This window comes from Lithobates pipiens, unplaced genomic scaffold (genome assembly GCF_037356315.1).
Source record: "Lithobates pipiens isolate NorthernLeopardFrog02 unplaced genomic scaffold, aLitPip1_a1.2 Scaffold_3, whole genome shotgun sequence".
Taxonomy (NCBI): domain Eukaryota; kingdom Metazoa; phylum Chordata; class Amphibia; order Anura; family Ranidae; genus Lithobates; species Lithobates pipiens.
Genome location: NW_027507790.1, coordinates 268,417,921 through 268,556,630, shown reverse-complemented (window position 1 = coordinate 268,556,630; position 138,710 = coordinate 268,417,921). Strand labels below are relative to the sequence as shown.

Sequence of the window (138,710 nt, the reverse complement as noted above, 5' to 3'; positions counted from 1 at the left end):
GTGGTACTGCATACAGTAGCAGTGACACTAGAACAATTTTTTTTCTGAGTTTCCATTGATTTCTATGGGGAAACTCACTTTGATATACGAGTGCTTTTGAATTTCAAGCATTCTTCTGGCACAAATTATGCTCGTAATCCAAGGTACTACTGTATTCACACGTGATCCTGTGCACAGGTGCCGCTCTGTAGCAGTAAACCGCTATGGGGCTGACCTGAAGTGGTTAAATACTCAAACAAACTATTTTGATCCTTTTTGTGTCTGAGCGAGAAAAAAAATCTACAGGTGTAAGGCTGGCTTTAGACATCATCTGTAGTTCTCCAGGCTACAGTGGTGACCGATTTCACCCCACTACTAGTGGTGGATGTTCTATGTTTTCACACCCAGCAATGCCCACCAACACTGATCGACAGCCATATTACATTACTTCTTGCTGTAGCCCTGTTTTCTTTTGGGGGTGTCAAGGCAGCACTTGTTACGCCCCAAAAGAGGAAGGAATATGGCAACTAGAGTTGAGTTATGTGATGATGTCCTCAAGTTGCTCCCTGTCATACAGAAGAAAGAAAGCAAATGGGGCATTCACATAGCTGAACTTGATGAAATGAAAGTGTTTTAATAACTATTTTAACGTTCGTATTTAATGAACAGTGAGGGCGGGCTTTAATTTCTGTTTGCTTTAAATTTGTGCTGATTATCATGTGTTACCTGCAGGGGGCAGTGTCCCAGGGGGTAAAATGGCAGAAAGCGTAAAAGCCAATCACATCGGTTACACAGATTGTAGTTTTTTTTTTTTTCTACTTTAAAAACAAAGGGAAGTTATTTTTAAATATTAGTTGGGATGATGAGTAATAAAAGCGTCCATTGATGCACAATGTTGCATTATGAGCAGTTCTGTGCCTAAACCAATAGAATCTTTGCCTTACAGAAACGGGGACAGGGGTCTTGAGGTCAGGTGCACGCAAATTAATTTTATCCGTTCCGCCTACACTTCATTTTGGATTTTTGTTCCTGCAGTACAAATGCCTGCTGCTAAGTTGTATTGGCTTCTCCCCATGTGTGCATTTGGTGTGGGCATTAGAGTGTAAGCTTCTTTGGGTCATGGTTTGATATGAATGGTTCAGTGTTGTACATAAAGTGCTGTAAAATACAGCAGCACTATAATAAAGGTGTGTGTAAATATATACATTTACCGTGTGATAACTGTCTTTTTCAATGCGTATTGTTCACAAATATAAGTTGTGCACAGAGCTCGTGCTTGACCATTTCACACCCTAGGCACTAGTCTTGCGCAGGGTGCAGGTGACTACAGCAGAGAACAGAGCAGACTCAGCAGGCAGGATCGTTTTCGCCATCGTCCGGAGACCTGATGGTTCCTACCTCATCCAGCTCCTCAGCTGTGCCCATCTTGTCCGGATCCCCACTGGCCTCCTCAGCTGTGCCCGCCTTGTGCAGCTCCCCACTGGTCTCAGCTGTGCCCACCTCACCTAGGTTCCAACAGCTCTCCTCAGCTGTTCCTGCTTCATCCATATCCCCACTGGTCTCAGCTGTGCCCACCTCATCCAGATCCCCACTGGTCTCCTCAGCTGTGCCCGCCTCGTCCAGATTCCCACTGGCATCCTCAGCTGTGCCCACCTCACCTAGATCCCCCACTGGTCTCCTCAGCTGTGCCCGCCTCACCTAGATCCCCACTGGTATCCTCAGCTGTGCCCGCCTCACCTAGATCCCCACTGGTATCCTCAGCTGTGCCTGCCTTGTCCAGATCCCCACTGGTATCCTCAGCTGTGCCCGCCTCACCTAGATCCCCACTGGTCTCCTCAGCTGTGCCTGCCTTGTCCAGATCCCCACTGGCATCCTCAGCTGTGCCCACTGGACATTCTTCAGCCTCCCATGTTCCCCAGCCAGGCTCAAGAGGAAGTCGGCAGCCTAGATTACCTAGCGGGAGCACCAGCTCTGGGTGTGCCATAACAAAGGCTATCAATGTTACATCCAGGGTATTGCAGCCGCAATTCACCCCAATGACATCTTTTAGGATTGTGAAAAGTCTTGCAGGTGCTGGGATATCAGTTCCGATTGACGCAGGCAAGCCCACCAAAACTACACCCCCCCCCCCCCCCCCCCCCCCCCCTCCGATCCTATTCCCTACACCAAGGTTTCTCAACTCTAGTCCTCAAGTACCCCCACAGGTCATGTTTTCAGGATTTCCATCAGATGAAATGGCTGTGGTAATTACTAAGGCAGTGAAACTAATCAAATCACCTGTGCAAATAATTGAATGCCTGAAAACCTGACCTGTTGGAGATACTTGAGGACTGGAGTTTACTAAAACTGGGGAAGCTGTGCATAGTAACCAATCGGCTTCTAACTTCAGTTAAGCTTTGACAATAAAACCTGGAAGCCGACTGGTTACTATGCACAGCTGCACCAGATTTTGTGTGCACCACTTTTAGTAAATCTCCCCACTGCCTCTGCAGCACAGATATCCCAAGCAGTATTGTAGGCCCTGCCCAGCTCTCTTCCGTGCTGGACTACAGCACTCCTATTCTATGCCCCTTCTAATAAGCATGCATTCATTTCTTTCCTAGCAAAACAATGCTGCTGTCTTGACTCCCATGAGTAGGGATGGGCTCCGGCATGTTTGCACAGCCCACGTGCAGAGGCCGCCAGGAAGATGGCGCTGCGCTAATTAAAGTCAGTGAGACATTTCCCGATGCGTGGCTGCAGAGATCAGGAAATGTCTCACTGCCTGTGATTAGCGCAGTGCCGACTTCCTGGCAGGCTGTGCGAACATGCCGGAGCCCATCCCTACTCATGATAGTCAAGACAGCAGCATTGTTTTGCTAGAAATAAATGAATGCATGCTTATTAGAAGGGGCATAGAATAGGAGTGCTGTAGTCCAGCAGGGAAGAGAGCTGGTCTGGGCCTACAAGACTGCTTAGGATATCTGTGCTGCAGAGGCAGTGGGGGAGATTTACTAAGACTGGTGCAGCTGTGCATAGTAACCAACTGGCTTCCAGGTTTTATTGTCAAAGCTTAACTGAAGTTAGCAGCTGATTGGTTACTATGCACAGCTTCCCCAGTTTTAGCAAATTTCCGATGTGTAATCTGCTCAAATGGAGGAAGTTGAAGCGCACTGGATTTCTAGCTGATGAAGGGGTAACTTTTGCAGTAATAAAGAAAAAGAATAAGCTATTGCACTGACGGGCCCAGACCTTATTTAAAGGAGCACAGAAGAGGGCTAGGAGGGTGTTATGGAACACCAGGTAAAGGTGGATGTGCATTAGGTCTTGAGAGCCTAATGCACATTTAAGAAGAAACACAAGAGGGCGCCTCCATCTAGGAGTAGTGATTTATTAAAAAAAAGTAATAAAGACAATAAAAGGTTTGCCTATGGTTTGATAAAGGGGTGCTCATGACTGCCCTGAAACATACAGCCACATCCCCTCCACCTCCTGTCTTCACCCAGCCAAGAGAAGTGCTGTTTGGAACTGCAGCCATCTTGCAATTTTTGGAAGCTGCAGATTCTTATGTTCCAGCCTGAAGTCTGACAGCTGCACTTTCTTCAAGAACTCTGCTTCAACTAGCCACGGGCCTGCGAAGCTCTGCAGCCTCACGGTGATCCTATGGAGGTCTATATGGGGGTCAAGAAGTGCCTTTATCCACTTTTATCTTGTGAGTGCATTTTTATTGTCTTTTATACTTTTTTAAATGAATCACTACACCTAGATAGACAGACATATAAAAAGGTGCTATAAAATAAGAGTGTAGGTGGTTATTGCAGTGGGTCCATGAGAAAAAACCTGTAAGGAACGCAACATTTTTAATTATTTTTTTTACATTCTATTCATTATTTTATTTTTTTATTTTTTTTTTTACAAATAACTGTTTCTTTAGTTGTGCTTTAAGATGAAAAGATAACGTTAAACTCCCACAGGGGAGTCTGTTGCGCTTTAACAATCACCCCCCCCCCCCCCCGCCCCGCATGCAGAAATACATGAATTTTTTGTTGTTGTTCGCCCTCTCCTCAAAAACACAAATTCTGCCTAGGCTGAGGACATGTATCTGGTCCTGCAGCCTCCTGGGGTACTTAAATCACATCTCCCTCAGGAGGCTGCAGGATTGGCACACATTGAGCAGTCAGGGGGCGGGTCCGGTGCATCATTGGAGCTGGCTGGCTGCCTACACCTATAAGAAGCAGCCAGCTGAAGAGGACCAAGATGGTGGTGCGGGTACTGCTGTGTGGCACCCAAATAGTAGATCACAACGGGACAAGACTAGATTCACTGTGCAGGCGTAGTACAGTGCATTCATAATGTATTTAGATCCCCTTTACTAATTTCAGTGTTATGTTGCAGCCTGATGTTACATAGTGTAAACAGAATTTTAGAAACATCAGTTCATTTTTTTTTTTTTTTATATATAAATTCACAATCCCATGTACTTAAAGTGATTGTAAAGGATCTTTTCTTTTATATATATATATATTTTTTAAAATAACAAACATGTCATACTTAACTCCACTGTGCAGTTTTTTTTGCAGAGTGGCCCTGATCATCCTCTTCTGGGGTCCCTTGGTGACTCCTCCCCGCATCAGATAACCCCCCTAGGACAAGGACATGCAATTAGCGGACCTCCAGCTTTTGCAAAACTACAAATCCCATCATGCTTCTGCCTCTGGGTGTCATGCTTGTGGCTGTCAGAGTCTTGCTATGCATCATGGGACTTGTAGTTCTGCAACAGCTAGAGGTCCGCTAATTGCTTATCCCTGCTCTAGGAGAGCGCTCTCCTTAGGGGATACCTTGCAGGTACGCTCCCGAGTCCAGCATTTGCATCCATAGACACGAATTCGGGACTGATACCTGTAGATCAGACATGTAAGCAGATGGGTGTGCTTAGCTGAGAAGGCTCCTCATAAGGGGGGAAATGCCCATGAAGACTCCTGGGGGTGTATAACATCATTTTAACCTATGCCAGGAAGCAACCAAAGAAATATTTAAAAAGAGAAGGTTAAAACAAGAAATTGTATTATACCTTCCTATCTATTTACTAAGCTAGCAGCATAGGGATTAAAAATAGTTAATGGTGATTGAGAGAGTTTATCTCCACTATAACTAGAGTAGCAGTCGAGGGTGACAACTCTACTCCTCTACAGAAACAGCACTGTACATGAACGTTGTCACAATAGGACAGGAAGTGTGTTGCTGGCAGGATCATCAGAAGAAACTAAAGGGAGGGGAAGGGGAAGAAAACTGATGCAGCCACCCCATCTAAGATCCGGTAACCTTACATTCCATGTACAGTTTTGGGTTTACGTTTAGTGTATAGAGTTTGTTCTATCCAACGATTTAAAGTAGGTTAAAAAAATAAAAATAAAAAAAAATAAAAATAAAAAAAAATAAAAAATAAAAAAAATAAAAATAAAAAAAATAAAAATAAAAAAAATAAAAATAAAAAAAAATAAAAATAAAAAAAAATAAAAATAAAAAAAAATAAAAATAAAAAAAAGTACACACTGCTCCTTGTTGGTTAAGGGAGAGTGTTGCCCCTTCCTGCTTGGTTTTGCAGAAGGAGAAGGAAAAGAAAATGGCACACAGAGAGCACACATCCATGTAACCTTACATTCCATGTACAGTTTTGGGTTTACGTTTAATTAGTCTTTACAAAGACACATACACCAGGAAGATTCACCTAAGGTGAACTTCACATTTACGAATGAGTATGGGAGTGAATGTGCTGCTTTTCAATAAAGATTAAAACAATGCAGAATTCATACAATTCACATCACAAAGGTAACAACCAGGTATAGGATTGTGTGTGTGTTTGTTTTGTTTTACTATTATATACAGTAAAGTCCAATGAGATTTGAAAATCAGTCACATGGCTGCACATAAAGCAAATTTCCATATTTCCCCCAAAAAAACCCTGCTTACCCGGTGGTGTGTTTAGCCCATTTCAGTTACCCACCCAGCAGATACAGTGCTGTCCAGGTAAGAACCTCTTAGCTTCTGGCAGCGTTTTGGTCCCGTGCCACCATGTTTGACCGTGATGTCATCGATAAGCTGCCAGCTGTTCCAGGTTCAACCGACAAGCCTCACGCTGATAGAACCGTCCCCTCCTCCTTTCAATGAAAGGCAGAGGGCCTCCTGGGATGTGAAGTGCATATCCCAGGAGGCAAAGATGCACATCATTGACCTAAGTGAATGACATACGGGGGGGGGGGGGGCTAGGGGCTGAACATTTTCTTTTTTAAAAAAGAGAAAGAGGAAATAGGGGGGGGGGGGGGGGAGGGAGTACATAAAAGAGGGGAATAAAAAAATCGTTTCCCTTTTATTTACTTCTCTTATGTACCCCCCCCCCCCTTTTTTTTTACGTTAAAAAAAACCTGCCCCTTTTAAGTAAATAAAAAGTGGGGAAAAAGTAAAAAGGGGGGGGGGGGGAAGTACATAAAAGAGAAATAAAAGGGGGAGGTTTTTTTTTAATTTTATTTACTTCCCTCTCTTATGTATTCCCCACCCCCCCCCCCCCCCATTTACTTTTTCCCCACTTTTTATTTACTTAAAAGGGGGCAGTTTTTTTTCGTAAATAAAGGGGGGGGCTGAGTACATAAGCCCCCCTTCGGAAATAGAAAGTGGGGAAAAAGTAAATAAAGGGGGAGGGGAGTAGTACATAAAAGGGAGGGAAGTAAATAATAGAAAAACAAGCAAACAAACCTCACTATACATGTAGAGATCTGTAGATCCACTTAAAGCATCAGGTTCACCTTTTGGAACATGTTGCACCCATATTTAGGGTAGAACAAGCAGCAGCAGCCTGTCCCCCATCTCACCAGCGACAGCAGGTGGGCATCTTCATCAGGCACCCGCTGTCACTGTTTGAACATAACGAGGCCATGTGGGGGCTCCACCCGCCTGGCCACGTCATTCACTCACAGTCCTCTGTGAATGGGAAACTACAACCCCCCCGGTAGCCTTTGCGGTTGGCGGCTTGTAGTTTCAATGAGCTGCCATGGTACCGTTGAGGACTCTGGCAGTTCACCAATTCTTCCTGTCTGTGTGTATTTGCCTGGCCATACAAGGTACGAGCAGATACATACACTGGCAAGTCTGCAGGAATCCTGCATGGCACCCGCGATCTGTTGAACCGCGGGTGCAATGCTTTCCAGGCTCAGAGTTTAAAAAAATAAAAATAATGAAAAAAATCTTTACCTGCAAAAAAAACAAAAAAAAAAAGTAATTATTATATATATTTTTTTTAAGTGAACCTATCCTTTAATCCTTCTTTCATCCTTGTTTAAAGCTTTGTGACTTGAGCCTATGTTCTGCATCTGTCTGCTCAGTTAGGAAGATAGAGAGGCAGGTCCCAGGAACTAGTCTTCCATCATGCCAAGAAATGGGACTGCAAGACCCCTTTCACACTGGGGCGTTTTTCATGCGCTTTAGCGTTAAAAAAAAAGCACCCGAAAGAAGCTGCAACTGCAATTCCAATGTAAAAGCCCGAGTGCTTTCACACCGAGATCCCTTTCACACTGGGGCATTTTTCAGGCGCTTTAGTGTTAAAAAAATAAAAAAATAAAAAAAAAAGCACCTGAAAGAAGCTGCAACTGCAATCCCAATGTAAAAGCCTGCGTGCTTTCACGGGGCGCTGCGCTGGCAGGGCGTCAAAAAAAAAAAAAAAAGTCCTGCAAGCAGCTTCTTTGCAGCGGTGAACACAACGCTCCTAAAGCGCCCCTTCCCATTGAAATCAATGGGAAGCGCCTGTAAAACGCTATTGGCAGCAGCGTTTTGTGGGCGCTTTTAACCCTTTATTTGACCACTAGCAGGGGTTAAAAGTGCCCCAATAATGCTCGAAAAATGCTGGTAAAGTGCTGCTAGTTTAAGCGGCGCTTTACGAGCGTTTTTCGGGCGCTGACATTGTGAAAGGGCTCTTTAAGCACTTGGGCTTTTACATTGGGACTGCAGATGAGGCTTCTTTCAAGCGCTTTACAGGCGCTTTTTTTTTTTTAACGCTAAAGCACCTGAATAACGCCCCAGTGTGAAGGGGGTCTAAAGGTTTTGTGTCCCGTGACACTAGTAGGGAACGCCATATAGCATGGATTACTCACAGCCAGAGTCAGTATTTTACAGTTTTATTAGTACCTCTAAAGGGAGAAAGAAAATATTTAGCAAATTACTTGTTTCAAGACTCAGATTTACATTTTTTTTTAAATTTTTATTAAATATACAACATAATACACTTTTTTTTTACTATCAAAACTGACTGGAAATGTTAGATGTCGTTCTGGAAAGGAAGCCAAGAAGTGTGGACAAAGTGCTTTAAGAAAGGCGATTTTGGAGGGCTGATTGGCAATTGCTGATGCGATAAGCATCATTTCCCGCTAAACTCAACATTTCCAATTAAAAGTACAACTCCGCTTTTTTTTTTTAATATCATCCCAGCTCCCTCACTACATTCAGATGTTCTAACTCTTTCTCCCACTTACCAGGGGTGGGGGGGTACATACCTGCTACAATGGCTGTGGCCTCCGTCAGGAAACATCTAGCAGCGGGCTGCTGATGCTCTAATATCCTATAGCCAGGAAACTGACATTGCGCCTGTAATAGAGGTACATCCTTGTATTGGTCCACATTGGTTGCAGCCTGGCTGGTAAAAAAGAAAATTTAAATGTAGATCTGGGCTGCCCTCCCTGTGCACGAACATCCCACAGATTTGAATACAGCTACATCAATATGGGATGTTTGTGCACAGGGAGGGATCTAGATTTTTTATCTTTGGTTGCAGCCTGGCTGGTAAAAAAAAAAAAATATATACATCTAGATCTGGGCTGCCCTCCCTGTGCATGAACATCCCATATTGATGTAGCTGTATTCAAGTCTGTGGGATGTTCGTGCACAGGGAGGGCGGCCCAGATCTAGATTTTTTTCCTTTTACCGGCCAGGCTGCAACCAAAGATAAAAAAAATCTAGATCTGGGCTTCCCTCCCTGTGCACAAACATCCCACAGACTTGAATACAGCTACATCAATATGGGATGTTCTTGCACAGGGAGGGTAGATTTTTTTCTTTTTTTACCAGCCAGGCTGCTACCAAAGATAAAAAAAAAAAAATCTAGATCTGGGCTGCCCTCTGTGCACGAACATCCCATATTGATGTAGCTGTATTCAAGTCTGTGGGATGTTTGTGCACAGGGAGGGCAGCCCAGATCTATAATTTTTTATTTTTTTTAACCAGCCAGGTTGCAACCAATGTGGACCAATACAGCTGTAGGAGAAGGAAAGTGTCCAGGGAGGGAGTTGTGCAGATTAATGCAGGCCATACACGGTCGAATTTCGAAAAACGAATTTTCTGATTTTGAAAAGAAAATTTGTTTTTGTGATCCAGTGATGCCACCATTGATTTTCGAAATTCGGCAGACCAAGCCTTCAATTTCACCTCATGTTGCTACAGAAAAGAATTTTTTTAGCTGGGAATCTTCTTTTATTTCCGTACATTTTCTTTCATCTCCGTACATTTTCTTTTCTTATTACGTTTCTCGCACGATTCTCCCATCATTGATTAGAAAATCGTTCGTTTTTCTAAAAATTTCCAACATGTCCGATTCCTCAAATTTTATTTCTGCACGAAAATTGGCTGTTGCTGCAGTCCACTAATGGTGCGAAATTCATACGAAAATTCTTAGATACGATTTTCGAAAGAAAATTCTTTCGAAATTCGAAGCGTGTATGCCCGGCATAACACCTACATGTGTTGAGGGAGCTATGGAGAGGAGGGGAAAAAAAACGTACTATTAAAAAAAAAAAAAATAATAAAATAAAAAAAAAGGGGCAAATTAACCTGAGCCCCCAGCTATTTAAGTGCATGGCCCCAAGTTACCCCATATCTGAGTGCAAGGGTTTGCCTACTAAAAATATTTGTTTCAGTTATAAGTGGACGCTGGAGGTTTTAATCACCTATTGGCTTTTTTTTTATTTTCATTTTTTATTAAGACTCCAGCAGTGAGACCTCTCCAGACTGCAATTATACAATAAAGTCACAAGATGGCACCAGAGTAATATCACATAACCCATTTTTTAAGCTTACTGATGATTACTTGCTGGTTGCTATTCTACTATAAAGTCAAAAGTTGGCACCAGAGTAAAAGGTAAAGAACAGTACTAAGCCCCTTTCACACTTGTGCAACCTGAAAGTCACGTGACCTGAGGCAATGTCTGTAATCTTAAGGTCTATGGACCTCAAGTCGCCTCAAAGTAGTGCAGGGGCAACTTTGAAGTCACACAGATATGAATGGTACCCACTGGAAATGATGGCAAGTGACTTTGCAGTCCCAAGTTGCAGAAGTATGAAAGGGACTGCCAGGCCAATATTCCCTGTTAAAATACTGATCCTCCTCCCGGGCCAATCAGGTAGTGGGTCTGAGACCTGTTTCATGATTGGCCGAAAGGAGACGTGCTCTGATTGGCTGCCCAGGAGGGAGGAGGAAGCCACCCATGATGCCCGCCCACCATAGATGGGGTAAGTGCTCCGTGGGGGTGTGGGTGTGTGTGGGTGTGTGTGTGTGTGTGTGTGTGTGTGTGTGTGTGTGTGTGTGTGTTATTTTCTCTTTTTGCATAAAGGTTTTACATGAATACATATAAGCTGATCATTGCAAGCACCTATCAGTGGGTAAATGGCTTGTCCCAATGCTCAAACTGCTACATCTGCTGGAGAGCTTGTTCTGTTGAAAAACAATAGACTTACTAGCCAGATCACCAAGTGAAAATAAAGGAAGGAAAGCCCAAAAAAGAAAAATGAATGCAGCCATCACATCGAAGAAAGGGTAAGCTGCAATATTATAAAGGTTTGCTTTTGGGTTCGGTACCGCTTTACAGGGATTATAAACCTTCCTTCCTTTGTTTTGAAACTGCATAAACTGAGCATTGATCGTGTAATCTCATTGGGGTCGATTTACTAAAACTGGAGAGTGCAAAATCTGGTGCAGCTGTGCATGGTAGCCAATCGGCTTCTAACTTGAGCTTGTTCAAAAAAATAAAAACCCACCACAATACAACAAACAAAAAAACCTGGAAGCGGATTCTGCAGTTTTAGTAGAAAAACCCCCATGGTGTCACTACTTGTCCTGTACGCACAGCCTATATAGTAGAGTCAATTTTCACATTCTGGTGTCAGCAATTTCTACTTGTGAAGAGACATGGCACTGCACAGGTTAAAGCATGACCTCTGTCTGTAGTCTGAGCACTGACACTTCCTCTGAAGAAACTATATATCTCACAATCCCTGGGTCTCCGAGTCTAGCAGCGGTGCAGTAATTAGAGCAAACACAAGCAGGTGCGTTTTCATCACATTAGTACTCCTGCAGAAATGATGAGGCATTGATTGGACACCGCATGACCCGGAGCCAGAAGTTGCCTTGTAGGGGACAAGCTAGGTGAATGAATATATGGATATAGTGGAATCGATCATCCATGACCTTACAACGTGCAGCCTCGACATGTGAGCTCATCATTTTAAGGCAAACAAATGACAAAGGGAATAAAGTGCACTAATACTGAGTAAAAAATGAATACATTTGAAGGTGGTACAATACCTTTAAAAACAAGGCTGGATAGGTAATCGGCCACAACGGACAGCCGATCCCACCGCACAGCCCTGATCTAAAAAACACCAGTGTAAAGGGAACCCGGGCTCAACTGCACGGCATAGCCAATGAGATTTTATCGTTTAGATAAATTAGAAAACCTAATTGCTTAAAAAACAATCAAAAAATACATTTCAATTTCCTGCTTCCTCCATAAATCAGCCCCCCAAAAAAGTTGGTGAAATAAAAACTGCATGAATGTACTTAAGTACCAACATAGCATAAGGAAATCTACTAGCTCAGTGGGGGAACAAAAAAAAAAAAAACACTTTAAAAAAATAAGTTTATGCAAAATGTTTTTGGTTACGGAAAGCAGGATTAGCGCTCCTGCTACAGGTATTGTATTGCTGCCTGTGCCTTCCTGCCCTGGTGACAACCACACCTCCATTTCATGTATGGGTTGTCATCGGGCACCAACACTGAGCGAAATTTTACAGCCACTTTGTTTTCAAAAATACAATATTTTAAAAAGGAGTTGCCCCTGCAGAAATTACTTTGCCAAGGCCAGCTCTACTTTAGAGACCATGTTTTATGGTACAAATACCTAGAGTAAAACATGCTGTGCCCCCCCACCCCTGAATTTTGGGGATTTTCTCCCTGCAGCAGCCTGCATTTTTCTTTAAATCCATTCACAGGTCCATTCACATAAATCTGTGAATGGAAGACTATTGGGGGGGGATTTACTAAAACCGATGCACACAATCTGGTGTAGTTCTGTATAGTAACCAATCAGCCTCTAGCTTTGGCTTGTTCAATTAAAGGGTAACTCCACTTTAGTGGGGGGGGGGGATAGCAAAAAAAGAAAAAAAATAGAGTGCATATAATTGCAACACTAATCATATTGTGATGGCATGTTATTAAAAAAGTACCTTTCCTTTTCAATCTGCAGCCACTGTAATTTTCTGAGAATGCAATATGGCTAAATGGAATTCTGTACACAGAGTGTTTACTGGCCACGCCCCAGAAACAGCATTTCCTGTTTATGTGATTGGCTCACCAATTGTCCCAGAAGTCTGCACTAAGATAAAAAAAAGTCACATTTCAGGTATCCCCTGCAACAAAAATGTCATTTTTGGAGAGATACTTTCAATAGGAACTCCGACTCCTGGGAAGATTAATTCATAGCTCGGGAGGAGTCAGTGCGCCGCCCCAGGAGACATTGCACCGCCGGATCCGACGGCGATACCCGCGGGTGGCTAGGACCGGAAACGCCACATAAATAATCCTCTGTGGGATGATGAAAAAAATGACTGAAGGTCCGCTTTAAGGGGATAAAACCTTCCGAGGCTGAAGTGGTTACGCTCTGACAATAAAACCTGGAAGCCGGTCGGTTTCTATGCAGAGCTGCACCAGGATTTTGCACTCTCCAGTTTTAGTAAATCTCCCCCAATGCCTTTAATAATATCCTCTCCCACCACTAATCTTTTATCGGAAAGATGCCACAGCCGGAAGACTGTTCAGAATCAACACATATGGACATAATGGACACCAGGTCCTCCACTGCGCTGTGCTCCCCTCCCCCGCCAGTCCCCATGTGAGTACTGTAGTGATCTAGGAGCCAGCAGATTGAGTGACAGAGCAAAGCGGGGGGGGACCAGCTGGACAATACCCCCATGTGTAAGGCCCCTTTCACACGGGACGGATCAGTAATGATCCGCCCCGCGATGATCCGCTCGCTCAGCGGGGATCGCTCTGTTGTCCCCGCTGAGCCGGCAGATAACAGGGCGGTCTCCGCACACTGTGCAGGGACCGCCCTGTCAGCTCTCCGCTCTCCTCTATGGGGATCGGGTGAACACGGACCGTCTGTCCCTGTTCATCCAATCCGCTCTGCAGACGGATAGAAAAATAGGATTTTCCTCTGTCTGTAGAATCGGACAATAGCGGGTGTCTGCGGATGTTCATCCGCAGACACCCGCTATCCCATAGGCATGCATGTATGTCCGTATTTCATCCGCAAACGGATGGATGAAATACGGACATAATGTCCGCATGTGTGTAAGGGGCCTAAGATTCTGAAGACTCTTCAGCCAAAGGTAGCTTTTAAAACAAGCAGAAAGATTGTCAGTGATCGGGAAAAAAAAAATAGTCTTCTTGACATGGTGTACTTTTTATCTATTCTAGCAAATCAAGCTCAGGGGCTCTCTCTACATGCACATATTTCTAATGTACCTGGACAGAAAGAAGCTACAGAATGCACTACAAACACCAGCGCACCTTTAGGAATGCACCACACAGCAATTGCCCCAGTCCTGCACCAGTTCCTTCCTTTACCTGTCATGGGAGGGTAGTTTACTATACAAACCAGTGCCTGCCACCCTTACACACTGAGGGGGGGGGGGGGGGGGCAAAGGCATAACGTAGGAATGGGTCTGACGTTATCCCTTTCGCCCCCCCCCCCCCCCCCCCTGCATGTAAAGGTGGCAGGCACTGGACTGTACAATAACTACCCTCCCATGACAGGTAAATTAAGGAAACTTATTAAATGACTGAAGTTAGTGTTCCAGCCAGTGTTAATTTTGACTAAAACATTTTAGTCGACTAAATGAATAATTTTAGTCAACTAAAATACAACTAAAATGGCATTTTAGTCAAAAGACTAAAGAGCTCCAGTACATTCTAAAACTACATTGAAATTTTACTTCAAAATGAACACTGGTCTGTAGTGCATGTACATGCCTCAATGTAATAATAAATAATAGAGGTCGACCGATATTTGCCGTTTTTTAAATAATCGGCATCGGCCGATTGTGCTGATAAAAAGCCGATTTAGAACTACAGCGGGACTTTGAAATGACTTCTGTATAGAAGTCAGTGCAAGTTGACTGAGTCGTCATAGCAACGTCTTTCCTCCTCTCTGGGCAGTCTGCCAAGAAAAGAACTAAATGATACAATGTAGCAGAGATCCTAGGGAATAAAATAGCGGTTGTTGCAATATTTTGTCACACGGCATTTGCACAGAGGTCTTTCAAATGCATTTTTTTGGAAAAAAAATACACCATTTAAAAAAAATAAAAATAAATAAAAACAGTAAAGTTAGCCCATTTTTTTTTTTTGTCCAAAAGTTTTGACTACCTGTTTTTATTTAATATATTAGGTTTTTTTTTTATCTAAATCATACATACAAGTAAACTGATTGGAGGTTTGTTTTGTTTAATAAATGTTTAAATGTAAGAAATTTTCTGTATCACTTATGAAGTTGCTTTCACACTGGAGCGGGCAGGCGTTGATGGTAAAACGCAAGTTTTAGCGGCTCTTTACCATCATTTTAGCGGTGCTATTTGGCTGCTAGTGGGGCACATATAACCCAGCTAGCGGCCAAGGAAGAGGTTAAATGCGCCCATGAAGCACCGCTGCCAAGTCGCATTGCATGCGCTTCGGCAGTGGTGCCCATTCATATCAATGGGCAGGAGTGGTGGAGGAGCGGTATACACCACTCCAAACGTGCTGCTTGCAGGACTTTTTTTTAAGATCCTGCCAGCGCATCGCCTCCGTGTGAAAGCGCTCTGTCTTTCACACAGACTGCAGGGGAGCCATTTTGCAGGCACTTTACAGGCGCTATTTTTAGCCCAAAAGCGCCTTAAAAAACGCCCCAGTGGGAAAGGTGTGTTAGATCAAGGGGGATTAAAAATAAATAAATAAAATAAAATCGGCCTAACATATCGGCCCAAAAAAAATCGGCATCATATATCGGCTATCGGCCGCCATGATTTCTAAATATCGGCATCGGCCAGAGAAAAACCCATATCGGTCGACCTCTAATAAATAACATTCGATTTTTCACTCCAACAGTATATAAGGAGTTTGCAAATTGTAGAGAATTGTTAACTAATGCATTACAATTGAATTACACCTATTAGACTAAAAAAAAAAAAAAAAAAAGGTAGGACATTTTAGTCGACTAGAATGTACTGGAGATTTAGTAGACTAAAAATACAACTAAAACAATAGCAGAAGACTAAAATGGGACTAAAACTAAAATGCTATTTTAGTCCTAAAACGGAGACTAAAACTAAATCGAAACTCGCTGCCACAAATTAACACTGGTTCCAGCTGCTCATCATAGAGCAATATTCACATTTAATGAGCAGATTTCTTTATTCTGTTTCTTCTACACTCTGCTGTAGATGTCCGGGAGTTGTGTGTCCATGCTTATTTTTCTTTTGGTAGTTTAGTGTACAAACATAAACCCAATTAAAAATCAGCCCTTACACCTTTACTTCCCTTCCAAAAACATTTTGGTAGCTTCTTTTAAAAAGGGGATGCCTGAGAGTCAATTTCTTCTCTCTTGTTCACAGGAGGAGACAATGCAGTGACTTAGCAGCTCTTCTGGAGCGCTAAGGGCTGTGTAAATCCCTGATCCCTCATCTGAAATCATCTAAAAGAGGTATTAATTCCAGGAATGACTTACCATAGAGTACTATACTTCAGCGTTTTCTCCAATCTCTGTTTTAGTGCAAGCTGATATAAGATGATGACCCAGGCCTCGCACAGCCTGCGTCTCTAAAGTGCAAATTTAAGTGAAAACGGAAAAGCAATTTCTGCAATAAAGTGTTACTAAGCCCACAACAGTAAAATCAGTCTGTATATGCAGTAAAGCATGCTTGTTATACTCACTGTAGAACCTAAGGGGTTAATCATCTGCATTATGTAAAAAAGGTTGTTTGATCCTGCCTTCTCTGATCCACCCCTTCTACTGTCCCCAATACATCTCCGGATAGTACAGCGGCTTGGGGGCACTGTGCACATGCCCAGTTTGGTGTGTATTGCTAGCCCTTGGGAGGGTGCATGTGATCAGCACAGGGCCAATCAACACTGTCCAGACAGAGGGTTGGGGGTCCTGCAACCTCATATGAGGCTGAAAAAAAATTCTCCTACCAGCTTTAACCAGACACTGGCAGAAGTCACAAAACGTATATGCTGCTGCTGAGAAAAGGTATTTAGCAGTTTTTATTTACTAAAATAATTGCATTTCTGTGTACTGTGGGAGACCAGATATAGTGAATGCAGGCCCATGGGGTTTAGTACCACTTTAAGACACTGGGTTCACATATACGAGTCGGATGCAATTTGGACTACATCCGAATTGGCTTTCTGTGGAGCCTGTTCACATATGTCTGGGCTGGTCAATGTCCGTGTTTAAAGAGAGTCCTGTACATTTTTCATTGCAGTTCCAGTGCAATTTCAAGTAAAATTTTCCCTTGAATCGCACCTGAACCAGTGAACAAAACCACAGACTACTTAAAAAACAAAAACAAAATAAATAAAAAAATAAAAATATTAAAATAAAAAAATGGAACTGAAACCACGGCCGGACATATGTAAACAGAGCCTTAAGCAAGCCATATATGGGTGGAACTCAAAGAATTTTCTTACAAAATTTTGCACCATTGGTGGGCTGCAACAGTCGCTTTTTTTCATGTGGCCATCAAATTTGAGTGATGGGGCGTGTTGGAAATTTTTTGAAAAACAAAAACAATTTTCTAATCAATGATGGGAAAATCGTGCGAGAAATATAATCGAAAAAGAAAGGTGCGTGAGCTGTGACCTGGAAAGAAAAAAAAAAAAAAAAAAAAAAAAGAAGATTCCCGGCCATGAAAAATTATTTTCTGAAGCAACAGGAGGTGCAACTGAAGGCTTGGCTGGTTGAATTTCAAAATCAATTCTGGCATCATCAGATCACAAAACGCACAAAATTTCAGTAGAAAAAAGAAAAAAAAGGATGTGTTCGGAATTTGACCCATGTATGGCTTTACTCTTTATATTATCAATGTTAAAGCAGACCTTCGCCCACTTTCCATTAAATTATTAGATTCATTTTTTTTAAATGTAAATACCGTATTTAATTGGCGTATAACATGCGCCCGCGTAGAACACGCACCCTAATTTTAAGACGGAAGTTTCAGAGAAAAAAAAACATTTTTAAAATAAAACAACTTTGAGGCAAAGTAAGGGTCAGTGGCCATCAATGTCCATCTGCAGCCTGATTAATGTCCTCAATGCAGCCGAAACAAATCAATAAAGCCTGATTATGGTCCTCAATGAAGCATAAAAAAAAAAAAAAGTCCTCAATGCAGCATGATAAATACCTTTATTTAAACTACCGTCATTTGCAGCCTCACCAGCAGCCTGAATCAAGAAATCACCGAGCCGCCATCTCCTCGGCACTCGGCTCTCATGTCACACACACAGTCCCGCCTCCGCCATCAGCATTGGACCAGCTCCTGTGATAGGCAGAACACCGGTCTAATGCAGGTGGTGGAGACGGGAGGGAGTGTGTGTGTGTGTGTCGCGAGAGCCGCTGTCTGCGTATAACACGCACCCCTGATTTGCACCCTCCTTGGATACTTAGATAACACATCCCAGAAGGCATATGCACCATGTCATCAGGACAGTGCCAACTGTCTCACTCTGGTTCTAGAAGCTGGCCCCCTTTATGATGTGTCATCAGAGGGCTGGCAGCAAGAACCAGAAAGGGAGTGTTTTTTTTTTGTGAATAACCCAGCAAAAAACAAAGAGGAGAGGAAAGGGGAGAGAGGAGAGAGGAAAGGGGAGAGAGGAGAGAGGAAAGGGGAGAGAGGAGAGAGGAAAGGGGAGAGAGGAGAGAGGAAAGGGGAGAGAGGAGAGAGGAAAGGGGAGAGAGGAGAGAGGAAAGGGGAGAGAGGAAAGGGGAGAGAGGAGAGAGGAAAGGGGAGAGAGGAGAGAGGAAAGGGGAGAGAGGAAAGGGGAGAGAGGAGAGAGGAGAGAGGAAAGAGGAAAGAGGAGAAAGAGGAAAGGGGAGAGGAGAGAGGAAAGGGGAGAGGAGAGAGGAAAGAGGAAAGAGGAAAGAGGAAAGAGGAAAGAGGAAAGAGGAGAGGAAAGAGGAAAGAGGAAAGAGGAGAGGAAAGAGGAAAGAGGAGAGGAAAGAGGAGAGAGGAGAGAGGAAAGAGGAGAGAGGAAAGAGGAGAGAGGAAAGAGGAGAGAGGAGAGAGGAAAGAGGAGAGAGGAAAGAGGAGAGAGGAAAGAGGAGAGAGGAAAGAGGAGAGAGGAAAGAGGAGAGGAAAGAGGAGAGGAAAGAGGAGAGGAAAGATAAAAGCAAAAAAAATTATAAAGCCGCGTACACACGGGCGGACTGTCTGGCCAACTAAGTCCGTCAGACAATCCGACGGACAGTCCGTCCTACTTTCGAATGAACGGACTTGACCACACACGATGAACAAACAGTCCGTCGAAAGCTTGCGCGATGACGTGTACAGCACGTACGACGGGACTAGAAATTTGACGTCCAATACACTGCAATGCAACCTTTCGCCGTGTAAATCCTTTCTGAGCATGCGCCATACTTAGTCCGTCGAACTTGCCTACTCACGAGCGGACTGTCCGCTGAAACCAAAGTTGGATGGACAGTATTACGGAAATTCTGAAATACTTAGTCCGCCAGACTGTCCGCTGAAAAAGTCAGCTGAAGCCCACACACGAGCGGACTGTCCTCTGAAGTGTGTTTCGACGGACTAAGTTGGACAGACAGTCCGCCCGTGTGTACGCGGCTTTAGGCTTCATGCACACTGGACATTTTTGGGTGTTTGCAGCTGTTTTTGGCAGTAGACACTTTTTTCGACAGTCAATGCTCCATCATGTTATCCTATGTGTCCATGTACACACAGGTGGTTGTCAGTAGTTTTGCTCAGTAATGTTTTTCAGCATTAAAAAAAAGAAAATAAAAAACTAGTGGGCTCTGAGAATCGTTTACAGCTGTAAAAACGCTGCAACGCTGATAAAAGCTCACAAACGCCACTCACCATTGTTTAACGTTTTTGATCCATTGTAAAAAAATAAATAAAAAAACACTAACGTGGAAAAACGCTAATAAAACGCTATTGCAAAAACGTTATAAAAAGTTGAAAAACTCACTGCAAAGCTACTGACGTTTCTATAATGTTATTTTAATGTCCAGTGTGTATGAGACCTTAGAGGGGATAAACAAAAAAAATTATAAAATGGGATTAAAAAAAAATAAAAATAAATAAAAATAGCAGGGGAATAGAAAAGAAAAAAAAGAAAAGAAAATTAAGTATTCTTCAAAGACATGAGGATCTTCTTTAATAACAGAGTGTAAAGGTTTCTAAATTTCCCTGGTATTTTGCAAACTAAAAAGGATGCCAAGGCATTTGTCGATTACCCTCTTCCGAATGGACTTGTGGAACAGGTGGTTAGACTGTATCTGACTAAACCATGGCCCTCCAATTGTTCAGGAACTACAATTCCCATCATGCCTAGTCATGTCTGTGAATGTCAGAGTTTTACAATGCCTCGTGGGACGTGTAGTTTCGCAACAGCTGGAGGGCCGTAGTTTGAGGATCCCTGGCCTAAACAATGATAATTTTTCAGAGACCATGTGAGCAATGCAACCAATCACTGGGCACCGCAGAGAAGCCGAGCCAGCATTTAAAATAAAAATAAAATAAAAACCCAAGGTTGACTTTTTACCCTTTATCATTTTATATAACGAATGGCAAAAAAAAAAAAATGAACATGAATTGCATTTGATTTTTCACTTTTGTCCTGCAAATCACAAACCAGCCCTCCAACGCACTTTTTTTTGCGTAAAGAAACTCCGTTCCAAAGAACATCTCAATCATTTCTTGGGCACGTTTCATTTCCAAATGCACATAAAAGGTTATAATTCAAATAATTTAGGATATACTTGAACAATCCAACTAGCCATCACAGCTTACGTCAGTGATAGAACGCCAGCCAAAACCATCCCTTGTACAGAGTGCAATAGGAAGCCTAGCTATAAAAACCTGACAAGAGGTTTGAACCCCTTTCACACCCTGACTGACAATCTTTGGCTGGAGTTGTACTTTAAACTACCCCCCCCCCAAAAAAACAAAAAAACAAACAAACATGTAGGCGCTAAATATGATCCAGGGGGCGCCGGTTCCATTGCATCTGACTCTACGCTTGTGAGAGTAGTTTAATAACCAGTGTAGTACTAACTATCCGGAGTAAAGGAAAACAAAAATAAATCATTGCACTAAAGAGGTTTGCCTTATCAGTCTGTATTCCAGTACAAGCAATGAGCAGCTTCACTCGCACTGTTCTTCCTCGCTTCCGCCTCCCATTTCCACTGCAAAGGAAACAAGCAATTCAAACTTCCCCGCCGTCCTGCGTACTGTTCAGGGCAAACTCAATTCCTCAGAAGAGGGGAAAGTTTTAAAGTTAAAAGGGCACTTCTTACAATATATACTTCAGCTGACTTTTCAGGGAAAAGAGCGCAGAACGTGAAACATGGTGGGGAGGGAGAGGTCTGCTCTGTGCATTGGGACAGAAAGCTTGAAACAGGCTCCCCCCCCCTCCCCCTCTTCCAAACATGTTATAGCCTATGGTGAAGCCAATCCCTGGAGGTTCAGCTGGCCCCAGCCCGGGTCATGAGCTCTTCCAGAGCTTTGTCCTGGTCATTGTTATGTAGTAACAAAACCTCTTTGATCTCCTTCTGTTCGAATCCCATCTCTTTGAATTTGCTCATGAGCTGAAGGAACAACATTGTCTGGGAAAAAAAAAAAAAAGAAAGAACGGTGTCAAGCAGGACCAGAAGATCCAAAAAACCATAAGTTAGAACAGTGTTTCTCAACTCCAGTCCTCAAGGCGCCCCAACAGGTCATGTTTTCAGGATTTCCCTCAGATGGAACGGCTGTGGTAATTACTAAGGCAGTGAAACTGATCTAATCACCCTGTGCAAAATAATGGAAAACCTGAAAACATGACCTGTTGGGGCGCCTTGAGGACAGGAGTTGAGAAACACTGAGTTAGTGAGTGAGTCATCAATAATAACAGGGAGAGCAGATCAACTGAGTTTGTATACGAGAAAATGTTTCCTGCATATAGCTGTAGTAAGTTGGAGAACTAGTTCACCAAACCCACATCATAAAAAATCTAATCAATAAATGGTGTATTACATGCAGTTCATAGTCATACTTGCTCACTAGGAGATTCATTTTCTGCAAAAAAAACAGGTTGATCTTGCCCCTTCTGTCTTGCATTGTTGGCAACTCTTGCTGCAGTTTTTTTTATTATCAAGATGCACCTTCAATGACTTCTTGTCTTAGTGCATTTGTTTTGAATAAACACCTTTAACCACTTCAGCCCCGGAAGGATTTACCCCCTTCCTGACCAGAGCATTTTTTGCGGTTCGGCACTGCGTTGCTTTAACTGAAAATTGCATGGTTGTGCGATGTTGTACCCAAACAAAATTGATGCAGTTTTCCCCCACAAATAGAGCTGGCCGATACATATTCAACATATTTTTGGTTAAAAAAAAAAAAAAAAAAAAGCGTTTTGTTTGCGCAAAAGTTATAGCATCTACAAAATAGGGGATAGTTTTATGGCATTTTTATTAATCATTTTTATTTTTTTACTAGTAATGGCAGCGATCAGCGATTTTTATCATGGCTGCGACATTATGGCAGACACATCGGACAATTGACACATTTTTGGGACACTTGCCATTAATACAGCAATCATTGCTATAAAATTGCATGGATTATTGTAAAAATGTCACTGGCCATGAAAGGGTTAACCACTAGGGGGCGGGGAGGGGTTAAGTGTGTCCTGGGGGCGTATTTCTAACTGTCTGGGGGATGGGCTAGCAGTGACACGACACTGATCGCTGTTCCCGATCACAGGGAGCAGACGATCAGTGTTCTGTCACTATGCAGAACAGGGAGATGCTGTGTTTACATCGGCACCTCCCCGTTCTTCAGCTCCGTGACACGATCTCGGGTATCCCCGTGGACATAGAGTCGATGGCGGGAAATTCAAAGTAACGTACGGGCCAGCCGTACCATTCTGCCGACGTATATATACAGGCGGCGGTTGGCAAGCGGCTAAAAAGGTTTTACACTAAATCGGAAGCCCCATTTTCATTGCCTTTTTGGTATTTCTTGGCTGACATGAGGTTTTGATTTTGCTGCGGGAGGAACGGCTGGAGAGACGTGTACTGCCTGCACTACTTCCTCATTGATGCCTTTAGCTGGTATATCCCAAAGCGCATTTGACCTTCCATAATAGAGGGTCCATCTCATGGAGTAAGAGTACATCCTAACTATATGTTGGTGACGTCACTTGGTGGAGAAGATCGTTGGATGCCATTTGCACAAGCACTTTACACAGCACTTGTTTTCCATTGATCTGTTGGGACTTGGAGATCATTTTTGTTGAACTTTGTTTATAATAGTGTCCACTTAGTGCAACTTTTTTTTCTTTTGCAGAGCAGTGTTGGCAACTTTGCACATGCTCAGTTTTCCGCGAGTTTCTATGCTGAACATTTCCTTCCCATCACATCTGAAAAGCCCATGTAGCTATAGTTCAGTGATGGCGAACCCTGGCACCCCAGATGTTTTGCAACTACATTTCCCATGATGCTCATGCACTCTGCAGTGTAGTTGATCATCATGGGAAATATAGTTACAAAACATCTGGGGTGCCAAGGTTCGCCATCACTGCTATAGAGTCACACGTGGGCGTATACAGTGGTGAATGACAGTCCACTCCTCCTCCATGCCCACCAACCAACTAAACACAATGGGGGCAGATTACATAGAATAAGAGGGAGGTGAAGCCTCCATCAATTTATAAGCTACACAGGCTGGAGGGGCATGACACAGCCTGTGGTTGACTGAAGTCCGCCCACACCATGTTATTGCCAAAAAAAATAAATATTTGATTTCAAATATAAATTTGTATGGTAATTTAAAACAGTTTAGCAAGATTATTTATTTTTACTCTGTATTCCAAAGGCTGTTTTTTTTTGAACATGTGAGCAGCAGAAAACGACTAGAAGCTCCTACTGCTTATGTTTCCCTGCACAAAGGCTGAGAGAGAGCTAGGTCATGTGACAGCCTGTGTGTGACAGCCAATCCCCTCCCCTCCTGCTGATCTTCTCTGTGGCTTGAAAATACCATAACTGCCATCCCCTCTGTTTTAACAAGATATTAAGTATTGTGTTTTTTTTTTTTTTTGTTTATTCTAATCCTAAATACCTTCTCTCAAAGACCTGATGTGCACTCACGTGACCTTCCTTCGCTGGCTGATGTCAGAGGGGTATCTGAGCCCCTCCCTTCACTCTTAGATTAGGGAAGGAGAGCGGAAGGAGGACACATGATAGAACCAAGGTGCTGTAAGAGAAGGTATTTGGGATTAGAATTTTAGAAGGACACGCAGTACATTATATCTTGATAATACACAGGGGATGGCGGTTATTATAGTCCAATAGGCCAGTGGTCTCCAAACTGTGGCCCTATGCTTGGTCCTTGGGACACCATTTTCATCCACAGATACCAACAATGGGGTATAATACCTCCCAAAGACACCAACAATGGGGCCCAATGACAATCATGATGGGGCACAATCTCTCCCAATGACGCCAACAATGGGGCCCAATGACAATCACGATGGGGCACAATCTCTAACAATGACGCCAATTCCTCTCAATAACCACAACAATGGGGCGCCTTTCCTTTCACTAAAACTAAAGATGAGGTACAATTCCTCCCACTGATAACAAAGATAGCTTATTCTCACTGATGTCACAACCTTTTCTGTTCTCAATGGCCACAGTACAGCTCCCCTTAAAATCTGAAGGACAGTAAACTGGCCCCTGTGTTTATAAAGATTGGAGACCCCTGATCTAGGCCTTCTGAGTATACAGCCTCCTCTCTGAAGGGGACAACTGGATGAAGTAGGAATAAATAAAAAAAAAAAAAAAAAAAAAAAAACACACACACCACACTAACACTATATACACCCATTATACCTTTTCTTCTGAACACTGGTACATCTCCAGAGCCTCGTCCACCAGCACAGGGTCGAAGCCTTTCTCGCACAGCTGGGATTGGATGAACAGGTACTCCAGCACCTGAAAATGGCAAGAAAAAAAAAAAAAAAACAAACACCAATATTGAGGAACAGCCATTATGCAAAACACTCAAAAATCACCCAGAAAACAAACAATTACTTTTTTTTTTTTTACATTTTGTTCATAGGTCAACCTAAGAAAAATAAAAAAAGACCTGAACATAAAATAAAAAAAACCCCACAATATACAGTAAGTTTTCCAAACAAAAGCATTTTATATCATGTACGTCTTTGAGTTGCAATGGGTATACCAGGAAGATGCCTGCAGCTACACACAACATCCCGGGATTTTTTCTTTTCAGCCGGTGATTCTTTTTTCGTAAAAGCAATCCTAGTGGCCAATTAGCCACTGGATCTCTTTTACAGGCGGCGGGGAGGGGGGGAGACAGATCTCTTCATAGAGAAAAAAAAAAAAAGGGTACCTGTCACTGCCTATTGCTGTCATGAGGGATGTTTACATTCCTTGCGACAGCAATAAAAGTGATTAAAAAAAAAATGTAAAGGAACAGTTTAAAAAAAATAAAAAAAATATTTTTAAAGTGCTCTCATCCCCCCGCAAAGGCGTAAGCATATTAACGCCACACGTGAGGTATCGCCGTGAATAGTGAAAGCAATAATTCTAGCACCAGCCCTCATGAGTAATTCGTTTTGCACCATTCCACGGGCGTGACATGTTTGGTATCTATTTACTTATATCGATATATATTGAAATATCATCTTTTAACAAACAGTTGGGGTATCATATTGTGTTTTTGTGCATCAAAACTGATTAAATCGTATCTCCCCCCCCCCCCCCCCAAAAAAAAAACTTCAAATTTGAAAAACCACCACCAAGCAAATATCATGCGACAAAAAAATATCCTACCCCCCCCCCCCCATTTTATTCTCTAGTGTCTCCGCAAAAACGTATATGTATAGTAATATTATATTATATATGTTTGGGTGTTCCAAGTAGTTGTCTAGTCTAATTTTTTTAAATGTAGGAGAGAAGTGTCAGAGTTGGCACAGTAGGCAAGTAGTTAAAAAAAATATAAAGTGTGTGCATGCACATGCGTTTTTTTTTTCATCCCAAAAACGGCAGATGAAAACAGATGATCAGAGCGCCAGTGTGAAAGAACCCGTTTGAAACCCGGACACATGATTCCAAACCCGAACTGTCCGGGTGAATCCTGGACAGGTGGCAACCCTACACTGGTGGCGTGGTAGAAACCATACGTAGCTGCGAGCTACACTGTGTTCCGGGTGCGAGCCAAGACTTATTTTCATACCCAGAGCACAGAAGAGTCTACCGCATCGGTGCTCAGAGCAAGCAATGTATTCTCTTAATGAATGCAAGGCTTCCTCTGATTGGCAGAGGTTATCACATCATCAGCCCCTCACTCTGACTCAGCCAGTCAGAGGAAGCGTTTTATTCATCAATAGAATACACTGCTTGCTCTGTGCGCCGGTGTGTTACGGATATGAGACAGGAAGGTCTCGGCTCGCACCCAGAACACAGGGCGGTATACTGTATGTGACCACAGCTACATGTGGTTTATAGTGCACATCCAGCGGCCTCACAGATTAGTGAGGGAAATAGTTAATTTGGACCAGCTTGGCCCAAACTAACTATGTAAAGTGTGTGGGAAGATAAAGTACTTCTTTAAATATGAATGTCATATGTGCAGAGCCATGTCTACATGTGACATTCTGCAAATACGGAAATATTCTGCCCTTGCCCCAAATAAGATTACGATCTTATGTCTCCACCAGTGTCGCACTCTATTCACCACAAAAGGAACTTAACCACTTAAGCCCCGGACCAATTTGCAGCCCAAAGGACCAAGCCCCTTTTTGCGATTCGGCACTGCGTCGCTTTAACTGACAATTGCGCGGTCGTGCGACGTGGCTCCCAAACAAAGTTGGCGTCCTTTTTTTCCCCACAAATAGAGCTTTCTTTTGGTGGTATTTGATCACCTCTGCGGTTGTTATTTTTTGCGCTATAAACAAAAACAGGGCGACAATTTTGAAAAAAAAAAAATGCAATATTTTTTACTTTTTGCTATAATAAAAATCCCCAAAAAAATATATTAAAAAAACTTTTCCTCAGTTTAGGCCAATACGTATTCTTCTACATATTTTTGAAAAAAAAAAAAAAAAAAAAACGCAATTAGTGATTGATTGGTTTGCGCAAAAGTTATAGCATTTACAAAATAGGGGATAGTTTTATGGCATTTTTATTAATATTTTTTTTTACTAGGAATGGCGGCGATCAGCGGTTTTTATTGTGACTGCGACATTATAGCGGACACATAGGACATTTTTGGGACCATTGTCATTTATACAGCAATCAGTGCTATTTAAATGCACCGATTCCTGTGTAAATGACACTGGCAGTGAAGGAGTTAACCACTAGGGAGCAGTGTAGGGGTTATGTATGATATGTGTTTTTTTTATTGTAGGGGGGCGTGGCCTGGCATGTGACGTCACTGATCGTCTCTCTATAAAAGGGAACAGATGATCGGTGACAGCCACAGTAGGAAGCACGGGGAGAGGTTTGTTTACACAGACCTCTCCTCGTTCTTCAGCTCTGTGACCCGATCATGGGACACCAGCAGCGATCAGGTCCACTGGTCCCGTGGCTACGGTTACGGAGCTCAGGACCGAGAGCGCGCCGCCGGCGGCACGCTCCCGACCCACGGCTGGGCACTTAAAGAGCAACGTACAGGTAAGTGCTGGTGCCCAACCATGCCATTCTGCCAACGTATATGTGCAGGAGGCGGTCCTTAAGTGGTTAACATTAAATATTGTCTGGACGGTCAAGACTGATACGAAAACATAATAAATGTCTGTGGTGGGGACATAAAAGAGTGTAAGCTCCTGTGAGCATAATGTGAATGGTTTGGGGTACTCTGTAGGGAAGTGAAGAATGTCAGCGCTCTATAAATTTATCACAATAGCTTGGGACTGTGGTGGTGAGAATATGTCAGAGCTATATACCTGGAGTTAGACTTGCTGCTAACTATTTCCAGTAGTCTTCCAGGACAGCCCTTGAGAGATGGAGCTCTTATCGCCACAGGAAACACGTTGCCATTCAGTTCAAAAAGGCAGTCCCTCAGGCCCACGGTCAGTCATCACCAAGAACCGAAGGATGGAACTGAAAAACAATCAGAACAGGTAATATCAATTCGCCAACTTAATTCAAGGGTGAGATTGTGCTGTCCTGGAAGACTACTGGAAATAAGAGTTACCGGTAAGTCTAACTGATTTTCCCCAGTCGCCATCCAGGACAGCCCGTGAGAGGATCCCCAAGTACTCACCAGTAGGTTTAGACAGCAATGCCTTGTAAAAAAAATAAAAATAAAAAAAGTGTTAAAGCTTGACCACGTGGCTGCTTTGCAGATCTGCTCGAGGGTGGCACCAGCCTTTAACGCCCAGGATGCCGGGGAGGTTTTTTATTTAGTATTCTATACCCCTCCGTAATAGCCAACTTGATCCATCTAGAGTGACTTTGGATGCTTTTTGACCCTTACATTTCCTGGAGAAAAGGACAAAGTCAATCCGCTCTCCTAAATGTCTTGGTTGCTTCTAAATACCCTAGAATACATCTTCTCACAACCAGCAAGTGAAATTGCTTTTCTTTGTCATTTGAGGCATCTTCACAGAACGTAGGTAGGACAATGTCCTGGGACTTTAGATGCCACTTTTGTCAGGAACCAAGTATCCATCCTTAGGATGACTCTGTCATCCAAGATCTGGAGAAAACGCTCTCCGATGGAAAGAGTTTTCACTTCACTCACCCTACGGGCTGAAGTGATTGCAACTAGGAGTATTGTCTTAAGCACGAGCAGTCTTAAAGAGGCCTCCAAGATTGGGTCAAACGGCACCCCCAGAAAGGCAGAGGACAACCAATAGGTCCCAGGTTGGGGTCTTGCGAATCTGGACTGGTCTGCATCTTGCAACTGCTTTACAGAACCTTGCGATTAGTAGATCTTCCTGTAAGCGTTTTTCTAGGTACACGCTCAAAGCAGCGACCTGTACTTTAATTGTACTTAGCAACAACCCCAATCTATCCCTTATTGAAGGAACTCTAGGATGCTCATTGTGTTCTTGCTTTCCAAACCTCTATCTAACCAGACATTAAACCTTTTCCAGATTCTGCCATAGAGCGTTTAGGCGACTGGTTTTCGACTCAGAAGTAAAGTTCGTATAACCCTCTCAAATAGTCTCTTGTTCCTCAGGATTTCTTCTTCTGTAGCCTGCAACACAGAAAATACGGGTGGGGGTGTTGGCTACCCCCTTACACCCGTGGTGCATATGACCATTGCTGCAGATTCCTGGGATAGTGAGGAGTCCACCACCATGGACTTCCCTGATCCAGCCCTACAACCACCACCTCACATGGTAAATAGCACAGTATGGGGCTTGCCCAGCATCCTACCTGTGCTTGGCTGGTGCCTGCCGGGGTGTTCAGTGGATTCCCCTCAATGGCCCCCCCTCTGCTCTGGATCCCGCCACTAGTGTGGTTTAGCTGGACACTGGTCGGGCGTTTTCTAGGCCCAGTCTGGCCTTCCCCTCCTCCTTGCGCCCTGGAGACCCGGAACCGGTAGTCTTGGTGCACAGTCATGATGGGGTTCCGCTGGAAATGGCACAAACGGCGTCTCTGGCCCCACCACGACCCAACAGCCAGAAGATGAAATGGACGTTGCACGCCACCTCACCCACTCAAACTGCGCTGCACAGTCTCACCCTGGGGGAACCTGCATCACCCTGCCACTGTCCCTCACCAGGCACTGGAAGGAAGGGGGCGAAAGGTCTGCTCAAGTCTGCTGGACAGTAACTGGGCCAAAAGATCAAATGGCAAGGACCTTAATGGAGCGCAGACGGATAGGACCCAGTCCCCCTGTACGGTCTCTTCTCCCTTCAGGCAGCCCCTGAGGGATGTAGTCCTTCCTTAACTGGCAACCTGTTCCTCTGGAGGAAACACAAAATGACTGACCATGGGCCTGAAGGACCACCTTTTTAACGAAATGGCAACGTGTTTCCTGCGGCAATGGGTGGAGCTCCATCTCTCAAGGGCTGTCCTAGAAGACGACTGGGGAAAAATGTATAATAATAGTGTATGACTGTGGTGGGACATCACAGTGTAAACTTCTGTGGTGCATAGACAGATGTGACTGGCTCAGTGTTCTCTATACAGCACTGAGTTATATGTCAGATCTATATAAATGCATAATGATATTGGGCGACTGTGGTAAAGGACATTGGAGGGCAAGCTTCTGTGTGTCAGATGAATGTGAATCTCTGTTTTCTGTACAGCACTGCGGTATATGTCAGAGCTATATAAATGTATAATATTGGGTGACTGTGTTGAAGGAGATTAAAGCGTAAACTCCTGTGGGTCAGGGACTGATGTGAATGGCTAGGTGTTGTCTCTACATTACTGTGCAATATGTCAGAACTATACAAGATGCAATAACGTGTGAATAATGCTTCGGCCAAAACGAATTCGCTTGTTAGTTCTGTATCCTGTCATGCAGCCAATAAAGAATTGATGCAATAGATGTTATGGAGTAGCTAGCATCATTAGAAGATTATTGCTTCAGTCCAAAAAGGCATTTGGGCCAGAGCACCAGTTCCCAGTCTCCCAGGTTATCTGTGCAAGAGCATGTTCTCTTTTTATTGTGCTATAATAATGTGTGACTGTTAAAGTGTAAGCTCCTGTGGGTAAGAGACAGATGTGATCAGCTTAGTGTGTTATATATTACAGAGGAATATGTCAGAGCTATATAAAATGTAGAATAATAGCAGTGTGTAACTGTAGCGGTGGCATTAGAGTGTAAGCTCCTCTGCTGCAAAGACTGCTGTGAATGGTTCAATGTAGTCTATACAGCACAACAGAGTACATCAGAGTTATAAAAGGGGCAAACTAATGATCGTCTAAAGTTACTGGTTAACCAACACTTCAAAAATGATGGCATAATTGGCCCTAATGTGTATATAAGAATGTGAGTTAGGGGCCTTAGATAGTAAGCGCCTTGAAGGCAGGGACTGAAGTGAATGTACAAAATATATGTAAAGTGGTGTGTAAATTGACAGCATTATATAAATACCTGTAACAATAAAATCACTCAGCAAAGAAGAAGAGGAAATAATTGCCATATGGTGTAGTGTACAAGCAGGCCAATGGAAAGTCTCCCTCTTATGCCATTGCCAGCATGACCTGTGCCCAGGGTAAGAAAGGAAGGACTGGTCTTACCTGCTCCACGTTCTGTCCTTGTTTCTGCATGGCTCTTATGACATGTTCATAGGAATAGCCCATACTGACAATGGTCTCCGCACACTGCCTCTCGCTGCCGGACAGTGCCTGCAGGAGCTCCTCATAACCCGGAACATTGAGCCGCGTCACATTGGTGATGTTATTGGGCACTTTGGACATTGCTACCTGATAAACGGCGGTCTGTGGAGCAAAGAGGGGGAAAAAAAAAAAAAAAAGGGAGGAAATCTTTAGCAAAGGAAACATTTTTAGCCCCCTATTGCTAAAGACATTGTATTCTGGTAACAGTATGGAGCCAATACCTGCAATGATAGTAATTATATGAGTCAGGGTGAATAAAAAAGGATTCTTTAAAAAAAGAAAAGTATTTATTTTTATTTTTAACCACTTCAGCCCCAGAAGATTTGGCTGCTCAATGACCAGGCCATTTTTTGCGATACGGCACTGCGTCACTTTAACTGACAATTGCGTGGTTGTGCGATGCTGTACCCAAACAAAATTGATGTCCTTTTTTTCCCCACAAATAGGGGGGGGGGGGCGATGGGGAGAGCGACAGGGAGAGCGAGATGTTCATTCAGGAAAGAAAGAGGGCTGGTTGAAAAAATAAAAAATATGGCCAGCCTAAGATTTCACTGCAAAATTAAAAACATCTGTGTTAATGTACTGACAGACTGCATCATATACAGTGCCTTGCAAAAGTATTCCCCCCCCCCCCCGGCTTTTTACCTGTTTTGTTACATTACAGCCTTTAGTTCAATGTTTAATCTGAATTATATGTGATGGATCAGAACACAATAGTCTAAAGCTGGCCATACACCTATAGATTATCTGAAGATTTTTCTATGGTTAGATGGAAAAAGTGCAACAGATTTCTCCATGTTCGCTAAACTGTGGATGGAGGAATCTCCCACTTTTTTTCATCTAACCATAGAAAATAAGCAGATAATCTATAGGTTTATGGCCATCTTAAAGTGGTTGTAAACCCTTACAAACCACTTTGACCTACAGGTAAGCCTAGATTAAGGTTTACCTGTAGGTCCAAGAAATATCTCCTAAACCTATACGGTTTAGGAGATATTTACCTGAAGACAGCCACCGCTGTCTACGGCGCACTGGGCAAGCCGCAGATCGCGTTGATATGCCACGAGTGTCGGCTCCCGTGCGCATGCACGGGAGTGACGTCATCGCTGCTCCGGCGAATCACAGCGCCGGAGCAGCGAGATCCACGGAGACCCACCAAGAAGATGGACGCTCGGAACTACAGGGGACATCAGTGACTTCGCTGGCTCCTGTGTGTAAGTGACACATAATGGACTACTATGCGATGCATAGTAGTCCATTATGCTTTACCTTTGCAGGGAATCTAAGTTAGTGAAGTAAAATTTGAAAATATACATAAAACGATTTTTCCGAAAATAAATAAAAACGGATAATTAGAACATGCGTATGTATTCACCCCTTTGTTATGAAGCCCATAAAAAGCTCTGGTGCAACCAATTACCTTCAGAAGTCACACAATTAGTGAAATGATGTCCACCGGTGTGCAATCTAAGTGTCACATGATCTGTCATTACATATACACAGCTTTTTGAAAGGCCCCAGAGGCTGCAACACCTAATCAAGAGGCACCACTAACCAAAGACTGCCATGAAGACCAAGGAACTCTCCAAACAAGTAAGGGACAATGTTGTTGTACAAGTCAGGGTTAGGTTATAAAAATATATCCAAATCTTTGATGATCCCTAGGATCACCATCAAATCTATCATAACCAAATGGAAAGAACATGGCACAACCGCAAACCTGCCAAGAGACGGCCGCACACCAAAACTCACGCACCGGGCAAGGAGGGCATTAATCAGAGAGGCAGCACAGAGACATAAGGTAATCCTGGAGGAGCTGCAGAGTTCCACAGCAGAGACTGGAGTATCTGTACATAGGACGGCAATAAGCCGTACGCTCCATTAGGGGTGCGCATCTTCACTGATTTCTCGATTCAATTAGATTTTACGATTATCTGGTCAACGATGCATCACGATTACCGACAAACTCCCACTTCCGCTTGGGCCCAGCAGAGAAACAGTGAACAGTTACGCACATTGACTTTTTCTGTTATTTTGTCCTATTTGTTGTTTGCTTTACAATAAAAAAAAAAAAAAAAAAAAAAAAAAAAAACACACCTTTAAAGTTGTGGCCATGTTCTGTAAATTAAATTATGCAAATCCTCAAAGTTGTGAGCCAAAACACAAAAAATGCCAAAGGGGCGGTGAATACTTTTGCAAGGCACTGTATGTCATGTTTCAGACCACAAAACTGCTTTAAAAAGTAATTTCACTACTATCACCTATTACACACTCAGACAACAACAAAGGTCTGCTTGTTGTTGGCTCATCTTCACCTAATCTTTGCCTTTGGCAGGGTGCCCTTGTGTTATTTTAGGCCAGTTAATCTGCAGCCTTCTAAAATGTTATTTTAAAAAGGAAACCTGTACTGACTGAATAGACAGGCTGCTGTGCCGACCTTCCCTTCTGGAAATGCTGGGTACCCGTCAGCCACTCAGATCCAGTGCTTTTCATCACTTCAGAAGGTGGTCAACAAAAGCTTCTCAGTACAGTTTTGTACAAACATGCATATGTGATAAAGTGGACCTGTCATTACAGCTTGACATTTTTCCTGTACCTACAGGCCAAGTGTTAACACTTAAAGTATAACTAAAGAATTTTTTTTTTTTGGATGAAACAGAGAGAGGTATTAGAATAGTTGTCAGGTTTTTATTGCTGTCTGTGCCCGTTAGGGAGATTTCCTCTCTCTATTGGTCTTGTTTATCATTATAATTGAAAGTGCAGATAAAACAAAAATACCAAATTTTGGGGTTGTCCCCAGAAAAGTAATAGAGGGGACACGAGTTCTGGTGACCTGGGGGTCCTCAAGGAATTCCCTTAATTTTCCATGATTTCCTCTCACTTCCTGTTTGGCTACGGGACAGGGTGTGAAGGGAAATCTCCCCAATGGAACACAGATGGTGAAAAAAAAAAAATCTGATAAGTTATACCACTCACTTGCGCTATCCAAAATGAAAATACATTTTTTTGCCCATAGTTCTACTTTAACACATTATGATCTTCAGCAAAAAAGTGCCTCTTCCTCGCTATTAATAAAACCGTTGTTCCCTAATGAGACCTAATGGTTTCAGGAGAGTACACCTCTCACATTTTTGTAAATATTTTATTCTATCTTTTCATGTGACAACACAGAAGAAATTACACTTTGCTACAATGTAAAGTAGTGAGTGTACAGTTTGTACAAGGCCCCTTTCACATGTGCGGACTGTTCAGATCCGTCTGTCAGTTTTTCCAGGCGGATCTTAACGGGCTATCCATAAAGCTCTATGGAGCGTCGGATGTCAGCGGTGACATGTCCGCTGACATCCGGTCCGCCGCGATCCGCAAAATCCAGATGGACGGATGTCCTATTTTCCACCCGTCCAGCGGATTTGATGAAAACAGACAGGCGGTCTGTAATCATCCGATCCCCCATAGGGGAGAGCGAACTCTGACAGGTCCGTCCCTGCACAGTCGGACTTGTCATCCGCCGGCTCAGCCGGGATCAATGGAGTGATCCCCCCTCCCCCCGCTGAGCAAGCAGACGCCAAATACGGACACAGCCCCATGTGAAAGGGGCCTAAAAAAGTGTAAATTTGCCGTCCTCTCAAAATCACTCAACACACAGCCATTAATGTCTAAACCACTGGCAACAAAAGCGAGTACACCCCTGAGTGAAAATTTCCAAATTGGGCCCAAAGTGTCAAAATTTTCTGTGGCCACCATTATTTCCCAGCACTGCCTTAACCCTCTTGGCCATGGAGGTCACCAGAGATTCACAGGTTGCCACTGTAGTCCTCTTCCACTCCTCCATGACGACATCACAGAGCTGGTGGATGTTAGGCGCCTTGCGCTCCCCCACCTTCCATTTGAGGATGCCCCACAGATGCTCAATAGGGTTTAGGTCTGGAGACATGCTTGGCCAGTCCATCACCTTTACCCTCAGCTTCTTTAGCAAGGCAGTGGTCATCTTGGAGGCGTGTTTGGGGGGTCGTTATGTTGGAATACTGCCCTACCGATCAGTCTCCGAAGGAAGGGGATCATGCTCTGCTTCAGTATGTCACAGTACATGAAAGTTGTGCAATTTCTGATGCGACTTTACGCAATGCCTGTGTAATTTTGAGGTCTATGGACCTAAAAAATTGCATCAAAGTCGGACCAAAAGTAGTGCAGGGACTACTTTGAGACTTGAAGTCGCAAAGATATGAATAGGAATAAGTTGGAAAACATGGGGAAGGCCTTGCCATGTGACTTTGCAGTCCCAAGTCGCAGGACAAGTCCCAAAAGGGTGAAAGGGGCCTAACTTTAGTCTAAACAAAAAAAAATTAAAAAAAAAAAAAAAAGTGTGAAGACCAGGGCTTTTCTAACACTGTTTACATGTAAAAAAAAAAAAAAAAAAAAAAAAAGTTTTTTTTTTTGCTAGAAAAGCACTTGGAACTCCCAAACATATTTGTTTTTAGCAGAGGCCCTGAAATGGTGCGTTTTGCAAATTAAGTCATACGGTATTTGTACAGATTTTTTTTATGCAAATTTATTGGAAAAAATATAATGAATTTTAATGCACACAAACACAATAGAAATGCCCTTTTTTTGGTAAGATACAAAAAATGGTGCTACGCTAAGTAAATAGATACCCAACATAAACATAACATTTGGTGGGACAGAGATCCTCCAGAGGCACCGGCTGGGGCGGGAGGGCCTAGAAAAGCAATCCAGCGGCTTAAGTAGCTGCTTGGATGGCTTTTAATAAAAACCAATTGGCTCCTGTAAAAAACAATACAAGGATAATGCCTGTATACCACTTGAGAGCCGCAATGTCAATATATGCGTTGCAGTCCTCAAGTGGTTAATAAGCAGATATTAAGTGCAAACCCTACTGGCCAATCACCGTCCATGTTCTGGGGATCAATCAAATGGTAGAAAATGCAAAAAATCTTGTGATAAGTTGAGGAAAGTCAGTTTTGTGGTTTGTTCTATAGAAGAAAAACGGTTAGTGGTGTAAGTAACGTGTGATTGTAGATTGTGTGCATATTGTTAAGATTTCTTTAACCACTACAATACAGGGCACTTTCGCCCCCTTCCTTCCCAGCCCAATTTTCAGCTTTCAGCGCTCTAGCGCTTTCAGTGACAATTGCGCGGTCATGCTACACTGTACCCAAATGAAATTGTTATCATTTTGTTCGCACAAATAGAGCTTTATTTTGGTGTTATTTATTCACGACTCCGTTTTTTTGTTTTTGCGATATAAGCGCAAAAATAGCGGAAATTTGGAAAAAAAAAACAATATTTTCTTTTTTCTATTTGAAAAGAAATCCAATAAAATCAAATTTTGTCATAAATTTAAGCCAAAATGTATTCTGCTACATGTTTTTGGTAAAAAAAATTCTGTTAAGTGTATAATAATTGGTTTGTGTGATCACGGACATATGTACGCAAATGATCATGTACATATGTGTGCAGGTGATCACGTACATATGTGTGCAGATAATCATTGGGACATGTGATTTTAGTGGGACATATGTGGGGGACATGTTTTTATTATTAGGGACATGTGTTTTTATTATTTGGGGACATGTATGTTTTGGGGACATGTGTGTTTTGGGGACATGTGTGGGGACTGTGTTTGTACTGTGTGGTGTGTTGTGTGTTTACACTACACTGATGATCAGTGAGTAAAAAGCTGTAAAAAGCAGTCCATACTCACTGATCATCAGCCGGCTGCAGCGTTCTGCTCTCCTCTCCTCAGCGGTGACTTCCGTGTGAGGAGAGGAGAGCCGATTGCCTAGCAACCGGCTGTTTGTTTACATCACATGACGGCCGTGATTGGACACGGCCGTCATGTGATCAGGAGGGCCAATCACAGAGCCCTCCTGCCGATCTGAGATGTGCCGTGTCCGGGTGACACGAGCACATCGGGATCGCGCCGCTGCGCGGGCGCGCGCGATCCCGCTACTCCTGAACGACGTTCCTGAACGTCCTATCAGGAGTAGACGGCTCCCACCCGGCCGTATATATGCATTGGCCGGGTGGGAAGTGGTTAAATTTAACATGTAGATGTGTATGTTGCCCTTTTCAAGTGGTATACTGGGATGATTGCAGCTACAGTCACCATCCCAGTAGAGTTTTTTTGCAGGAGGGGGTCTGCTTTTTATGTGAAAGCCATCCAAGTGGCTAATTAACTGCTGAATTACTTTTATAGGCTGCGAGAGGGATCGTCCCCCCACCGGTGCCACTCTGGGATTTTAATCCCACCGGGACGTTACGTTATCTGGAGGTATTTACTCAGCGTAACACCATCTTTATATTTTACCAAAAAATTTATAATATCACGTTTGTGTGCTTTAAAATTCATTAAAGTGTATTTTTCCCCCAAAAATTTGCATTTGAAAAACCGCTGCGCAAATACCATGCGACACAAATTGCAAAGACCACCATTTTATTCTTTAGGGACTCTGCTAAAAACAGCCCCTGGAGCTGCTGTGCTGCGGTTGTTGATTATTGAGGTATGTCCCACAAAAAATGTATGCATAAATACAACAAATATACAGTGGTGTGAAAAAGTGTTTGCCCCCTTCCTCATTTCCTGTTCCTTTGCATGTTTGTCACACTTAAGTGTTTCGGAACATCAAACCAATTTAAACAATAGTCAAGGACAACACAAGTAAACACAAAATGCAATTTGTAAATGAAGGTGTTTATTATTAAAGGTGAAAAAAAATCAAAACCATCATGGCCCTGTGTGAAAAAGTGATTGCCCCCTAAACCTAATAACTGGTTGGGCCACCCTTAGCAGCAACAACTGCAACCAAGCGTTTGCGATAATGTGCAATGAGGCTTTTACAGCGTCCTGGAGGAATTTTGGCCCACTCATCATTGCAGAATTGTCCTAATTCAGTTACATTAGAGGGTTTTCGAGCATGAACGGCCTTTTTAAGGTCATACCACAACATCTCAATAGGATTCAGGTCAGGACTTTGGCTAGGCCACTCCAAAGTCTTCATTTTGTTTTTCTTCAGCCATTCGGTGGTGGACTTGCTGGTGTGTTTAGGATCATTGTCCTGCTGCAGAACCCAAGTTCGTTTCAGCTTGAGTACACGAACAGATGGTCGGACATTCTCCTTCAGGATCTCTTGGTAGACAGCAGAATTCATAGTTCCTTTTATCACGGCAAGTCTTCCAGGTCCTGAAGCAGCAAAACAGCCCCAGACCATCACACTACCACCACCATATTTTACTGTTGGTATAATGTTCTTTTTCTGAAATGCAGTGTTCCTTCTACGCCAGATATACTTGGACACACACCTTCCAAAGAGTTCCACTTTTGTCTCATCGGTCCACAGAATGTTGTCCCAAAAGTCTTGGGGATCATCAAGATGTGTTGTGGAGAAATTGAGACGAGCTTTGATGTTCTTTTTGCTCAGCAGTGGTTTTCTCCTTGGAACTCTGCCATGCAGGCCATTTTTGCCCAGTCTTTTCCTGATGGTGGAGGCATGAACGCTGACCTTAACTGAGGCAAGTGAGGCCTGCAGTTCCTTGGACGTTGTTGTGGGGTCTTTTGTGACCTCTTGGATGAGTCGTCGCTGCGCTCTTGGGGTAATTTTGGGCGGCCGGCCACTCCTGGGAAGGTTCACCACTGTTCCATGTCTTCGCCATTTGTGGATAATGGCTCTCACTGTGGTTCGCTGGATTCCCAAAGCTTTGGAAATGGCTTTATAACCCTTTCCAGACTGATAGATCTCAATTACTTTCTTTCTCAATTGTTCCTGAATTTCTTTGGGTCTCGGCATGATGTGTAGCTTTTAAGGATCTTCTGGTGGACCTTACTGTGTCAAGCAGCCCCTATTTAAGTGATGCCTTGATTGTGAACAGGTGTGGCAATAATCAGGCCTGGGTGTGGCTAGAGAAATTGAACTCAGGTGTGGACAACCACAGTTATAATATGTTTTAACAAGGGGGGCAATCACTTTTTCACACAGGGCCATGATGGTTTGGATTTTTTTTCACCTTTAATAATAAACACCTTCATTTACAAATTGCATTTTGTGTTTACTTGTGTTGTCCTTGACTATTGTTTAAATTGGTTTGATGTTCCGAAACACTTAAGTGTGACAAACATGCAAAGGAACAGGAAATGAGGAAGGGGGCAAACACTTTTTCACACCACTGTATGGTGTTGATATTGTTTATTATTGTTCTCTCTTAGATAAGTACTATAGTAGTCTCATGAGCCCCGACGAAGCAATATCTGGCGAAACGTGTCAGTCACAAAGACCATCTTGTACCAGCACAAACAGACGCAAAGTATATTAATATCCTGGTGTAAATACAAAGTACAGTACAGACTAACTACTGTTAAAAGCCAATTCAAACACAAATTTATACCCATTTAACAGATTTGTTACTTTATAAAATTCTATGATTTTAGATATAAACCTCTTGTCCAGGCTATACAGTTTGAATTCCTTTTTATTTTGTTTTCCTAAAAAACTTTCATTTGTATTGCATATATTTGAATTCTCTTTTTTGTAATGAATTCAGCATAAAATGGTCTTTAACCTCTTGTCGAAAAATAGAGGATATTTTAAGGCATTTTTATTATATTATTTTTTACTAGTAATGGCAGCGATCAGCGATTTTTATCATGACTGCCACATTATGGCGGACACATTGGACATTTTTGGGACCATTGTCATTTATACAGCAATCAGTTCTATACAAATGCTCGGATTCCTGTGTAAATTACATTGGCAGGGAAGGGGTTAACCACTAGAGGGCAGGGTAAGGGTTATGTGTGTCCTGGGGGCGTGTTTCTAATTGTGGGGGGGGGGCGTGGCTACATGTGACATGTCACTGATCTCTGCTTCCGATCACAGGGAGCAGAGATCAGTGACACTGTCACTAGGCAGAACAGGGTGATGCTTCTTTACAGTAGCATCTCCCCATTCTTCCTCCCCGTGAGACGATCACGGGTATCCCCGCGGCGATCAAGTTTGCGGGACCTGTGACCCGACTCGCAGAGGTCCCGGCTGGCGCAAATGCGATGGCACGGCAGCAAATTTAAAGGGACGTACGCGGGTCGGGAACTGGTTAATAAGCAAACTTACCTGTCCAGGGTGCCAGCAATGTCGGTCGCCCGAGGGCGATCTGTGCATTCGATCAGGTCCTGGCGCCGCCATTTGAACTAAGGGAAACAGGCAGTGGAGCCTTGCAGCTTCACTGCCCGTTTCCTACTGCACATGTGCGAGTGACGCTGTGCTTTGTGAATGGCCGGCTGTGTTCTGGGACACACACGGTTCCCAGAACACGGCGCGGCCCGTTACCCAGAAGAAAAACAAGATATCCCAGTATATGGATAGTGTAGGACCCACTAATCATGGGGTACTTTGTCGCAGTAAGTGGGCTTAAGTGCCATATAACAATATGGTGTGACCAAATCCCCATAAAATTTTGATAATGTTTTTTTGGAAATGTCTAGGTATTTTAAATAAGCCTTGAAGGAGGTAAATGTCTTTTTTGCATGTGCACACTGTAATATTTTGTTCCATTCCCCAGAAGACAACGCGAGGAGGAGAAGAATGAAGTTCACCACGGAGTAGGAAGTGGCAGATTAGGGCGATCTGCCTAGCAACAGCCATTTCTTGCAAATAAAAAAAAATTTCAGGTTTTTAGGAGCATTTTTATGTTTTTTTTTTTTTTTTAGGGTGGACCTCCGCTTTTAGAAACGTTGGGGTTTATTAAGAGAGAATTATCCGAACATTAGTGAATTCCAAGCTCCCCCCTTATCCTCATATAGAAAAAAGTCGAACATCAAAGGATTGATTGGTCAGATCTGACCATTAGATCCCTCCTAACCCATTAGTAACTTTTTTTGCGATCCCGTAACACAGGGTCATACCCATGTCTATCGTGTATACAGTGTGACTCCATGATAAAAGGCAAGAATATATCCTATCCATATAAGGGGTATGATATTAAAATCAAAAAGGTTATTAGTAGAGCTGCACAATTAATCGTCAAGAATAGTTATCGTGATCTTGACTAAAGTGTTTCACAATTCTTTCTATGCAAAGAATTCTCTCTGCTCTTCTGAAGCCACAGCCCTCAAAAAGAAAGGAAGAGAAAAACTGGGCAGTCTGCCAAGAATCACAACATTCTTTATCAGTTGAACTTAAGTATAAACATTGTAACAATTTGTCAATGGAATAGACTAAGGGACGGTTCACACTGCAGGCAATGCGAGGCGACACCGACTTGCCTCGCCACGACCTGCCGCGACCTCAGCAGCAACTTGCAGATGACTTCTGTATAGAAGTCAATGCAAGTCGCCCCGAGGTCGCCCGAAAGTAGTACAGGAACCTTTTTTCTGAGTCGGAGCGACTCGAGTCGCTCCTCTCAGAACGGTTCCATTGTACAGAACGGGGGCGACTTGTCAGATAGAGGCGAGTCGTGTCGCCTCGCATCGCCCGCAGTGTGAACCGGCCCTAAGTGGAAAAAAGTTTAACCACTAAACCTTTTTCTACAATAGCAAGGCATAAATATTAAAGACATCAGAGACAAACTGGTACAGTTGCCTTTAGGCCCCTTTCACACTGGGGCGTTTTAAAAATAATGCCTGTATAGCGGCTGAAAAGAATCTGGCCCCTTCCACTCCAGTGTGAAAGCCGGAGGGCTTTCAGATTGGACCGGTGCGCTAGCAGGACGGTGAAATAAGTCCTGCTAGCCGCATCTTTGGAGCGGTGAAGGAGCAGTGTAATCACAGCTCCTACCCATTGAAATCAATGGGGCAGCGCGGCTATAGCGCCAGCAATGGGGCAGCGCGGCTATAGCGCCAGCAATGGGGCAGCGCGGCTATAGCGCCAGCAATGGGGCAGCGCGGCTATAGCGCCAGCAATGGGGCAGCGCGGCTATAGCGCCAGCAATGGGGCAGCGCGGCTATAGCGCCAGCAAAGCGCCACTGCAGCTGCGCTTTGCAGACGGTTTTAACCCTTTTTCAGCCGCTAGCGGGGGTTAAATCCGCCCTGCTATGTTTGGGGGTTCCAAGTAATTTTCTAGCAAAAAAAAAAAAAGACGATTTTGACTTTGTAAGAAACAAGTGTCTGAAAAAGGTTTACACTTGAAGTTGTTAAACTTCCCTCATGTCAGACAGAAGTTCATTCCTTTGATCCAAGAATGAAAAGTTACAATGTTTATAGTTCTCTACCAGTGTGGTCAACTTTGTGAAAAACCTGGCAGACTGCCCTTTTTTTTCTCCTTTGACAGCGGAGTGAGCAGAGAACTCTCTACAATTGTTACATGAATGAATCGGGAAATTCTGCAGAGATTGTGAGGTAGGTTGAATCGAAATCATTATTTTTTTTAACGATTAATCATGCAGTTCTAGCATGAGGTGTAGATTACTGGCCAAAAATGCAGATTTTTCTATTTTTTTTTTTACTGAAGTATACCCCCTTCTTGTTGAGGCTCCTGTCTGCACAGGCAGATTACAAGTAATGGGCTGTATTTTAGCTCCGTAAAGCAAAAAGCTGTACTGAGCTTTTTCCAGCTGCAGTGTGCAAGAGGCCAAAGACCCACCCCTTTTTTATAAGCAAGAGCCAACTATGAATATGTGAGTGGCTACACCTGTTTAGTATCATGTGTTGTACAGCCGGAAGCTATTTAGGACCCGACAACACTTCATCTCCGCTGCATAGTGTAGTTGGAGATAGATGAAAAAAGAGGAAAGGAAAGGGAAAGGGAAAAGGGAGAGAGGGAGGAAAGGGAAAAGGCATTAGGAGGAAATGGAATGGAATGAGGAGGAAAAGGAGTGGAATGAGGAGGAAAAGGAGTGGAATGAGGAGGAAAAGGAATGGAATGAGGAGGAAAAGGAATGGAATGAGGAGGAAAAGGAATGGAATGAGGAGGAAAAGGAATGGAATGAGGAGCAAAAGAAAATCAAGGAACTAGGAGGAAAGGAAAATCAAGGAACTAGGAGGAAAGGAAAAGGGAGGAGAAAAGGGGAGGAGAAAAGGGGAGGAGAAAAGGGGAGGAGAAAAGGGGAGGAAAAGGAAAGGGGAGGAGGAAAGGAAAAAGGAAAAAGGGAGGAGGAAAGGAAAAAGGGAGGAGGAAAGGAAAGGAGAAGTGAAAGGGAGGAGGAAAGGAAAGGAAAAGGGAGGAGGAAAGGAGAGGAGGAAAGGAAAAGGGAGGAGGAAAGGAGAGGAGGAAAGGAAAGGAAGAATACAAAGAAGAAAAGGAGAGGAAAGGGTTTATATATAGAGATCTTCTAAAACTTTAAACTGACAGCTAAACAAAGAATATAAACTCTTTAGCGGAGTCATCTGTGATAATGAGTAATGAGCTGTAGCGGCGCTGTAAAGTACACAGGTTGCCGTAAAAGGCGGCGGAAGTGCACGCCCCGTTGTTATGGTAACCTAGCCCTCTGCGCTGCCCACTGACTCCTGGGAAGTTATAACACACATCTCCCAGGAGAAGTAGTGAGCACGGCGCAGAGGGAAGTGACGTAAGGAGCCTAGGTGATGAAGGAGGAAGATTTCAAAGGACCACATAGCAACAGGCATAAAAAAGAAAAAATAAATAAATTCTCCAAATGTTATTCTTTGTATTATTTCATGAACATTAATGACACTTTTTTGGTTGGAACTCCACTTTAAGCCCGGGTTCACACTGAGCGCGGGAATGAAAAATCGCTGAACTCGCAGGATTTCATTCCCGCATGTCAGTCCCAATTTCAGAGACATGTGTGTGGGTTTCTTCACAGATGCCAATTGAAATTGTACCCTGAAAATCACCAAATGTAGTACAGAAACTACTTTTGGAAATCGGTGAGACATTGCAAATGCAGTGTTGCCAGCAATTGCCGCCGATCTGGAATGCGATTTGACATGTCGAATCGCATGCCAAATAGCACCAAGGTGAACTCTGAGCAAACAGTTAAAGACCCAGGTGAAGTACATACAAAGGAGCCATCAACAGAGGTGATCAAATACCACCAAAAGAAAGCTTTATTTGTGGGGGGGGGGGATGCAAATTTAGTTTGGGTACAGCGAAGGACAGCACAATTGTCAGTTAAAGCAACGCAGTGCCACATTGTAAAAAGTGCTCTGGTCAGGAAGGGGGTGAAATCTTCCGGGGCTTAAGTGGTTAAATAGATTTTGGTCACTGTGGGGGGCAGACTGCACCAGGAATGAAGTGCATGCAGCTAGGGGTGTACATACCTGCAGCAGCCCCCCGAAAAGCTCCAATACCTCCATCATCGTGTCAAACCTTCACTCTATGCCCAGCCCACACGCACTCCAATTGGCCCATTGATATGATGGGCAGCCTCTCTGGCCAAGTGGACAAGCTTTGTACTGACCAGACATCCCAAAGCTTTGCCTGTCAGAATGGCCTGAGATCCAAACACAACAGGAAGGTTTGTGAGGCAGATCTGGGCATGTTTAAGTTTAGGTGCCTTCACTTTATATCTGCACCAGTTTGCACCCCTCCCCCCTCATTGACAGAGTCCCTTCAAGTCACCCCCAGTCAAGGTCTTTTTTGGTTTCCATTGACCCACATTCACTGTAATTAAGCAATTTACCACTTCTTGACCGTCTCATGTTTGACAGCCCTGTGCGGTACGTCAGCTCCTTTAAGAGCCTTAGAAGGCGTGCGTGGACCCGATGCTTGTAGCCGGCAGGCATCACGACCGCTGGCCACCCTCGATCGAGGGCACGTGAGCCAGAGCGGGGATCTGTGCATGTAAACAAATCCCAGTTCTGTCAGGGGAGGAGAGACAGATTGTCTGCTCCTAAAAATTAGGAACAGCGATCCTTCTCCTCCTCCAGTGAGTCTCCTCCTCCCTCCCTCCAAGCAAGAAACCCCTAGCAAGGAACACATTTTAGCTCCTTGATCGCCCCCTAGTGTTAAACCCTTCCCTGCCAGTGCCATTTATACAGTAATCAGTGCATTTTTCTAGCACTGATCGCTGTATAATTGTCAACGGTCCCAAAAAAAAAAAAAACATCCGATGTGTCTGCTGCAATGTCGGAGTCCCGATAAAAATAAAAAAAAGAAAGTAAAAGTCGATGATCACTGCCATAACTAGTAAAAAATATTAAAAATGCCATAAATCTATCCCCTATTTTGTAGACGCTATAACGTTTGCACAAAGCAATCAATATACACTTACTGCCAAAAATATGTAGAAGATAGACAGACAGACAGATATAATATATATATATATATATATATATATATATATATATATATATATATATATATATATATATATATATATATATATATATATATATATATATATATAATTTGTTTTTTTTAAGCCTAAACTGATGAAGAAATTTTTTTTTTAAATTTATAGCAAAAAGTAAAAAAATATTTTTTCCCAAAGTTGTTGCTTTGTTTATAGCGCAAAAACTGGGTACAAAAATCGCACAACTGCGCAATTGTCAGTTAAAGCGACGCAGTGCTGTATGGCAAAAAAATGGCCTCGTCATTAAGGGGGCAAATCCTTCTGGGGCTGAAGTGGTTAAAAGTCAACACCAGAATTGTAGCCAAATCCCAAACACAAATCAGGAAAAATAAAATTTTCAGCTGCCTCTTACCTTTGGATCACTGTTTAAACAGGTCCGTGCTATTCCGTCTCTACCAGATACCACGGTGGCTAGAGAAGAAGGTAAGGCGGGCTGTACAACCCCGCTTTCTAAATGCAAGGGCTGACCCCGAGTAAGGTGTCCATTCAGTTCACCGCCATTGTTTGGAGGAGATGATTGTAAAGAGTCCTGGAAAGTGCCGTTGGGCAGGCAGGTAGTGCTTGTGAATGCCGTCTTCTGGTCGCTGTCATAAGAGTCTAGTTTAGGGAAAGACAGGGATTTGATATTGCTGACTGAGTTGATGGGAGCAAGAGACACTTTGGAAGACGGGGGTAGGTCACAGTCCTCCAGCTGCGGTAAAGTGATCAAACCATTGGGTTTTCGTAGGTGCTTGAAGTCCATTGCTTCTTTTTTCATGGTGGCGAGGGTGTCCTCATCCTTCACCAGAGCCTGAGAGACCTGGGTGGGGTCATTTTGACTCAAGTCTTGGTCTGCAACTGGCCTGACATGAATGTCAAGGATGTTCTTTAATTCCTCCTTTTCATTAATCGTTTTTAGCTCCAATTTGTCAAAAGGGTCCTCCTCGCACTCAAAGTCGGCAGGGTTGAAGTCCGCCTTGTTGTGTAGGGGGCTCAGCACTTTTTGCGGTATGGCACTGCTGTTGGCAGGGGTAGGAGTAAGCATGCTGTCGAAATGGAGGCTAAGGATGGGGTGTAGGTTAGGTGGGCGACCAACGGCCTCATTTTCTTTGCGCTCACCCTTAGTGTCGGGGTCTGCTCGGGAACGGGCTGCTTCTGCCTTCTCTTCAGCTTCTCGCTGGGCAGATTTAATCTGTTTTATCTCCTCAGCCCATTCGATGGTCTTCTTCTCCAAAGAGAAGTCATACTGGGAACAAAAGAAGAAAAAGGTTTTACACCAGCCTGAAAATCTCAGTAAATTCTTTGCCTTATAACTTTAAAGCGCGGTTCCACTTTGTTTTGAATAGCGTATAGAAGGGGTAGTACCTTTTTCAGGATTTTGTTATCCATCTTGCCCCCCCACAGATACAGATAGCAAAAAGAGGGGAGCTCCCAAAGCTTCTTGCGCTAGTGATGGGGGGGGGGGGGGGGGTCACAAGAACAGGAAGTGATAGAAAATACAGGGAACGGGGAAAATTGTTTATTCTTTTAGTGGAAGGAAGAATTACAACTCAGATAAGAACAAGACATCTTTGTGGTTCTATATTCACTCAAGAACATAAATCTGAGTTGCACCTTACGGCCTGGTTCACAAAAGATGCGATTTCAGATGCGACTTGGGTGGCACTAAATCATATGGACAATGGAAAAGACATTAGAAGCCTGTTGAGCACTGAGCAGCAGGGACGAGTCATCAGTTGTTAACCACTTCCCACCCGGCTGATGCATATATACGGCCGGGTGGGAGCCGTCTACTCCTGATAGGACGTTCAGGAACGTCCTTCAGGAGTAGCGGGATCGCGCGCGCGCGCCCGCGCAGCGGCGCGATTCTGATGTGCTCGTGTCACCCGGACACGGCACATCTCAGATCGGCAGGAGGGCTCTGTGATTGGCCCTCCTGATCACATGACGGCCGTGTCCAATCACGGCCGTCATGTGATGTAAACAAACAGCCGGTTGCTAGGCAATCGGCTCTCCTCTCCTCACACGGAAGTCACCGCTGAGGAGAGGAGAGCAGAACGCTGCAGCCGGCTGATGATCAGTGAGTATGAGCTGCTTTTTACAGCTTTTTACTCACTGATCATCAGTGTAGTGTAAACACACAACACACCACACAGTACAAACACAGTCCCCACATATGTCCCCAAAACACACATGTCACCAAATAATAAAAACACATGTCCCTAATAATAAAAACATGTCCCCCACATATGTCCCACTAAAATCACATGTCCCAATGATTATCTGCACACATATGTACGTGATCACCTGCACACATATGTACATGATCATTTGCGTACATATGTCCGTGATCACACAAACCAATTATTATACACTTAACGGAATTTTTTTTACCAAAAACATGTAGCAGAATACATTTTGGCTTAAATTTATGACAAAATTTGATTTTATTGGATTTCTTTTCAAATAGAAAAAAGAAAATATTGTTTTTTTTCCAAATTTCCGCTATTTTTGCGCTTATATCGCAAAAAAAAAAAAAAACGGAGTCGTGAATAAATAACACCAAAATAAAGCTCTATTTGTGCGAACAAAATGATAACAATTTCATTTGGGTACAGTGTAGCATGACCGCGCAATTGTCACTGAAAGCGCTAGAGCGCTGAAAGCTGAAAATTGGGCTGGGAAGGAAGGGGGTGAAAGTGCCCTGTATTGTAGTGGTTAATGAGCCGCCACACGCCAGCTTCCTAACGATGAGTAATTTCTGCTGCTCAAAAAGGTCCACCCTGGCAAAGTTCCCCCCCACCACCTTCATGATGAGGCCATGTGGCCTGGTACGGTTCAGGAGGCTCGCTGGTTCCCTCCTCCCCTTTCCTGGCAAGCCGTGCTGCATGATCACATAAGGGTCCGGTATGTATTTTTTTTTTTTTTTTTTTCTGGGTGGGGGAGCATTTTTTTTTCTTTCGTTTTGGGGCCCCCCTTAAAATCCATAGCAGGCCCCCATCCTGTTTTTTTTCTTTTTCTTTCAATTGCTGGCTCCTTTTGTTTACATTCTGCTGGGAATCCCATGCTGGCAGCAGGGGTGACTAATGATAGTTAGGATGCTTGCGTTTGCCAATAACTTAAAGCGGAGATCCCCTTAAAAATAATTTAATTAAAAAAAAAAAGTCAGCAGCTACAAATAATGCAGCTGCTGACTTTTAATAATTGGACACTTACCTGTCCCAGGGGTCAGTGATGCGGGGGAACGAAGCCCCGCTCCTCTCCCCCTTCTCTCTACGGCGCCGGCATCATCACTGTGGGCACTCGGCTGTGGCTTCACAGCCAGGCATGTACCATGCATGCACGAGCCGCGCGGCATGCTGTGACTGGCCACGCAATCATATGGGACCTGTGACATCTCCCAGATGATTGCTGAGAGGAGGGGGGGAGAGGTGAACTGACTTCTGGCGTTGCAGAGCCCTGGGAGAAAGTGGAAGCTGGAACCCTCTAAAAAGAGGTATAAAAAGAAAAGGGGGACAAGTGGGACTTTAAATGAAGCATGTCAATTGAAAATAACAATGTATGAATACATGTGAATAAAATAATTTAGATTTAATTTGTAATCAATGACCCCTAGGGGTTTTTTTTTCTGTCCTTCCACCTGATGCTGCAGCTAAGATGGATGGGCACCCACTGAGGTATGGATTATCCTCAGCTGTGAGTGTTCCCTCATCTTTTCACAGCTGCAAAAGACATCATGCATGACGCTGGCAGGGATCCGCCCAGGGCCTGGGGTATATGAGCTGGGACAGACAGACAGTTCACTCCTCCACTGTGCTCCACTAGGAAGAGATCACTCCTTAACTCTACATATGGGTAATAGAGTTTTATTCATGGTTTTTTTTGTTTCGTTTTTTTTCTCTCCTCTTTGCACATACATTGTTTCATTCAGAGTAGAGGTCGACCGATATGGGTTTTTCTCTGGCCGATGCCGATATTTAGAAATCATGGCGGCCGATAGCCGATATATGATGCCGATTTTTTTGGGCCGATATGTTAGGCCGATTTTATTTTATTTATTTATTTTTAATCCCCCTTGATCTAACACACCTTTCCCATTGGGGTGTTTTTTAAGGCGCTTTTGGGCTAAAAATAGCGCCTGTAAAGTGCCTGCAAAATGGCTCCCCTGCAGTCTGTGTGAAAGACAGAGTGCTTTCACACTGAGGCGATGCGCTGGCAGGATCTTAAAAAAAAAAAAGTCCTGCAAGCAGCACGTTTGGGGTGGTGTATACCGCTCCTCCACCACTCCTGCCCATTGATATGAATGGGCACCACTGCCGAAGCGCATGCAATGCGATTTGGCAGCGGTGCTTCATGGGCGCATTTAACCTCTTCCTTGGCCGCTAGCTGGGTTATATGTGCCCCACTAGCAGCCAAATAGCACCGCTAAAATGATGGTAAAGAGCCGCTAAAACTTGCGTTTTACCATCAACGTCTGCCCACTCCAGTGTGAAAGCAGTCTTCATAAGTGATACAGAAAATTTCTTACACTTAAAGCGGAGGTCCACCCTAAAATGGACCTTCCGCTCATCGGAACCCTCCCCCCCTCCGGCGCCACAATTGGCACCTTTCAGGGGGGAGGGGGGTGCAGTTACCTGGATAATCCAGGTAACTGCACCCACTTCCGGGATAGCTCTCTGCGGAAAGGGGCGTACATTACGCCCCTTTCCGCAAGTGCCCGCCCCCTTCCGCAAGTGCCCCGCTGCCTGCTGGGAAACACACAGATCCCAGAGGCAGCGGGGACCGTCCTCATTGCGCAGCGCGGCTCACGCATGCGCAGTAGGGAACCGGGAAATTAAGCCGAAAGGCTCCATTTCCTGATTGCCATACCCAAGATGGCGGCGGCGGCGGCAGCACTCGAGTGTCGATCTAGAGATCGGCTTCGGGTGCCGACATCGCGGGCGCGCTGGACAGGTAAGTGTCATTATTTTAAAAGTCAGCAGCTGCAGTATTTGTAGCTGCTGGCTTTTAAAAAAAAAAAAAAACGCGGAGTCCCGGCGGACTTCCGCTTTAAACATTTATTAAACAAAACAAACCTCCAATCAGTTTACTTGTATGTATGATCTAGATTAAAAAAAACAAAAAACCTATATATTAAATAAAAACAGGTAGTCAAAACTTTTGGACAAAAAAAAAAAAAAAAAATGGGCTAACTTTACTGTTTTTATTTTATTTTTATTTTTAAAATGGTGTATTTTTTTCCCAAAAAAATGCATTTGAAAGACCTCTGTGCAAATGCCGTGTGACATAAAATATTGCAACAACCGCTATTTTATTCCCTAGGATCTCTGCTAAAAAAATATATATATTTTTTGGGGGGTCTAAGTGATTTTCTGGCAGAAAATACAGGATTTTTACTTGTAAGCAACAAGTGTCAGAAAAGATTTAGTCTTTAAATGGTTAAACTGAGAACTTCTACACAGAGATGACTTCATTCATTGAAGTGTAAACATTGTATCATTTAGTTCTTTTCTTGGCAGTCTGCCCAGAGAGGAAAGGGTTGCTATGAGGACTCAGGCAACTCACACTGACTTCTATACAGAAGTCATTTCAAAGTCCCGCTGTAGAATCGGCTTTTTATTAACACAATCGGCCGATGCCGATTATTTAAAAAACGGCAAATATCGGCCGATATATCGGTCGACCTCTAATTCAGAGCACTGCACATATTTTTTACACATTTGAATTGGTTGATTTTTTATTTCCCCATCATCCATTCCCACTTATTCAACACACATTTAGTCTTCTCCTATTTCCCAATCATTTGTGTATATCTCATTCACACACACTTTTCAGTAATTAGCTATATTCATTCAACACGTTCAATCCAACACTCAGTGTCCTGCTTTTGGGGGTTTTTTTTTTTTTTTTTTTTTTTTTTTTTGGTGACCCATCACACTTTTCTTTCTTTTTTCTTTTTCGCAGATTTGGGTAACACACATATACATTTAGTACCTAGTGGACCTGTGTTGAGGATGTCTGTTTCGGTTCCCCCTGGCCTGCCCCCTGACATTGTTGGGGGATGGTCTGAACCCTGCCTCAACCCCGGATGAGACGGTTATATCTCAGCTCTAACAGTTCCCATTGCTGGAAGTTCTGCCCAATTCTTGGGCTATTTTGTAAGTCACTTTATCAATTAAGTGGACCAATTTGATACTCTCTCTATTTAACTGAGGTTCCACCTATATTAATATTTGTCATATTTATTTGCTTTTCTAGTAAAAACATGCATCCCACCCCTGATGACTGGCAAGAAGCCAAGAAACGCGTCGGTTTCTCAAACTAAGGATGCCTACTTAAGCTTATTTTAATCCTTGACAATATCAACTTTTGTCCTATAGAGTTTGTACTCATTCATGTGATTTTATGATTTTTGATTAGTAATTTATGTATTTCTGTTATGAACTGCATCTATGCATGTCCATTGATTTGTCTATACTCCAGATTCTCTGATTACTATTATGAAAATATATTGAGTGTATATCTATATTTATATTACTGTACTACCATTGTATGCATTCAGATCATGGACAACCCCTAGGGGTCATTGATTACAAATTAAATCTAAATTATTTTATTCACATGTATTCATACATTGTTATTTTCAATTGACATGCTTCATTTAAAGTCCCACTTGTCCCCCTTTTCTTTTTATACAATTTAGCTTTTGGTACTGCAGCAGGTCACTTCTCTTAAACCTCTAAAAAGAGGGTTTCTGCCCCCCTCCCCAAAAAAAAAAAATTACATGCCAAATGAGGCATGTCAGGGGGTCACCTTCCCTTAAAGCGGAAGTTCCATTTTTGGGTGGAACTCTGCTTTAACAACTGACTCACCCTTGCTGCTCACAGCAGGGATGAGTGACTGGTTGTTAAGGAGCAAGCACTAGCCGGTACCCTAGCAACCAATGACTTGTCCCTGCTGGTTGACAGCACGGATGAGATGCAGTAGTAAAACACACAGTAAAAAGGTAATCAGAAAACGCACTGCAGCTACACTACAAAAAAAGCACTGAAAATCGGATTAAAAAACTTGCACTGCACTAGTATGAGCCTAGCCTAAAACTGAACTCTGCAATAAGAAAATATTTTCTTCTAAAGCAGTGGTTCTCAACCCTATTCTTGTCAGGAATCAAATGTGAACATGCCGCTTTGCCCTGCCTGGGTAAAGCAAAGGTTCATTTAAAAGCCGTTCCATAGCATAACCATTAGACCATATGCTCTGAATGAAGACAAGTCCTGCAGAACTTTGAGGCGATATTAAGCACATATATGGCAAAGTCTAGTAAAGATCTAGCAGCGTTGTAGAGACACTTACCTGGGCTTCACTTATAAGCTGACTAATGTCCGGCATACAGAAGCCAATAGGAAGGCCAACTTTATCCGGCACTCTGAACTTATCACCAATCTTGAACGGGACATCTTCTAGGTAACTAAATGGCCCTATGGAACAAACATTAATATGGTAAAGGGCTGTGCCATATCAACAAACATAGTTTTCCTCATAAGACCATACTGATGGTCACAGACCTACAAAAGACCGCCGTCTTGCACGTGACCTACAAGAGACCGCCGTCTTGCACGTGACCTACAAGAGACCGCCGTCTTGCACGTGACCTACAAGAGACCGCCGTCTTGCACGTGACCTACACTTACAATCCATGCATAAAAAAAACTAAAAAGTTATCCCTTTTACTGCCATCGCAAAACAAGCGGGAGTGCATGTGTACCCTCCAACAAGCTGTCAGCTTTCTGATGAAAGCAAATCGGTGGCTGTACAGCCAATAGCTTTTTGTGCCCCACCCCACCCATGGCAAGTATAGGATTCTGGAACTCATTGTCCTCTTGTGGGCCCATACAAATTTAAGCTTGATATGTTGGGTATACATTTACCCCATCTTTTAGATTTTATCCAAAAAATTTTGAATATATATATTATGTTTGTGTGCCCTAAAATGAACTTTACCTTATTTTTTACTAAAAAAAAAATAAATAAAAAATTGGTGCTTGGTAAGGCTCGGTTCACATATATGCAAACTGGATGCGCTTTGAACCACATCCAATTCATGACATGTGAACCGGCAGCCTTCTCTATGGAGCCAGTTCACATATCTGCTAGCCGGCTGCGGGCCGTTTTTAAAAAAGAGATTAAGAGATGTATGGGGTGTTTTTTTTTTTTTTTTTTAGATGCATAATTACTTAGGCGGATGAAGCATTAGTTTGATGTTGCATCTGTCCCCCAGCATCTCAAACGCTGAAAAAGCGTCAGAACAGAAATCCGCCTTGTTTACATAGGCAAATCCCCATTCTGCTTCTCTTCACCGTGAGTCTGCCTGATCCACAGGCGAGCTCCCGCCCGCTATAACTGATGCACGGACTGACAAACAAGTACATTGGTTTGCAAAGCTGGGCCGCCCGGCAGCAGTATGCGGTCCGGAAGTGGTTACGTCTTAAGTAAAAATTGGCACCTAAATCTTACCTGAACCGGTGAACAAATCTGCACCGGACTCCTTTTAAATAATGCAGGGAAAGCATGGCCAGATATACTGTATGTGAACGGAGCTTAAGCTGTCACACAAATATAGTGGGACATAAAAAATTGGAACTACCACTATTTTATTCATTGGGATATCTACTTTCGGAAAATATATCATATTTGTGTGTTTTAATGAATCTTTAGGGTTAAAATAATAAAAAACAAAAACAGCACCAGCAGCTAAAGGGTTAAAGCTGATGTTGTGGTATTAAAAAAAAAAAATATGAAGTCCACCCGTCCCTATGACAGAAGACAGGTGTCATGTGAGCCAATGTGGCAGAACCAACCCTATCCCTTGTGTATGTCCCCCCTGCATTTCTGTAGAACAAGTCTGCATAGGCTTAGTGATTGAAAAGACACAACAGCACAAGGCATCTCTGACTCTTACCGTGTAAATCAGAAACCGATTTCCTCGAATCCATTTAGAGTCTGCAAGAAGACAAAATTTTGCTGTTAGTGCTCAGAAGGCTTTGAGAAATGAACAGGACATGAAAAAACAGCAACTGGCTACCAAAAAGGGGGGGGGGGGGGTGTTTACATAGAGACGCGACAGACAGGATTCTGGCTAAAATAAGAATCCCCATTTTTATTTTTTTGCTTAGAATAAAGATCACGATTCCCTCAGTGTAACAGCTTTCACATTATACGAAAACAAAATTGGGGTAACTTTACGGTTTAGTTTGTTTAATTCATTATAGTGTATTTTTTCCTAAAATATTGCATTTGAAAGACTGTTGCCCAAATACAGTGCGACATAAAATATTGCAACAACCTCCATTTCATTCTCTGCTAAATAAAATACATACATATATATATATATATATATATATATATATATATATATATATATATATATATATATATATATATATATATATATATATATATATATACATACATATATATATATATATATATATATATATATATATATATATATATATATATATATACACACACACACACACATACATACATATATATATATATATATATATATATATATAAATAAATGTTTGGGGGTTTCAAGTAATATTCTCGCAAAAATCAAAACAAAAAAAAAAAAAAATGATTTTAACTAGTAATTAACAAGTGTCTGCACAAGGTTTAGCCTTTAAGTGGTTAGACAGCCCTCATTTACAGACCCATTTCACACTGGAGGTGCTATTGAGGTGTTTTAGCACTAAAAATAGCCTCTTACGCTTCCTTAGTGTGAAAGCCCGAGTGCTTTCACACTGGGGTGGTGCACTTTCATGATGGGGAAAAAAAATAAAAAAAATAAAGTCCTGCAAGCAGCATCTTTGGGACGGTGTGGGAGCGCTGTATACAGCACTCTTACACTGCCCCTGCCCATTGAAATGAATGGGCAGCACTTTCTAATTGCCTGAAAAGCGGTATGGAAGTGGCGTAACACGGGCGTTTTTAACCTTTTCTTCAGCCGCTAGCGGGGGGGGGGGGGTGTACAGCCAAAGGACCCCTGTCCCAGTGCGAAAGTACCTTTTGATCTAAAAGAAGTAAATGTTACAATGTTTCTCTTATCTCATCCGAACAACGTTGTGATAAACTTGGCAGACTGCCCCTTTTTGAACAGTTTTTGGACAGCTGTTGGCTTGAGCAGAGTACTCTGTACTGAATCAAGAAAAATGCTGTGTTAAGAGTATCTGGCCGCATGTAATGAAAATATCTCCTAAAAAGGTGCACGTTTAGGAGATATTTACACTATCTATAGGTCAGCCTTATAGGCAAAAGTCAGCAGAGGAAATGTATTTCCTCTTTAACCACTTAACAACCGGCCCATAGCCGAATGATGGCTACAGGGCGGTTGTTTAACTCTGGGAGGCCGTCATATGACGCCCTCCCAGAATTCCGCTCTCGCGCGCCCACAGGACCCGGCGCATCATGGTAAACGGCCGCTCATCGCGCGATCGCTCCATCAAATGACGGAGTGATCACTTGTAAACAAACCGGCGTCATGTTATGACGCCGGTTCCTCCCTCCCCCTCTCTGTACCGATCGGTACAGCGGGGGAGGATCGGTGTCAGCACCGCTGTGGGCTGCATCTGCAGTGCCCACATGACTGCTCACCGACAATTAACCCCGCAATACCCCGGAGATAACCAGCCATACCCGGAGATACCCAGCCATAGACATCCCCCCCCCCCCCGCCACCCTCCGGTGCTTCTACCGACTCGCCAATACGATCAAAGCCAGAAGCGTGTGCAATTTTGAAGAGTGACATGTTAGGTATCTATTATTTACTCAGCGTAACTTCATCTTTCATATTATGCAAAAATTTGGCTAACTTTATTGTGTTTTTTTTTTTTTTTTTTAGCACAAAACAGTTTTTATTCCAAAAAAAAAAAGGCATTCGAAAAATTGCTGCGCAAATACCGTGCCAGATAAAAAGTTGCAACGACCACCATTGTATTCTCCAGGGTGTTTGCTAAAAAAAACATCACATATAATGTTTTGGGGTTCTATGTAATTTTCTAGCAAATAAATGATGATTTTTACATGTAGGAGAGAAATGTCAGAATTGTCCTGGGTGCTCCAGAACGCCTGATGGTGCTCCCTGCATGTTGGGCCTCTGTATGTGGCCACACTGTAAAAGTCTCACACATGTGGTATCGCCATACTCGGGAGTAATAGCAGAATGTGTTTTGGGGTGTAATTTGTAGTATGCATATGCTGTGTGTGAGAAAAACTGATAATATGACAATTTTATAAAAAAAAAAAAGTTAAAAAAAAATCTTGATTTTGCAAAGAATTGTGGGAAAAAACTACAACTTTAAAAAGCTCTTACTAAATACATTGGAATGTCTTCTTTCCAAAAGGGGGTCATTTGGGGGGTATTTGTACTTTTCTGGCATGTTAGGGTCTCAAGAATTGAAATAGGCCGTCAGTCCTTCAGGTGTGATCAATTTTCAGATATTGGCACCATAGCTTGTAGACTCTCTAACTTTCACAAAGACCAAATAATATCCACCAATTTGTACTTATTTTTACCAAAGATATGTAGTAGTATAAATTTTGGCCAAAATTTATGAAGAAAAAGTTACTAATCTGCTAAATTTTATAACAGAAATGAAGAAAAATTCATTTTTTTTTTTTTTTTACAGAATTTTTCAGTCTTTTTTCTTTTATAGCACAAAAAATAAAAAAAAACGAGCGGTGATTAAATACCACCAAAAGAAAGCTCCATTTGTGTGAAAAAAAAAAAAAAGGACAAAAATTTCATATAGGTCCAGTGTTGCATGACTGAGTAATTGTCATTCAAAATGTGAGAGCAACGAAAGCTGGTTATTAACCACTTAATAACCGCCCTATAGCCGAATGACGGCTTTAGGGTGGTTTCTTAACTGTGGGAGGCCGTCATATGACGTCCTCCCAGAATTCCGCTCTCGCGCGCCCCCTGGGGCGCGCACTCGAGAGCATCCATGACCGCCGGGCCCACAGGACCCGGCGCATCACGGATCGCGGTAAACGGACGCTCGTCGCGGCCGTTTACCACGTGATCGCTCCGTCAAATGACGGAGTGATCACTTGTAAACAAACCGGCGTCATGTTATGACGCCGGTTCCTCCCTCCCCCTCTCTGTACCGATCGGAACAGCGGAGGGGGAGGAGATCGGTGTCAGCAGCGATGTGGGCTGCATCTGCAGTGCCCACATCGCTGCTCACCAAAAATTAACCCCTCAATACCCTGCATATACCCTGCCAATACCCTGCATATACCCTGCCAATAGCCTGCATATACCCTGCCAATAGCCTGCATATACCCTGCCAATAGCCTGCATATACCCTGCCAATAGCCTGCATATACCCTGCCAATAGCCTGCATATACCCTGCCAATAGCCTGCATATACCCTGCCAATAGCCTGCATATACCCTGCCAATAGCCTGCATATACCCTGCCAATAGCCTGCATATACCCTGCATATACCCTGCCAATACCCTGCATATACCCTGCATTACCCTGCCAATACCCTGCCAATACCCTGCCAATACCCTGCCAATACCCTGCCAATACCCTGCCAATACCCTGCCAATACCCTGCCAATACCCTGCCAATACCCTGCATATACCCTGCATTACCCTGCCAATACCCTGCCAATACCCTGCCAATACCCTGCCAATACCCTGCCAATACCCTGCATTACCCTGCCAATACCCTGCATTACCCTGCCAATACCCTGCATTACCCTGCATTACCCTGCCAATACCCTGCATTACCCTGCCAATACCCTGCATTACCCTGCCAATACCCTGCATTACCCTGCCAATACCCTGCATTACCCTGCCAATACCCTGCATTACCCTGCCAATACCCTGCATTACCCTGCCAATACCCTGCATTACCCTGCCAATACCCTGCATTACCCTGCCAATACCCTGCATTACCCTGCCAATACCCTGCATTACCCTGCCAATACCCTGCATTACCCTGCCAATACCCTGCATTACCCTGCCAATACCCTGCATTACCCTGCCAATACCCTGCATTACCCTGCCAATACCCTGCATTACCCTGCCAATACCCTGCATTACCCTGCCAATACCCTGCATTACCCTGCCAATACCCTGCATTACCCTGCCAATACCCTGCATTACCCTGCCAATACCCTGCATTACCCTGCCAATACCCTGCATTACCCTGCCAATACCCTGCATTACCCTGACAATACCCTGCATTACCCTGACAATACCCTGCATTACCCTGACAATACCCTGCATTACCCTGCCAATACCCTGCATTACCCTGCCAATACCCTGCATTACCCTGCCAATACCCTGCATTACCCTGCCAATACCCTGCATTACCCTGCCAATACCCTGCATTACCCTGCCAATACCCTGCATTACCCTGCCAATACCCTGCATTACCCTGCCAATACCCTGCATTACCCTGCCAATACCCTGCATTACCCTGCCAATACCCTGCCAATACCCTGCATTACCCTGCCAATACCCTGCATTACCCTGCCAATACCCTGCATTACCCTGCCAATACCCTGCATTACCCTGCCAATACCCTGCATTACCCTGCCAATACCCTGCATTACCCTGCCAATACCCTGCATTACCCTGCCAATACCCTGCATTACCCTGCCAATACCCTGCATTACCCTGCCAATACCCTGCATTACCCTGCCAATACCCTGCATTACCCTGCCAATACCCTGCATTACCCTGCCAATACTCTGCATTACCCTGCCAATACTCTGCATTACCCTGCCAATACTCTGCATTACCCTGCCAATACTCTGCATTACCCTGCCAATACTCTGCATTACCCTGCCAATACTCTGCATTACCCTGCCAATACTCTGCATTACCCTGCCAATACTCTGCATTACCCTGCCAATACTCTGCATTACCCTGCCAATACTCTGCATTACCCTGCCAATACTCTGCATTACCCTGCCAATACTCTGCATTACCCTGCCAATACTCTGCATTACCCTGCCAATACTCTGCATTACCCTGCCAATACTCTGCATTACCCTGCCAATACTCTGCAACGCTCTGCAACACTCTGCAACGCCCTGCAACACCCGCCAATACCCTGCAACACCCGCTGTTAGAAAAGTTTTAAATGTTTATTGTGTGACTATTAGAAAAACAATAATCCTGAGACTGATTTGTTAAAAAACTTACTTCTGAGCACATTATTGTACTAACTCATTGTATTGTTTTGTCCTAATTAACTCCATAGTAAGTTGTAGAATCATTAGATTTAACTAAATATGATAGCCTAAGAATGTACGGGAATATGGATAGCTAATAAAGGTACTAGTTCGTACCATGACAAACGTTATTTATGTTCCCTCAGCCAATAGAAGCACAGAGATGTTATTCTTATGGGGTATGTGAGAGCGTAACAGTCTTTTGGGAGACATTTTTCTTCAGCTTTCGTCCTGTAAGCATGTCTCTCTGTTGTGGGCCACATCAGAAATAAATTTTCCTGCTTCTCAGACTACCCGGAGTTTTTACTGATCACAAGGGAAATTCCTAACACCCGCCAATACCCTGCAACACCCGTCAATACCCTGCAACACCCGCCAATACCCTGCAACACCCGCCAATACCCTGCAACACCCGCCAATACCCTGCAACACCCGCCAATACCGTGCAACACCCGCCAATACCGTGCAACACCCGCCAATACCGTGCAACACTCTGCAATATCCTGCAATGCTCTGCAACGCAATACTCTGCAACGCCATACTCTGAGATACCCAGCCATAGTCGGTGATACCCTGCAATACCCAGCCATAGACACCCCCCCCACTCCCGCCGCCCTCCGGTGCTTCTACCGACTCGCCAATACTATCAAATCCAGAATCTTTTTTTTATTTTTTTTCAGGCTTCCCAGCTTCGAGGTGAGATACGGGGTCTTATTGACCCCACATCTCACTGTAAAGAGGACCTGTCATGCCATATTCCTATTACAAGGGATGTTTACATTCCTTGTAATAGGAATAAAAGTGATCAAAAAATTTATTTTTGGGGAAAAAAAATGTCAAACTAAAATAAATAAAGTAAAATGAACAATAACATTTTTTTTTTTTTTTTTAAAGCGCCCCTGTCCCCATGTGCTCGCATGCAGAAGCGAACGCATACATAAGTCCCGCCCACATATGAAAACGGTGTTTAACCACTTCAGATCCGCGCTATTGCCAAATGACGGCATTAGCGCGGACCTACATTTTCAGGACTACGTCTATTGACGTCGTCCTGGTTACGAGCGGCCTGCGCGCCCCCTGAGGGGCGCGCGCGGCGCGCTCTGTGATCGGCGAGTCCGTGAGACTCGCCTGATCACCGATCCGTGTAAGGGGTCGATCCCGACCCCTTATCACGTGATCAGCTGTCAGCCAATGACAGCTGATCATGTGATAGAACGGAGCCGGTAATCGGCTATTATTCCTCCTCGCGCTGACAGCGCGAGGAGAGAAAAAAAAAGCCGATCACCGGCGGCCGTGATCGGGACATCAGTCCCGATCACGGCCATCAATACAAGGGACCACCTGCCACCTGCCTGTGCCCACCTGCCTCCCGCAGTGCCATCCTGAAAAAAAATAAAAGAAAAAGTAAGTGCCCCCCGTCAGTGCCCCCTGTCAGTGCCCATAGTGCCCACAGTGCCACCCACAGTGCCACCCACAGTGCCACCCCACAGTGCCACCCCACAGTGCCACCCCACAGTGCCACCCCACAGTGCCACCCAATCTGCCTCAAAGGTGCTGCACCCCAGTGCCGCCCATCAGTGCCCAGCAGTGCCGCCCATCAGTGCCCAGCAGTGCCGCCCATCAGTGCCCAGCAGTGCCACCTATCAGAGCCACCTATCAGTGCCACCTATCAGTGCCCATCAGTCCCATCTATCTGTGGTACCTATCAGTGCCCATCCGTGCCACCCATCCGTGCCACTTATCCGTGCCACCCATCCGTGCCATCTTATCTGTGCCCATCTTTGCCCATCAGTGCCGCCTTATCTGTGCCCATCGGTGCCGCCTTATCTGTGCCTATTAGTGCCGCCTTAACTATGCCTATCAGTGCCCACCAGTGCAGCCCATCAGTGCCCACCAATGCAGCCCATCAGTGCCCACCAATGCAGCCCATCAGTGCCCACCAATGCAGCCCATCAGTGCCCACCAATGCAGCCCATCAGTGCCCACCAATGCAGCCTATCAGTGCCGCCTAATCAGCGCACTTCAATGAAGGAGAAAAATGACCCGTTTGCAAAATTTTATAACAAACTATTAAAACATGATTTTTTTTTTTTTTTTTTTTGCATCTTTTTTTGTTTGTTTAGCAAAAAATAAAACTCCGAGCTGTAACTAAATACCACCAAAAGAAAGCTCTATTTGTGGGAAAAAAATGATAAAAATTTCATTTGGGTACAGTGTTGTATGCCCGCGCAATTGTCACTCAAAGTGCATCAGCGCTGAAAGCTGAAAATTGGTCTGGGACTGAGGGGGGTTTAAGTGCCCAGTAAGCAAGTGGTTAAACCACACATGTGAGGTATCGCTGCGTACGTTGGAGCGAGAGCAATAATTCTAGCCCTAGACCTCCTCTGTAACTCAAAACATACCGTAACCAGTAAAAAAAAAAAATTAAATCGTCGCCTATGGGGATTTTTAAGTAGCGACGTTTGGCGCCATTCCACGAGCCTGTGCAATTTTGAAGAGTGACATGTTAGGTATCGATTTACTCGGTGTAACTTCATCTTTCACATTATGCAAAAATTGGGCTAACTTTACTGTTTTTTTTTTTTTTAAGCACAAAAGTTTTTTTTCCAAAAAAAAGCATTCGAAAAATTGCTGCGCAAATACCGTGCGAGATAAAAAGTTACAACGACCACCATTGTATTCTCCAGGGTGTTTGCTAAAAAAACATATATAATGTTTTGGGATTCTATGTAATTTTCTAGCAAATAAATGATGATTTTTACATGTAGGAGAGAAATGTCAGAATTGTCCTGGGTGCTCCAGAACGCCTGATGGCGCTCCCTGCATGTTGGGCCTCTGTATGTGGCCACGCTGTGTAAAAGTCTCACACATGTGGTATCGCCGTACACGGGAGTAATAGCAGAATGTGTTTTGGGGTGTAATTTGTGGTATGCATATGCTGTGTGAGAAATAAACTAATATGACAATTTTGTGAAAAAAAAAAAAAGTAAAAAAAATCTTGATTTTGCAAAGAATTGTGGGAAAAAATGACAACTTCAAAAAACTCACCATGCCTCTTACTAAATACCTTGGAATGTCTTCTTTCCAAAAAGGGGTCATTTGGGGGGTATTTGTACTTTTCTGGCATGTTAGGGTCTCAAGAATTGAAATAGGCCGTCAGTACTTCAGGTGTGATCAATTTTCAGATATTGGCACCATAGCTTGTGGACTCTAACTTTCACAAAGACCAAATAATATCCACCAATTTGTACTTATTTTTAACAAAGATATGTAGTGGTATAAATTTTGGCCAAAATTTATGAAGAAAAAATTACTAATCTGCTAAATTTTATAACAGAACTGAAGAAAAATTCATTTTTTTTTTTACAGAATTTTCTGTATTTTTTCTTTTATAGCACAAAAAATAAAAAACCCAGCGGTGATTAAATACTACCAAAAGAAAGCTCCATTTGTGTGAAAAAAAGGACAAAAATTTCATATAGGTCCAGTGTTGCATGACTGAGTAATTGTCATTCAAAATGTGAGAGCACCGAAAGCTGAAAATTGGTCTGGTTATTAAGGGTGTTTAAGTGCCCAGTGGTTAAGTGGTTAAGGGTGTTTAAGCGCCCAGTGGTCAAGTGGTTAAAGTCTGGATAGCAATGGACATTATAACTTTAGGCAGGCCACACATTATGCAGTTTTCTTTCCTACAAGAAGGGGTAGAAGAACAGAAAATTGCTTGATACCCTAAACACAGCATTGATGGGGGAATCCCTTCCGCTGCACTCTTGTATTCTGACGGCAGTAGAGTTCCCAGCTGCCAGAACACGATTGCTACTGGCAGTGAGCGAATGAAAAAAAAAAAAAAAAAAAGGAAAAAAAAAACCGAACAGACGCAAACAGGCTGTTTGTACTGCAGTTGATCGACAGTACAACCAGCCTCTGCCCATACATGGATAAAAATTGGTCCAGTTCCTGCTGAAGTGGTCGAATTTCCATCCATCTACGGTTGGCTTTAGGCGCCAATAATGGATGCAGAATAGCTTTAGAAAAATAGAATGCTTATCGCAGACATCAAATAATAGCAGATCACAAAGTTGATGAGCTGCTTTGCTCATTAAAAAAGCACAGACGTGTCTTTGGGGGGGGGGGGTTTAGTAGAGAACAGGACTGCGTGTCAAGCCCCCAATTGACATTATAAACGGGACCCTTAAAACTGACACTACAATGTTGAGATCATCAAGTTTTATATAAAGCGGTAACTTCCATTACTTTAGTTTTTATTGGATAAAAGAATTAGGCGTAGTGAGTGGCTGAGCAAGGCACAATAAAAATGAATTAAAAAAAAAAAAAAGTTGGGCATACACTGGCTAGGATCATTACCCCTGAATAGCACAACAGTTTTAGTCAGGGATAATAATCCTAACCAGTGTATGCCCAACTTTTAAAGAGTACAAGCACAAGAAAACAAAAAGGAATTTTGCATCAACTAAAAGCAGAACAGAGGAAAATCGGAAGCATCTATAAAAATTTCCAAAAATGACCATATTACGGTAAATTTTGTGTTGTAAAAAACACAAGAAGCTCAATATCTTGCCTGAGGATTTGTAACTTAAAGAGATTGTAAACCTCCTGCACAGGTGTCAAACTGGTGGCCCTCCAGCTGTTGCTGAACTACAAATCCCATGAGGCTTTGCAAGGCTGACAGGTACAAATATAACTCCCACTGACAGGAATGATGGGACCTGTAGTTTCCCAACAGCTGCCAGTTTGTCACACCTGAGGAGTCTAATGTTTGTACCTATAGGTAGTGTGTGTGTTACACACACACACACACAGCCTCTATATATCATAAACCTGTACCATTTTACAAAATATCTACTGTATACTGCGCCGATTATGTCATCGGCGCATGCGCACTGAAGGAACAACCGCCCGTGCCGTTTCTTCAGGAGCGTGTGCCGTGACCGGCAGCTCCAGCACGCATTTGCTGGGAGTGACGTCATGCCGCTCCGGCCAGTCTGTGGCCCCAGAAGGAAGACAGGCAAAGATAGATGCGGCCTGCAGCGGGGACGATGCTGGCTTAGTGTGCAATTAAGTGTCACATAATGTACTAGTATGCGATGCATACTAGCACATTATGACTTTACAGGGAAGAGGGAAACATTTTTTTTTTTTTTTTTTTTAATCAGAGTTTACTTCCTCTTTAAGACAAAATGAGCACTGGCATACATTACTAACGGATTTCCAGCCAGAAAACAATGACTTTGCGGTTTTGTTACATCACAGGCACAGCTCATGTTATAGATGGCCGAGCAGAAAAGAGATAATTGTGAAGATATATAAAGATTTTGCCAACCTTTAGCACTGCAGCGGTTGAGGACAGATTAAAGGAGCTGTAAAGGCAGAACATTTTTTTTTATCTTAATGCATTAAGATAAAAAAAACTCTGTGTGCAGCAGTCCCCCAACCCCCCCCCCCCCTCCCCAATACTCACCGGAGATCCCCCTCTGTCCAGCAATGTCCAAGAGCTTCTCATGCCTTCCTGAGATCATCCCTCCCGATTAGCTGACACAGCAGCGATGCCATTGGCTGCTGCTGTCAATACAAGTCAGCTAGCCAATCAGGGGAGAGGGGAAGGGGCTCTGTGTCTGAATGGACACAAGAAGCTGGGACTCATCTTGGGTGACCCCATAGCAAGCCACTTCCTGTGGGGGGCACTGAACAGGAGGGAGGGGCCAAGAGCACCGAAGAGGGACCCGAGAAGAGGAGGATCCGGGCTGCTCTGTGCAAATATACGACAACAGAGCAGGCAAGTATAACACGTTCGTTATTCTTATAGGAAAAAAAATAAAAATAAAAAATGTACAATGTAGGCACGTGGGCCATATGAAGTACGTAAGTGGCCACATGCACGCAACATTTGGACGACCACCACCATACGCTGAATGGTGAGGAGGAAGACATTAGGGAGCTCTGTCTAGAGCTCTTCTGTCTTTCTCCTCGCCGTTCAATACAGAGCTCTGTCCTGTCAGCGTGATGTGCTTGTTTTTGTTTCCCTGCAAAGCAGGGAATAAAAAAAACAGTCACATTCCTTAGAGAAAGCACCAAACAGTTAACACAAAACAATGGTTAAGCACAGTTAACCTGCTGATAGCCCCTGATGTTTAACCTCTTCCCAGCCAGTCTCATCAGTACAGTGACAGTGCATATTTTTTAGCACAGATCACTGTATTGGGGTCACTGGTTCCCCCAAAGTGTCAGATTGCTCCCCATACAATTGCAGTCTCGCTACAAGTCACTGATCGCTTCCATTACTAGTATAAAAAAAAAAAAAAAATGTATTATATGTGAATTTTTTTTTTTTTATACTAGTAATGGCAGCAATCAGCGACTTATAGCGAGACTGCAATAGTATGGAGAGCAATCTGATAGATATAATATATTCATTCTCTCTCTCTCTCTATATAAAAACTTTTTTCCTCAGTTTATGCCGATACGTATTCTTCTACATATTTTTGTTAAAAAAATTGCAATAAGTGAAAAAGTTATAGCGTTTACAAAATAGAAGATAGTTTTATGGCATTTTTATTAATATTTCCTTTTTTTAAATGGCAGCGATCATCAATTTTTATCATGACTGCGACATTATGGCGGACACATCGGACATTTTTGACACATTTTTGGGACCATTGTCATTTATACAGCAATCAGTGCTATACAAATGCACCGCTTCCTGTGTAAATGACACTGGCAGTGAAGGGGTTAACCACTAGGTGGTAGTGTAGGGGTTAAGTGTGTCCTAGGGGCGTGTGGCTAACTGTTGGGGGGGGGGGGGCGGGGGCATGTCACTGTTGATAGGCAGAACAGGGAGATGCTCGTTTACTTTTGCATCTCCCTGTTCTTCCTCTCCGTGAGGCGTTCGTGGGTATCCCCGCGGCGAGTTATGCCTTTAGAACCACCATTGCTGGGCACAAGCACATACAGGCACATTGCCCTTTAAGAGCCCAGCTGGCGGCGCACTCGCGACCCGGTCCTGAGCTCCGTGACCATGGCCGCGGGACCCGCTGACCAGATCAGGTCACAGAGCTGAAGAACGGGGAGAGGCAAGTGTAAACAAACCTCACCGTGCTTCCTACTGTGGCTGTCACTGATCGTCTGTTCCCTGTCATAGGGAACAACGATCAGTGATGTCACATGCCAAGCCACCCCCCCTACAGTAAAAAAAAAAAAAAAAAAAAAAAAACACACACATATTTGGTCACACTTAACCCCTACACTGACCCCTAGTGTTAACCCCTTCACTGCCAGTGACACTTACAGTAATCAATGCATTTTTAATCTCACTGATCGCTGTATTAATGCCAATGGTCCCAAAAATGTGTCAAAATTGTCCGACAATGTCGTAGTCACAATAAAGATCGCCGCCATTACTAGTGAAAAAATAAAATTAATAAAAATGCCATAAAACTATTCCCTATTTTGTAGACGCTATAACTTTTGCGCAAACCAAACGCTTATTGCGATTTTTTTTTTTACCAAAAATATGTAGAATACGTATCGGCCTAAACTGAGGGAAAAAAAAAATATATATATATATTTTTTTTATATATTTTTTGGGGATATTTATTATAGCAAAAAGTAAAAAATGTTAAATTTTTTGGAAAATTTACACTCTAATTTTGTTTATAGCGCAAAAAATTAAAACCGCAGAGGTGATCAAATACCACCTCAAATACCACCAAAAGAAAGATCTATTTGTGTGAAAAAAAAGGGCGCTAATTTTGTTTGGGAGCCACGCCGCGCGCAATCGACAGATAAAGCGACGCAGTGCCGAATCGCAAAAAAGCTGCAAAATGGTCCGGGGCTTAAGTGGTTAAAGTAAAACTTCACTCTTCCAATCAACATTGATTATTTTTAATCCCTATGTGGCTAGCATTAGTTAGTAAATAGGAAAGGACATCATATTTGCTTGTTTAAACTTTTTTTTTTTTCCTTTTCTTCAGTTACTTCCTGTTTTTTTGCCTAAGTAAATTTTGGGTTACATCCCATGAGGGAGGAGTTTTTTTTTTTTCCAGCTAAGCACACTATCCTGCATGTATGTCTGAGCTAAGAGCAGATGGATTCCAGGAAATAAATGCTACATGAATGGTTTGTCCTTACTCAAGAAGGCCATGGCCAGAAAGGCTAGGGAGTGTTTTTCAAAAAAAAAAAAAAAAAAAAAAAAAAAAAAAAACACAACAACAACACAAAACAAAAACAAAAAAAAATCTGAGACATGGATGGGTCTGCTTTGAATATTTAAAAATTAAGTTTTCGGTTTATGTTGCTCAGATGCTGTGAATATCCGCTTTTCTCCAGTCTCTTTTACGCATGTTTTTCTGTCAGCTACAGGAGGTACTTTCAACCGCAATGGAGAAAAAAAAAAAAAAAAAATTCCCATATACTGCATATTGACCTTCAGCAAGGTTTAGTAGTTGGGAAATCCAGTTTTGCCACATCATAAAATTACTGAATTCTAAAAAGCAGAACTGCTGGTCTCTGCTGAACGGGGTGAATTTTGACGAGTGTAAGGCCATCCCAGTTTGACAGAAGACGATCGTTTGAATGACTTCCGTCAAAAAGGACAGTTAGAAAATAAAGATATAAATAATAAATTAGATCTGATCAGTGGCTGTGTTAGTTTTCTTTCACCTGGTGATCCTGCTAGTACCAATTCCTTTCCTAGCGTGACAACGCTCATCCAGTGTTCTGTATTTATTGGAGGAGCAATCGCCTCCGAAGAAATTCAAAGTATATCTGGACTAGAGAACACCTTCCCCCTCCAAAACATTTGTTTTTTTTTTCCTTTTGGGAATATGTTGGTAGTTTAATGTTATTTATGTTGTAATGGATGGTTGTTTGGTATGTTTTAGAAAGACAAAATAAAATAAAGAGATATTTAAAACAAAAAACATAGGAGGGAGGGTTCTGTAGTAAAAAAGATACAACTGATAACCAGTGAGTAGAGGCAGAAAGCACAGGAGGGAGCTCACTAGATTTCTGGTGGGTATTTTGTTGCACCTATTATCCCCCTTCCCACTGAGCGTACCCAGATATGTGGCCTCTGCGTTCAGGGGTTATACAGGGATGATGCCCGCAGCTGCAGGCATCATCCCGCTACCGTTGTTTAGAGCAGGCGATCGGCTATCCAGGGATAACAACCGATGCGGCTAAAACCCACTCGGCTGTTATTTTCCGGAGGAGCGGGAGAGGACGTCCCGTACAGCCGCCCCCCCACCGCGCGCTTTGAACAGGCCTCCCATCCCACCGGGAGACCCGATCAATGATACGCCGCTTCCGGCAGCTAGGGACAGACTGGCACAAAGCCGGAAATGGCTTTGTGCCAGTCTCCTGATTAAAAACACAGAAGCAACATCACTTCCTGTTTACTCGGCTGCCAATGTAGCCGGTGTCTTGTCTAATAACGTCCTCCATCGGATAGTGTCTGCTGTGTACTGCACATGCGCAGTACACAGCAACACAGATTCCGAAAATTGCCGAGGATGAACGGCGCCTGCGCCGTGAGTCCAGGTTCTATTCCCACTATCCAAGTGGACATAGAGTAGGAATAAAAAAGAGCCGAGCCCGAACCGTGGCGAGCGAAGCTCGCCCGCGAGGGGCCCTTTAATACTCACAACCCTATGTCCGCTTGGATGGTGGGGCTACCACCTCCACTCACGGCGCAGGCGCCGTTCAGCTTTGGAAATTTTCCGAAGCTTCGTCTGCTCCGTACTGCGCATGCGCAGTACGGGGTGGACACTATACGGCAGAACACCGGATTTAAAAAATATACAGTATTCAGAATCGCCAAAAATGGTGATCTGAATACTTTGAAGTGCAAAGGAGGGAATATCTGTCATCACCTATTACTGTCACAAGGGAGGTTTTACATTCCTTGTGACAGCAATAAAAAAGTGATATGAGAGAGAGAGATATAGAGATAGAGATAGAGATAGATAGATAGATAGATAGATAGAGAGAGATAGAGAGAGAGAGAGATAGAGAGAGAGAGATAGAGATATATAAAATCACAACTTAATATAAAAATAAATAAAATAAGAAAAAAAATAAAAAAATTTTTTTTAAAGCGCCCGATCCCCCGAGGTCACGCAGCAAAGAAAATGCATACGGAAGTTGCGCCCGTATAATATAAATGATGCTCAAATCACACGTGAGGTATTGCCACGATCCTCAGAGCGAGAGCAATAATTCTAGTGTTTGGGGGTTCTAATTAATTTTCTAGCAAAAAAAAAATACAGATTGAGTGTAGTGAGGAGAAGGAGAGAATTCATGTTCAGAATGGAATGCGTTCCCATAGAAGATAATGGGTTGTAATTCTAAACGCAATGCCCAGAAAACGCACTTTTTTGTGCAACGCACAATGCGAATGCAACACACATTTGTGAACCAGATGCATTCAAATTAAGTTATTTTAAAATGTCCTGCAGATTGGATGCGGTGTAAACCGCATGTAATTCGCATAGGTGTGAACGGGGGCTCATTCTTCAGATGGAGTGGAATCCGTCCAAGCAGATCCACCTGCTAAGCAGGCATCGCTCCCCTGATCCTCACTCAGCAGGTGGATGACCGGTCTGCGTCTCTGTCTTTGCATAGCGCAGCAGACACAGACAGTTGTTATCAATGGTGCAGATGGATGAAAACTGACTGCCTGTTCATTTCCATCCGATCCGCCAGGTGGATGGGGGAACAGATGCTCATCAGTCTATCTTTAGTGGACTGGGTTGGATAATGGCGGGTGACAGCAGACCCATGAGTGCGGACATCTGCCATCCCATAGAGAACAATGGCTGAAAAAAAAACAGACAGGCAGACCCAAATCCCTGCTCAGCAGGCGGATGACCGGCCTGTACAAAAAAGCGCCACTGCCCCCATCTGCGAGCTGGTCGGTAAGTAAGCAAGCCAATTTATCCTTGGCCTCGTTTTTACCGGATGACCGGTCTGTGTCTGCTCCGCACAGCAGACACAGCCCACTGTTATCTATGGGGCAGATGGACGAAAATAGACTGACTGTTCATTTCCATCCGATCCGCTGGACAGATGGGGACCCCCCATCCGTCTATTTTTAGGCTGCATTCACAACTGAGCATTTAACTTTCAGGCCGAAAGTCACATGTTTTTGCACAGGTCAAAAAGGTCACCAATGCAAAAAGCAGAAAAACTTCTAATCTGCCCAAAAAGAAGCTCCTGTGTTTCAGGCTACAGATATGAACAGGGGCCCATATTAATTCCATGCAAAGGTAAAGCATAATGGACTACTATGCATCGCATAGTAGTCAATTATGTGTCTATTATCTGACACAGGAGCCAGAGAAGTCACCGCTGTCCCCTGTAGTCCGGCGCTTCCATCTTCTCGGTGGGTCTCGCTGCTCCGCCGCTGTCATTCGGCTCCGCCGCGATGACGTCACTCTCGCGCATACGCGCGGCATATCTCCGTTGACGGCGGCGCGCTCGGTGCCGTAGACAGCAGTGCCTGTCTTTCGGCAAATATCTCCTAAACAGTGTAGGTTTAGGAGATATTTCTTGGACCTACAGGTAAGCCTTAATCTAGGCTTACCTGTAGGTCAAAGTGTGTTGTAAGGGTTTACAACCACTTTAATGAATGTGATTTTTGCTTGTTGGGCATTTTCAGGCATTTTACGAGCTGAAAACACTCAGGTGTTAAAGCAGCCTTAGTGGACTGGCATGGATGATTGTCGACATCCCCCACCCCATAGAACAATGGCTTAAAAAACCAGAGGCAGACGCAAAAATCGGTCCACTGGTGTAAAATGGGTCTTAGAGACATTGGGGGGAACAGATGCAGCAGTGATCCTAGGCAAATGTACATTTATTTAATTTCTCTTTTAAAAGAAGTATGGTTTTTTTTTCAGAATAATACTTGCCAAGGTAGATGCAACATCGGTCTGTCCCCCGCTGACTCCAACACTGAGAACCGAGCAATCAAACACCACCGATCGCTTGGTTCTCACAGCTCCATGAGCAGAGGGGTGCCAACTGTCAGTCAGCAGCTCTCTGCTGTGCCCTCACTCTCACTGGAGCGCTGGGCTGTGGAGGTAGACACTGAGATCGCCGAGAGGCTGAGCCGGGTGCCGGTCCAGGTATGTGGGCAGATCACAATTCCATCGCCACGAGTCGTGCACTGGGCTGTAGAGTGGTGGAAGCGGCTGGCTCAGGCTCTCAGCGGCACAGAGAGAGTCGTGATTTTGCCTGAACCGGCTCCATGACAAAAGCAGCCAGTGGACTTCAGTCCGCTGTCTGCTGAAAAAAACGGGTCTGCAGAACGAACTGCACCCCTGTGATCCACAGAAGTACAGCCAAATAATAGGCTTTGGCTGTACTTCTCCTTTAAGTGCGAACAGCGCCAATCTACTTCACACACACGCCTCAGACAAGACTCGCTGCTATGTGACTATGTAAAGATAAACTGGCAATCATGTGATTTATATATAAACATCTCAAAGATTCTTCACCAAGTCATATGAGCGTGCTCAGCGTGGACTTTGTATCTGATGTGGTTGCTCCTTTTACGGTTAAACAATAATAACTTTTAAGAAAAGGCAAAAACTAGGTCAGGGTACATGATGCAAAGCGGTGCTGTCCAGATCATTCCAAACATGTCTCCACATATCATACCACGGATGATACACAACTCTACAAATATGTGCTAAACTGGAGGATGACAACTCTGTAGATCAACTGATAAAATGTGCAATGCTTGGAATCCCTGTCCGTTTTTTTTTTTTGTGTTCCTTTGGGATAAACAGGATGTGAGCGGAAACATCCTCTTATACGGTTGTCACCTGCTGTGCCAAAGACAGATGTATATAAAATGTGCATTTCCAGTCACTTTCGGCAACAGTGACAACAGTCACTTGGAGGAATCCCTAGTGAGGATGAGGACAGCGGTAAAAAACACAATGGGGGTTTCAACCTTCCCACCTGTATTTAACCACATACCTACTGGGCACGCACTTCCTGCCCAGGCCATTTTTTCAGCGCCGTCGCACTTTGAATGACAACTATGCGGTCATACACTGTACCCACACTACATTTTTTTTTTTTATCATTTTCTTCCCACAGAGTTTCTTTTGGTGGTATTAAATCACTGCTGGGTTTTTTTTTTTTTATAAAAATAAAAGACCACACATTTTTTTTTCTTTTTTTCCAAAAAACACGTTTTCTTCCTTTTTTTCGGTCAGTAAATTTTGAAAACAATGTATTTTTCCCCCCTTCACTGATGTGCACTGATGAGGCGGCACTGGAGTGAGAGGAGACGCTTTTTTCAGTTGCTATTTTTAGACCCCTTTCACACCAGGGCGTTTTGCAGGCGCTATAGCGTTAGAAATAGCGCCTGCAATCCGTCCTAAAAAAGCTGCACCATTGTCTGTAGTGTGAAAGCCCCGAGGGCTTTCCCACTACAGCGGTGCGCTGGCAGGACGTCAAGGAAAAGTTCTGCCAGCAGCTTCTTTGGAGCGGTGAAGGAGCGGTGTGTTTACCGCTCCTCCACCGCTGCTCCCCATTGAAATCAATGGGGCAGCGCTGTAATACCGTCTGCAAAATGCCGCTATTGCCGGCGGTTTTAACCCTTTCTCGGCCGCTAGCGGGGGTAAAAGCGCCCCACTAGCGGCCGAAATGCGCAGCAAATCTGGCGCTAAAAATAGCGGCGTTTTACCGCCCACGCTATGGGCGGTGTGGTGTGAAAGGGGTCTTAGTGTTGTAGCGCCTGAAAAACGCTGCCAGTGTGAAAGGGGTCTTAATAGTTTTTCCTTTAATTGGGCTCACCTGGCAATCACAGGTGTCCGAGATTGTTTTCAGTGATCAAAAAAGACCCCCAAGGCACAGTGCCATCCATGAGTTAAACTGAAAAACAAAATATTACAATTTTTGTAACACCGAAATAGAATTTGCATAATAATTTGAAACAGGGTGTATTGTACCAAAGGATTTGTCATTTTTGCTCTGCTAGTCTTGTTATTTACTTATCCCTTCCATACTACATAGCCAGAAAGACCATTTAGGACTTCCTTTTAATTGGACGATGATAGCAATTCACTGTTCAGTTAGAAGAAGAAGAAGAATCCACGGCCTGGGTGGAGAATCCAGTCTCCTGCCAGCATGCTGCAGAGTGGAACCCTTGCAGTGGTCTCTCTACTAAGCCAGAGTCAGAGCTCTCCAATCAACACGAACAAACAGGTTTTAATAATGGCAGAATTACAGGCCTGACTCAGAAGGGAGTATGTAAAACCTAGAGCCCATTCTGCAGCATGCTGGCAGGGGACAGGCATTATCCACTTGGGCTGGGGCTTCCTTCTAAAAGAAAAAAAAAAAACATGCATTGCACGTAGTTGCGGCGTGGTCCTATTCACTTGAATGGGTTGAGTTCAGTGGCAGTACTGTCCACCAAATGCAACATAACATTTAATTTTCGTGTCTGTCCATAGCATGAGTACACCCCTGAGCAACTGCATGTTTTTTTTTTTTTTTAGGTGGGCAATCAGGGTAAAACTGCCACATGCCCACCTGCTTTTACCACCTCCCTGTGAATGAGCCCAAAGGCTGTGCATGCCTTGTGCTCCTGAGAATAAATTTGTCATGTTTACCATGATCACCCCACAGTGATAGAAAAAAATCTCAAAAGTTTGGGTTGTCATCAGGAACATTAAGAGGAAAATCTTCCAGTGGGGACACTAATTCTGGTGACAACTGGAGATTCCCTCACTTTGAAAGGGATTTTCTTTCACTTTCTGTTTTGGCTGTGGGACACGAAGTGAATGGAAATCTCAATGGGGACACAGGCGGCAGGGAGTGAAGGAAAAAGATGCCAGGGAGTGAAGGACAAAGATGGCAGGGATTTTTACCCTCCCTTAACCACTTAAGGACCAAGCCTATTTTTTTTTTTTTTTACACTTGGTATTTACAAGTTCAAATAATTTTTTTATTTTTTTTGCTAGAAAAGTTGCTTAGAACCCCCAAACATTTTTTTATTTTTATTTTTTACCCAGAAACCCTAGAGAATAAAATGGCAGTCGTTGCATTACGTCACACCAGTTTTTGCGCAGCATTCTTTCAAAAACGCAATTTTGGAAAAGAGACACTTTTTTGAATAATAATAAAAAAAAAAAATCAGTAAAAGTTAGGCACATTTTTTTCTATATTGTGCAAGATAATGTTACGCTGAGTAAATCGATAACCAACACTCAGAATGGCGACAAACATTGACCTTTAAAAAAAAATCTCCATAGGCAACATTTAAACATTTCTACAGGTTACCAGTTTTGTGTTACAGAGGAGGTCTTTTGCTAGAATTATTGCTCTTGCGCTAATTAATGCGGCGATACCTCACGTGCGATTTATGCACTATGCGGGCGACTTCATTTATTTTAAACTTTTATTATTCATGTTCACACTGCCCTTTAACATAAAAAAAAATATATAAAAAAAGCATGACAGCACCTCTTTAATGTGAGATATGGGGGTCAAAGAGACCTCATATCTCACATTTACACTTAAAACAAATAAATAAAAAAAAAAAAAAAAAAAACACATTGTCTCTTTAAGGCCATCGGGCAGAAGTGACATTTAACGTCACTTCCGTCATCCAATGGCAGAGGCGGGTGGGAGACATCATTCCCTCACTCGATTTAGTGGAAGACATCATTCCCTCACTCGACTTGCTGCCCCCCATCAAGGAAAAACCATGGATCGTCTCCGCTGCTACCGACGGCTCCGGTAAGCGGCGGAGACGCGGCAGGAGGGGGGCACCTCTCCCGTCGCCGATAAAAGTGATCTCATGGCGAATCCGCCACTGAGACCACTTTTATCCTGAAGAGGGCTGCCTATCAATGGAAAAAAAAAAAAAAAAAAAAAAAAAAGGGTTATGGCAGCTATCTGCTGCGATAACCCCAGTATATAACGTCAAAGTAGCGACGTATATCGACGCAATTGAATAGCGTTTTGCCATTCGTTATACTTTGAAGAGGTTACATATGCACATCTGCCGTTAGAAACGATAAAACCCGATCGATTCAGACCTCCGTTCCCTCAACAGTGGACACCACAGAAGTTATTCCTTTTGGCAAATCTCTCTTTAAAGAAGACGTTTCAGCAGCACAGAGTGAGCCATTCATTAACTCTCCAGCTCTGCCTCCCTGCTGCATCTGAAATAAACAGTTCAGACTCTGAATGAGTCATTTTAGACATACAATGACATCATTATCAGGTGACAGAATCAAACGGGTGACTGTGCAAATTTTAGAAAACTCCCTGGAATACAGTCCAAGCACTACTTACACCAAAACAGGGAGACAAGCTGCCCTATGAGATCGTTCGCCCAAAACACTTATTTACAATTTGTATTTTCTTCTAGAAAATTACTTAGAACCCCAAAACATTTATTTATTTTTAAAGCAGAGGCCCTAGAGAATAAACTGGTGGGTTTTGCAATTGTTTATGTCACACAGTATTTGCGCAGCAATTTGTTTAGGAATTTTTTTTTTTTTTTTTTTTAAGTTTGAATACTAAATGCAAAAAATAAAAATTTTTTAAAAATAAATAAAAAAAGCACACAAAATATAACCTAATTTTTTATGTAAAATATAAAGTTACACCGGAAACCCAACGTGTCACGCTTCAAAATTTGCGCAGGTCCATGCGTGACTCAAAAAAAAAAAAAAGAACACACATCAAAAACGTAACTGATCAGAAATGCAATAGGACCAGTGTGAAGACATAAATTGAATTTAAAGGGATGCATTTTTCTTAAAGCGGAGCTCCACCCTAAAGTGGAACTTCGCTCATCGGATTCCCCCCCCCCCTCTGGTGTCACAATTGACAACTTTCGGGGAGGGGGGAGTGGGACAGGATACCCGTCTTCGACAGGTATCCTTTCCCACTTCCGGGAGTCCAGCCGCGATCCGTGACGTCACCGCGGGGCTCCCTCCTCCTCCTCCTTTTCCCCCGGCCGCCGGGCTAATAGGAGAGAGGAGCGGAGCCTCGCGCATGCGCAGTAGGGTTCCCAGCATGAAGCAGAAAGGCTACACTGCCGGGTTCCCTTATCCACAATGGTGGCAGCAGCACCCAACAGCTGATGGAAACATCAGCGGCGGTGCCGACATCAAGGGACTGCAGGACAGGTAAAGTGTCCATTTATTAAAAGCCAGCAGCTGCAGTACGTGTAGCTGCTGGCTTTTAATTTTTTTTTTCCCCACGGAACGCCACTTTAAGCTTTTCTTGTGCTAAAAAAGGTGTTGATAATGGCCAACAATAAATTCTAATTAATTTAAAATTGTGACATTAGCCACTTCAATACCAGGCACTTATACACCTTCCCGCCCAGACTAAATTTCAGCTGTTGCATTTTGAATGACAATTGCGGTCCTGCCACGCTGTAACCAAACTAATTTTTTTATAATATTGTTTGCCCAAATAGAGCTTTCTTTTGGTGGTATTTGACCACCTCTGGGATTTTTTTTTTTTCTGCAAAAAAAACAAAAAAAAACAAAAAAAAATCAGACAGAATTTTTTTTTATTAGTTTCGGTTACAAAACGTTGTAATTAAGTACGTTTTCTCCTTCATGGACGGGCTCTGATAAGGCGGCACTGATGGGGCTGTACTGATATGCAGCACGGATGGGCACAGATGTACTATAAAGTATGGTACTGGATGCCAGTGCCAAACAATAATGCCTGCCAATCAGTGATGCCCATTGACTTTACCTAGAGTTGCGGTGTGTCAGACCGACACACAGCGGCTTAATATCCTGAAGACATCATATGACGTCCGGTGGTCAGGATATTTAAACCACTTTGCCGCCGTCATTTTGCTATATGGCAGGCGGAAAGTGGTTAAACTAAAAAGCCAAATATAATACAAATAACATATTTATCGGCGTATAACATGCACTTTTTTCCCCTCACAATTATGGAAAAATCTTGGGTGCGTGTTATACGCCGATCCCCACTGACTGTGAGCAGAGTGATCACCGCCAAGATACAGAGTGTACTTGGCTCTTCTCGGCTCCGCTCAGTCACACCCAGTCCCGCCATTGGACCTGTGTTATGAGCGGAGCCGAGAAGAGCCGAGTACACTCACTTATGTGTACCTCGGCTCCGCCCAGTCCCTGCTGCTATCTCAGTGGCGTTCGCTTTTAAATCGTCCCAGTGATGGACACTGGGGGCAAGGCTGCAATGGACACTGATAAGGCTGCATTTGATGGGCATTTAAATCAACGTTTTTTTCCTTAAAATTCCCTCCTAAACTTGGGGTGCATGTTATAAGCTGAGCCTCGAGAGAGAGTGTCTGTGTACGTCCTATGGCCACGCCCTACGCATTTCGTCATCCCTTGTGACAGCAATAGGCGGTGACAGGTACGCTCTATGGAGAGATCGGGGGGGGGGGGGGGGGGGGGGGGGTGTCTAAGATCCCAAATCCCTCCTCTGCACTGAAAAGCATTCAAAAACACCAAGATCTGAGTTTTTGAATGCTCTAGAATTTCTGCAAAACCATTACACTGAGAAGGCAAGTTTTAACAGGTTTTTTTTTTTTTTTTTAAAACATCCCTTTAAACAATTCAGATTTCAATCAGGTAAATGTTGATCATCCCGCCGTTCACCAGTTACATTCTAATTTGTTTGGAAACTTGGATTACTATATATTTTAAACCGTCAGAAATACTTCTTGCTTACACTAATTCACGGTTTCTTATGATGTCCCGTGTGTGTGTTACTTTAAATAGATTTGATTAAGGAGTTCTTTATATTTAGCTGTTAAATTACAGGTTTACCATTCAGAAAATAAAAACAGGAGGAAGGAGGCTCTCATTCACTTCTCACACTTAACGCCGGAAATAAAAAAAAAGTCATCCAATTATAAAGCTATGAATAAGTCAGTCCAGCATGGGCAGCACAACTTGTCAAACTCTCCCATGTAAGTGAAGGGGGCTGCATCAATTAAAAGCACAGGCATCAGGAGGTGGCAGTATCGCCTCCTGAATGCCTGCCAACCTTATGTCACTTCTCCCTGAAAAGCAATTCAACGCAGATTACTTTTCAGTTGGTAAATTAGGCCCCTTTCATACAGATTCCACTTGCTCGGTGGAAGGAAGAAAAAATAAATAAAAATAAATAAATAAATAAATCGCTCCACCGATTATCGCTGACAGGTCGGTCTCCACTCACTGCAGAGCGGAGATGGACAGTACCGCCTGTACCCCACTCCAGAAGGGATCCGATAGCAAGGGACACAGGAGCACCTCCCCCAGGTGCCTACCTGCTAACCAACCAGAAGCAATCCAATAGCAGGGAGCACCTCCCCCCAGGGGTCTGCCTTTTACCTTACCAGATGGGATCCGACAGCAGGGGACACGGGAGCACCTCCCCCGGAGCCTACCAGCTAACCAACCAGAAGCAATCCAACAGCAGGGAGCACCTCCTCCAGGAGTCTACCTGCTATCCCACCAGAAGCAATCCAATAGCAGGGAGCATCTCCACCAGGAACCTACCTACTATCCTGCCAGAAGCAACCCAACAGCAGGGAGAACCTCCCCCAGGGGGTCTGCCTTTTACCCTTCTAGAAGGGATCTGACAGCAGGGGACACGGGGGAGCACCTCCCCCAGGTGCCTACCTGCTAACCAACCAGAAGCAATCCAATAGCAGGGAGCGCCTCCCCCAGGCGGTCTGTCTGCCTTTTACTCTTCCAGAAGGGATCCGACAACAGGGAACACAGGGGAGCACCTCCCCCAGGAGCCTACCTGCACTCCAAAAAAATAATACATTTAAAAAAAAAACGCCAATTTTAAACCTGCTCCCACTTCTACATTTTTCGACTGTTTGGCATCAATTTCAATAGCAGACCGAACCACAGAGTTTGCGACTAATGCAAATATATAGTTCTCAATTCCCAAAACAGTCACTACAAAGAAACAGCCACATCACAATTATAAACAGCGCAATGCAGGTGCCATTTGGTTTTGCAACCGAACAGCACACAAATATAAGAAAAGCACATAAATACAAGATGCAACAAGTATAAAATAAAGATACATGTGGTAATAAATCCCCCCCCCTCCCCCCTGTCTAACTGAAAACACTGTCCTTGAAATTATTATACAGGATTTATATAGCTCCAACAGTTTGCACAGCGCTTTACAACATGAGGGCAGACATTATAGTTACATTACAATTTGGCACAAGAGGAGTCAGAGGGAGTGTACAATCTATAAAACAAAAAGGGAGGCCTCAGCAAAAATGATCGCGCCAAGTCGAACAATTGCATTTTATGGGCCCCGCAACGCAAGGAGCTGGGCATGGGCATGAGAAGAGATTACTATTTTTTTTATTATTTATTATTATTATAGATTACAAGTCGCATCTTACAAATCAAATGACTTCACAGAGGTGACATCCGACGTTGCATAACCGTCCGGGTTCAGCCTCTGTACAAAAAAAAAAAAAGTTCAAGAGGATCTTCAGCTGGTTTGCAAAAAACTAAACCAGTTAGCGGCTACAAATACTGTAGCTGCTGACTTTTAATAAAAAGGACACTTGCCTGTCTAAGGATCCAGCTCCATCCTCACCCAGGGTGGTTCTTCGCTGATCTTTGGGTCCCCGATGCCAACATGTTTAGTGTGGGGAGACCGGCTGCAACTCCATGCGACTTCACAGCTGGCATGTGTGAATGATCTCGAAATCTCATGGGATCTGTGGCATGTCCAAAGAGGTTCTGGTGGGGAGGGGGGGGGGGTGTAGGGCTAGGCAATTTGGCCAGATTGTGAGCGGATAACTAGGTATAAAAAATGCACAAATTTGGTAAAGGAAGGGGGAGGAGGGCATAAAACTTTCCCTTGAGAAGTGAGGTTTCGCTTTAAGTAACCTCATCATAGATTAACACACTTCCAACACAAGTGTGAAAAAGCATCACTGCTCTCCCAGTGACCATAACATCAATTAGTAATCCTTTTCTTTTAAATATTTAACATCAGTCAGAGGACAGAAAAGACGGCTGCTGGGTGCTGAACCTGAAAGGAAAACCTTCCTTAGAACGGGGGCATAGTTGGCTATTTTTTGAAGTACCACCTAGAAATAACTTTAAAATGAGATCTCCAAAGTACATTAAGTGACAATTTGACTAATGCATCTGTAAAATGTGCTCTCTTTGGGGTCATTTGCTTTCAATAAAGAAGGGGGGGGGGGGGGGTTCTTTTCCAGTCCTCAGGGGATTGGGTAGAGTTGAGATGGCGCTCCCAGTTCGAGCAATAGAGTGGGGCTTGTGTCGTGGATTTACTAAGTATTGAAGATTTATTTATTTTTTAACAAGAAAAGTACTGAAGAATTTATAGAGAAATAAGGCCCTGGTTTGTTGTGCATGTCGGACATTTAGTCTCAAATACAGTCTTGGGTTTATACCAATTGTGATTTTTTAGATAGAGATACCGGAAGATTTAGGCGTAATGGAATTTTCTGTAGTCTGGAATATTGTAAGTCTTTTCATTGTTGGAAGGAACAGATGCCCCAGGCGGGTTTAAAAAAAAAAATATTTTACGCTCAATGATGATGGCAAACAGGACAAGTAGAGAGGGTGAATCTTCCTCTTCCTAATAGGGCAAAGGTGGCAATAAAAACTAATAGGTGTTCTAATTCCTCTCCAGATAGATATAGAGATATAGACACACACACACACACACACACACACACACGTTCATAAATCCTTTAACACATATGTAAATAGTGATGGTAACACATAGGAGGTATCACCACGAACGTCAGGAGGGATAGTAGTAATTTTAGACCCCCTTTCACACTGGGGCATTTTTCAGGCGCTTTAGCGTAAAAAAGAAAAGAAAAAGCGCCTGTAAAGCGCTTGAAAGAAGCCTCATCTGCAGTCCCAATGTGAAAGCCCAAGTGCTTTAAGAGCCCTTTCACGATGTCAGCGCCCGAAAAACGCTCGTAAAGCGCCGCTTAAACTAGCAGCACTTTACCAGCGTTTTTCAAGCGTTATTGGGGCACTTTTAACCCCTGCTAGTGGCCAAATAAAGGGTTAAAAGAGCCTACAAAACGCTGCTGCCAATAGTGCTTTTCAGGCGCTTCCCATTGTATTCACCGCTCCAAAAGCGCTGCAAAGAAGCTACTTGCAGGACTTTTTTTTGACGCCCTGCCAGCGAGGCGCCTCGGTGTGAAAGCACTCGGGCTTTTACATTGGGATTGCAGTTGCGGCTTCTTTCAGGCGCTTTTTTTTAAAGCAAAAGCACCTGAAAAACGCCCCAGTGTGAAAGGGATCTCAGTGTGAAAGCACTTGGGCTTTTACATTGGGATTGCAGTTGCAGCTTCTTTCAAGCGCTTTTTTTTTTACGCTACAGCGCATGAAAAACGCCCCAGTGTGAAAGGGGTCTTAGGGCTAACACTCACAATTAACTCTAAAAGCAAAAAAGACTTTAAAGTGTCACCTATAGACAACTTTTTGTAGTGTAGTTTGTTGCAATGGCATACACAATTGTAAATCTTGACATGTTTGGTATAGCTACACATCATTTATTTCTCAAAAATAAAAAAATTGGGTCTTATATTGATTTTGCGTGCACTAAAATTAGTTTAACCACAAAAAAATATTTATATACTTAATTTACCTATAGTTCTAATTTAAAGTTCCACCCAAAAATGGAACTTCCGCTTCTCCGGGTACCCCCCCCCCCCTCTCCGGTGTCACATTTGATACCTTTCAGGTGGGGGTGGGGAGCAGATACCAGTCTAATACAGGTATTTGTTCCCACGTCCGCCGTAGAATCTGCGTCGATCTACGCCAATTCCGGCCCCTCCTCCATCACCCCCACTGTCTTTTGGGAGACACACAGGTCCCAGAAGACAGCAGGGACCAGTGAGGTTGTGCAGCGTGACTCACACATGTACAGTAGGGAACCAGACTGTGAAGCCGTAAGGCTTCACTTTCTGAAGATGCCAGCGCCTGCACCCGGGAGCCGAGGGACAGCTCGGCTTCGGGCGAGGACATCGCGAGCATCCTGGACAGCTAAGTCCCCTTTCACACTACCGATCCGTTCAGATCCGCCTGTCAGTTTTTTCAGGCGGACCTGAACGGATGCTCCATAGAGCGTCGGATATCAGCGGTGACATGTGCGCTGACATCTGACCCGCTCCGATCCGAAAAAGTGTGACGAGGAAAAAGCTATTTTCCCATCAGTCATCGGATGACGACGGACACTGCGGTCCATCGTCACCCAATCTCCCATATCCCCGCTGTGCAAGCGGATATCCACGGGGCGGATCATCACTGATCCTCCCCGTGTGAAAGGACCCCAAGTGTCCTAATATTAAAAGTCAGCAGCTGCTGTATTTGTAGCTGCTGACTTAATATTTTTTTCTTTCAGCGGAACTGCACTTTAAGTGTATTTTTTCCCAGAAAATGTGCTTCAGATAAATATTGGGCGACATAAAAATCTACAACAGCCACCATTTTATTCTGCAGGGCCTGTGCTTTCAGAAAATATATGTTTGGGGCCTCCAAGTAAAATCTGATTTTTTTGCTAGAAAATTAACATGCATGAAAAAAAAAAAAAAAAAAAAAAAAGAATGCTTGACTAACCAGATCAACCAATCAAGCCCAATCAACATTACAACATAGCTGAAAGGATAGTATCAAATAAAGAATACTGGAAAATCCTGTTTTATAAGGCTTTACTGAGTGAAGCTAGCCATAAACACAAAGTATCTGTCATCAGCCTGTGGGTTGAATAAGAGAAAATCACCTAATTCCCCCATCCACACTCCACTGCCCGCTACTCTATTCAAACACTGGTACCTGCGGCTGTCTGAATACCACCTTTATTTGATTGAATATTGTTCAGCCAATACTTTTCCAACCACTTCTGTTTTAATTGGATGGTAATCAAGCTAAGTGGTGCCAGCTGGGCCTCCTATGGCTCAAACTTAATCTGATAGGAAAATCGGACAGTGTACGGCCAGCTTAAAGCGGAACAAAAACGCTCTCAATCGCCAATCACCATTTTTAATTCTTATGCCCGCTAGCCCTAGCAAATAGATTGAAAAAGTATAATTTAACAACTTTTTATGTTTCTTAAGTTGCTTCCTGCCCTAGGCCAAAGTTGTGTATATATATCTCCGAATGGGTTTTTTGGTGCCAAAACCAATACCAAAAATGAAATACACTAGGCCAAAAACCGAAACATATTTAAAAAAAAAAAAAATTTGGGTACAGGAGATGGTCACAGACTGGGGACGTGGTACAGGAGATGGTCACAGACTGGGGACGTGGTACAGGAGATGGTCACAGACTGGGGACGTGGTACAGGAGATGGTCACAGACTGGGGACGTGGTACAGGCCGCAGTGTGATGTTCCCGGCGCTGTGATCAAACAGGCGGCGGAAGTGGCTGTCCTGCACTATAGGACACCCCCATGATGGGCGGCAGCAGGGGGCGGAGCCCCGCCCCCCACGCCCCATTTTCAGCTCCATTATCGGCCGTAATTTCGGTGCATCCTAATATATTATAATATTTTCATTTATTTATTTTTTATTGCAAACCAAGGTACCTGTACATCGGTCTGTGAATGTGGTATTGTGGGGACGTTTTTTGCGGGTCCGGCGGACTCGATGTCCACCAGCCACTAACGATCGCAGTATAGAGAGAGGCAGAATGGGGGGGGGGGGTCTGCTTATGGAGCTAGGCAGATGACCGTTCTTATGCCCTGTAGACGCGGTCGGACTTTCCGACAGAAAAAGCGCGATCAGACCTTGTTGTCGGAAAATCCGATCGTGTGTGGGCTCCATCTGACTTTTTCCGTCGGAATTTCCGACACACAAAAGTTTGAGAGCTGGATCTTAAATTTTTCAACAACAAAATCCGATCATTTCAATTCTGATCGTGTGTAGACATTCCGACGGACAAAGTGCCATGCACGTTCAGAATAAATTACGAGACGAAAGCTATTGGCTACTGGCCTCTTTATAGTCCCGTCGTACATGTTCATACGTCACCACGTTCTGAACGATCAGATTTTCTGACAACTTTGTGCGACTGTGTGTATGCGAGACAAGTTTGGGCCAAAATTCGTCGGAAAAAAAAAAAAAAAAAAAAAAAAAGGCTGATTTTTGTCGTCGGAATGTCCGACCGTGTGTACAGGGCATTACAGCGACAACTCAGAGGCCTTCAGGAGGGGAGGAGGAGCTCTTTCAGCAACGCACACCCTCTTGTCGGGTAGACTGGGCCCAGGAATTAAATGCTACATGAATTATCCGCCCTTACTGAAGATGGCCGAGGCTAGAAATGCTAGAGAGATTTTTCAAAGTGCTTTCTCAGCAAAAGAAAGCGTGAAGACATGGATGGATGGAGTTTGCTTTAAGTATTAAAAATTAATGACCACAAGATTACACAGGCATTGCTTAAAGTCGCAGCAAAAAATAAAATTAAAAAAAAGAGTGACTTTCAGGGGGGCGCAAGTGTGAAAGAGGCCCAAGTAAGAATTGTGTTAGGAGGGGAAAGGGAGATTAAGGACTAGTAAGGTTTAGCCTGGAATTCTACTTAAACTTCATTTTTCTTCCCCCCCCCCCCCCATCTGAAACGTTAAGACATTTTTTATCATTTGTACCTTTAGGTTTTGGCCTATGTTGGTTCGCACTGCCTCCTGGATTGCTATGACACCGATGTCCCAGGAGGCAGTGTGCTTTGCATCTGCACTTGCACACCCGCCTGCAACTAGAGTGCCAAAACATTATAGTTGGCGACGTATGCATAGAAACCCCGCCCCCTTCCTGTGCGCAGATACAGCACCGGTGGTGGAGGGCGGACCTTACTAGAGAGCGGCGTGGAAGACGGACAGAGGACGAATGGACACAGCAGTGAAGTTCCGGTTTAGGATATAGTGTATTGTTAAAGCAAGTAAAAATGAATACAACATAAAAGGGCTGAACATGGACAGTGGTTCTGTACACATCTAGGATTTACTGTGGTCAAGACTAGACATGTTTTTACAAATATTTTCCTTCTTGCTTTAATTTTGTTAAACGTCAACCTGTGCCAAGACTATGTGTACTATTTCCACATTAAAAAAAATATATAATAAAAAGCAGTAAAAGCACTCTAAAATTAGCCCCTAATTACCCCTGTATCTCATCTCTGTAGCTCAGCCGTTTTCTATTAAAACAGAACATCAGCGGTCCAATGTAAACACACAGCAGGTGTTTCCAAACTATTATCTCCCGTTCACAACTTATTTCCAGAAGAAGCAAAACGCTCAATAATAGAGATGTGGTGTCACCTACCGTGCCAAAGTCATGAAATTCTGGACCCAGAGGCATTGATGTTCTCAGTACAGAACCAGTACCAGTCCCCCATCAGTAAAGTACCAGCCACCCCCTCCTCAGCACAGAGCCAGTACCAGCACCCCCTCCTCAGTACAGAACCAGAACCAGTACCAGCCCCCCCTCAGTACAGATCCAGTACCAGCCCCCCCCCCCTCCTCAGTACAAAACCAGTACCAGTCCCCCTCCTCAGTACAAAACCAGTACCAGTCCCCCCCTCCTCCTCAGTACAGAACCAGTACCAGTCCCCCCCCTCCTCCTCCTCAGTACAGAACCAGTACCAGTCCCCCCCCCTCCTCAGTACAGAACCAGTACCAGTCCCCCCCCTCCTCAGTACAGAACCAGTCCCCCCCTCCTCCTCCTCAGTACAGAACCAGTCCCCCCCCCTCCTCCTCCTCCTCCTCCTCAGTACAGAACCAGTACCAGTCCCCCCCCTCCTCCTCCTCCTCAGTACAGAACCAGTACCAGTCCCCCCCCCTCCTCCTCCTCCTCCTCCTCCTCCTCAGTACAGAACCAGTACCAGTCCCCCCCCTCCTCCTCCTCCTCCTCCTCCTCAGTACAGAACCAGTACCAGTCCCCCCCCTCCTCCTCCTCCTCCTCCTCAGTACAGAACCAGTACCAGTCCCCCCCCCCCTCCTCCTCAGTACAGAACCAGTACCAGTCCCCCCCCCTCCTCCTCCTCCTCCTCCTCCTCCTCCTCCTCCTCAGTACAGAACCAGTACCAGTCCCCCCCCCTCCTCCTCAGTACAGAACCAGTACCAGTCCCCCCCCCTCCTCCTCCTCCTCCTCAGTACAGAACCAGTACCAGTACCAGTCCCCCCCCTCCTCCTCCTCCTCAGTACAGAACCAGTACCAGTCCCCCCCCTCCTCCTCCTCAGTACAGAACCAGTACCAGTCCCCCCCCTCCTCCTCCTCCTCCTCCTCCTCAGTACAGAACCAGTACCAGTCCCCCCCCTCCTCCTCCTCCTCCTCAGTACAGAACCAGTACCAGTCCCCCCCCTCCTCCTCCTCCTCCTCCTCCTCAGTACAGAACCAGTACCAGTCCCCCCCCTCCTCCTCCTCAGTACAGAACCAGTACCAGTCCCCCCCCTCCTCCTCCTCAGTACAGAACCAGTACCAGTCCCCCCCCCTCCTCCTCCTCCTCCTCAGTACAGAACCAGTACCAGTCCCCCCCCTCCTCCTCCTCCTCAGTACAGAACCAGTCCCCCCCCTCCTCCTCCTCCTCAGTACAGAACCAGTCCCCCCCCTCCTCCTCCTCCTCAGTACAGAACCAGTACCAGTCCCCCCCCCTCCTCCTCCTCAGTACAGAACCAGTACCAGTCCCCCCCCCTCCTCCTCCTCCTCAGTACAGAACCAGTACCAGTCCCCCCCTCCTCCTCCTCCTCAGTACAGAACCAGTACCAGTCCCCCCCTCCTCCTCCTCCTCCTCAGTACAGAACCAGTACCAGCCCCCCCCCCCCCCCTCAGTACAGAACCAGTACCAGTCCCCCCCTCCTCCTCCTCCTCAGTACAGAACCAGTACCAGTCCCCCCCCTCCTCCTCAGTACAGAACCAGTACCAGTCCCCCCTCCCTCCTCCTCAGTACAGAATCAGTACCAGCCCCCCTCCTCAGTACAGAATCAGTACTAGTCCCCTTCCTCATCAGTACTAGTCCCCTTCCTCATCAGTACTAGTCCCCTTCCTCATCAGTACTAGTCCCCCTCCTCCTCAGTACAGAATCAGTACCAGCCCCCCTCCTCAGTAGAATCAGTACTAGTCCCCCTCCTCCTCAGTACAGAATCAGTACTAGTCCCCCTCCTCCTCAGTACAGAACCAGTACCAGTCCCCCCCCCCTCCTCCTCCTCCTCAGTACAGAACCAGTCCCCCCCCTCCTCCTCCTCCTCAGTACAGAACCAGTCCCCCCCCTCCTCCTCCTCCTCAGTACAGAACCAGTCCCCCCCTCCTCCTCCTCCTCAGTACAGAACCAGTACCAGTCCCCCCCCTCCTCCTCCTCAGTACAGAACCAGTACCAGTCCCCCCCCCTCCTCCTCCTCCTCAGTACAGAACCAGTACCAGTCCCCCCCTCCTCCTCCTCCTCAGTACAGAACCAGTACCAGTCCCCCCCTCCTCCTCCTCCTCCTCAGTACAGAACCAGTACCAGCCCCCCCCCCCCCTCAGTACAGAACCAGTACCAGTCCCCCCCTCCTCCTCCTCCTCAGTACAGAACCAGTACCAGTCCCCCCCCTCCTCCTCAGTACAGAACCAGTACCAGTCCCCCCTCCCTCCTCCTCAGTACAGAATCAGTACCAGCCCCCTCCTCAGTACAGAATCAGTACTAGTCCCCTTCCTCATCAGTACTAGTCCCCTTCCTCATCAGTACTAGTCCCCTTCCTCATCAGTACTAGTCCCCCTCCTCCTCAGTACAGAATCAGTACCAGCCCCCCTCCTCAGTAGAATCAGTACTAGTCCCCCTCCTCCTCAGTACAGAATCAGTACTAGTCCCCCTCCTCCTCAGTACAGAATCAGTACTAGTCCCCCTCCTCCTCAGTACAGAATCGGTACTAGTCCCCCTCCTCCTCAGTAGTGTCCTCAGACTGTGTTAGAACTACGGAGCCACACTCACCCGCTGCTGTACCGCTCCGCACCCGCTGTTAAATCCAGCCTAGAGCACCTTCTCCCCGGCCTCAGTGTGCGACGCCATCTTGCGACACTTCCTCCTTCCTCCGACAGGCAGGGCGTGACGTCAAGGGGCGCCGGGCGTCACATGACCAGCAACAGCGAGCCACGCAGGCGCCTGAGAGGGAGAGAGCGAACGTGACTGGGGAAGGAACCAAGGGTGACAGAGGAGGGGGCGGCGATACTAACTATGACAGAAGAGGCGGGAAGTACTAAGTCTGACAGATGGGGGGGGACAAATCTGACAGGACCACCTGTGACAGAAGATGGGGAGGACCAACTCTGGCCTCAGTTGGGGGGGGGGCATCTCTGGAGATATAGGGAGAGACTAATTCTGACTAAATCTATCCCCTATTTTGTAGAGCAATAACTTTTGTGCAAACCAATCAGTAAACGCTTTTTGTTTTGTTTTTTGGACCAAAAACATGTAGCAGAATACAAATTGGCCAAAACTGATGAAGAAATTAGATTAGGTAATCAAGTACCACCAAAAGAACGCTCTATTTGTGGGGAAAAAGAAAACGTCATGGGTACAGTGTCGCACGACAGCACAATTGTCAGCTAAAGTGACGCTAAAGTGCCAAATCACAAAAAATTGCCTGGACTTTAAGGGGCAAATCCTTCCGGTCCTTAAGTGGTTAATTGAAAATCGTTCATTCTTAATTAGAGGCAATAAGTGGTTAGCTCTTCTGCCTGGCAGCACCGGGGTCGTCGCTTCAATTCCCAACCACAGCGCCACCGGCCTGGAGTTTGCATTTGTTCTCCCTGCGCCTGCGTGGGTTTCCTCCCACACTATAGAGACATGCTGGTACGTACATTGGCCCTAGTATATGTATGAATGTGAATTAGGGAGCTTAGATTGTAGACTGGTGTGACTGTACGATATACAGGATGGAAATAGATGACTGAGCACAGCTGCAATGTCTCCTGTACTGACTGATCATTGTCACAGGGCCTACCTGTTGGATTGGCTCTGCAGACTCCTCTTCTCCGTTGCCAATACCTGTAGGTTTCCTGCCAGTCTCCTGGACAGGTTTGTTGGTGGCGAGGGTCCTCTGGGCTTGTACAGCCCTTTGTGGAATCACCAATTACACAGCGAGACTCTTTATCTCCATAGCAACAGATAGACCCCCCCCCCCATAACACTAACAATAAAAACATTTTCCTTTTTTTTATAATTTAACATATGGGGGGAAAATTATTTGGCAGTGAAAGGGTTAAAATGTGTGTGTAGGGGGAGGGGTTACTCAGTACAGAACCAGTGCTAGTTCCCCCTCCTCAGTACAGAACTAGTACTAGTCCATCTCCTCAGTACCGAACCAGTACTAGTCCCCCTCTTCAGTACAGAACCAGTGACAGAAACCATGAAACAGACTGAGACAGAAGTACAATCAAATCACACTTGTTTATTAATAAAAATAAAAGGTAAATAGAAAAAAGCGTAGTCAAGCATAGCCAGAGTTCAGTAGCCAGATCGGGTAGTCAGCAAGTCCACAGTTCATTAACCAGATCGGGTTATCAGCCAGGCCAGAAGTTAGGGATCCAAGGAGAGCAACTGCAAGCAGGATAAGAAGCCAGGAGGGATGTAAGCAAGCCAGTCTTAGAAACAAACAGCAGGAGATGGTTCCTTGTGATGTGACCAATGCAAAGGCAAAGGCAAAAGTGAGCTGGAAGGCTTTAAATAGGCAGGTCAGACAAGCATCATTGGGAACAGCTGGTAACTGTGGAAAGAGAAGAGAGCTGGCAATTAGCCGACAGCTGAGCGGCCAGCCCAGAGGAGGACGGGCTAAGCCAGCCCTGACAGTACCCCCCCCATGACCCCTCTCCCTCGGAGGGCCACCGGGCTTGAGGGGAAACTGTCTATGGAACTCACGGAGGAGGACAGGGGCATGTACGTCAGAGAATGAAACCCAGGAGCGTTCCTCCGGACCGTACCCCTTCCAATGCACCAGGCACTGTATGCTCCCACGGAACCTACGGGAGTCAACAATGGATTGTACCTCATACTCCTCATGGTTCTCAACCTGAATAGGGTGAGGATGTGGCACTGAGGTGGTAAATCAGTTACAGACCAACGGTTTCAATAAGGAGACATGAAACACATTTGAGATGCGCATACTAGGAGGAAGGTCCAACGCTTAAGCTACTGGGTTAATCCTGCGAAGGATACGGAAAGGCCCAATAAACCGAGGTGCAAACTTCAGTGAGGGAACACAAAGCCGGAGGTTGCGAGATGACAGCCAGACCCTGTCCCCAACCTGGTACGAAGGTGCAGGCAGGCGTCTGCGGTCAGAATGGAGTCTGTACCTATCATTAGCATGACGCAAAGCTTCCTGGACTTGTACCCAAGTGGAACGAAGACCACGGAGATGCTCCTCTAACGCAGGAATACTCTGTGGAACAAACGAGTCAGGCAACATGGAAGGTTGGAAACCATAATTTGCCATAAATGGAGACAATCGGGAAGCAGAATTCAAGGCACTGTTGTGAGCAAACTCTGCCCAAGGTAACAGGTCAGATCAGTTGTTATGACACCCCATTAGACTGCGGGTGATACGCAGAAGAGAACGCAAGCTGGATTCCCAACTGTGCACAAACGGCTCGCCAGAACCGGGAGACAAACTGACTGCCCCTATCCGAGACAATCACCTTGGGTAGCCCATGTAAGAAAAAGATCTCCCGAGCAAAAATGGAAGCCAGTTCCTTAGAGGTGGGCAACTTCTTAAGTGGAATACAATGACACATCTTTGAGAACCGGTCAACCACCATAAGGATAACAGTGTTGCCTTGGGAGTTGGGCAATTCCACAATGAAATCCATAGACAGGTGAGTCCAGGGCCTCTCTCCATTGGGTATGGGTTGTAGGAGGCCCACGGGAAGGTGTCATGGAGTCTTACTCTGAGCACACATGGGACAGGCAGCTACAAAGGCAGTAACATCAGCCTGTAGACTAGGCCACCAGAATTGTTGGGAGATGGCCCAAATGAGTTGATTCTTCCCAGGATGGCCAGCAGCCTTGGGAGAATGGTAAGTCTGGAGCACTGCAGTACGGAGACTCTCTGGGACAAAGCAGCGGTCACAAGGTTTATCAGGAGGAGCATGGACCTGAGCAGCAAGAATTTTGTCACCCAAAGGAGAAGTAAGACTGGTGCGAACCGTAGCCAAGATACGATCAGGAGGAATCATAGGAACCGGAACCGACTCCGACTTGGAAGTGGAGGAAAATTGTCATGACAAGGCATCAGCCCTTACATTCTTAGTACCGGGTAAGAATATGACAATGTAATTAAAGCTCGACAAGAAAAGAGTCCATCGCGCCCTTCTGGGAGAGAGTCGCTTAGCATCAGACAAGAATGTAAGATTCTTATGGTCAGTAAGAATAAGAACGGGCACAGTAGTACCTTCAAGGAGATGTCTCCATTCTTTCAGGGCTAAAATGATCGCCAACAGCTCTCTGTCACCAATCTCATAATTGCACTCAGCAGGTGACAATTTCTTGGAAAAGTAGCCACACAGATGCATAGCGCTCTCGGAGTTAGGACGTTGAGACAGAAGGGCGCCAACTCCAGTCTCAGAAGCTTAAACTTCTAGGATAAAAGGCAACGTAGGATCAGGATGTGCCAACACAGGAGCAAAAACAAAGGCAGGCTTGAGAGTCTCAAAGGCCTTAATGGACTCCGGAGACCAACTCTGGGTTACCATCCTTTCTGGTCATATCAGTCAGAGGCTTGACCAGAGACGAGAAGTTACGAATAAACTTCCGGTAGTAGTTGGCAAAGCCCAGGAAACGCTGCAGAGGACGTAAATCCACGGGTCGAGGCCACTATAGACTGCCGAAAGTTTCTCTGGGTCCATCGAAAAACCAGCAGTGGAAATGACATAGCCCAGGAATGTAACCTGTTCACAATGGTACTCGCACTTCTCCAGTTTACAATAGAGATTGTTCTCTCTTAGTTTCTGAAGTACACGACAGACATCTGTGTGGTGGCTCTCCAGGGACTTTGAAAATATGAGGATATCATCGAGATAAACCACCACACACAATTGCAACAAATCTCAGAGGACATCGTTAATAAATTCCTGGAAAACTGCCGGGGCGTTACAAAGGCCAGAAGGCATTACCAGGTATTCATAATGGCCTGTTCTGGTATTAAACGCAGTTTTCCACTCGTCGCCCTCCTTAATGCGCACGAGATTGTATGCCCCTCTCAGGTCAAGCTTCATGAAAACCGTTGTTCCCTTGAGGCGGTCAAATAACTCTGGAATCGGGTAGGCATTCTTAATCGTGACACGATTGAGACCCCTATAATCTATACAAGGTCTCAGTTCACTGCTCTTCTTTTTCACAAAGAAGAAACCAACACCAGCAGGAGACGAGGATTTGTGGATGAAACCTCGAGAAAGTGCGTCAGCAACATACTCCTCCATGGCCTTATCCTCCAAGACTGACAAAGGGTAAACCCGGCCACGAGGAGGTATGGCACCAGGTTGAAGGTCAATTGCGCAATCATAAGGCCGGTGTGGAGACAAACTACTGGCTTGACCTTTATCAAAGACATCGCCAAAATCACGCTACTCCTCCGGCAGGGAGGGGAGTGAAGCAGTGCACAGGACCTTGGATACCTTTAGGAAGCATGTCTCACTGCATTGTGGTGACCAAGAGTGAACCTCAGCACGGAGCTAATCAAAAGAGGGGTTGTGCCTCTGTAACCAAGGATAACCAATAACCAGCGGAAATCTGGGTGAGGAAATAACTTGGAATTGGATTATCTCATGGTGAAGAGCCCCTACAGCCATGGACAACGGAACCATCTCATGAGTCACATGGGCAGGCTGTAAAGGTCTCCCGTCAAGAGACTCAATGGCAAGTGGAGTGTCACACAGCTGCAGCGGAATCGAGTGCTGCGAAACAAATCCAGCATCAATGAACAGGCCTGCAGCCCCAGAGTTGATTAGAGCCTGTATCTTGATGGACGACTCAGCCCAAGAAAGGGTGAACAAAGGGGCTTATCCCTCTGGATAACTGGGGACGAAACAACACCACCTAAGGTCTGTCCATGACAGGACCTCAAGGTTCGGGCGTTCCCTGGACGGGTAGGACAAGCCTTCAAAAAGTGACCTGCCTGGCCACAATAAAGGCACAATCTCTCCCTCCTCCTAAAGGCTCTCTCATCCGCAGAGAGACGTGTGAACCCCAGGTGCATGGGTTCATCTTCACTGACCAACTTGGTACCAGGAGGCATGGGAGGCCTGGGTGGGACTACAAAGCTCGGAGGCAAATGTACAGGAGGCTTCCGCAAGTGCTCCTTAAGAGAAAGTCTTTCTCTGAGTCTGGAGTCAATGAGGATGGCAAACGAGATCAAGCTCTCCAGCTCAGTGGGTATATCTTGGGCTGCTATCTCATCCTTGATGGAATCCGAGAGACCATGAGAAAAATCAGCCACGAGGGCCTCATTGTTCCAAGCAACCTCTGCTGCCAGAGTACGGAATTCAATGGCGTAGTCGGCAACAGTTCTCCTACTCTGTTTGATGGACATGGGGCACTTGGCAGCAGAAGCGGAGAGTGCGGGAACGTCAAAAACCCTTTTAAAGGAGGCCACAAACTGAGGGTAACTCAAGACAACAGGTTTTTGTGTCTCCCATAGAGGGTTAGCCCAGGCCAAGGCTCTCTCAGAAAGCAAAGATATCACAAAACCTTCCTAACCTTGTTCTTCAAGGGGAAACCTTAACCCTAACACCCTAACCCTAACCCCCTAACTCCCTAACACCCTAACCTATAATAAGGCTTACCCGTAGGTAAAATTAATATCTCTTAAACCTGTACAGTTTAGGAGATATTCACTTTGCACGCAGCCGCTGACATCAGCACCGCATGCGCTGGGAAGGTCCGGCTGAAGGTTGCCGGAAAGAAGACTCCCACGCGCATGCCACTCACAGCGCCGGAGCCACGAACCCGGAAGATGCGCCAAGGGGAAAATGTCAGCTCCCTCAGTGGTGATCGGGATCAGACACCTAGTTCTAAGGTGAGCATTTAGTAATGAGCTAGTATGCGGTGCATGGCCGCTATCTGTTGCCATAACAACGGTATTTAGCGTCAAAGTAGTGACGTATATCCACGGTGGGTGGACAATTGCACGGGCGTGCGACGCTGTACCCAAATAAAATGGATGTAATTTTTTTCCCCACAAGTAGAACTTTCTTTTGGTGGAATTTGATCACCTCTGTGATTTTTTAGTGTTTTTTTTTTGCACTAAACAAAAAAAGGCCAAAAACATTACCTACTGCTATAAAACATATTGAATACATTTTTTTAAAATGTATTTTTTCATGGATTTGGACCATTCAGCTACGTATTTTTGGTTAAAAAAAATCCCTATATTGATTGATTTGCGTAAAAGTTATAGCGTCTACAAACTATGGGATCTATTTATTTATTTTTACTAGTATTGGTGGTGATCAGCAACTAATAACGGGACTGAAATATTGGGACAGGCATTCTGACATTAACTGACACTTTTTTTTAATATACTTTTTGGGAACTAGTGACACCAATATAGTGATAAGGGCTAAAAATATACACTGTCACTGTACTAATGGCACTGGCTGGGAAGGGATTAATTTTAGGGGCAATCAAAGGGTTAAATGTGTGCCTAGCCAGTGTTTATGTGTACTGTGTGAGGTGCTTTTACCAGGGGAAGAGACGGAATTTATTCCAGGGCACAAATTCGATCCCTTAGCTCCTGTCAGTAGAACGATCTGCCTTGTTTACACATCCCCTGACTCCTCAGAGGTGGGGCCTTTTCAAACCCCTGAAACCTTCCGATGATTCAGAGGAAAGCAAAAATAAAAAAAACCCTTGGTCAAATGGTCTCCAAAGGGGAAAAAAATCCTTCTTGACCCCTTAAGGCAATCGGATTGTCCCTGAAGATTTTTATTTTGTTTGTTCGCTTTGCCACATTTGAATCGGAAAAATAAAATCTAAAGTTTTCGATTCAACCGATTCAAAATGTATCAATTCGAACATTTTGAATCGTAACAAACAGAAAATTCTAAAAAGACATAAAGCGAATTCCGAATACGAATTCCGAATCCCAAATATGAATCGAAAAGAAACAAAACTTTTTTTTTTGCCATGCACATGTCTAGTGATGTGGATGAATGGAGGCGTGGATGGATGATGGTGATATGAATGGATTGATGGATGGATGGATGTATTGAGACATATATGGATGGATGGCAACATGGATGGAGACATGGATGGCAACATGGATGATTGGATGGAGACATCCACAGAGCAATCTGTTGCAGTTTATCCTGTCAGAACCCAATTAGTGTTTGAAGGTAATGCTGTTGACATTAAGTCTCAAATTAAATGGCATGTACCTTTTAGTCCCCAAAGACATGAGAGCCATATTAAAGGGATTGGGAGATCCTAGAAAGAATCCATTTGGGTTTGCAAACAAACTTAGAGCTGCACTGGAAGCATATAAGGGCTTCTGCTACTGACATTCATCAGCTTCTTATTAATGCAGTGGGAAGCCATGTCTGGCTATATACTTAACCACTTGGCACCCATACTACGTCATATGATGTCGTGGGCTTTGTGGTGGTATATCTGAATGATGCCTGAGGCCACAGACATCATTCAGATATCGGCATTTTCAGCCGGCGAGTCCCTGCACCATAAGAATGATCATATCGGTGAGTCCCCCTCCCACCGCCCTCCGGTGCTTGTACCGACTCACCGCTTCAATCGGTGAGTCGGTCACAGGATCCGGCGGCCCCCGGATGATACCATAGAGATTTCCGACGGACCAGATCGTCTCCGGAGTCTCTATGATCGCTCGGAGGCCGGGCGCGATGTTATGACGTCACGCCCAGCCTCTGCATTCAAATTAACAGTGCCGTTTTGGCTGGGAAGCCAGGATCGTTTTTTTTTTTTTTTTTTTTTTTTTTAGATTTTAGGCTTCCCAGCCTAGAGGTGTGATATGGGTCTTATTGACCCCATATCTCACTGTAAATAGGTCCGATCGTACCATATTCCTATTACAAGGGATGTTTACATTCCTTGTAATCGGAATAAAGTAATCAATTTTTTTTTAAAGTGTCAAACTAAAAAAATAAAAATAAAATTAACAAAAAAAAAAAAATTTAAAGCGCCCCTGTCCCCGCGAGCTCATACGCAGAAGCGAATGCATACGTGAGGCCTGCCCACATATGAAAACGGTGTTCAAACCACACATGTGAGGTATCGCCGCGAACATTAGAGCGAGAACAATAATTCTAGCCCTAGACCTCCTCTGTAACCCAAAACATGTAACCAGTAAAAAAATTTAAAGCGTCGCCTATGGGGATTTTTAAATACCAACGTTTGTCGCCATTCCACAAGCGCGTGCAATTTTGAAGCATGACATGTTGGGTATCTATTAACTCGGCGTATCTTCCTCTTTCACATTATGCAAAAAAATTGGGCTAACTTTACTGCTTTTTTTTTTAAAGCATGAAACTGTTTTTTTTCTGAAAAAAACGTGTTCGAAAAATTGCTGCGCAAATACCCTGTGAGATAAAAAGTTGCAATGACCGCCATTGTATTCTCTAAGGTCTTTGCTAAAAAAACATATATAATGTTTGGGGGTTTTATGTAATTTTCTAGCAAAAAAATTATGAATTTTACATGTAGGAGAGAAATGTCAGAATTGGCCTGGATGTGAAGTGGTTAAAGAATATGGTGTAGATGTCAAAAATCTAGGTAAGATGGTTAGTGGACAGGAGGTTTGTGAAAAATTGAAGGAAAAATTGCCCCAAATATATGGACAAACCAGACATGCTGAATTTATGAATGCTAAGCAAGGGAAAGAGGAGGCATCAGGGGCGTATTGGAGGCAGTTAAGTGATATGGCTGAGGAAGCAGGCATTAAAATAGAGGAAAAGAAGGCGGGAGAAACTGCAAGTCCATCTACACAACTGGTGAAACAAAGGTTTCTTGATGGTTTAATACCCCAGTTGAAAGAAAATTTGTTTATAGCAAGGCCTGAGGCAGGCAATATGTCTATTCGAGACATCCTGCCTATCCTGAAGGAGAAACAGAATTAACCTGTTTAATATAGTTAGCTAGTTACACAGTTACATAGTTAGTCAGGTTGAAAAAAGACACAAGTCCATCCAGTTCAACCACAAAAAAAAAAAATAATAAAAAAAAATAATAATATCATACAATCCCATATACCCAATTCTATATTCACAGTTGATCCAGAGGAAGGCAAAAAAAACAGCAGAGCATGATCCAATTTGCTAAAGCAGGGGAAAAAATTCCTTCTTGATCCCCCGAGAGACAATCAGATTTTCCCCGGATCAACTTTACCTATAAATTTTAGTACCCAGTTATATTATGTACACTTAGGAAATAATCCAGGCCTTTCTTAAAGAAATCTACTGAGCTGGCCAGAACCACCTCTGCAGGGAGTCTATTCCACATTTTCACAGCTTTTACTTTGAAGAAACCTTTCCGTATTTGGAGATGAAATCTCTTTTCCTCTAGACGTAAAGAGCGCCCCCTTGTCCTCTTTGTTGACTGTAAAGTGAATAACTCAACACCAAGTTCACTATATGCACCCCTTATATATTTGTACACGTTGATCATATCCCCCCTTAATCTCCTCTTATCAAGAGTGAATAAATTCAGTTCCTCTAATCTTTCCTCATAGCTGAGCTCCTCCATGCCTCTTATCAGTTTGGTTGCCCTTCTCTGCACTTTCTCCAGTTCCCCGATATCCTTTTTAAGAACTGGTGCCCAAAACTGAACTGCATATTCCAGATGAGGTCTTTCTAATGATTTGTACAGGGGCAAAATGATATCTCTCTCTCTGGAGTCCATACCTCTCTTAATACAGGAAAGGACTTTGCTCGCTTTGGAAACCGCAGCTTGGCATTGCATGCTATTGTTGAGCTTATGATCTACCAAAACCCCCAGACCCTTCTCCACTATGGATTCCCCCAGATCCTTCTCCACTATGGATCCCCCCAGATCCTTCTCCACTACGGATTCCCCCAGTTGTACTCCCCCTAGTATGTATGATGCATGCATATTTTTAGCCCCCAAGTGCATAACTTTACATTTCTCAACATTAGACCCCATCTGCCACATAGTCGCCCAATTAGACAGAGCATTGAGGTCGGCTTGTAAATTGGAGACATGCTGTAAGGAGGTTATTCCACTGCATAGCTTGGTGTCATCTGCAAAGATGGAAATGTTACTTTTGATCCCAGACCCAATATCATTTATAAAGATATTAAAAAGTAAGGGTCTCAGCACTGAACCTTGGGGTACACCACTGATAACCTTAGACCATTCAGAGTAAGAATCATTAACCACTTCTCTCTGAATTCTGTCTTTTAGCCAGTTTTCTATCCATTTAAAAATAGATACTGGTGCAAGCTAAAGTATTTTTAATATAGAGGACTTACCTCCAGGATTATTATCTATAAATGTTATCTCTGGTGTTGGCCTAACCGGGACCTCTACTTATTTGGTTGAGTCCAAGCCACTTAAACTCAGGTTAGGACAGCAAACAGAAATTGTCACTAAAGTGTTAATATCAGACACAGTTCTTACCAATCTTTTGGGAGCTGACATTTTGAACCAAATTTTAGCAAACATATACTACACTCCTACAGGAGTCCAAGTGGTCAGTAGTCTGTCAGGAGAAGTTTTAAATACTGCCTGTGGAATATTTTTAATCCAAGACTCCACTACGCCATTTCCACCAGAATTAAAAGTGATTCCTGCTGAATTATGGGCCACCAGCAAAAATGATGTAGGTCTGCTGGATTGCACCCCAGTCATGATAGAAATTAAACCAGGAACCCATCTCCCACAGATTAAACAGTACCCACTGAGTATTGCTCAGGATGAGGGGATAAAGGATCAAATCACTCAACTGAAAGCAGCAAGGGTTGTTGTACCAATTAAGTCCCAAGTCAATACACCCCTGTTCCCAATTGCAAATAAGCCAGACAAGAAGGGCGGGAAGGTGACATACTGCACGGTGCATGATTTGAGAGCCATTAACAATATAATTGAGGCAGATACCCCGATCATGCCCAATCCCTGCCTGCAATTTACTAAGTGGAATACCTGCCTCCAGCACCTGCTTTACAGTGATTGATCTTGCAAATTCTTTCTTTTCGGGCACCCAGATTGCTGGCACCTTTTTTCTTTTACCAACAATGCCCACAAGTTAGCATGGACAAAACTGCCCCAAGGCTGTGTGAGTAGCCCCTCTGAATATAATACTGCGTTAAAGCAATTATTGGACCAATGGTCCCACTCACACCCAAACACAGTTTTGCTTCAGTACATAGACAATTTGCTTATTTGTTCTGATACAAAGGACATTTGTAGCAGAGAAACAGTAAGCCTTCTCATGTTTCTCTATAACAGTAGCAACAAAGTTAGCAAAGATAAGTTACAATACTGCCAAGAGAAAGTGATCTTCCTGGGTCACTGCATTTCACATGGAATCCATCACCTAACCCCAGATCAAGTTAAAACTCTACAAAAATTTAAAAAGCCAAGAAATGTACGGCAATGACGTGCCTTCCTGTGGTTAGTGGGATATTGTAGGGACTGGATTCCAAATGCATCTGAACTTATGGCTTCTCTATATGAGGCTACCACTAGAAACCCTTTCAAGCTCACATGGGACAATGAATTGCAGATGAAGGAGCTTATTAAAATTTTGTCTGAAGCTCCCACCATTGGACTTCCTGACTATGCTAAGACATTCTCGTCAATGGATTTGCTGCAGTTGTATTCATATAGCTACATGGAGACAGAGGTCTGTGATGTATGTATCAGCCTCATTAGACCCTCATCAAAGGCTCCCCCAGTTGTATGGGAGCCATAGCAGCCTGCATTTTGCTGCCCGACAAAGTAACAGAACTTGTACTAGACTCTGCTCTGATCCTGTATGTGCCACATGCAGTACAGGAAATCATGAATCAAGTAAATGCCAGACATGTGTCTGCCAGTAGATTTGACAAATACCAGTCTGCTCTTTTTGCTCCATCGAATTTAACAATCAAACGATGTGTTACTTTAAATCCGGCAACTCTTCTTCCTATACCTGATGAAGAAGATGCAACAAATGGTACTGATGTAGAATCAGAGAGTTTTTCTCATGATTGTATGGTTCTGATGGAGGTAGAAACGGCCTCTGTCACACTAGCAAAAGATGAGCCTTTATCAGATTGTGACACACACTTATTTGTAGATGGTTCCAGATTTTACACCGATGATGGTCAGCCACACACAGGGTTTGCTGTAACCACTAGAGACACCATTTTACATCAGGAAGCATTGACACCCCAGATGTCAGCACAGGAAGCAGAGTTGTGTGCTGTAGTCAAAGCATGCCATCTCCTAGAGAATCAAAGGGGAAACATTTACACTGACAGCAGATATGCGTTTGGAATCGCTCACGATTGTGGACCTATTTGGAAAGCACGGGATTTCCTGACTAGTGCAGGGAAGCCAGTGAGACATGCAAAACTCATAGAGCGGCTATTTGAGGCCTTTCAGAAACCAGCAGAAGTTTCCATCTTGAAGGTAAAAGGGCATGCAAGGGGAAATGACATGACAGCCAGAGGAAACGCTTTAGCGGACCCAGCGGCAAAGGATGCTGCCCTTATGGCATTTGGAGTCACACCCACTGTAGGGGTTGCCCAGGTAGTGGGGACAGATTCCCCTCATCAAGAGCAGTGGGATGTAGAAACTCTAATTCAGTTGCAGAACCAGGCCCCTGATGAAGAGAAGGATAAGTGGATCAAATGTAATGCAACCCAAAATCAGCAGGGCCCGTGGAGCGCTGACAAAAGGTGGTGTCTACCCAGGAGTTTGTACCCAGTTTTAGCACAGCTGGCACATGGCGTCAGTCATCTTGCTAAGGGCGCGATGGTGGCACTTAGTGATTGCTATTGGATAGCACCTGGATTTAGTGCATTTGCAGCCAGGTTTTGTGCTTCATGTGTCACTTGTGCTCTGTACAATGCAGGGAGGCCTGTCCATGTTCCCCAAAAGCATTCTCCTAAGCCAGACTTCTCTTTCCAAAGGATTCAAATAGACTACATTCAGATGCCCAGAATAGGCACCTATGAGTACGCTTTAGTTTGTATTGACATGTTCTCAAGTTGGCCAGAGTGCTGGCCGTTAGCTAAAGCAAATGCAAAAACAACAGCGAAGAAAATTTTGAATGAAATAGTTTGTAGATATGGAGTTCCTGAAACTATTGAGAGTGACAGAGGAACCCATTTTACTGGGGAAGTAATGAAAGAGGTAATGGAAGCCCTTCACATACAGCAAGCTTTCCATACACCTTATCATCCACAAAGTAGTGGTAAAGTTGGGAGACTTAATGGAATTTTGAAAAACAGATGTGCAAAAATTAAAGCAGATACAGCAAAAGGATGGATGGAAGCTTTGGCATTAGCCCTATATTCTGTACGAACAACCCCTAAACAACCACATGGGCTGTCCCCCTGTGAGATTTTATTTGGAGGGCCACCCAAAACAGGGCTATATTTTCCCCAATAGTTGCAGGCTTCTCACTCTAGTCTGTTAGAATATGTTCAGATTTTGCAAAGAACTTTGAATAAAATACATGAAGGTGTTTATAAATCTATCCCCCACCCAGATTCTGTTTCAGGTATTCACAGAATCCAACCAGGTGACTGGGTGGTGTTCAAGCGACACGTCAGAAAGCCGCTAGAACCAAAATTTGACGGACCACATTTGGTTCTTTTGACAACTGGTTTTTGCTGTCAAGTTGGAAGGAAAGCCCACCTGGATTCACGCCAGTCACTGCAAGAAAATCCTGAAGTGATGATATCCTTTGAAAAAATTATGATGTTGTTCCTTTTCTTTTTGTTGTTTGTGAGAACTGAGACATGGAAACATAACCCTTTCATCCAAATGTTAAAATTGTATGCACTGCTGGGTGTGTTCTCACTTACATCCCCAAACAGGAACAATACCCATGATAGCAATGCCTCTCAAATTCACTGATCTAAACAGGACCAGAATAAATGGCTCATACATAATCTCCACAGCTAATGAGCACAGATCAGTAACTTTGATGGTTTCAAAACAGATAGACACTCCACAGATTTGTTTAACCATTTCCCGACCAGCGCACGACGATGTACGTCGACAGAATGGCACGGGCAGGCATATTGGCGTACATGTACGTCCAATATTCGATGCCGCCCTGCCATCGGGAGCGCGCCGCCGGCGGCGCGCTCCCGCGCTGGTCAGGACCCCCGTGAGTCCGGTCGCGGGACCCGCGGACTCGATCGCCGTGGGCATCCCCGCGATCGTCTCACGGAGCGGCAGAATGGAGGAAATGCTGTATAAACAACATTTTTCCATTCTGCCTAGCAACTAGTGACGCTGATCTCTGCTCCATGTGATTGGAGCAGAGATCAGTGTACACTAAATGAAAGCCCAACCCCCCCACAGTTAGTAACACACCCCTAGGAACACTTAACCCCTACACTGCCACCCACTGGTTAACCCTTTCACTGCCAGTGTCATTTACACAGGAATCACTGCATTTATATAGCAGTGATTACTGTATAAATGACAATGGTCCCAAAAATGTGTCAAAAATGTCCGATGGGTCCCCGACAATGTCGCAGTCACAATAAAAATCGCAGATCGCCGCCATTACTAGTAAAAAAAAAAATAATAAAAAATTATTAATAAAAATGCTATAAAACTATCCCTATTTTGTAAACGCTATAACTTTTGCGCAAACCAATCAATTTTTACCAAAAATATGTAGAAGAATACGTATCGGCCTAAATTGAGGGAAAAAAATGTTTTTTTATATATTTTTGGGGGATATTTATTATAACAAAAAGTAAAAAATAATGCGTTTTTTTCAAAATTGTCGCTCTATTTTTGTTTATAGCGCAAAAAATAAAAACCGCAGGGGTGATCAAATACCACCAAAAGAAAGCTCTATTTGTGGGAAAAAAAGGACGTCAATTTTGTTTGGGAGCCACGTCGCACGACCGCGCAATTGTCAGTTAAAGCGACACAGTGCCGAATCGCAAAAAGTGGTCTGGTCTTTGACCAGCAAATTGGTCCAGTCTGAAAGTGGTTAAACATTACATGCCCGTTTAACACTAAATGTACACGGTTGGGCAATTCAGATTACAATTCATGGAGGAAACCATGGTCAATATTATTATATCCCAGATCCAGAACTAAATAGAACCCTTTATAGTACAAATTGTTCACAGTTCCCAATATGTGAAAATATCGGTTACCTGAGATTCCATGTTATTGGTTCCAGTTTTTTAGGCACAGGCATACCGTCCATACGTAGAGGGTTATATTATATATGTGGAAATAAAGCTTACGCCTGGCTTCCTACTAATGTTACAGGTACATGTTTTATTGGGAAGTTAGCACCTGCTTTGGCTGTTCGCAAAGATACAGTGCGACCAGATCAAAGTCCAGAATACCCTTTAGTGTTCAGAAGAGAGCTGTTCACTGAAGGCGACATGGCATGGTCATGGTTCCCTTCCTGGACAGGATGGGGAATTGAAGCAATGAAAAGAATAAATAATTACACTAGAATTGTAGATGAGATTATTAACCTTACTACCACTGATATAGGTCTCACAGTTTGAATGACAATTACTCAGTCATCCAACACCGTATCCATATGAAACTTTCGTCCTTTTTTACACACAAATAGAGCTTTCTTTTAGTGGTATTTAATCACTAGTGGGTTTTTTTTTTTTTGTGCTATAAATAAAATAAAATGTAAATTTTGTGAAAAAAATGCCTTTTTCTTTGTTTCTGTCATAAATTTTTGGCCAAAATTTATACTGTTACATATCTATGGTAAAAATAACCCACATTAGTATATATTATTTGGTCTTTGTGAAAGTTATAGAGTCTACAAACTATGGTGCCAATCACTGAAAATTGATCACTTCTGATCAGGCCTTCAGTACATCAGGTGTACCTCATTTCTTGAGACACTAACAAGTCAGGAAAGTACAAATACCCCCCAAATGACCCCTTTTTACAAAGTAGACATTCCAAGGTATTAAGTAAGCAGCATGGTGAGTTTTTTTAAGTTGTCATTTTTTCCCACAATTCTTTGCAAAATGAAGATTTTTTTAATTATTATTATTTTTTTACAAAATTGTCATATTATCAGGTTATTTCTCACACACAGCATATGCATACAACAAATTACACCCCAAAATACATTCTGCTACTCTTCCCGAGTACGGCGATACCACATGTGTGAGACTTTTTCACAGCCTGGCCACATAGAGAGGCCGAACATTGAAGTAGTACGTTCAGCCATTCTAGGAGCATAAATTACACATCTCATTTCATTCCTACCTATCACACTTTTGAAGGTCCTGGACGTCCTCAGACGTTCTACGAGCAAAAATGACGCATCTCATTTCTCAACCACCTATTACACTTTTGAAGGCCCTGGAGTACCAGGAAAATGGAATTTCCCATAAAATGACCCCATTTTGGACAGCAAACACCCCAACATATAATCTTTGAGGCATAATGAGTCTTTTGAATGGTTAGTTTTTTTCCAGAAGTTTTTGGAATATGTGGAAAAAAATTAAAACGCATTTTATTTTTACACAAAATTGTCAATTTATAAGATATTTCTAACACATAGCATGTATATAGCAAAAATTACACCCCAAAATACATTCTGCTACTCCTCCCGAGTATGGCGATACCACATGTGTAGGACTTTTACACAGCCTGGCCACATAGAGAGGCCGAACATTGAAGTAGTACGTTCAGCCATTCTAGGAGCATAAATTACACATCTCATTTCATTCCTACCTATCACACTTTTGAAGGTCCTGGACCACCAGGACAGTGCAATTACCCACAAAATTACCCCATTTTGGAAAGCAAACACCCCAACGTATATTCTATGAGACATGGGCTGCAAATAGGTACTCGGGTACTCTGATGGGCTGGAGATAGGTACTCGGGTACTCTGATGGCCTGGTGACAGATACTCAGGTACTCTAATGGCCTGGTGACAGGTACTCTGATGGCTTGGTGACTGGTATTTGGGTACTCTGAAGGGCGGTGACAGGTACTCATATGGACTGTGACAGGTACTCGGGTACTAAGATGAACTGTGACAGGTACTCAGGTACTCAGGTGAACTGTGACAGGTACTCGGGTACTCAGATGAACTGTGACAGGTACTCGGGTACTCAGATGGACTGGGACAGGTACTCGGGTACTCAGATGGACTGGGACAGGTACTCGGGTACTCTGATGGGCTGGGACAGGTACTGGGGTACTCTGATGGGCTGTGACAGGTACTCAAATACTCTGATGGACTGTGATTGACAGGTACTATGAGGGGTGGTGACAGGTCCTCTTTATTGGGGGGGGCAATCAGTATGATTGGTGTACACTGTAGGCGGTAACGAGATGTTACCGCAATCTCCTCCTCACACACGATCGGTGTGTGAGGAGGAGAACCCGGTAACATCTCGTTACCGCGGTTTGTTTACATTTTAGTGATCGGCTGTGAAAGGATCACAGCCGATCACGTGGGTAAACAGCCGGCCAATGGCTGTTTACCAGCGTCGGTGACGAGCAGTGTTCCTGGGCAAAGTCGGGGTGTGACCATCTGTGATCGGCCATGAATTCATCACGGCCGATCACATGGTAAACAGCCATAACCAATGGCTATTCACCCCCTTCGGTGGCGAGCGGTGTCTCCGTGACACGCCGCCACCGAAGAAACAGGGATGCGCACACGATCGCCACAATAGGTGCGCCGCCTGGCCGTCATTTGACAGCCGGCGGTCAGCATCTAGTTAAAGAATGCTGGCCACACATATTAGTTTGCCTCTTCAACAGTCAGACATGTTTCGGCAGTGGTTCTGTCATTTCTCTTTTTGAAAAATCAAGAGATGTTATTTTTTCATGGAGATGCTCATTAATGTAAATAAAATTGATAATTCTGAAAAGCCAAAATTGCATTTTTCTGCCAAAAGTGAACTGTAGACAGATGGTTGTGCAAAAGTGGAGAGAGAGTAGTCTGAATTGAGTTAGGAAACACCTGGGAGCTTTCCATTCAGTTATTGGACTTATAGCAGCCAGCTGTGAGTCTCTTCCAAGCTTGATGACATCACATCTGTAGCAATTCCACAATCTGAGAGAGAACCACATCTTCTGCTTTGAAGGATCAAGCTTACCAATGTTGATGGGAACCCACTTGCTTGGGTCAAGCAATGCTTTGTGAAAGCAGCTATTGAGCTGTAATCTCAGACCTTCCCTGAGAACGTTGTGGGGAGTGACCCAAACATCCTGGCAGTAGCCTCAGCACTGAACTTCTCTCCACAACTAGGAAACTGCTTTCTGTAGTTTTTTAAACCTCGTCCAGGGAGGGTGAAGACAACATAAGGAGACTCTTACAACAACATGTATAGGAAGAAAATGAATTTATATTGATGGTCGACTGGTATCTCGACTGATCTTGCTATTTAATAACTGCCTTTGCCATTAACACAAAAGAAGTATGTAAAACATTTTTAGAAGGATGTCTCCAATGGCATTTTTACCTGTCTTAGTCTTCATAGGCTCCTTTTTGGTCTAATTGGAAGGTTGAAAACTAGAAAAAGTGAGCGTGAATACTCAATAAAAACAATATCTCCACCTGATCTTACGTTTTCCCTTGAAAAAATGGTAAGACCCCATTTTTACATATCACTCCATTTAAAGAATGCTGGCCACACATATTAGTTTGCCTCTTCAACCGTCATACATGTTTCGGCAGTGGTTCTGTCATTTTTCTTTTTGAAAAATCAAGAGATGGTTTTTTTTTCATGTAGATGCTCATTAATGTAAATAAAATTGATGATTCTGATAATGCCAAAATTGCATTTTCCCGCCAAAAGTGAACTGTAGACAGATGGTTGTGCAAAAGTGGAGAGAGAGTAGTCTGAATTGAGTTAGGAAACACCTGGGAGCTTTCCTGTCAGTTATTGGACTTATAGCAGCCAGCTGTGAGTCTCTTCCAAGCTTGATGACATCACATCTGTAGCAATTCCACATTCTGAGAGAGAACTACATCTTCTGCTTTGAAGGATCAAGGTTACCAATGTGGATGGGAACCCACTTGCTTGGGTCAAGCAATGCTTTGTGAAAGCAGCTATTAGCTTTAATCTCAGACCTTCCCTGAGAACATTGTGAGGAGTGACCCAAGCACCCTGCCAGTAGCCTCAGCACTAGGGATGAGCTTTGTGTTCGAGTCGAACATACATTCGACTCGAACATCTTCTGTTCGCCCGTTCGGCGAATTCCGAACGTTATGGGCCGTTCGCGCCAAATTCATGTGGCGCTCACGGCCCACAATGCACTGCGCCATCGCAGTGCATTGCTGGTTCATGATTGGCCAAGCATGCACTGTGACCCCCCATGCTTGGCCAATCACAGCGCCGGCAGCAAGGAGAGCCATGATTGGCCATAGGCAGGATGCCTGTGGCCAATCATAGCTCAGGCTGTGTAGTACACGCCCCACACTATATAAGGCCGCCAGCGCGGCGGCCTTGTGTAGTGTGTTGGCGTCTGTAGGAGTTAGTCTTCTGTAGTGGTTGTTGTCTGCGTGCCCTGACCGCAGTATACACCGCTATATTCACCTATATAGCTAGCTATATTTCTCTTTTTTAATAGAGCTTGCAGTCAGTGGTAGGAGATTGTGCGTGCTGTCTGCGTGCTCTGAACCCAGTATACACCGCTATATCCATCTATATAGCTAGCTATCTTGCTCGTTTTAAATAGAGCTTGCAGTCAGTGGTAGGAGATTGTGCGTGCTGTCTGTGTGCTCTGAACCCAGTATACACCGCTATATCCATCTATATAGCTAGCTATCTTGCTTGATTTAAATAGAGCTTGCAGTCAGTGGTAGAAGATTGTGCGTGCTGTCTGCGTGCTCTGAACCCAGTATACACTGCTATATCCATCTATATAGCTAACTATCTTGCTCGTTTTAAATAGAGCTTGCAGTCAGTGGTAGGAGATTGTGCGTGCTGTCTGCGTGCTCTGAACCCAGTATACACCGCTATATCCATCTATATAGCTAGCTATCTTGCTCGTTTTAAATAGAGCTTGCAGTCAGTGGTAGGAGATTGTGCGTGCTGTCTGCGTGCTCTGAACACAGTATACACCGCTATATCCATCTATATAGTTAGCTATCTTGCTCGTTTTAAATAGAGCTTGCAGTCAGTGGTAGGAGATTGTGCGTGCTGTCTGCGTGCTCTGAACCCAGTATACACAGCTATATCCATCTATATAGCTAGCTATCTTGCTCGTTTTATATAGAGCTTGCAGTCAGTGGTAGGAGATTGTGCGTTCTGTCTGCGTGCTCTGAACCCAGTATACACCGCTATATCCATCTATATAGCTAGCTATCTTGCTCGTTTTAAATAGAGCTTGCAGTCAGTGGTAGGAGATTGTGCGTGCTGTCTGCGTGCTCTGAACCCAGTATACACCGCTATATCCATCTATATAGCTAACTAACTTGCTCGTTTTAAATAGAGCTTGCAGTCAGTGGTAGGAGATTGTGCGTGCTGTCTGCGTGCTCTGAACCCAGTATACACCGCTATATCCGTTCTTAATAGCTAGCTATCTTGCTCATTTTAAATAGAGCTTGCAGTCAGTTGTAGGAGATTGTGCGTGCTCTGAACCCAGTATACACCGTTATATCCACCTAGATAGCTCTTCTCTAATTGAGCCATCTGCCATCTGCAGGAGTTAGTGTGATGTTGTGTGTGGCCCTTCAGGCCATTACCATGTCTGGAAGGCCAGCAAGGAGAGGTAGACAGGCGCGAGCCGATAAAAGAGGGCAAGCAGGCTCTGTGTTTTTAACGCATACTGTTAGACAGGTTAATTTGGTTGTCTGCGAGCTGGTGGTAAGTAGGCTTTGGTTTTTTCCCTGGGCATTCCCCAGACTTTGTTGTTACCTGTTGTTTAGCCTTCCAAAGCCACTTACTGTGATAGCCAGCTATAGATGAGGGCGGTGGGCAAGTTCTTGATAACACGGTAGTGTTTGCATTGGTCCAGCAATGCACCAACACCTTTGCTGCCATTGTGCTCTTGCTGGGTGTTTGGTGTGTTCCTGTACCTTTAAGGAGGGGTGGCTCCCCTTCAGTCCACCTGCCCTCATCTAACCATCAGAATGCATGTGTCTCCACTGTGGGGACACTATGTTAGTGTTAGGACCACAGATACCAGGGTGCCTTGACGTGGCTCTGTGGCTCACGCATGCGTTTGCAAATGCGTGCGGACTAAACCCCTGTTTTTAACGCATACTGTTAGACAGGTTAATTTGGTTGTCTGCGAGCTGGTGGTAAGTAGGCTTTGGTTTTTTCCCTGGGCATTCCCCAGACTTTGTTGTTACCTGTTGTTTAGCCTTCCAAAGCCACTTACTGCGATAGCCAGCTATAGATGAGGGCGGTGGGCAAGTTCTTGATAACACGGTAGTGTTTGCATTGGTCCAGCAATGCACCAACACCTTTGCTGCCATTGTGCTTTTGCTGGGTGTTTGGTGTGTTCCTGTACATTTAAGGAGGGGTGGCTCCCCTTCAGTCCACCTGCCCTCATCTAACCATCAGAATGCATGTGCCTCCACTGTGGGGACACTATGTTAGTGTTAGGACCACAGATACCAGGGTGCCTTGACGTGGCTCTGTGGCTCACGCATGCGTTTGCAAATGCGTGCGGACTAAACCCCTGTTTTTAACGCATACTATTAGACAGGTTAATTTTGTTGTCTGCGAGCTGGTGGTAAGTAGGCTTTGGTTTTTTCCCTGGGCATTCCCCAGACTTTGTTGTTATCTGTGTCTAGAGACAACAGTGCTGGTCATGGATGCGGTGCATCGTCATCATCAGCACGTGGCCATGGGACACGCTTGTCCTTCTTTTCGGCAGCTGGACATGTTGAGCCGCAACATGCCAACGACTTGGTAGAGTGGATGACCAAGCCCTCTTCATCCTCCTCATCCTCTCTCACCCAGGCTCAGGGTACTAGCAAAGCAGCTGCCAACGCATCATCTTCCCTCCTCTCAATGTCATCATCAGTGACTCCTTCCCTAGACCCACCACATCCTCCTGAGGAGTCTCCTGAACTCTTTGAGCACAGTATTGGGTACATGCTCCAGGAGGATGCCCAGTGTTTTGTAGGCTCTGATGATGATATTCAGCTAGAGGAAGGCAGTAGCGTGAATGCAGAGAGAGGGGATGCTCAAGAAGGACAGCAATCTGGCAGTCATGTTCCAAAAGCTGCAGCATACTGCCAGGTTTGCTCCAGCGATGAAGAGGGAGGGGATGATGAGGGCACTGACTCCACGTGGGTGCCTGGTAGGAGAGAGGAGGAGGAGGAGGAGGCACATGTCCAACGAGGCAGGATGCCCTCCGGGGCCAGCTTAGGGGCAGCACACCGACTGAATCACACCGCAGAGCTCCACCTGTGCAGGGCGCTGCCTCTTCGCGTTATTCTAAAAGTTCTTTGGTGTGGGCCTTTTTTGAGACGAGTGCATCAGATCACACCGCTGCTATTTGCAACATATGTCACAAGCATATCTTGAGTGGCCAAAACATAAGCTGCTTGGGCACCACATGCTTGACCAGACATATGTTGACCTGCCATGCAGCTCGTTGGCAAACGTACCTCAAAGACCCACACCAAAGAACAAAGTGGACCTCTCCTTGCTCCTCATCAGCTAGGATCTCCAACCCCACTAGACCTTCAGTCCTCTCTGAAACCTGCTCTGAGAGGAATGAAGGTGTAGAATTAGGTGTGTCACAGCCAAGTGCTTCCGGGCACTCTGCTAGCAGTACACCCATGTCCGATTATAGCAGGCAAATGTCCCTGCCCCAGCTGCTGGACCGGCGAAAGAAGTTCACTCCCAGCCATCCACATGCCCAGCGGTTGAATGTTAGCTTGGCTAAATTGCTAGCACTTCAACTGCTGCCTTTTCAGTTGGTAGACTCGACCCCCTTCCGTGAGTTTGTACAATGTGCAGTTCCTCAGTGGCAGGTCCCCAAACACCACTTTTTCTCACGGAAGGCGATTCCGGCTCTCTACCGGCATGTGGAAGGCAATGTCTTTGCCTCGCTGGACAGGGCGGTCAGCGGTAAGGTGCATATTACCGCTGACTCATGGTCCAGCAGGCATGGACAGGGACGTTACCTGTCTTTCACGGCCCATTGGGTCACTCTTCTGGTAGCTGGGAAGGATGCAGGACAAGGTGCAGTAGTGTTGAAGGTTGTTCCGCCACCACGCCTCCAAAATGCTACTATTGGTTGTGACACACCTCTCTCCTCCACCCCCTCCTCTTCTTCTTCCTCCATGGCCTCTTCCAGTGCTCTGTCCTCAGAACCAGCGGTGCTCCGTAGGCGTTCCAGGGGCTACGCACGCACGCAGGCAAAACAATGCCATGCAGCGGTTCTTGGGCAGGTACCCGGGCTTACAGGATGTCCTGAAGCAGGCCAGGAAAGTCTGTGTGCATTTCCGCCAAACATTTAATGCCTGTGCTCAGCTGGCTGAGCTCCAAAAGGAGTTGAACCTGCACAAGAACTGCCTTATATGTGACATGCCCACCAGGTGGAACTCAACATTGGCAATGCTGCAGCGGCTGCACACCCAGCAGAGGGCCATCAATGAGTACCTGTGCGACTACGGCACCAGGACAGGGTCAGGGGAGCTTGGATTTTTCTCACCACGCCAGTGGGGCATGATCAGGGATGCATGCACTGTCCTGTCACCGTTTGAGGAGGCCACAAGGATGGTGAGCAGTGACAGTGCATGCATCAGTGACACTGTACCTCTTGTCCACCTCTTGGAGCATACGCTGCGTGGAATAATGGACAGGGCACTTGAGGCAGAACAGAGGCAGGAAGAGGAGGACTTCCTTGCCTCTCAAGGCCCCCTTTATCCAGACAGTGTTCCTGCTGTGCCACCCATCACACAGGAAGAGGATGAGGAGGAGGATGATTGTGTCAGCATGGAGGTGGAGGCTGGCACTCAGCATCAGCAGCAGCAGCAGTCTTGTAGGGATGATTTACAGTCCCAAGAAACCCGTGGACTTGTACGTGGCTGGGAGGAGGTAGCTGCGGATCATGTTGTCCTTAGTGACCCAGAGGACTCTGGACCGAATGCCTCAGCTAACCTACGCTGCATGGCCTCCCTGATCCTGCAAAGCCTGCGGGACCATTACTGGCTGGCCACTCTCCTTGATCCACGGTACAAGGGTAAGGTTGCCAACCTTATCTTGCCGTCGCAGAGGGAGCAGAGGATGAGACATCTCCGGGAGGCCTTGCAGAAAGGTCTGTGCAACGCGTTTCCAGAGACTGGGAGGTTACAAACTCCTGGTCCTGGACAACGTGTTGCTGAGGCATCGGTCAGAAGGAGCGGTGGAGAAGGTGGCCGTCTGACCGATGCTTTCAGACAATTTTTTAGTCCGCAGCCCCAAGGTATGATCGGTTCCAGCAACCATCGCCAGCGTCTGATTTACATGGTGCAGGAATACCTAGGGGCAAAGTCAGACTTGGACACCTTTCCCAAACCCTCTGGCTTACTGGGTCTTGAGGATGGATCACTGGCCAGAGCTTGCACAGTATGCAATTGAGCTACTGATCTGTCCTACATCCAGCGTTCTTTCGGAACGCACCGTCAGTGCTGCTGGTGGCTTTGTTACCGATCACAATGTGCGCCTGTCCATTGAATCAGTTGATCGACTGACCTTCATCAAGACGAATCAGTCTTGGATCACCCACAGCTACCAAGCACCTGAACCGAATAATTTTTTGGAAATATCACATCCCTTCAAGACTGCCTATGCTGATGCTGAGTGACTGTCCTGTTATGTTGATTGTCTATCCTCTTCCTCCTCCGCTGATATGTTGGAAGAACATTTCTGGTTCTGGGTGATGCCATCAGCCCAATTTTTCTGCCCCTGTTTAACAGGGGCGTTTAATTACAATTTTTGATGCAATGCTTTGCAGCAGGGCTAATTCCTGCACTAAAACTAGAGTATATGGGAGAGGTTGCAGTGTGGTGGCACCAGCACCAGTGCCTAAGGCCCAATTTTTCTGCCCCTGTTTAACATGGGCGTTTAATTACAATTTTTGATGCAATGCTTTGCAGCAGGGCTAATTCCTACACTAAAACTAGAATATATGGGAGAGGTCGCAGTGTCGTGGCACCAGCACCAGTGCCAGCAGCCCAATTTTTCAGCCCCTGTTTAACAGGGACATGTAATTACAATTCTTGATATAATATTTCACGGGAGGGCCCGTTCCTGTGCCCACCCAGATTAACTGTGAGGACTTACAGTGGTGTGAAAAAGTGTTTGCCCCCTCCTCATTTCCTGTTCCTTTGCATGTTTGTCACACTTAAGTGTTTCGAAACATCAAACCAATTTAAACAATAGTCAAGGACAACACAAGTAAACACAAAATGCAATTTGTAAATGAAGGTGTTTATTATTAAAGGTGAAAAAAAATCCAAACCATCATGGCCCTGTGTGAAAAAGTGATTGCCCCCTAAACCTAATAACTGGTTGGGCCACCCTTAGCAGCAACAACTGCAACCAAGCGTTTGCGATAACGTGCAATGAGGCTTTTACAGCGTCCTGGAGGAATTTTGGCCCACTCATCTTTGCAGAATTGTCCTAATTCAGTTACATTAGAGGGTTTTCGAGCATGAACGGCCTTTATAAGGTCATACCACAACATCTCAATAGGATTCAGGTCAGGACTTTGGCTAGGCCACTCCAAAGTCTTCATTTTGTTTTTCTTCAGCCATTCGGTGGTGGACTTGCTGGTGTGTTTAGGATCATTGTCCTGCTGCAGAACCCAAGTTCGTTTCAGCTTGAGTACACGAACAGATGGTCGGACATTCTCCTTCAGGATCTCTTGGTAGACAGCAGAATTCATAGTTCCTTTTATCACGGCAAGTCTTCCAGGTCCTGAAGCAGCAAAACAGCCCCAGACCATCACACTACCACCACCATATTTTACTGTTGGTATTTTTATGAAATGCAGTGTTCCTTCTACGCCAGATATACTTGGACACACACCTTCCAAAGAGTTCCACTTTTGTCTCATCGGTCCACAGAATGTTGTCCCAAAAGTCTTGGGGATCATCAAGATGTGTTGTGGAGAAATTGAGACGAGCTTTGATGTTCTTTTTGCTCAGCAGTGGTTTTCTCCTTGGAACTCTGCCATGCAGGCCATTTTTGCCCAGTCTTTTCCTGATGGTGGAGGCATGAACGCTGACCTTAACTGAGGCAAGTGAGGCCTGCAGTTCCTTGGACATTGTTGTGGGGTCTTTTGTGACCTCTTGGATAAGCCGCCGGCCACTCCTGGGAAGGTTCACCACTGTTCCATGTCTTCGCCATTTGTGGATAATGGCTCTCACTGTGGTTCGCTGGATTCCCAAAGCTTTGGAAATGGCTTTATAACCCTTTCCAGACTGATAGATCTCAATTACTTTCTTTCTCAATTGTTCCTGAATTTCTTTGGGTCTCGGCATGATGTGTAGCTTTTAAGGATCTTCTGGTGGACCTTACTGTGTCAAGCAGCTCTTATTTAAGTGATGCCTTGATTGTGAACAGGTGTGGCAATAATCAGGCCTGGGTGTGGCTAGAGAAATTGAACTCAGGTGTGGACAACCACAGTTATAGTATGTTTTAACAAGGGGGGCAATCACTTTTTCACACAGGGCCATGATGGTTTGGATTTTTTTTCACCTTTAATAATAAACACCTTCATTTACAAATTGCATTTTGTGTTTACTTGTGTTGTCCTTGACTATTGTTTAAATTGGTTTGATGTTCCGAAACACTTAAGTGTGACAAACATGCAAAGGAACAGGAAATGAGGAAGGGGGCAAACACTTTTTCACACCACTGTATAGTGTTGTGGCACCAGCACCACAACCACCAAAGGTCATTTTTTCTACCACTGTTCAACAATGGCATGTAATTACAATTCTTGATATAATCGTTCCCAGCAGGGCGCTCCAGCGCCCACCAAGAGTCACTTTGAGGGCTTACAATGTTGTGGCAAAACCAACACCTTGTTCCGCCATTTCTGCAGAGCATATAGGGCAGGCCCCTACTTTCAAACATCCAACATACAAACATCTTCTACTTGCAAACGGAAGGAGACAACAGCAAGTGAGATGAAAAAATACGGACGGCAAAACAAATTATACAGGGGTGATAACCCTTCCCTATGTTTTCCAAAAAGCTTAAAAATAGTTTTTTTGACTGGAGCTATACTTTAAAAATGTACCAGTTGAAAATTACAAACAGATTCAACTTAACACAACAAATCTACACAGTCCCTGTCTTGTTTGCACCGCCTGTATACTGCTGTTCTGAGTATATAGGGCCTGGGGGCCACACGTATTTCCTTTTTTTAATATGGGTACGGGGTTCCCCTTAATATCTGTACAAGACCCAAAGGGGCTGGTAATGGGCAGGGAGGGCTACCCATGCCATTTTTCTCAATGATTTTCAACCACATTGCAGGAACCAGATATAACATTAAAACCGCAAGCAGTTTTAAATGACGTTATTTACGTTAAATGTCATTTTGTGCAGGGACTGTTCTAAACACGGGAAACACATGGCACTTCACAGGCATACTATAGACACCCCCCAGGCATGATATTTAAAGAAATATTTCATTTTTTTTCACTTTAATCGTCATTAAAATCAGTGCTCCCGCCAAAACGTCTGTTTTTAAAACTTTTTTTTGCATTGACCCATGTCCCCTGGGGCAGGAGCCAGGTCCACAAACCCTTTTTAGGACAGTATCTTGCATATTAGCAGTTAAAATTAGCACTTACAATTTTGAACGTTTGAGTCCCATGGACTTCAATGGGGTTATAACATTGGTACGAATTTGGGGTCGGTTTGAAAGTTCTGGTGTGAACCGAACCGGGGGGTGTTAAGCTCATCCCTACTCAGCACTGAACTTATCTCCACAACTAGGAAACTGCGTTCTGTAGTTCTTTTAAACCTCGTCCAGGGAGGGGGAAGTCAACATAAGGAGACTCTTACAACAGCATGTATAGGAAGAAAATGAATTTATATTGATGGTCGACTGGTATCTCGACTGATCTTGCTATTTAATAACTGCCTTTGCCATTAACACGAAAGAAGTATGTAAAACATTTTTAGAAGGATGTCTCAAATGGCATTTTTACATGTCTTAGTCTTCATATGTTCCTTTTTGGTCTAATTGGAAGGTTGAAAACTAGAAAAAGTGAGCTTGAATACTCAATATATATAATCTCCACCTGATCTTCAATTTTTCCTTGAAAAAATGGTAAGACCTAATTTTTACATATCACTTCATTTAAAGAATGCTGGCCACACATATTAGTTTGCCTCTTCAACAGTCAGACATGTTTCGGCAGTGGTTCTGTCATTTTTCTTTTTGAAAAATCAAGAGATGTTTTTTTTTTATGTAGATGCTTATTAATGTAAATAAAATTGATGATTCTGAAATGCCAAAATTGCATTTTCCTGCCAAAAGTGAACTGTAGACAGATGGTTGTGCAAAAGTGGAGAGAGAGTAGTCTGAATTGAGTTAGGAAACACCTGGGAGCTTTCCTTTCAGTTATTGGACTTATAGTAGCCAGCTGTGAGTCTCTTCCAAGCTTGATGACATCACATCTGTAGCAATTCCACATTCTGAGAGAGAACTACATCTTTTGCTTTGAAGGATCAAGCTTACCAATGTTGATGGGAACCCACTTGCGTGGGTCAAGCAATGCTTTGTGAAAGCAGCTATTAGTTTTAATCTCAGAACTTCCCTGAGAACATTGTGAGGAATGACCCAAACACCCTGCCAGTAGACTCAGCACAGAACTTCTCTCCACAACTAGGAAACTGCGTTCTGTAGTTCTTTTAAACCTCGTCCAGGGAGAGAGAAGTCAACATAAGGAGACTCTTACAACAGCATGAATAGGAAGAAAATTAATTTATATTGATGGTAGACTAGTATCTCGACTGATCTTGCTATTTAATAACTGCCTTTGCCAATAACATGAAAGAAGTATGTAAAATGTTTTTTAGAAGGATGTCTCCAATGGCATTTTTTTTTTTAAAACAGCACAAGTTTATTGAACAACTCAGTTATAACATCGCATTACAGTAGGAACAAACATTAGCTACATCATAGGTGAAGGACAGTAATACATCATACATGAAGGAAGTTTCCTGACAAAGGTGATATGGACTCCAACACAATTCACTCCACACATGTATGTAGATTTTCCGCCCACCTATCCCATATTTTGTGGTATTTGGCTGGACACCCACGATGTCTATATACCAGTTTAATCAAGGGTAGCTTACTATTAATGCCCATTACCCATTCCCGCAAGGTAGGCATGGTTGGATGCATCCAGTATTTGGCCACTAGCTTTCGTGCAGTAAACAGCGTAGAGTGTAGAAATGTAGCCAAATATTTATCAACAGAGGTATCAGGAAATATGCTGAGTAGGCAACTCTTAGGGTCGAGTTGAAGGGGTGAACCCATGTGGTCGTGTAGAAACTTGACAATCTGCCCCCAATACTCCTGGACCATTGGGCATTGCCAGAGAAGATGGTAGAAAGTACCAGACGTACTAGAGCATCTGGGACACTTCGGGTCATAGTCAGGATGATATTTGGCTATCCGGACAGGGGTGAGATATGACTTGTGCATCACATAGTACTGCGTTAGTCGGTCAGGTAAATTAAGTGAAGACTGTTTAATGTTCTCGAGGGCATCCTCCCATTCCTCCCCTTTAAAGGGACCTATTTCCTCTTCCCATCTCAACCTAGCCCGTTCAGTGATTTGCGCCACCAAGCGGGCCCGGAGCAGGCTGTATAAAGTCGAGATCAATTTAGTCGGTTCGACCCCCATAATTACATCTGTCAAAGCCAACGACTGTACATTCGGGAAGTCCTGAGCAAATTGCGCACGGAGCGCGTGTCGCAGTTGCAAGTAGCGAAAGTGCATGTGAGGGGGTATGTTAAATTCCACTTGTAAGGAGGGAAAATCCCTTACGTCCATAGGAGTCACCACCTGGTGCAGATAAAGTATCCCCCTAGAAGCCCACAAGTCTACATCTGGTAAGCCATACAACTCACGAAGCAGGGGGTTGCGCCATAACGGTGTATGTGAGTGGTGATAGTCAGCTCCCAGTAATCTAAGGGCTAGCTTCCAAATACTCCGGTGGTGTGGCAGGATCCGGAACCGGGCATCCCTTACCCCACCACCCCGAAAAATCATCTGAAGTGGAGACCAAGTGGAACAGTGGATTCAGCCCTCCCGCCCACCAAGGCCTGTTATCTGTGACTATCCGCTTTATGGAGGTGATAAAAATGGGAAACCTGAGCTGCTATGTAGTATGTGTGGAAATCAGGAAGAGCCAATCCCCCCATAGAGGTCGGGTTTTTAAGTGTGTTCCATGCCAACTTATGTCTAGAAGGGCCCCAGATAAAGGTGTTCAAAACACCTTCTAGCGTTTTGAAGAACGCCACAGGGACCATGACAGGGGAATGCCAAAGTACATAAAGGAGTTTAGGCAGGAGGATCATTTTAGTAATATTGATCCATCCCATAACCCCAATGGGGAGACGGGACCAAGCCTTAGTCTTCTCCCGCACATACAGAAGCAGTGGTTCAAGATTGTAGTGAATATACTCCCTGGGCTCCCTCGTAACCTGCACTCCCAGATACTGGATGGAAGATACCCTGGAGAGCGGGAGAGAAGCCGCATCCCGGTCCGGGGGGAACAAGTCAATGGGTAAAACCTGCGACTTGGTCCAATTAATACGCAGACCGGAATGACCACCAAACTCCTCGATGACCCCCAGGGCAGCTCCCAACGACTGACCCGAGTCCTCTAAATACAGTAAAGTATCATCCGCATACATACTTACCGACTCCACCAGAGAGCCACGTCGGAGGCCTACTACATCCGGGTGCGCCCGAAGTGCAGCAGCCAACGGTTCTGCCGCCAAAGCATACAGCATAGGAGAGAGCGGACAGCCCTGACGTGTGCCACGGCCCAATTGAAAGGGGTCTGACACCCATCCATTAACCGCTACTCTAGCCATTGGGCGATAGTATAGGAGAGTAATCCATTTAATAAAATTGGGGCCAAACCCAAATTTACCGAAGCATTCCCAAAGATAATTCCACTCAATCGAATTCCAATGGCATTTTTACATGCCTTAGTCTTCATAGGTTCCTTTTTGGCCTAATTGGAAGGTTGAAAACTAGAAAAAGTGAGCATGAATACTCAATAAAAAAAATCTCCACCTGATCTTACGCTTTTCCTTGAAAAAATGGTAAGACCCCATTTTTACATATCACTTCATTTAAAGAATGCTGGCCACACATATTAGTTTGCCTCTTCAACAGTCAGACATGTTTCGGCAGTGGTTCTGTCATTTTTCTTTTTGAAAAATCAAGAGATGTTTTTTTCTTATGTAGATGCTCATTAATGTAAATAAAATTGATGATTCTGAAATGCCAAAATTGCATTTTCCTGCCAAAAGTGAACTGTAGACAGATGGTTGTGCAAAAGTGGAGAGAGAGTAGTCTGAATTGAGTTAGGAAACACCTGGGAGCTTTCCTTTCAGTTATTGGACTTATAGTAGCCAGCTGTGAGTCTCTTCCAAGCTTGATGACATGACATCTGTAACAATTCCACATTCTGAGAGAGAACTACATCTTCTGCTTTGAAGGATCAAGCTTACCAATGTTGATGGGAAGCCACTTGCTTGGGTCAAGCAATGCTTTGTGAAAGCAGCTATTGAGCATTAATCTCAAACATTCCCTGAGAACATTGTGAGGAGTGACCCAAGCACCCTGCCAGTAGCCTCAGCACTGAACTTCTCTCCTCAACTAGGAAACTGCGTTCTGTAGTTCTTTTAAACCTCATCCAGGGAGGGTGAAGTCAACATAAGGAGACTCTCACAACAGCATGTATAGGAAGAAAATGAATTTATATTGATGATCGACTGTTATCTCGACTGATCTTGCTATTTAATAACTGCCTTTAACACGAAAGAAGTATGTAAAACATTTTTAGAAGGATGTCTCCAATGGCATTTTTACATGTCTTCGTCTTCATAGGTTCCTTTTTGGTCTAATTGGAAGGTTGAAAACTAGAAAAAGTGAGTGTGAATACTCAATAAAAAAAATCTCCACCTGATCTTACGCTTTTCCTTGAAAAAATGGTAAGACCCCATTTTTACATATCACTTCATTTAAAGAATGCTGGCCACACATATTAGTTTGCCTCTTCAACAGTCAGACATGTTTCGGCAGTGGTTCTGTCATTTTTCTTTTTGAAAAATCAAGAGATGTTTTTTTCTTATGTAGATGCTCATTAATGTAAATAAAATTGATGATTCTGAAATGCCAAAATTGCATTTTCCTGCCAAAAGTGAACTGTAGACAGATGGTTGTGCAAAAGTGGAGAGAGAGTAGTCTGAATTGAGTTAGGAAACACCTGGGAGCTTTCCTTTCAGTTATTGGACTTATAGTAGCCAGCTGTGAGTCTCTTCCAAGCTTGATGACATGACATCTGTAACAATTCCACATTCTGAGAGAGAACTACATCTTCTGCTTTGAAGGATCAAGCTTACCAATGTTGATGGGAACCCACTTGCTTGGGTCAAGCAATGCTTTGTGAAAGCAGCTATTGAGCATTAATCTCAAACATTCCCTGAGAACATTGTGAGGAGTGACCCAAGCATCCTGCCAGTAGCCTCAGCACTGAACTTCTCTCCTCAACTAGGAAACTGCGTTCTGTAGTTCTTTTAAACCTCATCCAGGGAGGGTGAAGTCAACATAAGGAGACTCTCACAACAGCATGTATAGGAAGAAAATGAATTTATATTGATGATCGACTGTTATCTCGACTGATCTTGCTATTTAATAACTGCCTTTAACACGAAAGAAGTATGTAAAACATTTTTAGAAGGATGTCTCCAATGGCATTTTTACATGTCTTCGTCTTCATAGGTTCCTTTTTGGTCTAATTGGAAGGTTGAAAACTAGAAAAAGTGAGTGTGAATACTCAATAAAAAAAATCTCCACCTGATCTTACGCTTTTCCTTGAAAAAATGGTAAGACCCCATTTTTACATATCACTTCATTTAAAGAACGCTGGCCACACATATTAGTTTGCCTCTTCAACAGTCAGACATGTTTCGGCAGTGGTTCTGTCATTTTTCTTTTGGAAAAATCAAGAGATGTTTTTTTTTTTATGTAGATGCTCATTAATGTAAATAAAATTGATGATTCTGAAAGGCCAAAATTGCATTTTCCTGCCAAAAGTGAACTGTAGACATATGGTTGTGCAAAAGTGGAGAGAGAGTAGTCTGAATTGAGTTAGGAAACACCTGGGAGCTTTCCTTTCAGTTATTGGACTTATAGTAGCCAGCTGTGAGTCTCTTCCAAGCTTGATGACATCACATCTGTAGCAATTCCACATTCTGAGAGAGAACTACATCTTCTGCTTTGAAGGATCAAGCTTACCAATGTTGATGGGAACCCACTTGCTTGGGTCAAGCAATGCTTTGTGAAAGCAGCTATTAGCTTTAATCTCAGACCTTCCCTGAGAACATTGTGAGGAGTGACCCAAGCATCCCGTCAGTAGCCTCAGCACTGAACTTCTCTCCACAATTAGGAAACTGCGTTCTGTAGTTCTTTTAAACCTCGTCCAGGGAGGGTGAAGTCAACATAAGGAGACTCTTAGAACAGCATGTATAGGAAGAAAATGAATTTATATTGATGGTCGACTGTTATCTCGACTGATCTTGCTATTTAATAACTGCCTTTAACATGAAAGAAGTATGTAAATCATTTTTAGAAGGATGTCTCCAATGGCATTTTTACATGTCTTAGTCTTCATAGGTTCCTTTTTGGTCTAATTGGAAGGTTGAAAACTAGAAAAAGTGAGCGTGAATACTCAATAAAAAAATCTCCACCTGATCTTACGTTTTTCCTTGAAAAAATGGTAAGACCCCATTTTTACATATCACTTCATTTAAAGAATGCTGGCCACACATATTAGTTTGCCTCTTCAACAGTCAGACATGTTTCGGCAGTGGTTCTGTCATTTTTCTTTTTGAAAAATCAAGAGATGTTTTTTTTTTTATGTAGATGCTTATTAATGTAAATAAAATTGATGATTCTGAAATGCCAAAATTGCATTTTCCTGCCAAAAGTGAACTGTAGACAGATGGTTGTGCAAAAGTGGAGAGAGAGTAGTCTGAATTGAATTAGGAAACACCTGGGAGCTTTCCTTTCAGTTATTGGACTTATAGTAGCCAGCTGTGAGTCTCTTCCAAGCTTGATGACATCAGATCTGTAGCAATTCCACATTCTGAGAGAGAACTACATCTTTTGCTTTGAAGGATCAAGCTTACCAATGTTGATGGGAACCCATTTGCGTGGGTCAAGTAATGCTTTGTGAAAGCAGCTATTAGTTTTAATCTCAGAACTTCCCTGAGAACATTGTGAGGAATGACTCAAACACCCTGCCAGTAGCCTCAGCACAGAACTTCTCTCCACAACTAGGAAACTGCGTTCTGTAGTTCTTTTAAACCTCGTCCAGGGAGAGAGAAGTCAACATAAGGAGACTCTTACAACAGCATGAATAGGAAGAAAATTAATTTATATTGATGGTAGACCAGTATCTCGACTGATCTTGCTATTTAATAACTGCCTTTGCCAATAACATGAAAGAAGTATGTAAAATGTTTTTTAGAATGATGTCTCCAATGCCATTTTTTTTTTTTTTAAAACAGCACAAGTTTATTGAACAACTCAGTTATAACATCGCATTATAGTAGGAACAAACATTAGCTACATCATAGGTGAAGGACAGTAATACATCATACATGAAGGAAGTTTCCTGACAAAGGTGATATGGACTCCAACACAATTCACTCCACACATGTATGTAGATTTTCTGCCCACCTATCCCATATTTTGTGGTATTTGGCTGGACACCCACGATGTCTATATACCAGTTTAATCAAGGGTAGCTTACTATTAATGCCCATTACCCATTCCCGCAAGGTAGGCATGGTTGGACGCATCCAGTATTTGGCCACTAGCTTTCGTGCAGTAAACAGCGTAGAGTGTAGAAATGTAGCCAAATATTTATCAACAGAGGTATCAGGAAATATGCTGAGTAGGCAACTCTTAGGGTCGAGTTGAAGGGGTGAACCCATGTGGTCGTGTAGAAACTTGACAATCTGCCCCCAATACTCCTGGACCATTGGGCATTGCCAGAGAAGATGGTAGAAAGTACCAGACGTACTAGAGCAGGGGTCTCAAACTGGTGGCCCTCCAGCTGTTGCTAAACTACAATTCCCATCATGCTTCTGCCTATGGGAGTCATGTTTGTAACTGCCAGCCTTGCAATGCCTCATGGGACTTGTAGTTTAGCAACAGCTGGAGGGCCGCCTGTTTGAGACCCCTGTACTAGAGCATCTGGGACACTTCGGGTCATAGTCAGGATGATATTTGGCTATCCGGACAGGGGTGAGATATGACTTGTGCATCACATAGTACTGCGTTAGTCGGTCAGGTAAATTAAGTGAAGACTGTTTAATGTTCTCGAGGGCATCCTCCCATTCCTCCCCTTTAAAGGGACCTATTTCCTCTTCCCATCTCAACCTAGCCCGTTCAGTGATTTGCGCCACCAAGCGGGCCCGGAGCAGGCTGTATAAAGTCGAGATCAATTTAGTCGGTTCGTCCCCCATAATTACATCTGTCAAAGCCAACGACTGTACATTCGGGAAGTCCTGAGCAAATTGCGCACGGAGCGCGTGTCGCAGTTGCAAGTAGCGAAAGTGCATGTGAGGGGGTATGTTAAATTCCACTTGTAAGGAGGGAAAATCCCTTACGTCCATAGGAGTCACCACCTGGTGCAGATAAAGTATCCCCCTAGAAGCCCACAAGTCTACATCTGGTAAGCCATACAACTCATGAAGCAGGGGGTTGCGCCATAACGGTGTATGTGAGTGGTGATAGTCAGCTCCCAGTAATCTAAGGGCTAGCTTCCAAATACTCCGGTGGTGTGGCAGGATCCGGAACCGGGCATCCCTTACCCCACCACCCCGAAAAATCATCTGAAGTGGAGTATCAACAGTGGATTCAGCCCTCCCGCCCACCAAGGCCTGTTATCTGTGACTATCCGCTTTATGGAGGTGATAAAAATGGGAAACCTGAGCTGCTATGTAGTATGTGTGGAAATCAGGAAGAGCCAATCCCCCCATAGAGGTTGGGTTTTTAAGTGTGTTCCATGCCAACTTATGTCTAGAAGGGCCCCAGATAAAGGTGTTCAAAACACCGTCTAGCGTTTTGAAGAACGCCACAGGGACCATGACAGGGGAATGCCAAAGTACATAAAGGAGTTTAGGCAGGAGGATCATTTTAGTAATATTGATCCGTCCCATAACCCCAATGGGGAGACGGGACCAAGCCTTAGTCTTCTCCCGTACATACAGAAGCAGTGGTTCAAGATTGTAGTGAATATACTCCCTGGGCTCCCTCGTAACCTGCACTCCCAGATACTGGATGGAAGATACCCTGGAGAGCGGGAGAGAAGCCGCACCCCGGTCCGGGGGGAACAAGTCAATGGGTAAAACCTGCGACTTGGTCCAATTAATACGCAGACCGGAATGACCACCAAACTCCTCGATGACCCCCAGGGCAGCTCCCAACGACTGACCCGAGTCCTCTAAATACAGTAAAGTATCATCCGCATACATACTTACCGACTCCACCAGAGAGCCGCGTCGGAGGCCTACTACATCCGGGTGCGCCCGAAGTGCAGCAGCCAACGGTTCTGCCGCCAAAGCATACAGCATAGGAGAGAGCGGACAGCCCTGACGTGTGCCACGGCCCAATTGAAAGGGGTCTGACACCCATCCATTAACCGCTACTCTAGCCATTGGGCGATAGTATAGGAGAGTAATCCATTTAATAAAATTGGGGCCAAACCCAAATTTACCGAAGCATTCCCAAAGATAATTCCACTCAATCGAATTCCAATGGCATTTTTACATGCCTTAGTCTTCATAGGTTCCTTTTTGGCCTAATTGGAAGGTTGAAAACTAGAAAAAGTGAGCATGAATACTCAATAAAAAAAATCTCCACCTGATCTTACGCTTTTCCTTGAAAAAATGGTAAGACCCCATTTTTACATATCACTTCATTTAAAGAATGCTGGCCACACATATTAGTTTGCCTCTTCAACACTCAGACATGTTTCGGCAGTGGTTCTGTCATTTTTCTTTTTGAAAAATCAAGAGATGTTTTTTTCTTATGTAGATGCTCATTAATGTAAATAAAATTGATGATTCTGAAATGCCAAAATTGCATTTTCCTGCCAAAAGTGAACTGTAGACAGATGGTTGTGCAAAAGTGGAGAGAGAGTAGTCTGAATTGAATTAGGAAACACCTGGGAGCTTTCCTTTCAGTTATTGGACTTATAGTAGCCAGCTGTGAGTCTCTTCCAAGCTTGATGACATCACATCTGTAGCAATTCCATATTCTGAGAGAGAACTACATCTTCTGCTTTGAAGGATCAAGCTTACCAATGTTGATGGGAACCCACTTGCTTGGGTCAAGCAATGCTTTGTGAAAGCAGTTATTGGCTTTAATCTCAGACCTTCCCTGAAAACATTGTGAGAAGTGACCCAAGCACCCTGCCAGTAGCCTCAGCACTGAACTTCTCTCCACAACTAGCAAACTGCGTTCTGTAGTTCTTTTAAACCTCGTCCAGGGAGAGAGAAGTCAACATAAGGAGACTCTTACAACAGCATGTATAGGAAGAAAATGAATTTATATTGATGGTCGACTGTTATCTCGACTGATCTTGCTATTTAATAACTGCCTTTAACACGAAAGAAGTATGTAAAACATTTTTAGAAGGATGTCTCCAATGGCATTTTTACATGTCTTAGTCTTCATAGGTTCCTTTTTGGTCTAATTGGAAGGTTGAAAACTAGAAAAAGTGAGCGTGAATACTCAATAAAAAAAATCTCCACCTGATCTTACGCTTTTCCTTGAAAAAATGGTAAGACCCCATTTTTACATATCACTTCATTTAAAGAATGCTGGCCACACATATTAGTTTGCCTCTTCAACAGTCAGACATGTTTCGGCAGTGGTTCTGTCATTTTTCTTTTTGAAAAATCAAGAGATGTTTTTTTTTATGTAGATGCTCATTAATGTAAATAAAATTGATGATTCTGAAATGCCAAAATTGCATTTTCCTGCCAAAAGTGAACTGTAGACAGATGGTTGTGCAAAAGTGGAGAGAGAGTAGTCTGAATTGAATTAGGAAACACCTGGGAGCTTTCCTTTCAGTTATTGGACTTATAGTAGCCAGCTGTGAGTCTCTTCCAAGCTTGATGACATCACATCTGTAGCAATTCCACATTCTGAGAGAGAACTACATCTTTTGCTTTGAAGGATCAAGCTTACCAATGTTGATGGGAACCCACTTGCGTGGGTCAAGTAATGCTTTGTGAAAGCAGCTATTAGTTTTAATCTCAGAACTTCCCTGAGAACATTGTGAGGAATGACTCAAACACCCTGCCAGTAGCCTCAGCACAGAACTTCTCTCCACAACTAGGAAACTGCGTTCTGTAGTTCTTTTAAACCTCGTCCAGGGAGAGAGAAGTCAACATAAGGAGACTCTTACAACAGCATGAATAGGAAGAAAAACGGAAAATTCCTATCAAAATACTTACCGTAATTTTCCTTTCCTGATGGACTCCATGGCAGCAACGTGTGGGTTAAGTCCCGCCTCCACTACCCTATAGGACACTACTCCCATAAATCTTTGCTCCCTGCCCATGGCCGTGTTCGATAACTAGCCTACTCCAGCCATTTTGGGAGGGAACTCCTGCTGCCATGGAGTCCATCAGGAAAGGAAAATTACGGTAAGTATTTTGATAGGAATTTTCCGTTTTCCTGACAGACTCCATGGCAGCAACGTGTGGGAAATAACTCGCCAAACACACTCGGGTGGGCAAAAATGCTGAACCAAGATTTATTTAACACTGTCCACTGACAGCACCTTTAAACCAAAATCAACAGAAGATAAACTGGCAGGTTCGACACAATAGTGAGCCATAAATGTATGAATGGACGACCAAGAGGCAGCCTTGCAGATAACCTCAGGAGCCACATGACGTGAAGCTGCCCAAGAAGTAGAGAGACTTCTCGTGGAATGTGCCGTAACCGCCTCAGGAGGAGCCAAGCCCTTCTCTTTATAAGCCCACTGGATCGCCTGAACCACCCACGTGGAGATGGATCTGACCGAAGCCCTAAGGCCTTTGTTTTTGCCATGAAAAAGAACAAAAAGGTAATCCGATTGCCGGAAAGAAGCTGTCGCCTCCAGGTACCGTTTCAGAATAATTCCCATGTCGAGAGGATGAAGATCCTGACTCCCAGCAGAATTAAAGGTAGGAAGAGTAATGTCCTGATTTTCGTGGAAGACCGAGGTAACCTTTGGGTTTGAACCCAGCATTGGCACTAGGACCACTCTGTCAGGGAAGAATGTGAGGAAAGGTTCCTTTGATCCTAAAGACTGAATCTCAGAGACTCTCTTCGCTGAGGATATGGCTACCAAAAAAGATGTCATTAGGGACAATTCTTTGACTGAAAGTGATCTGTCCAGTTGAGAGAAGAAGTCGAGAACTAAGGGTAAATCCCACTTGGGGAATCTGGGTTTCCTCTGTGGTCTAAGTCTAATTGCTCCTTTAAAAAATTGCTGAACCAAAGGATGTTTAGCCCAAGATACTCCGGAAAAGGCTGAAATTGCCGAGACTTGCACACGAAGAGCGCTGACAGATAGGGGAATGTCTAGTCCGGACTGTAAGAAACTCAGAACATCCTGAACCGTCAAATTACCATTGGAGCAAGACCTGGAAGATAAGTGATTTGTGAATCTAGACCAAATCCTCTCATACACCTGGTTGGTACTTTTCCTTCTAGCACTCATGAGAGTAGGGATGGCCTCCTTTGGACAACCCAGAGCCTCTAACCTTCCCCTCTCAAAAACCAGACCCTCAGACATAGATGGGCCGGGCAGGGATGGAGCTTCGAGCCCTGGGACAGAAGATCGGATCTGAGAGGTAAGGGAATCGGATCCCTGACACTGAGGAGCATTAGAAGCGGAAACCATGGCCTGTTGGGCCAATAAGGTATTACAGCTATCACCTCTACTGCTTCTGATTTGAGTCTTCGCAGGAACTGTAGAATAATAGGAGTTGGAGGAAAAGCGTAGGCTTTGTTGAACCACCATCGGTCCGTCAGAGCATCCACTCCGTAGGCCTGAGGATCCCGAAACCTGGAATAGTATCTTGCCAGTTTCTTGTTGCAAGGGGAGGCAAATAGGTCGACCTCTGGGACGAACCACAATGTTAGAATCCACCTGAAAACTTCTACGTGAAGGGACCATTCGTTGTTGTCCAGACTGACTCGAGACAGAAAGTCCGCCTGGACATTCTGTGTTCCTGGAACATAAGTTGCTGTAATGTTGACCAGGTTCTTCTGAGCCCAAGACATGATTGGCTCTACCTCCCGAAGAAGGGAGAGACTCCGAGTACCTCCTTGTCTCCTTATATATGCCACTGCTGTTGTGTTGTCTAGTCTGAGTAGGACCGAGGTTCCTGAGACCAGATGACGAAAGGCCAGGAGTGCCTGAAAGGCTGCCCTCAATTCTAGAATATTCGACACCGTCCCCCTGGAAGGGAAGTCCCAGGTGCCTTGTGCTACTTCCGACAAACAGTGGGCGCCCCAGCCCCTGTTGCTGGCATCCGAAGTTATTGTTATCCACGAGATGGGGAGAATGGAACGACAATTGAATAGGTTCACCTTCTGAAGCCACCAGGGCAGAGAGATTCTCATTGAAGATGTGATCCGGATAGGTTGAGTCTTGTCGCCTAGCCATTGGTGAAGAAAACCTTTTTGAAACGGTCTCATTTTCCATTGGGCCCACTTCACCATCGGAATCGTTGCCACCATGGTGCCAATAATTCTCAAGCACTGAAGAGCCGGAAGATGGGAGGCTGAGAGGGCCGGACGGATTCTGTCCCGAATTACTACTACTTTCTCCTCGGGTAATGAGATGGTACCCCTCACTGTGTTGAAGAGTGCGCCTAGGAATACCAGAGACTGGGAAGGAATTAACTGACTCTTTCCTAGATTCAGGATCCAACCGAATTCTTGAAGAGTGGAGATAACCTGCTCCTTGTGCACTAACAGACGGTCTCTGTCCTGGGCTAGCAGCAGAAGATCGTCTAAATAGTGGTGAAGACGAATTCCCTTGGTTCTCAATAGAGCCACTACGGCCAACAACACTTTTGAAAACACTCGGGGGGATGTTGAAAGTCCGAACGGGAGACAAACGAACTGGAGATGTAGTTTTCCTACTGAAAATCGCAGAAACTGCTGAAAATCTTCTGCCACAGGGACATGAAAGTACGCGTCCTTTAGATCTATTGAAATCATCCAGTCGCCTGACTGGACTAACTGTTGTATTGTCGACAAGGTTTCCATCTTGAACCTTTCCTTTCTGATAAAATGATTCAGATGTGTAAGGTCTATGACTGGTCTCCAAGAACCGTTTTTCTTTTGGACCATAAAAAGAGGAGAATAAATTCCTCTCCCTCGTTGATCGTCTGGCACGGGTACGGCAGCGCCTTGAGCCAATAAAGATTTCACGTAGGCCAACAAGATCTGCCTTTTTTCTTCTGAGGCTGGAAGGGAGGTGAGAACAAACTTTAGTCTTGGGGACCTGCTGAAGGTCCAAGAATGGCCTGAAGAGACCGTTCTGACGGTCCAGAAGTCCTTGATTGAGGCCGCCCAGACATGCCGAAAATGTAGAAGACGAGCCCCCACCTGGCCTATCTGAGCGGGCCCAATCTCAAAAAGATTTGGTTGGTTCCCTCTCTCCTGTCGCACTGCTCTTGGCAGATTTCTTGAAGGATGACTGCCTTGATTTCCATGATCTAGAATATTCCCGACCCGGTCTGTAGCTACGGGCCTCCCTGGCTTGCTCCTGATACTGTTTTTTAGGAAAAAATCTCTTCTGGCTTTTTAGACGTCTGTCCTGAGGGAGAAACCCCGATTTACCACCAGTGGCCCGGGATATGGCGCTATCCAATTTATTCCCAAAAAGGGAAGAACCTTCGAAAGGGATACGGCACCACACCTGTTTTGAAGCTGGATCAGCCAGCCAGGGACGGAGCCATAGGGCCCGCTTTGCGGTTACAGCCGAAAGCATAACCCGGGACACTAGGCGGATGATGTCAATCGAAGCCTCCCCCAGAAAAGCCGAAGCAAGCCGTAACTCCTGAATAGGAGAACTTTTAGCGACTTCCTCCGAAATGTTTCTGAGGGTATCATCCACACCGTCCGTCCAGACTTCCATAGCTTTGGACATTGCCGCTAAAGCCAATGCTGGCTTGCATGCCATACCGGCAGTGAGGTAGACTCTCTTTAAATCGGAATCAATCCGTCTATCTAAAGCATCCTTAAATGAAACTGTATCCTCCAAAGGAAGGGTCACATGTTTTACTAGTCTCATCACCGCTGCATCCACAAGAGGAGCCGATTCCAGATGCTTAACCTCATCCTCCTTAAAGGGATATAATCTTAGGACTTTTGAGAGCATACTATTCTTTTTCTCCACTTTACTCCATTCATCCGTGATGACCTCACCAAGTTCAGGCAGAAATGGGAAGTTAAGACGCTCCCTTTTAAGTTGCTTAAAATACTTCCTTTGCTTGGAAGGATTAGCCACCTCATCTTCCCAGTTCAAAGCCTCTCTGATGGCCTTCACCAAGGGGGAAAGTAAAGCAAAATCAAAACCCACACAGGGACTATCTTCCTCAGATTCACTGTCTGAAGCAGCAGCTGAATGATGGCTGGTTAAAGAGGATTCCCAGAGCTCTTGAGCATGCGACTCCCTGACTGGAGACTGAGGTGACTCTGATTGAGGCACAGGGGTCTGATTGGCCCCGATCCCCTTGAGGGACTCCTTCACCACTTTTTCCACAAGGGATCTTAGTTGCTGGTCCGTACCCCCTCTCTCACTAGAGGCTTTGGAAAAGCAGAGGTCACACAGCGATTTTCCAATGGGAACTTGTGATCTGCATCCCCAGCAAGAGTTGATAACTGAGTGGCTGGAATGAGCCCTGGAGGACCGAGATCGATCCTCGCTACGGCGCCCAGATCTAGGGGGTGAGCCGTGATGCTTAGACTTGGAATATGAGTGCCGGTGGTAAGATTTAGAAGAATCGCTTCCTCTGTGCGTTGAGCTGCGTTGCTGTTCTGATCTAGATGGGCTAAGACAGAGATAGAGGAGACAAACAGATAAGGAAAGATAACAGACTGACTAATACCGGACCCCTCCCCCCCCCCCCCCTTACTTCCCCCCCAGACAGTACCTATTATGAGAGGGCTGGCCACATACAGGCGGAGGTGAATCCGTATCTCTAAGGGTCTCCATAACTGCTGCAAAGACATATAAGTAAGGCTGAGGATGCTATAAACACACACACATGCCCACCCCCATCTTCCCAGAAAGCCACCTACCTCCACAGCAGAGAACCTGGACAAGGGGAAGTCACGAAATAACCTGCAAGCATTCCCAAGGCTTGGGGGCTATCCCATGTTTAAATAAGGCGCCTTAATGACGTCATCACCGCGTCCCGTGCGCCGCTACCGCGCATGCGCGAATAGCGTCACTTTGCCGCTATCGCGCATGCGCGAACCAAGCCTCGATCCTGAGTCGTACTCGCGCATGCGCAGAACGAACGTATTAACGAAAACCAGGAAGTGAGCGACGGCTGGAACGCAGGCTAATCCGACCGCAATGTCTAAACCCATATACCTATACACAGGAAAAAACGAACAGAAAGAAGGGAAGAAGGCAAAGAACAAACACAAACTGCTGCCATGAAAAAAGAGGAACAATCTTACCGCTCCCACACGAACGTCTCCAGGCCGAAGGTAAGCACAATACATACCGGACTTCTTAGGGCACAATAGGTCACCTGCTATTTAGCTGGGCTATCCGACCAAATGCGCAGCCTGCCCGCCAGTGGCTAGGCTCCTGGCTTTCCTCCAGCGCTTATATCCAACTGCCCACTCCATACCCCGCTAGTAGCTAGGGCTTAACGGAGATATGCGACAACTTCATCCACAGTCGCTTTCGGCCAAACCAACGACGCAACCGTGTGGGAGCAATCTTCAGGTAGAAAGACCATACGTCTGGTCCTACGGAGGAGGACAAAAAAAGAACACGGCCATGGGCAGGGAGCAAAGATTTATGGGAGTAGTGTCCTATAGGGTAGTGGAGGCGGGACTTAACCCACACGTTGCTGCCATGGAGTCTGTCAGGAAATTAATTTATATTGATGGTAGACCAGTATCTCGACTGATCTTGCTATTTAATAACTGCCTTTGCCAATAACATGAAAGAAGTATGTAAAATGTTTTTTAGAAGGATGTCTCCAATGCCATTTTTTTTTTTTTTTAAAACAGCACAAGTTTATTGAACAACTCAGTTATAACATCGCATTACAGTAGGAACAAACATTAGCTACATCATAGGTGAAGGACAGTAATACATCATACATGAAGGAAGTTTCCTGACAAAGGTGATATGGACTCCAACACAATTCACTCCACACATGTATGTAGATTTTCTGCCCACCTATCCCATATTTTGTGGTATTTGGCTGGACACCCACGATGTCTATATACCAGTTTAATCAAGGGTAGCTTACTATTAATGCCCATTACCCATTCCCGCAAGGTAGGCATGGTTGGACGCATCCAGTATTTGGCCACTAGCTTTCGTGCAGTAAACAGCGTAGAGTGTAGAAATGTAGCCAAATATTTATCAACAGAGGTATCAGGAAATATGCTGAGTAGGCAACTCTTAGGGTCGAGTTGAAGGGGTGAACCCATGTGGTCGTGTAGAAACTTGACAATCTGCCCCCAATACTCCTGGACCATTGGGCATTGCCAGAGAAGATGGTAGAAAGTACCAGACGTACTAGAGCATCTGGGACACTTCGGGTCATAGTCAGGATGATATTTGGCTATCCGGACAGGGGTGAGATATGACTTGTGCATCACATAGTACTGCGTTAGTCGGTCAGGTAAATTAAGTGAAGACTGTTTAATGTTCTCGAGGGCATCCTCCCATTCCTCCCCTTTAAAGGGACCTATTTCCTCTTCCCATCTCAACCTAGCCCGTTCAGTGATTTGCGCCACCAAGCGGGCCCGGAGCAGGCTGTATAAAGTCGAGATCAATTTAGTCGGTTCGTCCCCCATAATTACATCTGTCAAAGCCAACGACTGTACATTCGGGAAGTCCTGAGCAAATTGCGCACGGAGCGCGTGTCGCAGTTGCAAGTAGCGAAAGTGCATGTGAGGGGGTATGTTAAATTCCACTTGTAAGGAGGGAAAATCCCTTACGTCCATAGGAGTCACCACCTGGTGCAGATAAAGTATCCCCCTAGAAGCCCACAAGTCTACATCTGGTAAGCCATACAACTCATGAAGCAGGGGGTTGCGCCATAACGGTGTATGTGAGTGGTGATAGTCAGCTCCCAGTAATCTAAGGGCTAGCTTCCAAATACTCCGGTGGTGTGGCAGGATCCGGAACCGGGCATCCCTTACCCCACCACCCCGAAAAATCATCTGAAGTGGAGTATCAACAGTGGATTCAGCCCTCCCGCCCACCAAGGCCTGTTATCTGTGACTATCCGCTTTATGGAGGTGATAAAAATGGGAAACCTGAGCTGCTATGTAGTATGTGTGGAAATCAGGAAGAGCCAATCCCCCCATAGAGGTTGGGTTTTTAAGTGTGTTCCATGCCAACTTATGTCTAGAAGGGCCCCAGATAAAGGTGTTCAAAACACCGTCTAGCGTTTTGAAGAACGCCACAGGGACCATGACAGGGGAATGCCAAAGTACATAAAGGAGTTTAGGCAGGAGGATCATTTTAGTAATATTGATCCGTCCCATAACCCCAATTGGGAGACGGGACCAAGCCTTAGTCTGCTCCCGTACATACAGAAGCAGTGGTTCAAGATTGTAGTGAATATACTCCCTGGGCTCCCTCGTAACCTGCACTCCCAGATACTGGATGGAAGATACCCTGGAGAGCGGGAGAGAAGCCGCACCCCGGTCCGGGGGGAACAAGTCAATGGGTAAAACCTGCGACTTGGTCCAATTAATACGCAGACCGGAATGACCACCAAACTCCTCGATGACCCCCAGGGCAGCTCCCAACGACTGACCCGAGTCCTCTAAATACAGTAAAGTATCATCCGCATACATACTTACCGACTCCACCAGAGAGCCGCGTCGGAGGCCTACTACATCCGGGTGCGCCCGAAGTGCAGCAGCCAACGGTTCTGCCGCCAAAGCATACAGCATAGGAGAGAGCGGACAGCCCTGACGTGTGCCACGGCCCAATTGAAAGGGGTCTGACACCCATCCATTAACCGCTACTCTAGCCATTGGGCGATAGTATAGGAGAGTAATCCATTTAATAAAATTGGGGCCAAACCCAAATTTACCGAAGCATTCCCAAAGATAATTCCACTCAATCGAATTCCAATGGCATTTTTACATGCCTTAGTCTTCATAGGTTCCTTTTTGGCCTAATTGGAAGGTTGAAAACTAGAAAAAGTGAGCATGAATACTCAATAAAAAAAATCTCCACCTGATCTTACGCTTTTCCTTGAAAAAATGGTAAGACCCCATTTTTACATATCACTTCATTTAAAGAATGCTGGCCACACATATTAGTTTGCCTCTTCAACAGTCAGACATGTTTCGGCAGTGGTTCTGTCATTTTTCTTTTTGAAAAATCAAGAGATGTTTTTTTCTTATGTAGATGCTCATTAATGTAAATAAAATTGATGATTCTGAAATGCCAAAATTGCATTTTCCTGCCAAAAGTGAACTGTAGACAGATGGTTGTGCAAAAGTGGAGAGAGAGTAGTCTGAACTGAGTTAGGAAACACCTGGGAGCTTTCCTTTCAGTTATTGGACTTATAGTAGCCAGCTGTGAGTCTCTTCCAAGCTTGATGACATCACATCTGTAGCAATTCCATATTCTGAGAGAGAACTACATCTTCTGCTTTGAAGGATCAAGCTTACCAATGTTGATGGGAACCCACTTGCTTGGGTCAAGCAATGCTTTGTGAAAGCAGTTATTGGCTTTAATCTCAGACCTTCCCTGAAAACATTGTGAGAAGTGACCCAAGCACCCTGCCAGTAGCCTCAGCACTGAACTTCTCTCCACAACTAGCAAACTGCGTTCTGTAGTTCTTTTAAACCTCGTCCAGGGAGAGAGAAGTCAACATAAGGAGACTCTTACAACAGCATGTATAGGAAGAAAATGAATTTATATTGATGGTCGACTGTTATCTCGACTGATCTTGCTATTTAATAACTGCCTTTAACACGAAAGAAGTATGTAAAACATTTTTAGAAGGATGTCTCCAATGGCATTTTTACATGTCTTAGTCTTCATAGGTTCCTTTTTGGTCTAATTGGAAGGTTGAAAACTAGAAAAAGTGAGCGTGAATACTCAATAAAAAAAATCTCCACCTGATCTTACGCTTTTCCTTGAAAAAATGGTAAGACCCCATTTTTACATATCACTTCATTTAAAGAATGCTGGCCACACATATTAGTTTGCCTCTTCAACAGTCAGACATGTTTCGGCAGTGGTTCTGTCATTTTTTTTTTTTTTTTAAATCAAGAGATGTTATTTTTTCATGGAGATGCTCATTAATGTAAATAAAATTGATGATTCTGAAATGCCAAAATTGCATTTTCCTGCCAAAAGTGAACTGTAGACAGATGGTTGTGCAACAATGGAGAGAGAGTAGTCTGAATTAAGTTAGAAAACACCTGGGAGCTTTCCTTTCAGTTATTGGACTTATAGTAGCCAGTTGTGTGTCTCTTCCAAGCTTGATGACATCACATCTGTAGCAAATCCACATTCTGAGAGAGAACTACATCTTCCGCTTTGAAGGATCAAGCTTACCAATGTTGATGGGAACCCACTTGCTTGGGTCAAGCAATGCTTTGTGAAAGCAGCATTTAGCTTTAATCTCAGACCTTCCCTGAGAACATTGTAAGGAGTGACCCAAGCACCCCGCCAGGAGCCTCAGCACTGAACTTCTCTCCACAACTAGGAAACTGCATTCTGTAGTTCTTTTAAACCTCGTCCAGGGAGGGAGAAGTCAACATAAGGAGACTCTTACAACAGCATGTATAGGAAGAAAATGAATTTATATTGATGGTCGACTGTTATCTCAACTGATTTTGCTATTTAATAACTGCCTTTAACACGAAAGAAGTATGTAAAACATTTTTAGAAGGATGTCTCCAATGGCATTTTTACATGTCTTAGTCTTCATAGGTTCCTTTTTGGTCTAATTGGAAGGTTGAAAACTAGAAAAAGTGAGCGTGAATACTCAATAAAAAAAATCTCCACCTGATCTTACGCTTTTCCTTGAAAAAATGGTAAGACCCCATTTTTACATATCACTTCATTTAAAGAATGCTGGCCACACATATTAGTTTGCCTCTTCAACAGTCATACATGTTTCGGCAGTGGTTCTGTCATTTTTCTTTTTGAAAAATCAAGAGATGTTTTTTTTTCATGTAGATGCTCATTAATGTAAATAAAATTGATGATTCTGAAATGACAAAATTGCATTTTCCTGCCAAAAGTGAACTGTAGACAGATGGTTGTGCAAAAGTGGAGAGAGAGTAGTCTGAATTGAGTTAGGAAACACCTGGGAGCTTTCCTTTCAGTTATTGGACTTATAGTAGCCAGCTGTGAGTCTCTTCCAAGCTTGATGACATCACATCTGTAGCAATTCCACATTCTGAGAGAGAACTACATCTTCTGCTTTGAAGGATCAAGCTTACCAATATTTGATGGGAACCCACTTGCTTGGGTCAAGCAATGCTTTGCGAAAGCAGCTATTAGCTTTAATCTCAGACCTTCCCTGAGAACATTGTGAGGAGTGACCCAAGCACCCTGCCAGTAGCCTCAGCACTGAACTTCTCTCCACAACTAGGAAACTGCATTCTGTAGTTCTTTTAAACCTCGTCCAGGGAGGGAGAAGTCAACATAAGGAGACTCTTACAACAGCATGTATAGGAAGAAAATGAATTTATATTGATGGTCGACTGTTATCTCGACTGATCTTGCTATTTAATAACTGCCTTTAACACGAAAGAAGTATGTAAAACATTTTTAGAAGGATGTCTCCAATGGCATTTTTACATGTCTTAGTCTTCATAGGTTCCTTTTTGGTCTAATTGGAAGGTTGAAAACTAGAAAAAGTGAGCGTGAATACTCAAGAAAAAAAATCTCCACCTGATCTTACGCTTTTCCTTGAAAAAATGGTAAGACCCCATTTTTACATATCACTTCATTTAAAGAATGCTGGCCACACATATTAGTTTGCCTCTTCAACAGTCAGACATGTTTCGGCAGTGTTTCTGTCATTTTTTTTTTTTTTTGAAAAATCAAGAGATGTTATTTTTTCATGGAGATGCTCATTAATGTAAATAAAATTGATGATTCTGAAATGCCAAAATTGCATTTTCCTGCCAAAAGTGAACTGTAGACAGATGGTTGTGCAAAAGTGGAGAGAGAGTAGTCTGAATTGAGTTAGGAAACACCTGGGAGCTTTCCTTTCAGTTATTGGACTTATAGTAGCCAGCTGTGAGACTCTTCCAAGCTTGATGACATCACATCTGTAGCAATTCCACATTTTGAGAGAGAACTACATCTTCTGCTTTGAAGGATCAAGCTTACCAATATTTGATGGGAACCCACTTGCTTGGGTCAAGCAATGCTTTGTGAAAGCAGCTATTAGCTTTAATCTCAGACCTTCCCTGAGAACATTGTGAGGAGTGACCCAAGCACCCTGCCAGTAGCCTCAGCACTGAACTTCACTCCACAACTAGGAAACTGTATTCTGTAGTTCTTTTAAACCTCGTCCAGGGAGGGAGAAGTCAACATAAGGAGACTCTTACAACAGCATGTATAGGAAGAAAATGAATTTATATTGATGGTGGACTGTTATCTCGACTGATCTTGCTATTTAATAACTGCCTTTAACACGAAAGAAGTATG

General features: G+C 44.3%; 1 protein-coding gene across 4 annotated transcripts; it reads right to left on the bottom strand.

Moving 5' to 3' along the window:
* Window positions 1–20,230: 20,230 nt before the first annotated feature.
* On the bottom strand, window positions 20,231–88,501 carry UBAP1 (ubiquitin associated protein 1). Of its 4 annotated transcripts, XM_077463142.1 has the most exons (8): window positions 88,328–88,497; window positions 73,182–73,259; window positions 54,059–54,099; window positions 52,453–52,577; window positions 45,473–46,345; window positions 30,759–30,959; window positions 24,420–24,521; window positions 20,231–21,155 (listed from the first exon to the last, which is right to left on the bottom strand). In XM_077463142.1, the coding sequence occupies exons 3-8, from the start codon at window positions 54,090–54,092 to the stop codon at window positions 21,015–21,017; spliced, it is 1,476 nt and encodes a 491-aa protein (XP_077319268.1). In that variant the 5' UTR covers window positions 54,093–54,099; window positions 73,182–73,259; window positions 88,328–88,497; the 3' UTR covers window positions 20,231–21,014. The 4 variants fall into 4 exon arrangements, with proteins under 4 accessions (XP_077319268.1, XP_077319267.1, XP_077319269.1 ...); XM_077463141.1 differs by lacking the exon at window positions 73,182–73,259 and having other exon boundaries at window positions 88,328–88,496; XM_077463143.1 differs by lacking the exons at window positions 73,182–73,259; window positions 88,328–88,497 and adding an exon at window positions 79,774–79,795.
* Between the last annotated feature and the right edge of the window lie 50,209 nt (window positions 88,502–138,710).

What these genes read in the sequence shown, in the direction of transcription:
- UBAP1 (XM_077463142.1), bottom strand. Translation starts at nt 54,092, where the DNA reads ATGGATTCGAGGAAATCGGTTTCTGATTTACACG. An exon ending in AGCTTATAAGTGAAGCCCAG is followed by an intron (nt 46,346 to 52,452) that starts GTAAGTGTCTCT and finishes TTTTGTTCCCAG; the next exon opens with TATGACTTCTCTTTGGAGAA. An exon ending in GTTTAAACAGTGATCCAAAG is followed by an intron (nt 30,960 to 45,472) that starts GTAAGAGGCAGC and finishes TTTGCTCCACAG; the next exon opens with ACCGCCGTTTATCAGGTAGC.